This window comes from Notechis scutatus, chromosome 5 (assembly GCF_049901735.1).
Source record: "Notechis scutatus isolate UNSWTSFEM ecotype Mainland chromosome 5, rNotScu1.2, whole genome shotgun sequence".
Taxonomy (NCBI): domain Eukaryota; kingdom Metazoa; phylum Chordata; class Lepidosauria; order Squamata; family Elapidae; genus Notechis; species Notechis scutatus.
In genome coordinates this window covers 84,155,568-84,280,310 of record NC_142013.1, presented here as the reverse complement: position 1 = coordinate 84,280,310, position 124,743 = coordinate 84,155,568, and the positions used below count along the sequence as shown (strand labels likewise).

General features: G+C 38.3%; 5 protein-coding genes and 1 long non-coding RNA gene across 13 annotated transcripts; 2 read left to right on the top strand and 4 right to left on the bottom strand.

Moving 5' to 3' along the window:
- The first annotated feature begins 10,601 nt into the window (after positions 1–10,601).
- On the top strand, positions 10,602–32,419 carry FHL2 (four and a half LIM domains 2). 5 transcript variants are annotated; one of them, XM_087967199.1, is made up of 9 exons: positions 10,733–10,954; positions 11,184–11,261; positions 14,002–14,060; positions 22,117–22,296; positions 23,096–23,287; positions 26,639–26,813; positions 27,788–27,957; positions 29,734–29,920; positions 30,988–32,419. In XM_087967199.1, exons 6-9 carry the CDS (start codon positions 26,807–26,809, stop codon positions 31,137–31,139), a joined length of 516 nt encoding a protein of 171 aa, XP_087823325.1. In that variant the 5' UTR covers positions 10,733–10,954; positions 11,184–11,261; positions 14,002–14,060; positions 22,117–22,296; positions 23,096–23,287; positions 26,639–26,806; the 3' UTR covers positions 31,140–32,419. The 5 variants fall into 5 exon arrangements, with proteins under 5 accessions (XP_026522549.2, XP_087823321.1, XP_087823325.1 ...); XM_026666764.2 differs by lacking the exon at positions 23,096–23,287 and having other exon boundaries at positions 10,602–10,954; XM_087967195.1 differs by lacking the exon at positions 23,096–23,287 and having other exon boundaries at positions 10,729–10,954; positions 11,187–11,261.
- A 2,872-nt stretch (positions 32,420–35,291) lies between these two features.
- On the bottom strand, positions 35,292–40,777 carry TSLIG2 (tRNA splicing ligase complex subunit 2). 2 transcript variants are annotated; one of them, XM_026666766.2, is made up of 4 exons: positions 40,585–40,777; positions 38,937–39,103; positions 37,317–37,680; positions 35,292–36,187 (listed from the first exon to the last, which is right to left on the bottom strand). In XM_026666766.2, the coding sequence occupies exons 1-4, from the start codon at positions 40,738–40,740 to the stop codon at positions 36,140–36,142; spliced, it is 735 nt and encodes a 244-aa protein (XP_026522551.1). In that variant the 5' UTR covers positions 40,741–40,777; the 3' UTR covers positions 35,292–36,139. The 2 variants fall into 2 exon arrangements, with proteins under 2 accessions (XP_026522551.1, XP_087823319.1); XM_087967193.1 differs by having other exon boundaries at positions 38,937–39,100; positions 40,585–40,755.
- Positions 40,778–46,010: 5,233 nt separating this feature from the next.
- On the top strand, positions 46,011–69,712 carry TGFBRAP1 (transforming growth factor beta receptor associated protein 1). Of its 2 annotated transcripts, none has more exons than XM_087967192.1 (12): positions 46,011–46,196; positions 50,451–51,375; positions 52,951–53,145; positions 54,059–54,213; positions 57,314–57,396; positions 60,209–60,550; positions 62,488–62,545; positions 63,746–63,889; positions 64,542–64,688; positions 65,444–65,603; positions 67,652–68,085; positions 68,603–69,712. In XM_087967192.1, the coding sequence occupies exons 2-12, from the start codon at positions 50,691–50,693 to the stop codon at positions 68,789–68,791; spliced, it is 2,592 nt and encodes an 863-aa protein (XP_087823318.1). In that variant the 5' UTR covers positions 46,011–46,196; positions 50,451–50,690; the 3' UTR covers positions 68,792–69,712. The 2 variants fall into 2 exon arrangements, with proteins under 2 accessions (XP_087823318.1, XP_026522552.1); XM_026666767.2 differs by lacking the exon at positions 46,011–46,196 and adding an exon at positions 47,227–48,449.
- Positions 54,956–80,536, bottom strand: LOC148130556 (uncharacterized). The gene is made up of 3 exons (XR_015749884.1): positions 80,417–80,536; positions 79,580–79,633; positions 54,956–55,990 (listed from the first exon to the last, which is right to left on the bottom strand). It is a non-coding gene; the product is annotated as an uncharacterized LOC148130556 (long non-coding RNA).
- On the bottom strand, positions 73,087–74,371 carry GPR45 (G protein-coupled receptor 45). Its single transcript, XM_026666950.2, is given in 3 exon segments — positions 73,087–73,855; positions 73,858–73,963; positions 73,966–74,371. Coding segments are annotated over 3 exon segments (1,092 nt in total). The 5' UTR covers positions 74,305–74,371; the 3' UTR covers positions 73,087–73,208.
- A 4,467-nt stretch (positions 80,537–85,003) lies between the features above and the next one.
- On the bottom strand, positions 85,004–121,654 carry MRPS9 (mitochondrial ribosomal protein S9). Of its 2 annotated transcripts, none has more exons than XM_087967189.1 (11): positions 121,400–121,654; positions 113,577–113,759; positions 102,812–102,874; positions 102,685–102,715; positions 102,225–102,304; positions 95,564–95,649; positions 91,105–91,180; positions 88,736–88,904; positions 87,498–87,606; positions 85,598–85,767; positions 85,004–85,168 (listed from the first exon to the last, which is right to left on the bottom strand). In XM_087967189.1, the coding sequence occupies exons 1-11, from the start codon at positions 121,487–121,489 to the stop codon at positions 85,077–85,079; spliced, it is 1,149 nt and encodes a 382-aa protein (XP_087823315.1). In that variant the 5' UTR covers positions 121,490–121,654; the 3' UTR covers positions 85,004–85,076. The 2 variants fall into 2 exon arrangements, with proteins under 2 accessions (XP_087823315.1, XP_087823316.1); XM_087967190.1 differs by lacking the exon at positions 121,400–121,654 and adding an exon at positions 121,191–121,341.
- Positions 121,655–124,743: the final 3,089 nt, after the last annotated feature.

The following is a 124,743-nucleotide window of genomic DNA, read 5'->3' as shown; positions in this document are numbered from 1 at the left end:
CCTTGGCAACTTTAAGACTTGTGGACTTCAACTCCCAGAACTCTGGGAGTTGAAGTCCACAATCTAAAGTTGCCAAGGTTGGCACCCTGCTCTAGGGCATTAGATGCCTTACCTTGGTAGTTCCTACTACCTCTAAAAATGGTTCTTTTGTAAACTTAGCAAATTTCTTCACAGCAAGTAAAATATACAAAAGGAAAAAGTAATTACTTTTTAATTGTACAAAATGGAACAATATTCTTGGGGAGGAGGAGGGACACTTTGAATTTTCCCTTGGCAACTATTTGTCAAACTGGAAAGCTTTGTCAATATTTCTCAAATTATGAAATAAAAAGGCAACATATCTATATTTAGCACTTTGATATATGTCCCCTGATGGTGTTTCCCAATGCCCAGCGAAGATGATTGGTACTCCAACATTCTTGCACTGGAAAGAAGTCGTGCTGCCAAGAAAGGTTTCCACCGCTGATTTTTGTGAGATTTTTTTTTTAAAGACACTTTGTGCTATCTTTGTGCAAAAACAGCACCCAGAGCTGTCAAACATCCATGATGAAATGCTTTTCATAGCACATTGCCTTTTAAAGTTATCTCAAGAGGCTGCTGTGTTTAGTTTGTCAAAGATGTTTATACTGTATGGGAATTTAGCATGGTTATTTATGAGTATTTTCTGACACTGTAAATGAACATGGCAATTATTTTTCTGTATATTATGTATAGCACTCCTGTAGCTAAAAATGCAGAAAAAGACAAGATCTGACATTTTACGGATTTAACCCCATTATAATAAATGAAAATAGAAACAAACCGATTACTGGATAAAGTTTTTACCACAATGGTTGGTGCTTAAAAATAACACCCTTTTCTGTAAAAACAATCTCTCACAATCTAATTCTATTGTTATTTATGCATATCATCTCTACAGTCAATGTCCTTGTATGATATTATGTCCAGAACATTAAATCGAATTTCAAATCTGTGAGAATTTGAGTTTTCTATCTATCAGAATTTATGGGGAAGAGAGAAGTATTATTTTTTAGAGTTCGCCTTCACATTAACTTAACTGCAGCACGAACATTTTCTGTTAGGATCTTGCCTTCATCTCATCCCAGGCCTACAGCTAAGACAGTGTAAAGTAGTATTCAGTAGTCCCAGCTTTGAGTAATATTTGCTGTGTTCTCTGGATCCAGTTTAGGGTTAGTCAGGAAATGAAATCTGCATAGCTTAAGCTGTTGTGGGCATCCCCTCTTCTAGAGAAGGAAGCTCCTACTTAGATTCTATTTATTGTACTTGGAGCTGCTCAGAGTCATTCTGGAGTTGCACACCACCCAATTGGATACAATAAATAAATAGAGTCATAGTCTTTTGCTCTCTACAGCCATTTAGATATGAGACTCCTTACTTTGGCAGAGCCATTTGCTTGGGCAATGCCTGACTGACACATTCTTATCAAGCCTAACATATTCATAGATATAGGACTTTTTTTTTGAAAGAGTTCTAGACCTATGACTGAAAGACAAGACCAGCCTTCGCCCCCCTCCTTGATTGGTTGATTTCAATGAGGAAAGAGAATGAGGTTCAGCTAGCTGTTACCAAGACATTACAGATTTTTGGCTGCTTCTGCTGACAAGTGGTTTCACTTTTTCCTATTTTTACTACTTAGGGGGACATGGCACCATTTTGCCTATTTCATGAGCAATGTCAAGATGCTTTTAGCCACAGCAAGTCACTGCCAGGACCATCTTCCTGGCCATTGATGGATTTTGCTCTTTATCAATATAGCTTTTTCTCTGGTAATATCACACTACTAACTAGAGCATACAAAACATTTGCTAGACCAAGCTCATCAGTCTGGAACCCACATTACGTATATAATATTAACACAGTTGAGAAAGTTCAGAAATATTTCATAAGAAGAGTTCTCCACTCCTCTACTTGTTGCAGAATACCTTATGCCACCAGACTCAAAATTCTAGACCTAGAAAACCTAGAACTACGCTGCCTTCGGTCCGATCTAAGTATAGCATATAAAATCATACATTGCAATGTTCTACCTGTCAATGAATACTTCAGCTTCAACCATAACAATACAAGAGCAAACAATAGATACAAACTCAAGGTTAATCGCACCAAACTTGATTGCAGGAAATACGACTTCAGCAACAGAGTGGTCAATGTCTGGAATACTCTACCTGACTCTGTGGTTTCTTCCCCAAACCCCAAAAACTTTAACCTTAGACTGTCTACTATTGACCTCACCCCTTTCCTAAGAGGTCTGTATGGAACGTGCATAAGCGCACCAACGTGCCTACCATCCCTGTCCTATTGTTTCTTTTTTTTTTCTTATATGTATCCATGTATTCATAACTATGTTTATACTTATAACTATTATCTTGTAAGCAATTGACAAATCAAATAAATAAAAGTAAACAAATAAATAAATGCTCCCCATGCTTCACCATTTAACTTTCTTCTACATGCACCCTCTTGACCAAGCTATTTTGGGACAAGGGTTTAGGGTTGTTTTGTGTTCAGGAGTAGCCTGACTGACAGTAATAGGTATACAACACCTCTATACCTGCACCCTGTTAAATCTTGGTTAAATATCCATGCTGAAAACCCTTGGCCCTCACATGATTAGGAGAGTGACAGGCAGGTGACACTTACTGCAAAATACAAGTTTAGGGATCCATTAATCTCTTTACTTAACTTGTCCTGCATTAAACCTACAACGAGAAATTTGTAACTGCCTGTGATCAATTAATAAGGCCCACCACAATCGCCCCTGCAGACAGTGTGACATATTGTGGAACAGTGCCCTCCGAGCACATATCAGGGAAACCCCAGAGACTTTCTGTGTGCAACTCATCATGTGTTGACTATAGAAATAGTCTACCTTTGAATTTGTAAATAGTTTCATATTTTCTCACTGAGAATGTAATTGTGACATATTTTTTAACATTTTTGCTATATGCTAAATGCATAAATAACAATTTTGTTGTTGTTAGTTGCGAAGTCGTGTCCAACTGATCGCGACCCATGGACAATGTTCCTCCAGGCCTTCCTGTCCTCTACCATCTTCTGGAGTCCATTTAAGCTCACTGCTTCAGTGATTCCATCCAGCCACCTCATTATCTGTCGTCCCCTTCTTCTTTTGCCCTCCATCGTTCCCAGCATTCGGCTCTTCTCCAGTGAGAAGAGCCTAACTATAAAGAGAAGTTAACTCACTGGCTTAACTATGAAGTAGAACAGAAATCGACAATAAAAGCAGTGTAATTTTTAATGGCACAGAGATTGCAGAAAATCACTTTGATGCAGCTTTCTGACTGTTCCCTAAACATTGTATTTGTTTGCTTTTTGGTGAAACAAATTATTTCTAGACTTAGGTATCTAGACTTGCTCTAGATCAAGTTGTAAATTGATCTATAAATCAATTTGGGCTTCTTTTCAGAAAGAAAGTTAGAGTTCTATTTGATGACACATCTTCTGCTATGATCCACATTTTTCCACTAAAATCCTATTTAGATTATATTCATTCATCTCAAATAAATAACCATATCTATTTGTTATGGAGGAAAATATATATATCTGTAATGTGCTCTTAAAATGTGATTTATTAGGTCAATAAAAATAATTTAAATCCTTTTGTTCACTGGTAGTTATCTTCTGTAGAAAATATAAGAGGTTGTAAATTGTACTGAAATATTGAACAGTTTTGAATTGTTTGAAAATATTATATGGCATAATAACGTATATTCAAAAAACCCTTTACGATGATATATTTTTCATTTTAATGAAATGTAGTTTTCTATCCATATTTTGCAGACATTCCATTAAAGTGTTTCTAAGGCTTGAATTTAAAACCTTAGAATAGGACCACATCATGTTTCATTTTCAGTATTGATTTTGATTATTTATTTATTTTATTTATTTATTTATTTATTTATTTGATTTGTCAATTGTTTACAAGATAATAAGTACAAGTGTATACATAGTTGTGAATATATGAAATGGGTACATATAAGAAAAATAAAAGAATAAGAGAAACAATAGGACAGGGACGGTAGGCACGTTGGTGCGCTTTATGCACGCCCCTACAGACCTCTTAGGAAAGGGGTGAGGTCAATAGTAGACAGTCTAAGGTTAAAGTTTTTGGGGTTTGGGGAAGAGACTACAGAGTCGGGTAGAGTATTCCAGACATTGACCACTCTATTGCTGAAGTCGTATTTCCTGCAATCAAGTTTGGTGCGGTTTACTTTGAGTTTGTATCTATTGTGTGCTCTTGTGTTGTTATGGTTAAAGCTGAAGTATTCATTGACAGGTAGGACATTGCAATGTATGATTTTATATACCATGCTTAAGTCGGACCGAAGACGGCGTAATTCGAGGTTTTCTAGTTTTAGAATTTCGAGTCTGGTGGCATAAGGTATTCTACAACGGGTATTTCTTTGAGTTATTAAGAGAGATGCTGTAGGACAAAAGTACATTACATGGATTTCAAATATTGTTGCTGATACTTTAGGTGTGGTAAAATATTTTTATGTCAACAATAGAAGATATATGCAAAAATGGTTATATAAATGAAATGTTGCACATTAGGAATGAATCAAGAAATAGAGAAAGCAGATCTCACCATTTCAATGTTGATGGTTCTCTACAGGCTGAATGAGATTCATCAAAGATAATAACCAAACAGAGCATTGCCTATCCAAGAGATCAGAGCAGAGCCTTCTGTTTACATGAATGGGGTACAAGAGATACAGGTTTTACAGACATTTTCTTGGTCTGCCAGAGTTCTTCTTCCACTAAGGTTAAAAACTAAGCAGCATTTTCTGCTGTTCTTTTGCCAGTTTCTATCCTGTCTAAGCCTGCTTTCTCTAGACCAGAATTTCTATAGACTGCCTGTCTTGTATATTGAATTCTTCAGTTTGCAAGGCATGTATTAGATCTCAAAATGGCAGATTTGGTGTCACACTGCAACCACTGTTCCTTTTGTACGTCTATGAGACTTCTATGAATGGCCATATTTCTTATTAAGGCTTTATATTTTCTTCATTGCATTGTGTTAGGTGTCATCTAGTGGATTTGATTTCAGAGTAGCATGATGATTGCACCCAGTTGCTGTGATCAGTAAAATTTCTTTATGGTTTGATATTATGAGTGAATCATGAGACTATGGCTTGTTCAACAAATCATGCTTAAAACTATTCATGAGCTTGCTCATTATGTGAATCCAGGACTGGTCTGAAATGATATGTGGATGAAGTATGCAAGCATTCTGGTTAGGTTCTGAATGAAGATTTCTGATTGATCTGGTCCAAATTCCCTGAAATGAAGAAGAAATGGTAATGGCTCACCGAGTTTAAAATATGTAATTTTCAACTACATCCTTGGTTAAAATTCCTAGTAAATAAAAGCAAATAGAAATAAACTGGGCATTTTTCATAGTCAGAAAGTTTAACATAGATTTTTAATAATATATTTGATTTTAAAAATAGAAACTAATAGCTTTTCTTTCTTCTAGAGGAATACAACTTCAGAGATTAAATTTCCAGCTGTTCTTTTTCAGACTAGAGAAAAAAGCATTAAAAGAATTGCAAAACTCCCTAGGGAACCTATGTGTCTTTCTAAGTGGAAGAGAAGGCTCCTATGAAAAACAATTCCTATTTCATCCTCTTTAATTTCTATCAAATACATTTCCAGTTTTAAAAGTTTCAGTTATGCTTCTTTTAGGCCTTTGGCAAGTGGGTTGTGGGAAATTATGGGTACACGCTGACATATGATCCATCATACTTGTTATTCCAAGATTTGTAGGAAACTCACTGCAACCATTGTTTTAAAACAAACAGACGTGTTACAGTCCTAGTGCTACCAACTAGTGCTTGCTCAAGAACGTTAAGGTTTATTATGTTTGTCCTGGAAAGTTTTCAGCAAGATCAACACATTTGTCAAGGATCTTACTTCATAACTGATTCTTTTAAAACTTGAGCTACATCCAGTAATAATCACTTACTGAATGAACTTTGATCTGCCTCCTGACATACTATAAGTTCTGAGCTCCCGCCCAGCCTAGTTGCTACATGATGGAATGTATTTCCGTTGGAGGCTACAGAATCACTGTAGCTGATTCTTAACTAAATTGATCACTGATCCTAAACCAATACTTTACAACACATATCTACTATTAAGACTCTGGTTATTGTGAGAATTGTAGGATGCAACCATTTGAGAAGATATAGCCATTTTTCTGCTGACATTTGTTTTTTTTTTAAAAAAATAAAAATTACATACAAGGGCCTGAAAATTTAAGCAAAAGGGTGAGGGACTCTCAGCAGTTTCATTCCTTGAATGGAAATTAATAAGAGAAGCGGAATCTTTTCCATGGGAGAAACAAAAATAACATTTGTGACAGTGTGGAAAGTTGAACAGAAAAGGAGAGAAAAACTTTTCATCATCTAGTCTCTGCTCCTTCCCTCCTATTGTTGTTTTTACTTTTAAAATGGGGAGGGGGGAATAAGCCCTGTATATAGTAATTACAATGTCACAAATGTGCTGGAATCATGAAAAGGAAGTACAAGCTTTCTTCTTCAAGTTGTAACATATTTAGTAAGAAGAGTCATAAAAGCTGCCGTCCTGGTTGCTTTCTCTCTGTGTTGCCTAGCAACTGGAAGAAATCAGGGGCATCTACAGAGACCCCCAGAAAAGGCATAGCAGCTGCAACCACGTGATGGTATCCCAGCCCATTTTTAAATACATAAAATATATACCTGGGTATACGTTCAGTTCTTAAATCTGTTTGATCTACTATCATACTAGGAAAAGAAGGTGTTTAAAATTGGTTTACATTTGTTCTTAATCGTTGCTTTGTACCAAGCTGTCAAGGTCACAGTTCTAATTACCTTTTTCAGATCTTCTGCCAACAGATGTTGCTTCCCTCCCCTCTCCCCCTTCCTTCCCGAAATACAGTGCTCCTACTAGTGTACAAAGTCCATTGCATTCCATTTTAGTCTTCATTAAAAAAAGCAATGGTTGAGTGCCAGGAAGTGCCTGGAGTTGTCACCACCCTACCAGAATGCTATATGTTCATTTGCCTTACCCATTATCCTGATCAGACCAATTGTCAGCTATGAAATCATAATTCATCACTGCCACATAGCTTAGGAAATGGGAGGGGGTGATATTAATTGAGTAGCTCTTAGTAGACAAAATAAATTATTTTGTTTAATTCAAGGTAGTGCGTGGCGCGGAAAGAATTGGAACTGAAATTGGGATTGGTTCATGTGATGTGATGATGAAAAAAGGGGATGGTTTCTAGGTCGGGATCTTGTGGGAAGTCCAGGGGAAACTTTTAGTTTTGGATTTCCACAGAATGTGCCAGGTTCTGTTCTAATAAAAGTACTTTGAGATTATGGTTGTCTTGGAGTTACTGACAGGAATGGATTTTCCCCGGAACGCTGACACCAATATTGTCCAGAGAACAAGCTAATGCCTCTTGTCCCAGTCCTTCAATGCCCTGGTGCAAAGTCTAAAATTTGTTGCCTAGATATGAAGTGGTTTCTGCATGGCTATTGACCATTAGTGAAAATGTGGATACCAAGGAACACCTGTCCCATCATGAACCTGTCCAGCTGTTAAGATTGGTAAGCAAAGATCTTGTAACAATTCCCAGCTACAGAAGTCCTATTTTTTTTCTTTTGGTACAGGTAGTCCTTGAGTTATGACCACAATTCAGCCCAAAATTTATATTACTAAGTGAAACATTTGTTAAGTGAGTTTATGACTTTTCTTGTCACGATTGTTAAGAGAATCTTTGCATTTGTTAAGTCAGTAACATGGTTGTTGAGTGAATGTGGTTTTTCCCATTGACTTTGCTTGTCAAAAGGTCGCAAAACTGATCACATGACACTGCAACCATCATAAATATGAATCAGTTGCCAAGCATCTGAATTTTGATCATGTGACCATGGGGATGCTGCAATGGTTGTAAGTGTGAAAAACGGTCATAAGTCACTTTTTTCAGTGCCGTTGTAAATTTGAATGGTGACTAAATGAGCTGTTGTAAGTCGAGGACTACCTGTACTAGAGAATCTACTCTTACATTGCCTCAGCCACCTTTTTAAAAGGGCACACTTGTCCCCCCCACTCTCTGTTCAGAAAATCCGTAGAGGCAGAACTTCCCTCACTAGACTTTCAACGGTTAATTGGTTTTAGTGTCAATTTTAGAATAATTTAAATCTTTCCTTTTTTTAAAGAAAAAATATTTTACTTTAAAAAACATAACTGCACTGAGTACTTACCAGAAAATAGGTGGTTAAAACAAACTGAAACAAAGCTTTGACTTTCCTCAGAAAAATTCCTTTCTATGACATCATTCCAGAGGTGGTGTTCAGCAGGTTCTGACCAGTTCTGGAGAACTGGTAGCAGAAATTTTGAGTAGTTCGGAGAATTGGCCAATACCACCTCTGACTGGCCCTGCCCCCATTTATTCTCTTCCTCCCGAGTCCCAGCTGATTGGCTGGGTCTTCTTTTGTTGTCCTGCACAGGAGAACGGAGCTGGAAAGCAGGTTAGTGGGTTGGGGAGAAAATCAGAGGTGGTATTCTACCAGTTCGGCCCAGTTCGGCCAGATCGGTAGCTCCGAGGATCATCTGTGAGCGAACCTGTTCGCTCCGATGATCAGCTGCTGGCCTCTATACTGACCTCTATTTCCTGGTTTTGAAGCTTTATTTCCTGGTTTTGAAGTGCGCAGTGCAGCGGATTTCTGCACATCATCTGTTGAAGACACAGGGAGAATGCAGGATTGCAGGGGAAGGTCAGTAGAAACCCTCTGCGTGCATGCACAAAACATGCCCACCAAGCCACACCCACAGAACCGGTGGTGGAAAAAAAAATTGAAACCCACTACTGGAGGGAATGGGATTTTGCAGTAACCTTCCCCCACAAGTGGGGAGGCAATGGAGATTTTACAGTATCCTTCCCTGTCATGCCCACCAAGCCATGTCCACAGAATTGATAGTAAAAAAAATTGAATCCCACCACTGCATCATTCAAATGTCTGGATATTTCATAATGCTTCACCTATGGAGAACATGCTTTCATCATCCCTTTCCCCTTAGAATCACAGGGCTGGATGTGACCTTGGAGGTCCTAGTGATATAGGAAAATAGCATTATTGTTGTATTCCATTCAGCAGTATATGGAAGGCAAATCTCACTTATTTTCTAGACTATTTCATAGAAATAAATACTGCATGTGCTTAGAAGTGGATGAGAATACTGGGGAGAAAGAACTCCTTAATGTTCCACTAGTTGAAATGAATGGATTTTAATAGTAGCTATCCTTGTTTTCTTCTCAAAGGGTAAAGCATCTGAATGAAACTCTAATGTATAAATTAGAAAAATGCAAATGTGAAAAGCACTGAACTACCACTCTAGATTTAAAAAAGAAAAGAAAAGATGACAGTGAAAGAGATACAGACACTGTAAGCCCTCCATCTAATTGTGATTTGAATTTTTGCAATTCTAATCTCTTAGCCCTAGACAAGAAACTACCTCCCTTATGTTATACTGATTAAATGCACATGAATGATGGGACCAGTGTGGCAAGGATAGAGAAAAGCTGATTTTTCTGATCAGAAAGTGTATTCAGTAGCCTTCCAAAGGCAACTTCAAGCTGAATAGGGTTGTTCTCACATTAACTTGGAGGAAAGTCAGATCATGGGCCATGTTTGGGAAAAGACATAGAAGAGAAAGAAAAGGGATGAAAAATGGGAACAAAAATTTGATGTTGACATATCTGCCAGCTCAGTGATGGCTGGAAAGCAGTCTAACTGTAATCGGAAAATATATATATATAGGTAGTTACTTTTTCAACTTCGAATGGTCACTAAATGAACTATTGTAAGTCAAAGACTACCTGTATTTCCCAGGCTTTTTAACCATACTCTGATCTTTTCATATTTTAATTCATATTGTTTTAGATGTTGACTATTGATATTCATCAACTTACATTTAGTGATATTTTGAAGTTATAACAGCACTGAAAAATGTGACTTATGGGTGACTTTTTTTTTAACACTTACGATAGTTGCAGCTTTCCCGTGATCATGTGATTAAAATTCAGATGCTTGGAAATGGGTTCATATTTATGACAGGTCATATGACGTCCTCTGACAAGCAAAATCAACGGGGAAGCCAGATTCACTTAACAATCCTGTTACTAATTTAACAACCGCAATGATTCACTTAAAAACTGTTACAAGACAGGCTGCAAAATGAGGCAAAACCTCACTTAAAAAAAATATCTCACTTGGCAATCATTAATTTAGAGCTCAGTTGTGGTGTAAGTCAAGAACTGCCCCTTTGCTGCTGCCCAGTTTGATGGTGTCTTATTTGTTTTCCTTTTTGGTGTGTTTATTGTAAACCACCCAGATAAGCTTCACCTATTGTGAGGTTTAAAAATGTTTAGAAAAGAAAGGGAAGGGGAAGGGAGAGGAGGGGAAGGGAGGGAAGATTTAATTCATTGAATTCTGGGACATATGGCCCTTGCCCATCCTTGTTGTCCACCAATTTTCACCAACATCTGGATGAAGGAAGGCTCCTCCAGAGATTGGGTTTCTTTGCAAAGGGCAGTAAAGCACGAGCAATCCAATATCATCATCCTCTTGTTTATGACCTTAAGTAGGTGAAGAGGTGTAAGGTTAATAAAGAAGAGGGCCTGGACACATAAGCAAATATTGAACAACTTGATTTGTGAACTTCTTGCTTTCTTTCTGATGCAAATTGCGGTTGCTTCAGTCAGGGTATTGCTTAGAAAGAAAGATTTCAAATGCTTAGGCCCATCTACCACAAGGAAATAAATGCAGGAGTAGGGAGCCCGATGATGGTGATGACGACGACTACGATGATTGAAAGCACCGTGGAGTGGAACTGATCAAAGGCAGGGTGATGACTCGAGAGAGAGGTAAGTGTGGACAGGCGTGACTCCTTCAGAGAATGCCAGCTGCTTTGAGCACAGAGAGTGAGTGTCTCGGTGCTTTTCTCTCCATATATGGTAAAATGATACACAGGGGTTTTTCACTAGGCTGTGAAGGCAGACGCCTGCTTCCACACCACACAGACAGTGGGAAAGGACTCCAGAGTGCACAGACGCAAGGATTCCCTGGCTAACCGCACGCCCCCTTCTCTTCCAGCAGAATACCTGGTTACCCATTCATACATGGATATGATTCTCCATCCCAGCTCCAGAGGCTGCTACTAATTATCTGCCTGTAAGTACACCTCCCTCCCCCCTTTTTTTGTCCCAAAGAATCTTTGAACCAATCAATGAACCTTGAGAGGTTTTGCTGTAATTAACAAAGCCTGTGCTGTGAGGTTGGACAGGACAGAAAAACCCTAAGTGTATTCAAATAGGGAATGATTGTCCTTTTTTAAAAACTCCAGGCAGGGGGCTGGTGACAGGGCAGGAGTTAATGTGTTTCTTCTTTATCTTCGGAGAAATTGCTCTTTTCTGCTTGTGACAAGTTAACCAAGGGATTTCTTAGCATGTCATTGTGCACTAGGACAATTTTTTTAGGGCAGATGCTATGCTGAATAAGCCCCAGAGAAGATCACAAAACAAGTGACATCTTGGTTTATTTGTCTTCCTGGAAATATATCCTGTTCCCTACAAGAACAAAGACTCCTGTTAGATTTTCCAGTTGCAGAAGCACAGAAAACAAAGGGAGTCTTGCCTGTTTGCTTTCTCACGATCTCTGTATTACACACCAGAAAAATTATAGCATTCCCAATTTCATATGAACACGGAGCAAAGTTTTCCCCCCCATTGACCCTTTGACAGCTGTACTATTTCTTCTGTAGAACATACGAATACATGATATATGTGACAGTCAACACCCATTTCATGTTTTGTGAGTTGTTTACATATTTATTTCATTGTTAAGTAGGCATCCAGAATGTTTTATGTCTCTTTCCACCATAGTAGGTGATTGCCACTGCATTTTCCTTTTTATTCAGAATAACCTTGGATTACTACACATGACATTCAAAATCATCTCTGAAGGCTGTTAAAAGAAATTATTATTTGGCTTATCATTCATTATATTTCTTTAGTATCCCCTTTCTCCCAAAGCAAGATAAATTTTGGGCAGAGCTTGAAGATTTGAAATTCAGGCTATCAAAAGGACTTCATGCTCCAGTTAAATCTGCTTAAAAATGTAATCAGTGCATTTACTCTCATTGATTTCAATTACATATTGTTACAATTTACTTCTGCTAGGTTGTATTATGGCAATAGAAAAAGCTTCTACAGTACTTTCCTCATTTGTTTAGCACACAGGTATCAAACTCAATTATATCATGTGATATATCGTGCTGTATCGTGATATTTTTGCCTTTGCGGAGCTGGGATAGGCGTGGCCTGTGCATGATGCATCTGGCCTGCAGGCCGCCAGTTTGACAGGCCTGGACTCTAGCATTTATAAGGAGATTTATTTGAGTTCAAAATTATAATAATACCAATAGCAATATTTTATAAAGAGTTGTGCTTTCAAAAATGGCCTTAATATAGTTCGACTATGTCTTCTGAACTAAACGAACGTGTAGACACCACTTAGGGATACTTTCAGATAGAAAAACTGGATTCTCTCCTATAGTTTGAAACTCAACACTGAATTTAGAGAAGAAAAATTATAGCAGCTTGTCCTCCGCAGCCTTAGAAAGCATCTGTGCCTCATGCCAAGCTCTTGTTGCTGATTAAAACTAGGACTTTCAATGTATTGCATGAGAAGGAAAAGTGCACATTCTAAACATTCCCCATGTTAAATAACCCAGTATGAGCTGGCCTGCATTCTACCAGATTGAATAAATCACCATAGACTTATAAAACAACCCATGCACTCCAAAGAAAGCAGGGTCAGGACCTCTTAAAATGAGGTCTCTTTTTTCCTGTTGTGTAGAGTTGACAAATCTTTAATATGTTTAGTCTTTCTTTCTTTTTCTTTATGGGAGAAGGAAGCTAATTGTGTAAAGAGGAAGGAAGAAGAACGAATGTGCCTGAGTTCTTTCTAGAAGTCTCTGGCCAATTTGGTGACTGCCAAGATAATAATCCTTTGATATCCTTTGGTGCGTGTTTTTTTCAGTTTGTATTTCTTTTCCAAAAGCTGATAGAGGGATGAGAGAGATACCAAATCTCAGACATTAATAGAGTTTTACTTTAACCAGGCTTATGTCATACTACTGTATTGTTTAAATCGAGCTCATTATTTGACAGAGTTCATAGTTTACATTCTCAGCTAAATCTAAGCAAAATACATTATGGTTTAGCTAAATAATGTATAACTTGAACCTCTGTAGGCATATGATTAAGAAATGGAGAGAAATAGAAATCTCATACTGTAAATGACTGAAAAAAAAGCCTAAAGTGTCTATAAGAATGATCACATGTTGACATCAGTCTATTGCCAACTATAAACATTTACACTTTCCAAGTTAGTCATACCCTCTTAGTATAATATATTTTTCCAATGGATGATGGTAAAATTTTATACCACTATAAGGGTTGGTTGGTGGCCAAATACAGGATCAACAATAATTGAAATAGGCTCTTTTTCTCTGAGCCAGGCACAAAAATAATTTTTTTTCCGAAGCTAACTTGATATTTCCTAACAACAGAATTCTTCAACTGAATCTCACTTATCTATTTAGATTGCAACATTGATAATGTCTCAGTAATTCTTTTATATTGCCCAATTGCCTTCCTTCGTTTCTTGTTTTGAAAATTTGGAGACGGGGACAGGGGGTCAGTACGATGAAAGTGAAATGGGAATTCAATGACACTGGTGGTTGCTGACATAATTTACACTCTCAGGAGATTCAAAGTTCTCGTTTGATACACTTTAAACTGTGAATGTAGCATAACTCGTTTGTCTTCCAATAAAACTGATTTCACTGTAAAAGAAGTTGGTTAATAGGTAGACAGACATGGTAAATCGCTTTTTTCTTCTGATGCAGGTTCAGGGAAAGTGAGATGATCCTTCCAACTGATGGATATTACAACTTGTACATTAAAGGTATGCCTCCTGCACTCTTGGCCTTAGTATATTTGTTGTGTTGGAAGGAATATCCTTCTGGGTTCAGTTCCAAGTGGGGAAGAAAGACACTGGAAACATGGAGGCTGTTTGGAAAGATGGTTTAATGGTGGACAGGACCACTTGGCTTGGAGCTCCAAAGTGAAAAGGACGATCACATGCTTCAAGGTGAAGGAAAAGAGAAGGAAGGGCCAAGATGCTGAGAGACCCTTATATACCCTCTGTTTGGCCCCACCTTAGTGTTTCCTGTTTCTGTGCAAGAAATGTATCCCATTGACTGTCAGACTCCCAGGGGCGGGGGTCTTAGCTAACTTTGTAGGCTTTGTCTGGACCACATGGCTTCACCTGAGTGCTGGCTGATCAATTTTCCCAGGCCAGGTGGTGACATGGGCAGAGGCCTTTGTTATGTAGAATACTCTGGTCTAGGCCTTAATGGCCCACCCATTAACAAAGGTGGGGGTGAGCTTCTGCTTCTGAGTTTCTACTTCTCTTTTTAGGGGAAATATCCTGCCTTTTAAATATTTCCTAGGATATTTCATTTTTCTAGGAGAGAGGTGGGTGCTAACGTCCTACAGTTGAATGACAAAAATTTGTTTGCTAGTAGGAACTTTATAGATATCACTGTGAAGCCAATAATATTTTTTACATCCTTTGAGCTCTTTAACATTTTTTTCTTTTTACCCAAAATGGGAAAGAAGGACACCAGTTGCCAGACTAGAATTATTTATATATTTTGTACATACATACATACACCATATATAGCATCCCATCTTGTAAAATATAACTGTAGGAAGGTCATAGCAATAATAGAACCAAATGGTACAAAACTCACAATTCCCAATCCATGAAAGCATAGAATTCAACCTCACTTTATCTTAATTCTAAACCTTCATGGTTTTTCAGAAGGCTAAAAGGGTTCCATATTCTACAATTCAGGGGCTGCTACAGAGAATGCATACTTCTTAGTCCCCACTAGATGGCAACCTTATTAAGGGAAGGGATCTGGAGTTGCCCAGCCTGACAGAACAGGCAGAGGAGCTGTGGTGGTGCAGTGGTTAGAATTTAGTATTGCAGGCTAATTGAGCTCACTGCCAGGAGTTCGATCCTTACCGGCTCAAGGTTGACTTGGCCTTCCATCCTTCCAAGGTCGGTAAGATGAGGACACAGATTGTTGGGGGCAATATTATCTGTAAACTGCTTAGAGAGGGCTGTAAAGCACTATGAAGCAGTATATAAGTCTAAATGCTATTGTTATTGCTATACCTCCAGGGATAGCCTCATTCCATCTACGCCTTTAAAGGTAATAACCAACATCTTGAATTACATCCAAAAATAAAATGGAAGCCACTGCAGTTCACACAGCAAAAATGTAACATGGGCAAACTGAAGGATGCTTAACACTGTGCCAATGGTAATTTCTGGGTGATCTTCAAGAACAAATTCTAGAACTCTTTGTAAAAGTCCCACTGGGAAGTAACCAGGACCTTTCAGTCCAGGAATGGGTGTTACTGGCATACAAGACAAATCTGTTCAAAGCCTCATCACCACCACTGGCCACAGCTGCAACCTGTCCTCATCAAACAGGAACCTCAAATCAGAAGGGTCCCCAAATTATTCACCAGCTCTGACTATGGAAGTAGTACTCTGTTCAGAGTAAAAGATAATGCACTCCATCCAGAGGAAAGGATGAAGTGTTTGTTTCTCATCCATTGATTTTCTTTTCCCATTACTCCCCCAAAATCATCTGTGTGAGACCTGGAAAAGTGTTTAGTGTAAAGGATTTCTTATTAGCCTAGTACAGGGGTAGGGAAACTTGGGTCTTTTATCACTTATGGACTTCAACTCCAGAATTCCTGAGTGAGCCATAAAAGGTTCCCCATCCCTGGCCTACTGGTTTTTCAGTTGTGGGGGAAATCAATTTTTGACTTGAATGGGATTGTTTAATATACAATTGTAGGACATATGGGGAACCATTTATGGCTCACTCAGGAATTCTGGGAGTTGAAGTCCATAAGTGATAAAAGAGCCAAGTTTCCCTACCCCTGGCCTAGTAGAATATTAATATTTCATTCTTCAATTATTATTTTGTTTCCAGTTGAGCATGACCAAGTTCAACTGAAAACAACTCAATGTTAAAGGAATTTGTTTGGTCCATAAGGTACCCAAGCCAAAAACAAAACAATACCTTGAATATTTCTTTTAAATCTTGTTAGAATCTTGACAGATAGTATTTGATAATATTGAACAAAATTGAAAATTTCTCTATAAAATGTAGAAAGATTACAAAGATAAAACATTGCCTTAAAATAGTGAATATCTAGGAAAAATAATTCATTGCTACAAGGCAGTAGGGGATGCCAACATTAAGTTAAAGTGTTATGAACTATGCTTATGAATTGTTAAGAAAATTTATGACATATAAAAATTAAACTTAAATGTATGCTAAAGAAATTATATTTCAAGTGCATAATCAGTGATCCACAAAATTTGCAGCAGCACAGTTTCCTAAAAGTACATGAACAATCCCTGTCATAAGTAAAATTAATGATCATGTTATTGTTAGGGTTGGGTAATTTTAAATAATGTTATTTTAATCTAAAAAGACTCAGAAGTTTTCAAACTTTACAATCCAGAAACTATCCAAAGTGAACTTCTGCAGGCAAATTAAGAAACTGAGCCCACATGAGTTTTTTCAGCATATCCATACTGCCTGCACAAACTTGATCAGGAAGTATTATTATTATTTGTATTATTAATATTATTATTAGCTTTTGCCTCCTCAATGGGGTTCCCCATCCAAAGTTTGTAAACAAAATCTTGGATTAAGAAATTACTTCATAAACAATATTTTTAATCAAACAATTCTATTTTACCTGTTACTTGTGTTCCTTTCTTCTTTGTGTAGAATTGTGATTATGATTGAAAAATAAATGAGAATTCTTAGAGGAAGAATATTAAATTTTCACAACGTGATGATAGAAATGCTTTTTCCAATTACTAGAAGTGAGATGAAAAATGATCTGTTTCTCTATAGTTTAATAGAGACATTATAAATATCTCCACAATTTTTGAAACTATAACACAAGTGTTTTCCAAATATTTTTGGTTGATTGGAAATCTCCATTTGGAAACTCCAATTCTTTGTGGATTTATGTTTGAAGACTTTTTTTGAGAGAAATACCTAAATTTTACTTCAGGAAAGAAAACAAAATAAAGTATAAAAACATGGGACATGGATAGAAATCTTTTTTTAATATGTATTTGTGGAACAAATGTCTACATGGGAAACATTTTAGATGTAATTATAATTAATTGTGGAGACCTATCATAACCCAAGTAGATAATTTTTAAAATAGTTACAATAATGTATTTCATGTACCTGAATATTGCAGAAAAATAGTGGACTATGACATGTTGTGGACTAGGATATGCTGATTGTGTTTCATTTGAATTTTCCTATTTGAAAAAAAAAATCCCTTCTGGAATCTTTTGTGGTATCATTAGCAAATTCATTTCTGAACATCTTTTATTCCTGCTCTTTACCTCCTGGCATTGTTAAGTGTGATACTTATAGAATACATGATTGAAATATACAAAGGTATGCAAAATATGGATAAAGTGGACAAGGTGAAGCTATTTTCCTCTTCCCAAAATTCTAGGACCAGAGGTCACCTAACAAAATTGAGCCCTGGAATTTTCTGCCATGGTATAGTGTTAACTTCAAAAATTTGTTCTACCATTTCATGGAAATCCTGTAAATTAATTGCTGTTAGTTTTGATGGTAGTCTGACTATCCCAGAGGTCCTTCTACAGACAGACTAGGGGACTTTCCTGTGTAGTTGGTTGGCAGTTGTGAGAACAGATTGCTGGACTAGATGGGCCAGGGGTCTGATCCAGCAGGGCTTTGCTTCAGTCTGAAGAAACTGCACAACATTGAGGAGAAGAACCATGTTCCCCATGTTCATTGGGAAGCTGCTTTACAAAAAGAGCGACCCTGAACAATGGAAAAACAAATATTTTGATACAAGGTAGTAAATCCTAGAGATCTGATCAGTGGTGGGGTTCAAATTTTTTTACTACCGGTTCTGTGGGCATGGCTTGGAGGGTGTGATGTGGCTTGGTGGGAATGGCTTGGTAGGCATGGCAGGGGAAAGATAGTGCAAAATCCCCATTCCCTCCTCACCCCACTAACCAGCTTTCCAGCTCCATTCTCCCATGCAGGGCAACAAAAGATGTAGCCAATCAGCTGGGACTTGGGAGGCAGAGAATAGATGGGGTGGGGCCAATCAGAGGTGGTATTGCCGGTTCTCCAAACTACTCAAAATTTCCGCTACTGGTTCTCCAGAACTGGTCAGAACCTGCTGAATACCACCTCTGGATCTGATTTGCTGGCTGACTGTCAGGTTCAGTGTACCTGTGGATAGTTCTATTGTTAGGTAAATGGATCTTTCAGGAAGACAACAGAACTGCTAAGTCCATTGCAATGGAGATGGAATTTTGAGGTCATCAATTGATATAGGATGGAATGTTGGGGTTTCTCTATGTTGTAATTCCCTTTTAAAGGCTGGTCTTGGAATAGGCTGTGGGCAGGTGAGATGAGGCTAACTATTCTTTGGTCTAGAAAAGCTTGCATTGGTATTTGTCTGGGGATAAGGAGGGTCCATTTCCGTCTGATGGAGATTAGGCAAAGAGATGAACTGAATTTGACTTTAGTTATAGCCAAAAGACAAAAGGGGAAATTGGTGCAGTCTCCATTTTGTTTCTTAGGTTTGTCTCCTACAGACACTGCTGATGTTCTTATGTTCATAAGATGAATGCTTGATTTAAAGAAGGACCTAGATGTGGCAGGCTTTGGGGGAAAAATGATAGACTGCCCATTAACATCTTGGAGCATTTCAATACAACTCTATTCTGATTACTTGAAATAGAAATTGGTGAACTAACCATGTAGTAATAACTATAATCTACTTCATAATACATTAAAATGTGGTCTCACATAAACAAGTTTTTATTACGTCCTGTTACTTCAGAACTAGTTAATAGAATATGTGATAGAGCCAGTGAGATTGCCCAAAATATATCCAAATACAAAGCCAGAATGTTAGAAATGTAAACAAAAAGACGGAACATTTTTCCAAATGTGGTGGCAATGCCCAAAAGCTAAAAAAAAATTGGATGAGGATACAAAGATGGTTACAAGAAATTACTGAACACCAAATAGAATTTAAACCTGAAAGATTTTTATTAGGAATAGTTAAAGGGAAATTTAGCAAACAAATCCAATACATCATTTTACACATAATAACAGTGGCGAGGATAGTGTCTGCACAGGGCTGGAAGACAGAAAAGATACCATCCAGAGAGAACTTGATAAAAAAAAAAAATACTGGACTGTGCTGAGATGGATAAACTTATAGTGGAATTAAAAGGCAAGAATGAATCGAAATATTATGTGATTTGAGATAGATGGTATAAATCTATCTCAAACAGAATAAGAATTAATGTATAGGAATAATGTAAATAAATTACTAATGACAAAATACTGTTAACAATGTAAATAGAGATATGCAAAAAATAAATAAAATATAATATGTGATAGAATGTCTATATTTTTTGTATATATCACTTTAAAAATCCCGTCAGGTGGGTCAGGATGATAGAGAGTGATTGGCCCAAAGTCACCCAGCTGCTTTAATGGCTAAGGAAGATTTGAACTCACAGTCTCCTGCTTTCTAGTCTGGTGCCTTAACTACTAGACTAAACTGACTCTCAGTTAATGTTCATGCACAAGCTTTTCTTCTCTCTCCCCCCCTCCCCTCTCTCTCCCTCCCTCCCTCTCAAAAGAAACCCTGATGTATTCTCATGATTACTTTATGCATGTGAACAAACTTCCTGCGCATCTTGCAAATATTAACCATGATAGAAGATTTTCAACAATGACTAGGAAAGTTGCTCCACTGAAGTGGCTTGCTTTGAACATCATTCTGTATGACAGGCCTAGGAACATTAGAAGCCCTATCAATGTGCTCTGAACCCTTGATTGACAGGAGCAATCCAAGTTGATAGAATGAAAGTGACCATTTCCCATTATCTGCAATTGAACAATGGGATGGAATGATGGATCTTCTGCCTGCAGGTTTTTGAGCCAAGAAAGAACCATTCCAAACATTTTTTCAGGTTGAATACAAAATAGCAAATATACAACATTTTTCCCTTAAAAAAAAAAAAGCCATTCTGTGGTGAAAATCAGCAGGAATCCTGTACAGGCTTCCTTATCCTGCTAGTGACTGTTCAAAGATCCACAGAGAATGCTTGCAAATATGTGTAAACTTCAAAGGTCTGCTTGATTATCAGGCATGATCAAAACAAGTGGTGGATCTACAAACACTGCCCATACTGGGCTATGTTTATACTGGGAGAAGATCTAACAACATTGCTTAATCACCAGGGTTAATTTTACATGACAGATGGAGAGTTTCTAAAGTTAGGAGGCTGGTCATGCAATGATGCCATTTAACCTGATATTTGCTCCTGATATTATTCTCCCCATGAAAACAAAAATATATGGCTTTCCCAGTTCATCTTGTTTCCCCTACAGGAAATAGGAGTCTTGTGCTCATACTCAAAGCAGAGAGGATATTGCGCTATACAGTTTGCCATCTGTATACTGATAGGCTATTATATTTTGGGAAGCTTAAATTATCCTTACTGTATTTATCACACAAAAGGAGCTCTGGTGAAGATACTATCCTGGAGTTAGCAAGCTGTCAATTCACAAGCTCATCTTCTTTTCCTATCAGAACATGATGGTGATGATGATAATTGTAATAATAATAATGAATTTATATGCTGTCCCCTTTCAGTGACTTTGGATAGTTTGTAAATTGTTAAACACATTTAAAAACAAAGAAATAACACAAAAAGACCCCCCAAACCCCCAACCTCACAACACAACAAACCCCCCCCCCCCCCCCCCCCCCCCCCCCCAAGTCCCCCCCCTGCCAACCCCTCACAAAGCCAAAAGCCAAAATGACCCCCCCCCCCCCCCCCCCCCCCCCCCAAGTCTCACTCAAAAACCCCGGGGCCACGGGGGCCCCCCCCCCCCCCCCCGCACCAAAAGAGAAAGCAAAGAAAGAAAAATAAGAAAAGAGGGGTCAATCATCCTCACCAAAGACTTGGTTGAAGAGCCACGTCTTCAGGGCCCTTTGAAATACCAAGAGGGTAGGGACAAGTGGAATCTGGGTGGAAACCTGGTTCCAGAGAGCAGGTACAACCAATGGTGCAATTCAACCGGAGTAACAACCGGTTTGGTGAGCTTGCACTTTGCCTGAACCGGTCTGAACCGGTAGAATCCCACCCCTGGGTACAATTACAGAAGGCACACATCTGAGGTCCTGATAGGTAGCCTTGTTTAATGGAAAGAACCCAGAGCGTGCCAACCAGAGGTGGTATTCAGCAGGTTCTGACCAGTTCTGGAGAACCAGTAGTGGAAATTTGGAGTAGTTCGGAGAACTGGCAAATAGCACCTCTGATTGGAGATTTTACAGTATCCTTCCCCTGCCATGCTCACCAAGCCACGCCCACAGAACTGGTAGTAAAAAAAAATTGAATCCCACCACTGGTGCCAACTCCTTGAACCAGCGAGGCAAATACTTTGGGAGACAGGTGGTGTCTCAGGATAAAAGGCCTTATGCCAAATAGGGCTTTACAGGCAGTGACCAGCACCTGGAATTGCACCTGGAAGCTCATTGGCAACCAGTGCAGCTTGTGAAGCAGAGGGGTTTCATAGGCATTTCCAAGACATGCACATCACTGCCTATTCTGTTGCATTCCGGACTCACAGAAGCTTTTGTGTTACAGTAGTCAAACCATGAGGTGATAAGGGCATGTCTGAAGGCTCCTTTCATATGTCCTCCTGAGGCCCCTAGAAGGAATTGTGGAAAATAAAGTAATCATCTCCGCCTCTTCATCCTCCTCCTCCTCCCTGCTGATGTTCCACCCATTTTGAACTTAACCCTTCTCATCTTTTTGTCGACAGCCTGATCAAATCCCTGACGCCAAAATGACCGAACGTTTTGATTGCCACTATTGTAAGGAGACGCTGTTTGGCAAGAAATACATTCTGAAGGAGGACAGTCCCTACTGCATCAAATGCTATGAGAGCTTGTACTCCAACACCTGTGAGGAGTGTAAGAAGCCAATCGGCTGTGATTGTAAGGTAGGCTGCCCTGGCCTAAACTTCCTTACTTGCCATCAGTAAGTCTCTCCAAAAGGTTGCCCAAAGCAGGGATGGGATTCTACCAGTTCGCACCTATTTGGTAGAACCGGTTGTTAACATTCTAAGCAGTTCAGAGAACTGATTGTTAGAAGAAATTACTGGCCTAATCCTGTAAGGAAGGCAGGAAGGAAACATTCTGGTGTTGCTTACAGAAACTGCCTCTCCGTTAACCCTTATTACATTCTTGGCAGGACTAGACTTCATGTCTCAGGAACTTCTCTGGAGTTTTTTCCCCTCCTTTGCTGGTACTTTGCTTGTGTGGAGTGACCGTTTAAAGTTACAATGGCACTGAAAAAAGTGACCTATGACAATTTTTCACACTTATGACTGTTGCAGCACCCCCACATCATGAAAGGCCAGGCGAGGAGATGCGTGCCTCGATGTGAGTGATATTGAGTTGGCCATGTCCAGGCAATAACATGGGCACCAAGCCACGCCCACCAACTAAGCCACGCCTAAGCCATGCCCATAGAACCGGTTGTTAAAAATTTTGAATCCCACCCCTGGCCCAAGGATTCTACCCATGTCAAGGGGTGCAAGAAAGATTTTCCCTGCCAATGGCTCTGGTTAATTGGGACTTTTCAAAACAGCCAAAGCAGAGCTTCCTTATAACAATTGGCCCATATGTTGTTCTTCTCTTGTCCTGAGATAAGCAATCTTTCTGTTTGACTTTATTTTTCCTTTTGATACGTTCTGCTTTTTTTCTTATCTATATCAAAACAAATACCATGAAAACCAGAAGTGCTGCTGTATTTGAGGGAACCCACTCTCAAGTACTGTACCCATCCTAGCCTGGGCAAAATGCTTGAATGACCCCTCAACTTAAAGGCACAAGGAATCAACTTGATTGTGAGGACAGAGGTGGGATAAAAGGAAAGAATACAACCCTTTAATAAAAGCAACAAAGACTTGTTTGTCCCCATTCATAAAAGTAAGCAAGTAACAAATAGGCCTTTTTTCCTTCCCTTCTTTTTATAAAATGTTAAAAATTGTATAACTAAAAAATCTAAATTGCAAAAATATATTACAGATAGTCCTTGATTTATGACTGTATTTGAGCCAGAATTATGGTTGTTAATTGTTGCAGCCATTCAGTGGGTGAGCAGGCCTGATTTGATCAAATTGTTGGCAGTGGTTGCTAAGCAAATACCATGGCCGTTTAAGCAAATGCCACAGCTGTTAAATGAAGTCATGATTGTACCCAATGGGTGCTTTTTGCTGAAAACTGGAAGTAAATGGCAAAAGCCAACAAAAATTGCAGATGTGACTACCAGATGCTGCAAATGTTGATAAAAGTGAGCTGATCACCAAGTGCCCAAAATAAACTAATATGATTAATTAATTTATTAGTTTAATTTATTTTAGACTTCATGGGGGTAGGGGCAGCCAGCAGAAGCAAAGCCAAAAAGCCAAAAAAAGAAAGGTTAGTATGTGGAAATTCCTAAAGCTGACAAACTGTTTCTTCCCAGAATTCCTTCTAAGTAACCTTGTGTGTATTGACATTCCTGAATCCCTTTGCTTTCAAGCCTTCAAGATATCTAAGAGCAAGGAATTAGTTGGATTTTTCAACTCAGATAGAGGGATTGGGGAAGCTTAGTGCTACCTGATCTCTCCTGCACTACAGGCCCTTCTGCAAGGGCAAATAAGTGAGTCATGAAAGATGCTGGGCCCCTTCCTCTCACCCTTAATTGAGTGAACAATTAAGAAAATATTTGTTAGTAATGGGGGAATATAGGTGAAAAATTGTGTACTCACACATGCTTGTTTATGCATTGACTTGTGCATTGTGTTGATGTCCTAACTACAATGGGAGAGAATGACCAAGCAGAGGTGTGCTATACTGATGGTTATACAGTATTAACTCTCCAGTAACTCCCAGAAATGATATACAATAGATCAGTATTTCTCAAACTTATATCTTGAAGATGTGTGGACTTCAACTCCCAGAATGGCTATCTGGGGAATTCTGGGAGTTGAATTCCACACATTTTAAAGCTGCTAAATTTGAGAAACGTTTCAGTAGACAGTACTCTGTAAAATTACTGAAAAGTAATAAGTATGTGAGTTCTCTTGATGATACATGATTTGAGTGCCTGGTACAACTCTGCTTATGTGCAGCAAACAAGCTTGGCATATAGGTTTCTCATTATATCTTTTTAATAATCCCTTAATTGCAACTTTAAGATCCCATTCTTGCATTAAATGATAAATAATATCAAAGGTTTGATGTTATTTATTTAGATGTAATAGATAGATAGATAGATAGATAGACAGATAGATAAATCCGGAGGAAAACAGATTTATATATGCTTAATTCCCCAAAGGTCAACAGCTGTCGTATTTTATGGTTTGTTTTCCACTCAGTTTAGCAGGAAAAAAAAAAAAAAAAGATGCATACAGGAAGGTATGTGGGGTTGAATCTGAAATAAAATTCCATGAGAAATAAAAAAAGAAAAGTTTTCAGCAGCCCAGTTCTATGTTATGTATTCATTTGATTAGTCTGAATATTAGTAAATTGCAAGCCATCTTGTAGAGTAGGGCTTTTCTAATATGGGAATTGGCTTTATCAGAGATATCAAAGCATATGATAGCATTTTTTCCTAGTCCAGACAACATTTTGGCTTTTAGTCCCAGTACATCCAAATAGTTTTTAACACTTATTGGGTGTTTACAAAGAGGAAAAACAAATGAGAATATGCTGCATGCTCCACTTTTTCAAATGAACTCATAATATACACTGAAATACTTTCTATTATTAGGAATGATGCTGATAAATTTCTGTGAGTAAATTGACCAATTTGTTCAGATTGCTCAGGATTGTATAGAGTATAGTTCTTTGTTTGAAAGTCTTCTCTGTAAATATGTCTTTGATATAGGGGTTTGTTTGTTTATTATCCCACCTTTATATTATTTGTATAAATACCCCAGCGCAGTGAACATAACTATTACTCCTTCCTTTTCCTACTTTCCCCCATAACAACAACAACCCTGTGAAGTGAAGTGAGTTGGGCTGAGAGAGAGAATCTGGCCCAAAGTCACCCAGTCAGTTTTCATTCTAAGGCAGGGGTAGAACTCATAGTCTCCTGGTTTCTACCTTGGTGCTTTAACCACTAGACCAAAAAGCAATCTTGAAATGGATTTTAGGTAAAGAACCCTAAGAAAGAGAGCAAGGAAAATCTTGAAGTTGGCATCAAGAGTGAATAGACCTAGTAGCAAATGCAGGAGTACCCTGGTCCCAGTTTTCTCTGCTCCAGTGAGATGCATAGAATTGCATCCAAAATGTGTTTGTATGTGTGTATAGCCATCTATCTCACAACAGTGACTCTAGACAGCATATAAGGATACAGATCCAGTCTGGGTTGGTCACCAGGACCAGAGGTTTAAACTTCTGAGCTTTAGGATTTGTGCTGGAGCCCATCCTCAGGGAACTTGTCTCTAGCAGAGTGTATGCTTTGGATTACTCTTTGTGTGGTATTTATATGATTCCTGGTTGTGTGTGGCTTTTTAGTTGTTGATCAGGGTGTTGATGGCTGGCTATTAAATCATTAGCTGTTTCCTTGTGTTACCAAGCCTTCAACTCCTAAGTATTTGATAAGCTGGCAATAAATCAGTACTCATGTGATTGACAGGCATCAAATACTTCCCTGGCTATTTTTCTGCACTACTCGTCCAACAATCTTGGTGGCTTCAAAATTGAATGTATCTCTTTGTTAATTGCAATAGAAGTTACCAATGAGTTTCGGTCTCCTCATCTGACTGTTCGCTTGTGCTCTTGCAATCTGGTGGCTAGCTTCCTCCCCATCTGTCCTACATTGTCACAGGGGCAATCCATGCAGGGGATCCAGTAGATTACATTGGAAGTATTGAAGTCCTGGTGACCAATCCAGACTGGATCCTGCGACATTATCCTGGGACACGTATATTCACCTTCATTCATACAAGGATACAACTCTGGACAGACTACAAAGATACTGCATATAGTGCAAGGATTAAACATGGAAAAATGTCAGTGCATATTTTTTTTAATGGAAAAAGGTGGCAAAGGGCCATTCACATAAGCTGTGTTTATTAAAAGGATAGCAACAATGCCTTATTCAAAGAATTTTTAAAAAATCAATTCTAACTGGCAAACTAGAGATTAAATTTAGATGGATTCAAACATCATACCTGGTCACATGTTTTCCATTAGTTGTTAGTCCTCATGTACAATACTGTGGTCAATTTGGCCCAAGGTTATAGAATATTTCTTCACATGGGCTTATGTGGTTTGGGATCACTACAGGACCTGTCCTACAAGGATCGTCATTGGCATGAAACCTGCTTCCATTGCTTCCAGTGCAAGAACTCCTTGGTGGACAAACCTTTTGCTGCAAAGGAAGAGCACCTCCTTTGTACCGAATGTTACTCAAATGAATACTCCTCCAAGTGTAACGAGTGCAAAAAGACCATCATGCCAGGTTAGACCTTGTCCGCTCTGGAGACACAATGGGGCTTTCGTGAAATACTTTCTAAAACCAGAGGAAGGTGCTTTATCAAGACTTTAATCTGCCTTCCAATGATCTGGTAGAAATGTGTTCTTCAGCCAGCATAGAACATTTTTCATTCAGGACAGTCAAGCTAAAATGGGGGTTGGGGGAGAGCTGCACTGGATGTCTTTTGAATGGTCAAGAACCACAGTGGTAGGCTGATGCTGCAGAGAAGGCAGAGTGGCAGCATATATATTGTAGGTACAGTCAGAAGGTTTTTCTGTTTCTTTTTATGGAGTTAGGGCCTCTAACTAGGTTCTACATTATCCTCCTTTCAGTCTTCCTTAATTAACAATATTGCCATATTGCTATTACAACAAAGGATGAATTATGAAACAGTTTTTCATGTTTGTTAATTTTAAAAGGGTAGTTCATAGATCCTTCATCCAACAAAAATCAGTTCCTGTTCCTCAAAAAGAAGTAAAAAACCCCAAGATTTTAACAGCTGTGTTTCAACCAACTATGGTTGACGACCAACCATGATGTCCTAGCTCCATTGTGTGAATTCATTCAATATTTGGAGTCAATTAGAAATACAACTCTACAATGCCCAGGGTTGCCATATGTAGATTGCAATAACACAAACAGCCACTAGGTGGCAGAAAAAAACTCATCTCTTTCCTTGCCATCTAGTGGCCACTTGTGATAGCAATATCTGTTGTGATGTCTGAAGGACACCAAATTAGGGAGGATTATTCTTCAGAGGGCTTATTTTTAGTATTCAGGATCTGAGAAATTAAAGATTATAGGGTGACATTATTCCTGACTAAGTTTTGGTAACCTACCCAGATTCTTCCCTTTTACTAACTGGAAAATGGAATAGGTAGAAATGAAACATATTGGAATCTCTATGTTTTTGTGCTATAACAACTTAAAGGGTAGTCCTGGATTTATTCTTCTCATAGGGACACGGAAGATGGAATATAAGGGAAGCAGCTGGCATGAGACCTGTTTTATCTGCCATCGGTGCCAACAGCCCATCGGAACAAAGAGTTTTATTCCCAAGGACAATCAGAATTTCTGTGTGCCCTGCTATGAGAAGCAATTTGCTATGCAGTGTGTACAATGCAAGAAGGTAAAGTTTATTATGGTATGAAATGTTATGCTCTGAAATATGTATTTTGTCTACCTCTCCTCTTTATCCAAGCCAATTATTCCAAGATATTGTCCTACCATAACTTGCCCTTTCTTTTGTTGAATCTGATACTGAAAGATAAATTGTTCTAAAATAAAACCTTTCTTATCAATGACATAATTGTGGAAGAGGAATCAGACCGGAGGAAGGAACAGGGAGAAAACTCTGCCTTTGCTGTGCTCAGTTATTCATTACAACCACAGTACAGGGCAGTATCTCTCAATCTTGGTAACTTTGGATGAATTTCAACCCAGAATTTCCTAGCCAGGATGTCTGGCTGGAGAATTCTGGGTGTTAAAGTCCACCAGTTTTGGGACTTGAAGTCCACACAGAGACTCATGAACTGTGAGAAAGAAATCTCTCTTGAGGTTTATCTGTACTTTAACATTTATGTTGCAGTTGCCTGAATTCTGTAGTGAGTGTTTGAATCAGATAAGGAGTTTGTTAGTGCATTGTTCACTCAGCTGCTGCAAATTTTCTTCCTGCTTGCATCTAACCATAACACACACGTTCTGGCAATATTAGGTCTCTGTTATGTTGGCTTTATCTTGCATCTAAACCTTAAATTGTCTTGGGCTAGATTATAGTTCAAGTAAGTAGGATTTTCTTATTACTATGCCATCTGAAGTTAGCTTTAGAGTATATAAAACCTGTTGAGTTTTGTGATACCTTGATACAGCGAGAATTCAGATGCTCGGACTGAAAGTCAATGGTGGAACATGGGGATAAATAAGGATGGCAAATTTCTTGCCAGAAGACTTTTTATGACTACCCAGGAATTGGTACAGAATAATATAATTTGATAGAGAAAAGACATCACTTTCTCTGAGTCAATTGATAAAGAGGAAGTCAAATCTGGTACTTGAAAACTGGCCTCAGGATGATTGTTAAAATGGATAGTTATTGGAGCCACTTAGAACTTCAAACCATTCAACAGCCACGAACCTTTCCAACTTACTATCTATGCTACATTTACATTATGATCTTAGTGATCCACAGAAAAAAATTAGCTGAGTTTCAGTGGCAAAATGTTTATAGGACACTTAGACAAAGATCATGTGTCTGTCCAATTCTATAGATCTATTGCTATTCTAGTATAAAGTCTGGAATATTATTTGATTCTCTTGTACATAAGGATACAAAGTCAGTGCTGATCTTTCTCATTCACCACTATTACATTAAATAGAATAATTCAATCCGTCTAAGGCATGAGTCCACAAATTCTCGAGCCCATTGACCTACTCATGAAGTTTCAGATTATTGACATCCCCCCAAACATTTATTATATGAAAATAATTTAAGAAATACTGTTTTAATAGAACCATGAATAACAATGAAGAGCCGCATCAAGCTTTGAGGGTCAATACTGATTCCCTTGGAGAAATCTGTTGGGTTGGGAACTTGGTTTGGGAATAGAAATTACCTTGGGGAGAAAATGGAAAGTGTAACATGTGTATATGTGTATGTTTTGAGGAGAGGGAAGGTGTTGCCTTCTTGTGCTTGTAAACTTGAAAACTTCTCTTGAATAGAAACCTATGGATTAGTTGGACATTGGACAATATCTTAAAATATTAGGAGCTACTGCTCAAGATTACTTTGCTCTTTCTAAAACATTTGCATTTTATTTAAGTTAAAGAACATGAATGACACATAGTAAATAAAAAATGAACTCTTCCCTTTCTTTCCTCCCCTCCGGTTCCTATTTTAAATAAACAGCCAATCACTACTGGAGGAATTACTTACCGAGAGCAGCCATGGCACAAAGAGTGTTTTGTGTGTATTGGATGCAAAAAACAGCTATCTGGACAACGTTTCACTTCCCGAGATGAGTTTGCATATTGTCTAAATTGCTTTTGTAGCCTCTATGCCAAGAAGTGTGCAGGATGCACTAACCCAATTAGTGGTAAGTACTTTGATAAGTGCCTTTATTTTTTAGACACAATCTTTCTGGGTCCATCGTTCAAAAATATCCAACGTTAAAATATTTTGCTTCATTCTAGAATTGCAAATTTAAGTATCTTTTTGCTCGATTGTAAACTTTAATTGCTTTTAGTTACCTCAGGTGTCCATTTTTTTTTAAAAAAAAAGGCATTTTCCCATAAGGATTTTTTTTTTAAAAATAATTAATTCCAAAAGGGATTGAGGGAAATGTACCTGGTTCTGTAAAACATGTTGATCCAAATGTTCCTAATAGCTGGAAAGCAGTTAACAAGCAATTTTCAAAAATGTAATATGGAAGTTTGCAAACTAAAAGCTGCCCACTGCAGTTTGAGCAAGCTGTCTATTCCCTTGTCTCCCAAACTCTGAAACTGGTGGAGGTTGCTGTCATGCATTCTTCTCACAATAAGCAACTGTCTTAGACTCTAGAGCTGATGTGTCAAACTCAATTTCATTGAGGGCCGCATCAGGGCTGTGGTTGACCTCAGGGGGGCTGGGGGGGGTATGTCTAACTGGGTAGGTGTGGCCAACTGGGTGGGCATGGCCAGCTTGATGCCACTCCCCAAACAGCTGGCATGTTTCCTCTTCGCATTGGGTAGACCGGGCTGAAGCCATGCTGGCCTGATGTTTTCTCTTTGCATTGGATAGACTGGACCTGAAGCCATGCAGGCTGGCCCCTTACATTTTCCAGAATGGTCCCACAGGCCGGATCCGATCGCATTGCAGGCCAGATCTGGACCACGGGCCTGGTGCTTGACACCCCTGCTCTGGAGCAACTATGGACAATCTCAAGTCCTCTCTCATCTAGAGAATTATTGAATATCCAGTCTACTTATTGGCTATTCATTCCAATGCAATCATTGGCTCTGCTTTTGGGAGCCATCTTCAGTCTGCTATTTCCTTCTTGGAAGTCATGGTCAAACATATCTGGGAAATATTAGGTCAAAAAAGGTTGTTTCATAACCCTAGATCTAGTTCCAACTACTTCACACTGATGTGCCTCACTTTTTTTCTCATGCCATCTTTTTTCAGGGCTTGGTGGTACCAAGTATATTTCTTTTGAGGAACGGCAATGGCACAACGATTGTTTCAACTGCAAGAAATGTTCCCTATCGTTGGTGGGCCGTGGTTTCCTCACAGAAAGAGACGACATCCTGTGTCCCGAATGTGGGAAAGATATTTAAAAGATGAAAAGCATTTTTGGAAAAAAAATGTATTTACATGTTTTCTAATATACATAATGATGTGCATGATTTTTGATCAAAAGTGCAGAATTTTTTTCTCAGCAATAGTTAACACTAGCTCTTTTTGGGTGCTAGGCCTCAACACAATATAGTAATATATACAAAGGAAACAGAGCCATGATTGCTGGTTACACCTGCAATTTTATTGTACATTAGAGCTCATCCTTCGGACCTCAGCCTCCCTTCATAGAGCGGATTTGAGAGCATCTACTCAAGTTTGATCAATTAGGTGGTAGAATCTAGCCAACATCAGTTGATCTTGAAAAACAAGCAAGTTCAGATTTGTTTAATATTTGGACAGGAAACTACCAGAAATTCCAAGGCTATAGATTTCACTGAGAATTAAAATATTTTTTTAAAGGCAGCGGTAAGCCACTTTGGCATTGAGGAAAAAAGTTCATCTCCATTAAGTCACCAAGGAATTGATCTCATTTGAAATAGACTTTTTTTACTCACATTCACTTGAAAGCAAGTAAAAACATCACTGGAATATATTCCAGATGTTATGGAGCAATTAAAGCAGGGTTTCAAATTGTGCAGAGGTCTTAGAGCTCAACTGAGAGATTGGGAATAAAAAGGTTTGGTCTGGATAATGAAGCCTGGCAAACAGGGAGAACTTGTGTAGGCATTAAATGTGAGCCTTCCTCTCCTTTTAGACTGTAGAAACGTATTGGAGTAGATGTAACAGAGAAAAGGTAAATCTTTTTCTATCAGTTATCAAGCAATACTTATTCCTAAATGCAAAACATTAGATAATATCACTATAATCTTCTCTTTGTCAGATACAATAAGAGAATTTCTGGAGAATTACAACTGCCACTGATTAGTGTTGGTGGAGGAAGAATCAATATTTAAACTTCCCAGTTCACAAATGTATAGATGATAATAATGTAGGTTAATTTAGATACAGATCAGTAATACTATATTTGTGCCATATCTTAAAAAGATTGGTTAAAGAATATGATTTTCTTCATCAGCATTTGGAGCTGTTCCCATTTCCAAACACATGAATTTGTTTCCAAATAAATGCCCAAGTTTGGTGGATGCAAATATACAATACATTATTTCAGGATGTTGCAAGATCGTTGCACAAAATACAGTTTTTACTCCTAACAAATTTTTGAAATTTCATTGCACCTTAGAGATTGCAAAGTAATAAATGTATTTCTAGCAAAGTGTTGTATTTTTGTGAATTTTAATAAATGTTTGTTAGCCATTAAGGTAAAGCTTGAGTAGACTCTTTAAAAATATGAATCTACATAAAAAGAGGAACTGTTGATTTCTAAAAGAAGCCCAATTTTCAGAAACCAATATAAAATCAAAGCATTTTATATTGGTTTCACCATTACGAACTGTCTCATAAAATATGGGACATCGTTAACTACTTCATATGGAGGTAACGAATTGCCCTACCTTCCTGAAATAGAGCATAATGCAAATTTACCTTCCATTCTATTTCTTGTGCTCTTGTAGTTGTGATAATGCATTATCTATTTGCTGCATTTCCTTATTTGTGTAGACCTTGATCACAACAGCCATTTGTCTACAGATGATTCAGTGTGTAAGACAAATCTACTCAAGGTAATGTTTTACAGGCATGATATTCCGCTCTGAAAAAAAAATCGGGGCCGGCCAAGAGACCCCCCGCCACGCGCCCGGGGAGCACCCGCTGCTTTCCCTCGCCAGGGCCGGGCGGTGGCGTGTTGCACGGAGGCTGGTCTGTGGCTGGCCCAGCTCCCTTTTCCTGCCGCTCAGCGGCCTCCGCTCGCACCGCCCGGGCTCCGCTCAGGTATCCGGCTGGGGCTGTCAGGAGTTGCTACCGCCGGCGCAGCTCCACGTGGCTCCAGTCCCGCGTTGCCTCGGGAAGGGAAAGGCAAAACCAGGAGCCGCTGCTGCCGTTGCAAAGCGCCGCCGTGGCTCTTCCTTTTTGCCTTTCCCTTCCTGAGGCAACGCGGGACTGGAGCCGCGCCAGCAACTCCTGACTCGGGGCCTCCGAGGGGAGGGGAAGGAGGAGAAGAAGGGGTGGGGGGAAAGGGGGGGCGATTCCCAAAAAAATCGGAATTCCGATTTTAATCGGAAGAATATCATGCCTGGTTTTACTGAGAAATACTCATCAATAAATAAATGGGATTCTTGGTAAGTGCATTAAAATACAGCTGAAAGAGGGTATTAGGCTTCATCTCACTGGACATCAGGTTATTGAACAGGTTAAATCTTTTTCCCAGCTCAGGAACCAAGAATTTACTTTACCTTGAGAGCTGCATGAAGCCCATGCAATTATGACTGGCAACTGCAGACATGGCAACTTATTCAAGGCAACTGGAGATAGTTGGATTATAGCATATCTCTGAACCACACTGTTCCAAGACTCTGGTCAGCTGACTAAGAACAAAGAGCACAATAAAACCCATACATAAAAACTCCCAAGCATCTTTATAAAAAAACCCACCAGAGTAACATTTTCACTATCACCCTGAAACAGATAAAGCAGATAATGGTTTCTATGCTTTCAATCCTCTGATCTCATGTGAGATGGAAATGCAAAACATCCCATCCCATCCCATAAAGAGAATCTGTTTTTGTTGCCCAAAGTACCATTTTCATATTAGCTACATTGCCTTTTCCTGGCATATACTGATGATCAAGAGTAAATTGTGCATGCTACCTACAACATGAATTTCCATAACAATGGATCAAAAAGAAAACACTACACATGGAGATGCCAAAATACAGAGTGTGGTGGCTACACAAAACTACATTTTTGGGGAAACCTCCCCCCACTATCTGTTGTCTTTGAAATTATTTCTATGTTTAAAAACATGTGAAAATATTAATAATTTTGATACAAATAAAATCTTTTTATCAGCTCTTGCCCTTTCCCAGGATATCTTTAAGGTTGCTTTACCAGATAATTATTCACTAAAAGTGACATGTGAACAAAACCTTTGGAATTTAAAATCTATGTCTATCACCTCCATGACAGGAATACAATTATTGTGTTATTTTATTTTTAATAAGAACATTTGGTGACCATATAGGAAGTTATCTTTTATGATGTTTGAAAGGATCTACAAAAAAAAAAAAAAAAGACTGGGAGCTGCTAATTTGGAATATATACTTCAATTCCTAAAAATGTAGAACACAGCCAGATTTAAAAAAACAAAAAACGAATTACAAACACTTATACATGCACTGACCAAAGATGCATTTCAAAGGATAATAAAATCAAGCTACAATCAAAAATGCTAAATTAAAAAAAATCAATATAGTTATTTACAGCAGAGTACAGCTACTGTATGCCGCTTCTAAAGAATATTTAAATGTTTCCAATGTTGCAATAGTGTAGTTAGGTGTATCTTAATCCACTAACGCTGGCATAGGTGTTTAATTCTATTATACAAAAAACTCAGTTGAACCAGCCTAACAAGGAAGATAAAATTATAGCATAAAGATGATCTATACAAGATATCACACTTAATTTAATTTAGATAAGCTAATAAAATGACAGTTCAAATACAAAAACACAAAATTAAATTGTATACAGTACTCAAGTAGAAAACTTGCACAATTGTTTAAGAAGCGAATTCAACTACACTTCAATACACCATTCTTTATATTCTGAAGTGCTCTATAATGTCTTGGGGAACAATGGAGGCAATGGAAATTATATGTCAATCAATGCAATTATAAGAGTGAATAGTTAAACATAAGTTAAATAAAATTTACTGTGAAGCAGCAGCATACAGGACTGTGGGCTAAATCTTATAAATGTTCAGAAGTGTTATGTATTTTATCTACCTTACTGATATCAACACAACTTAAATGTACTCAGTGTGGTAACGTTTTTTTCTTCCCCAATACGAGCTATTTTTACAACAATAATATCTCACTTTACTTCTGCTTTGTGTTCATTGTGAAGAAGCTGTTAAGATTTACAGGTTTTCAAACTAAATTACCTGTATCACCAAGACACTGCCAGCTTCTTCAGAGTCTTTAACTAATAATGACATAAAACTACATTGTACATACAAATGAGATTCTAATATTTTTAAATCCCGGGATGTTTTTTACCATATAAGAAAAAAAATACAGTAAGTTTCAAAGAATTTATTCACAGACACAAATTTCATCCCTGCAAACTTCCACTGAGTTTATCTCTTTTCTAGCTGCATAAATAAATGGAGCAAGCATTACTTTCCTTCTCAATTTTGTCAGGCATTTTGTAGTTAAATAAGCTTTCCTTAAAAATGCTAGTATAAAACACTGATCACATACTGTATAAAAATGCAGTTCTGCTTCGCAGAGGTTTTTTTTTTCAACACACAATCTTGAGGGTGGGGGCCTTCTATGTATCTCTAAAGACAAGAGAAATCCGTTTAATCTTCCATTTTAGCAAAAACTTCAATTTGAAGCAAAACCAGTGTACTGAATGTCACTTAAAGAAAACTGGAAAGGACCCAAATAGTTTCTCAAAAAATAATATTGGCACCTAAAAATGAGAAATAGTTTTTCTAGGCCTTTCAACAGAACTATTCTGTGCAAATATCTTAGTAAAATCAGCAGAACGGGGAAACAGTCTTCCATACTATTTAAATATATGGTATATGTTTAAAAAAATATACTACTAAAAATGTACAATGAACAGAATAGTTAGAAACTTTCTACATCAAATCATGCAAAGACCTGATGTATAGACTACAATGAAGAATGCAGAAGAAAGGCTGGTAAAACAATTTTGTTCTACCAAAATTAACTTCTAAAATGGGGAGTAAATTCAAAGTGCAAGATAAATACTCTCAGGTTGATGGTGAACATATGGTGCTTTTTTATACTGTGAAGTTCTAAGCAACTATCCACTGCAATCTGCATCTCTGGTTAGTACAATTCTTCTGTACTGAAATGAAGACTAAGCATCATTTGCATTTCTAACTCTTGTAGGTTCATGGCCATGTTACATGCTGGATCTTCTTTTTTGATTCAGGAGGCTTCTGGAGGAAGAAAAGAATTCGATTATTTAAGGAGACAAGTTAAAGCATCCAGAACTTGATTTCTGTTTCCATCTAGTGGTTAAAACAAAGGTGTTTTGAAAACTTTAAAAAGGACTTCAGTTTTCCATAACATATTAGGTTCTGGTATGAACTAAACATTATAAAGGAAATATTAGTATTGAAGGAAATTTATCATTACTTTACTATTTATTGTCTCTTACTTCCAGCACTCATCTGTATTTTCCATAATGTCCAATGATGCAATGAAAAGTGTGGAAGGCGAGTTAGGGGCATAGGCTGCAGTCTCTCTAGAACAACAGAGGTCCCACTTAAGACATGAAACAGGGCCTCTTGGCACACTAATGTCTCCTTTCCTCAGCAGGCTTCACATTCTCCACAAAACCTCCTCCATAAACCTTAGTGCTCCATCCACATAGCTCCCAACTTGAGGCAGCAGCATAGGAGGCAGTCTCTCTGTAAACTGCCTTAAGCCAAAGTGATAGAGCCACCAGGTGAAGGGGAGGGGGCCCTTCTAGTGAGAGTAAAGATACATTCCAGCTTAAAATCTGTTCCAGAGAGTAAACGTATGAGGTCAAACCTTTAGGTTTACATCTGCATAGATGACCAACAATAAAATATCTTGAGCCGATCCATGAGGGGTCTAGTTGCTTCCACCTGACCCATCTAACTTATTTTAAGATCCTGGAGAATGAGCATTTAGAACACGTGGAAGGAGAATATAGATTATGTTTTCAGTATATAATGTCCAAAAGAAAACTTATTTTCTTAGAAAATACATTTTCAGAACACACAGACACATACAAAATCAAATGAAACTTGTGACATTTCTAAATTACCTTTACATCTCACAAAGATTTTTGTAAAGCACTTTTAGGGCAAAGCACTTTGTGCCAACTGAGGGTTATTTTTAACAATAAAACTCTTATCAAGATAACACAGCAACATGGTAATAACCAACAAGAGTCTATTGACTTCTTGAACTAAATTAAGATAGGAAAAGGCTGCTGTAAGTTTAAATTCTGTTGTTAAAAATGGCAGTTGCTAACTAGAGACATTAATTGGGGCTTCATTCAAGAAGGACCTCATAAAATAGTACAGATATACTTACTGATGAATCCAATTCTTCTTTTGGAGCGGCTCTCTTTAATTTCACAACAGCATTTCCTGTAAGAGGCTCTAAGTCTGATGGCTTTTGATCAGGTGACATATTAACTACAATATTGTTCTGTTTACCCTCATTATTCCTAGATTCCCTCTTAACATCCAATGAGAAAGTGGGAGCAGATATGCACAGTGTGGAATTTGAAGGAACAGGCAGTCTTTTACATGTGATATTGGTACTTCCAGATGTTAGAAATTTTAAACCATCAGCAGCTCCATTCTCAGTCTTCCTCACTTTAATACTTGTACTTGTTGAGCTACCATCGAACACAATGAGAGGCCTTTTTCTTAGACTTTCCATTGCCATAATGCTGAACAAAAAAAAGTGACATAAAAATTCATCATAGATACAAAACAAAAATTATTAGATTCTAAATAATATCCTATTTTAATAACTACGTGAAGAGAGTTCAGTCGATTCCAATATAACTTTTCCCCATATGAATACTTAAATCAGGACTGTAGTATTCAAACTGATGAGGAATTAATCTCACACAAATGGCAATGCTTTTGTATTATCAGACATACATTTATTTCACAATTTAGTCTAAGAATAAAGAACACACTTATCATTTCAAAACTTAAGAACTGGACAAACCAAACTGAAATATTCCAAATCTGTACATATGTTCTCCAAAGATTAATTCAAAGATAGACAATAATCTTGGACTAAGATTATTCCAGAGTCTAGTCAAACCCTTTGCCTCAGCATTGACCACTTTTGATGTTTTTGCTCAGAAATTTGTCAAGATTTCAGTTGGTGGTAATTCTTTTTAATTATGATTTGCATAGGTGCCACCAATTTTTGGTAAGATGCTACAATTGGAGCAAGAGGCTGCTTAATAAAGTATAAATATGTGGCATAACTCTTTTTGACTTAATTCCCTGGATGAAGTTAAGCACTTGGGTTATGAATGAAATATATTATACATAAATGAAAGCAGTTCCATGATGTCCCTGTCTTGATTTCAATTTTTATTTATGACTGTTGATGTCCAATTTCTTTTCATAATGACATGTAACATTAAACTGCCAATAGACAACAAAATGGTTGTTTTATTTATCTGAAAAAAGTAGGTCAAGATAATCAAGGTTTCCATTCTTCAATTGGCAGATTTTTTTTCTCAGATAAAGCTGAGAGAGTCTAAAGCAAGGGTCTTCAAACTTGGCAAGTTTAAGACTTGTGGACTTCAAATCCCAGAATTCCTAAGCTAACATGACTAGAGAAGGAATTTTGGGAATTGAAGTCCACAAGTCTTAAAGCTGTCAAGTTTGAAGACCCCTGGTCTAAAGTCACAGAGAGCTACTATCAAGGAGTGTTGCTTAGCTGAGGGCTGTACAGGTCCATTATCACCAACTCTCCTGTGGAAAGTAGGACTCAAGAACCAAGTGTCACTGCCCTGAGCTACATATAAAGAAAGCAGGACAAAAATCTAATACTGGTAATAACAAATTAAGATGCAGGAAATAATATTGGCTAATTCAAGTTAAGTTGGTTTCCTGTTATGTCACAGACTTTTGAAAGATTTTGAAGAGAATCCAAGTACTCTAAACAAAGCAAACTTACCTTTGGGTGCCATGTTTCAACACTTGCTGACCTCTTTGCTTTTCTATTAGTTTTCCCCATCTGGTTTTGGGCAAATCACGCTGAGGCAATGGTATGACATGTTGAATATACAAGTCAGTAAGGCAATCTTTACTGATTTTCACCTCATCTTCTACTGGAATATTCTTCTGATGAAAAACAATAGAAATCATGAAGTTAAGAATATTATGGTTCATAATGTGCTTGAAAGCAATTCTATGTGTAGCAATATATTTTTGTATAATACAACAGATAGAAAATCACCAAAGGTTTGCTGGCATGTTTTTACGGTTCAGGGATTTTCTTGTCACACAGAATGTACATTTTACTCCACACCTACAAAAGCAGAAGGAAGCTATAACACTAGCTGGTTATCTAATATGAAGACTTCCCTAATATAAACATTCTAGTTACTCCACCCGTATATATACTTCTAGGAGAAAAGTGATAAATTTTACTAGATGGAACAGAAACGAAGCAAGAGAAACTACACATTTCCTTATTCTCATCACACCATGTTGCTGCTTAAAGTATAGAGGGGGAAATCCAAACCCCAAAAGATATCTTATTGCTATGATAAATTTGCATGTTATAGATTTGCAAGATTGGGTACCACGTTGGTAACAGAGGAGATACAGATGGCCCTTGCTTAACAGCCCTAATTGGGACCATCATTTCCATTGCTAAACGATGCAGTTTTAGGCAAACATGACATAATCACACCGTTTAACAATGGCAATTTCAGTAGTCCCAGTTTCCCTGCCTCTGCTCTCCTCACCTTTGCTTCCTCTCTCCCAACCTGCCTATCTTCTCCATCCATCATCTCTGCCCTTTCAGGCACACTGCTCTCCACCATCCCTGTGTGGCCTTGTACTCCTCTACTCCTGCCATTCTGCCATTTTTACTGCCCTGCCCATCTGCTGCTCCCAGCTAGTCTTTTCCATCTTCTGCCTCTCACTGCTGACAAGGTGCACTTTGCCTGGCTCGCCTTTTCTCCCACCCTCTTTGCCTGCGTTCTCCTGTCCCCTGTTGTCTTGCACTTTGCCCTGTGCTCCACCACCTCTGGCACCTGGTGAAGGTTCATGCCAGGAACACCTTGCAAGCAGCAGGAGGCAGAAGATGGAGATCAACTGGGAGCAGTGGGAGTGAGCAAGATAAAGATTATAACATTGCTTTAATACAAAGAGAAAGCCAAGGAAAAGAAAAAAAAATTAAGTTATTTAATTCTTATAATAATGGTCTCTGGGTGTTATGTGAATTTCGTTGTATGTGTATACTGTGAATATACAGTGACAATAAAGCACTATTATTAATGATAATAATGATAATAACAACATAATTCTGAAATAACGGACTGCCCTTTCTAAAGGACATGTGGTCACCACACTTAGGGAGCGAACTTCTTCTACTGGGTTGCGTGCCTGCGTTACAACCAACAGCGAGAGAGAAGGCCAGTCTGCAGACTAGGCAGGAACGTCGAGGGAGTGTTAAAGCGGGACCGGAGGCCAAGCCGCCCTTCCCCGGCTGTGGCAAAGCCAAATATGCCCGGCAGAGACCATGGAAGGTGGGTACCGGGAACCCCGAGTCCAGCCGGTGCTTCCTCGCCGACCCCCCTTCCCCTTCTCGCTACCTGCTCCAGCGTTAGTAGTAAGAACTCCTGCGAGAGCAGCTCCGGGTGCAACAGGAGGTCCGAGTCCACGTCGCCGCTCCCATCCTTCGCGGAGAGCTGGCGGTCCCCGAAAGCCGCCATCTTTCCAAGCGCGATCCTGATTGGCCGCCTGAGCATTCTTTCGGGTGATTCCTTCCGGTGACGCGCGTCTCCCGCCGCAGGGCCGCCGAGCGACGTCCGGAGAAAGCGACGTCCGGACATAGGAAAAAATCAAGAGCGAAGGTGTCCCCGTTTCCAATTTGAATGCTTCCGGGCTCCCGTTGTCCAAGAACGAACAAAAAAAAAAAAAAAAGGGGGGGGGCAGCGTGCTTTTTTGATGGCGTTTCAGCGTGGCCGCCGTTGAGGCAAATCCCAGGGAAAATGCAGAATTCTTCACTTTCCTACTTTCTGTGTTTGATCCAATAAACGAAACTTGAACTTCCTATGTGAATAATAGTTTAAGTTTTAAAATAATTCGGGGCTGGAGACTATAAAACATACGATAAATGCTTGCAGGAACTGGGTAGGTCTGTAGTCTAACCCAGGGGTTTCTAACCCTGGCAACTTTAAGCCTGGAGGACTTCAACTCCCAGAATTCCTCAGCCAGCTGTTGAAGTTGAAGTCCACAAGTCTTAAAGTTGGCAAGGTTGGAAAGCCCTGGTAACCAAAAAAAAAAAGGACTAGAGCAGGAGTCCCCAAACTTGGCAACTTTTAAGACTTGCTGACTTCAACTCCCAAAATTCTGGGATTTGAAGTCCACAAGTCTTAAAAAGTTGCCAAGTTTGGAGACCTCTGAATTAGAGGGTGACATAACAGTCTCCCAACATTTGAGGGCTGTCACAGAGAAGGGGAGGTCGCAAAGCACCTGACGGCAGGGCAAGAAATAATGGATGGAAACTTATCCAGAGTCTAACAGAAATATGGAGAAAATTTCCCGATAGTGAGGACTAACCAGTGGAATGGTTTGCCTCCAGAAGTGGGTGCGACGGACAGCATTTGTCTGGAATGGTATAGAATCTCTTGCTTGGACAAGAAGTTGGACTAGAACAGGGGTCTCCAACCTTGGCAACTTTTAAGACTTGTGGACTTTAACTCCCAGAATTCCTCAGCCAGCTGTTGAAGTCCACAAGTCTTAAAGTTGCCAAGGTTGGAGACCCCTGGACTAGAAGACCTCCAAGGATCCTCTCAACTCTTGTTATTCATTAGCAGTGTTTCTCGAACTTGCAACTTTAAGATGCATGGACTTCAACTCCCACAATGCCTCAGCCAAGTATGTGTTGAAGGCCACATCATCTTAAAATTGCAAGTTTGAAAAAACACTGCTTTAGCAACAGTCCTATCTAAAATTGGTTTCAGGGATATCCCATTATCTTTGCATGATGTGTGCATTTCAGGAAGGGGGAGGTGAAATATAGTAGCTGTGTAGCCCAGCAGGGTTTTACTGTTTGAATAACAGGGATCATCAGTCCCCCAGTCAGGCAGGCAGGATTGACCCAGGCAGCTTTATTGGCTGCTTACACTATGGTGCTGGGCTGAAAATGATTTATGATCACCCGGCAGCAGAGATGGTATTCAGCAGGTTCTGACCAGTCCTGGAGAACCAGTAGCAGAAATTTTGAGTAGTTCAGATAACTGGCAAATGCCACCTCTGGCTGGGGATTTTACAGTATCCTTCCCCTGCCACACCCACCAAGCCACGCCCACAGAACCGATGGTAAACAATTTTTGAATCCCACCATTATCCCGCAGGTGGTCCAAACCCGCAAAGTATTAAAAAGTTTTTAAATGAGACTGAAACTGAGATTTCCATCCAAACATGCACCTATAAAGCGGCTTCCCAACTGCAACCGGGATCAGAATAGTTAAAACGTTTCTTTGCCTTTCTTCCCTCGGTCACATTCAGTCGGGGCACCTTTTCTTGACTAGCCCATTAAAAGGCACAAGTTTTCCTGAGCTGCAGCTTTTGCCTTTTAACACAATGGCCTAATCGGCAAAGGCGTTCCCAGGCTGATTCTTTGCCACCACTCTAAAAGAGCTCTCCTCTATCACGCCGATCGCATTTAGTTGCAAAGCTTGTACGCGGGCATGCAAGCACGCTAAATTTGAAACGCCGTTGCAAAAAAGTGAATTTTGACTCCCTGTTAACCGCTTTGAGTGTCTCATTGTAGAGATTCCTTTTTAGGTGAAGAATTGAATTCTTTTTCACCATCGATCACCAGCGGATCGGGAGAAGAGCTCCGTAGCCCTTGGAGAAGGAGGCACTAGGAGATCCCGGGAGCAGGTAATCCAATTTTTCTGGAAAAACCCATCGTCTCTGTTGCCAAATTAGTTGTATGAAGGCGATCAAAAAGCCAAACTAGACTTGATGGAGCCGTCTTTTCACCCTTGCTTGTTACAACACGAAGGGGAAATGTCGTGAGAGGCGTATTTTGTGCCATTCTTCATTTTTCTATATCTGTGACAAGGCAGAGAATCGGAAGAAGCGCATCTAAATGACGAAAGAGAAAATTAGGAAGCACTTTAAAAGAAGCAACTCCGCCCCCCCCCCCCCAAATTCAAAACATCCGGGTTAGAAAGGGCGTGTGTCCAAATGTGGAAAGTTAGGTTGGTTTTGACCCAAATCGTTTTTTAATTAAAAGTTATGAATTATTTTTACTCCCGTATTTTGAAATAAGAATATATTTCAGCTTGAATATGCACGAATGACTATGGAGAACAAGCAGAGTCATCTATGGAGAATTATTAAAAATCTTGTTGGTTAACATGGATTTTACAGGCTATGCTAATATAAAGTTTGTGTATGTGTTCAGCTAGCTAAATATAACAATCATTCTATATTAGAATTGTAACAATCATTCTATATTAGCAATGCAGTTTACAGTTTTAGGTGCAAATTATCAAGAAAACATTTCTAAAACTAATGAACTAGAAGAATTGTATAATGTACCTGTAGACAACTACACCGATAGTGTAAAAGTGACAAAAGTGCACTCTCAAATAATTGTGTATGAATTCTAAAATGAGCTCCATTGCATGTCTTAAATAAATTTTCAGCAACTTGATTCTAAATGTGTTAAACTACAACTTTTGAAATTTTACTGGGCTATGCTAGCTAGAAATTACGGATGTGTAATTATGCTAGCTAGAAATTATGGATGGGTGTTATGTGTACTTGGAAAACATCAATATGAGAAAGTTGATTAAAGGATGGCTGAATGGCATTTCATTATTGCTTGTAAAATATCTGCAAACTGCAATCCCAAAAGTGTTAGAAATATTAATTTACTTTATCTCCTGCCTTTATTATTTTTTATATATAACTCAAGTTGGTGAAGAAACAAAAAAAGGCAAAATATCAGAACCCTCTGTTAACAAACTATTATTGTATTCAACTTGCAGGAAATTTACTACAGCTTATCTCTCCAATCATCCTAGCAGTTAACTCTGATTCATCCTGGATTAAATATCCAGGATTGTTTTTTAATGCCATCTCTTTTCAATTATTGTCCAGTTAAATATATTAGATTCTCCAAAGTTGATCTATATTCCCCAAAATGTCCAGTTGAAGTTGTTTTCAAGTACGATAAATCCATTCTCCAGTCCTCTTCATTTGACCAGTCAGTCAGTTAGTCTTCTGCTGTTGTAAGAAAGTGCAAGGCTGAAGGCATGCATTATGCAGCCATGCATAATCCCCTCAGGTAGTTCTAAATTTATAACATCTGTACCTCTTTTAATCTCCTTCATGGAATCTACACTTTCAAATTCAATTTCTTTTGTGAATCTAATTTAACTCCAATTATTTGCATTTGGATAGGGTTTTTTGCAAGCATTATTTTCTCAAAATGTTTAAAAAAGTTTTTAACTTGGATTTGCATATAACCAAAAGATCCTGTTGCTCTGGTGTAACTTGGCAACAGAGAAATAAATTTCTTCAGAGACAAGGAGGATATTTGTCAAAATAGAGAGGCAAGGAAACTATTTCAATCCATATTAAAAACATTTTTTAAAAAAATAATATTCAAAGTATAGTAAAGGTCCAAAATAAATGTAAATCAAGTCCAAACACTTATTACTTCAAGCCATGTTGTGTTTCTTTTATGACAAAAGATTGTCAAAAAAGATCAAAGGATAAGAACAAGAAAAAGAAAATCCAGCAGGGGTTAAAATAAATCAGCATTCAACTAGCTGGTCAACTTTTAGAGATAAGAAACTAAACAAAATAGAAACTTTAAAAAGTGTAGTTGAAACCCAGGTGTGCTTAACAGAACTGTCTGCCAAAAGGAAAAAGATGGATGACCTGGTTTTCTGCCACTCCCACTAGGAACAGTAATTTGGGGAGGAGCTCACTGATTGATTGATCTTGAAAAGGAAAACAATCTGTTTTGCTTTGTTAACTGTTTGGGAGATCATCAAAAAAGTCTAGGGCTCTGTATGAAAATCAGTATTAAAAAAACATCCTATAAAAGGCAATGGCAAACCATTGGTGCAATTACCAGGAAATCTCCATGGATGTTTCTCTGAAGTCACCAGAAATCCAGCTCAATTTAAAGGTGCTTTGACCTGTATTCTACAAATCACACTTTTAAAATATGGGTTGATGACATTAGAAGCCCTTTTCTCTAAGGAAAGTTTATCTGGACCTGGCTTTCTCCTAGACCACTTTCTAATCCCATTAATCCAATTTGTTATCAATAATTTCATCTCAGTGGCAGACATTTTGCAATACCAATAGGGCATGGGAAGAAATAATAAAACCCATCATTATACACTGTGTCATGATTCTATCTTACTTAAGCCATTTTTTGTGCATTCTGACAAAAATCTGAGCAAAAAAAACCGAGCAAAAAGAAAAATTTGGCTGCATGCCATCAATATTTTGTCTATATTCTACATGGAACAATCCATGAAAAAGGCAGTCTATTCAGTGTGGAATAATCATAGTCATTTCACAATGTTTCTCTTTAAATATAACAAAACTTTTTAAATGGATCATTGAACAGCAGAAAATATGTAAAAAAATAACTTTAAATTTTAGAACATTTCTGATTAACAAATAATTTCTGGACTGCCTTCAAAATATAGAAAATTTTAGAAGTTTTGTTGTTATTGTTGTTGAAAGCTACAAATATTTCAGGTTTTTTCCCCCCTTATCAGGTAAGAGACATGGCACTATGCTTGAAATGATGCAATATTGAAATATGTTGTTTTGATTAATAGTAATTCCCAAATTTAGATCACTGGCTCTAAAATCAGTTGCTTATCAGTCTAATTCATGCTGCCCTTCACAATGTTCATAGTGCAATGTCAGAAACCTGAATATCTGATATGCAATAGATATCATAAAGAAATCATTAACCTACAAACTGGATGCACTGGTTGTTAATATTTGGCTGTGCTTATCTTATCTTATTCAAATGGAATTCCTGGAGTTCATGCAATCTAAACAGTACACAGACTGTTCTAAAGATGTCCCACTGCCACAGCTCAGCTATTAGGGCACATGGGAACTGTATGTGGAAAAAGAAGTCTACTACTACGTGAATCCTAAAATTACAGTCTGGCCCTCAAGGGACCAAATGGCTCCCATCCCTAAGGTAAGTAAGACAGGGAAAATGCATCTTGCCATCATTTTTCGTGAGTGGTTTGCCCCAGAGAATGTGACTTGCCCCTAGTCATACAGCTGACTATGCCTAAAGCAGGACTAGAATGTAGTTTCCCAGTTTCCAGCCTGCTTTCTGGTTTTTATTGGAGTTGGAGCTGTGTATGTACTGTATATCAGTAGAAATATAATCCTAAATTACATACAGTAGTAATTAAATGCTTACTTAATTATTATATGTTAATACAGTCTTTGAGTCTTTGACTACAAATTGCTAAGCTATGCCAGTTTAAGGAAAGTAGAGGAAGAAGGTTGCAGGCAAGATAAATAAACGGGGTCAAAATTACAGAAATGTCTTTGAAAGAGCTAAAATTTACCACTAGAGTCAGATGGCAAACATTTAACTAAAACTTTACCAGATGTGGTATTCTGCTCTACTTTCTTATTCATACTCAATATTGCCATTAAGAACTGCAGGCGCTTAAAATTCACAAACTTAATTTTTTAATTTAAAAATATTAATTTTTATGAAGAGCTTTACACATTGCCATTTTTAATTTAAAAACAAAGATTATTTACAGTTATCAGTATATTTAATTGTTTAGGCATTTGATCTTTAAGATTGTTTTTTCAGTTTTCTTAATTTTTGTCTGGTCAACGGGAAGTAACATTTACCCTTTTTATGTTTCTTCTTATATCACCTTTTATTTTTGGCCTCGATTCAGTAGCCCGGCATATATTCCTTATATTCACATTTTGCTTTCCCATGCTAAATTAGAACAAAGAACATTTGTTTCCTTATAATGGCAATATATGGAAAGCTTTGGACTAGATGGGATTCTATTCCAGCTCATCAAGGATTTTCTTCTGGATACTCTCATGATATGATTGGGACTGTCTTCAGGTGATCTGCGGCTTACGGTTTAAAAAGTCAAGACAGTAGCAAAGTGTTGCACATAAAAATAGGCAAAGCTTCAATTGCATGACACCACTGCTCTTTTCACTTTTTTTTGGTTGCACCCTGTGGACACTATAACTGGCTTCAAGATATTATTTCTTATATTCTGATAACATTTGGGCCAATATACAGTACATGAGGCGAAAGATTAGCAGAGCCATGCCTATGCCAAAGACAGAGCCTGACATAATTTAATTTTAACCCTAACCCTTCCTGCTTATTTTTATATCCCATTTTGCTGCTGCTGCTTACTTAATGGGAATGATGTACCTACAGCAAGCTCTAGATCCGTGTCACAAGGGACATTGTCCTGGACTTTTAAGTGCACGAACCGAGGTGAGGCAAAAACTCTGGGAACAGTCCCCCAGATCTTTTATTGGATTTCCAGGGCACTTCTTTTTTCTTTTCTTTTCTTTTCTTTTCTTTTCTTTTCTTTTCTTTTTTGCATGCGGATCACTTTTGTTAAAACAATTGCACGCGTCGTTTTAGATCCAACATTAGAAAAGCATTATAGGTCAACGTTTACGGCGTGGTCCTCTTTCCAAGTTGCATCCAAGAAACCGAGGATTAGGAACTAGCTTCAGCTCTCGACGCGTTGGAGCCAAAGGCTGCGCTCCCACGGGCAGAAGCCCCGCTTTCCGGTGGAAATCCAACCCCAAACACAGTCTCCCAGAGCCCTCCGGTTGCTGAGCCGAGGATTGCGCTCTGACGAAACTTTGCGCCGGTCAAACCCACCCAGCGGGCCGCCCTGCACCAGTCAGAGGGAAGAATCCGCCTGTCAGCCTGCCTTGTGACCGGAAGGGCCGGGGAGCCGCCCCCGGAGGAAGAGCCAGCTGCTGGAGAGCACGGCGTTGGCAAGGGAGCTGCGGATTTCCCGGGGATCCGGCGGGGAGCGAAGGCGGTGGCGCCGGCTGGCCTGCCCTGAGCGGAGGCCTCGGCGGACGGCTTGGGAGGAGGGGCGGCAGGTTGCATCTCCACTTCCACTCCTGCGCCGGACCTGCTGTTCGCCTTCTCCTCGCTCTCGGCTCCGGCCTCTTCCCATGGCCATCGCCGGTGTAGCAGCCCCCCGCCCGGGCGCTTGACCCAGCCTGGAGGGAGGGGCTGCCTGGGCTCAGAAGCTCGGCCTGGCCAGGGTAGGTGCCTCTGGAAACGACAGGATGCGAAACGCCACGTCCCACCCATCTTCCGTGGGCGAGGAAGCAGGAAAGGACGGGATCCTGCCAAGGCTGGCTTGAGCCTGGAGGAATTAAGGAGGGTGATTTTGGAGAAGAGCTGAGGGCTTCACTTATGGTAAGGATGGAGCACTCAGTGGAGACCCGAGGAGCCGAGATAGGTAGCTCTCCTTCAGGTGTAAGATGAGAGTTGGCAGGTGGTCTCTTCCGCTACATCCCCTCCAATGGATACAATAAAACTGAAGTGGCAGCCGGTGCAAGACTTATTGGTCCGTTTTTTGAGGGAGAAAGAATTGTACCCACCAAAGACTGGCTGTTGCTCTTGAAAATGACAATAATTTGGGATGATTGATTTATTTGTATGTTCATGTATATTCTGACTTTCCTGCAGAAGCTCAAAGGGATATTTGTAGAGGTCCCACCTCCAATCCCCACCCCCAATGATCCTATGAGTTGGGTAGGTCTGGGAGAAGATGTCTGATCTAAAGTCCTCCGTGAGCTTTGGCTTAAGGTGGACTGAATCCCATTTCTAGTCCAGCATCTTAACCCTTGCATTCAAGCTGCTTACAGAAGGATCCAGAATCTTACATCACATCTGATGTTTTCCAGATGTGTTTGATTATAGCAGTGGAAGTTAAGAGCATGCAAGGCCAGCAGACATCAGTTGAGGAAAAAAATGCTTTAAAAACAGGAATTATTGAACATTTATTGAAGCAGTGCCATTTTAAAGGCATGGTGGAATCCTTACGGAAGATACTGTACTTTTATTGCGATTATCAAGATTTCTGAATATATAGCCTTATATTTCCTAATTCAACTACATTAGGATGCTTGCTTTAAAGCTTTAGGGCTCCATATGGTTCCACAGTCACTTCTATTTTGTGCATTACAGCAAATCAGTTACTTATAGACTTATTAATATTTAAGTACATGCAGATTATAAATGCATTTTACATTTTTAGTTATTCTTACAACATAAGAATACTCTTCTTAAAATAGAGTAGTATTCGTCCTATGTACATGAGGCTGAGAATGAAAGAGTTTCGTCTGTAGATATAATGAAATTATGTATTTTTAATCATAGTCTTAATTGTAATTTCTCATACTTTGCTTATTTACATTTGTGTTAGTAAATAAAGATTGAAGAAAAACAATTAAAAAAATAGGTACAATCATTCAAAATCATGTTAATCCTTAATCAAATATGATTTAGAATTTGATGGATTTTTAAAGATCCAAATATAGTACAAACTTACAAATTTTGTTTAAACAATTAGAATGTTGGTTTCATCTAAATACGAAGAAAAGTGGGTCAGAGTGTGTTGCATTCTGCACCTGCAAAATGTAATGGAAATTGGATGATACCATGTTCTGTAAAATCTGTTCTAAAAGCAAAATAGCTAAACCTACAAGCTGTTAAGACTGTTCAGCCAGTGGTCTTTTTGTTGCAGTGTCTACAACTGCAGACACCAATGTGAAGAGGGACTAGCCTGTCCAATATGATGAGGATTACTTTTAAATAAGCATACTTAGATTGCACTGTTTATAAATAATACAATATTACCAAGAATATATTCTATCTGAAAACTGGCAACTTAAATTCTGCAGAATTTATCAACCATGAAAAGAGCATATCTGAAGAGGACTGAGTTGGGGAAGGATAACCTGTCTGGCACAGTGGCCTATAGCATGATTCCAAAAATTAAATAGCAGCATTTTTTTTAGGTCAAGGGTCTTCAAACTTGGCAAGCTTAAGACTTGTGGACTTCAACTCCCAGAATTCCTGAGCTAACATGACTGGAGGAGGAATTCTGGGAGTCGAAGTCCACAAGTCTTAAACTTGCCAAGTTTGAAGAACCCTGTTTTAGGTAACTGTGAGGCACAGATGTGTTGAGACTAGTGCTAGATGATATTGGCATACCGTGCTGAGCTACTTGTTGCGATTAGATATGAGTTCCGGCAATTCTCATGATAATTTCTTGAGGATTTTAGAAGATGGAAGTATGCTCCAAAGTCTTGGGTGCTAAGCAGTCATGAAACTAACATCTGTCTTATTCTTTTGAGGGATCTCTGTTCTAGAGCAGTGTTTATTTATGTACGTATTTATTTACATTTACAGGTTCAATTTCTATGGCTGTCCAAGCTGCAGATGCAAGAGTTCAATTATATTAAAATAGCTATCTTCAGACATTTACTCCTCAGCTGTGAAAATTGTCAATTTCATACCATTAAAGTTTTAAATAAAGGGGAAGCCTGGCATTTTGAATGATGAAAAGACAATGTAGCTTTCAATCCAGAAGTCCAGAAATCCAGTTTCTTTTTATTTATTAGTTTAGTAGGCCATCTTCTGGAAAGCACAATGAGTGTCAAGGCCTTCAAGCTTGTTCCCACAGTTGAGTGGGAGATGCTGATAGATGACAGATCTCGTATCCATATTGAATGTGTGGAGTGCTGTGGACGAAATCTTTACATTGGAACAAATGAGGGTTCTATTTGCCATTTTCTCTTGGAGGAGAAAAATTCCCCTTCTGAAAAAACACCTTTTTCTATTTCCAAGCAGCTGCATAAGTACCTCAGTTGCCGGAAGGCTGTGGGAGAGCTGAAAGCAGCTTCTGCGCTTAACAGGCTTCTGGTGCTCTGTGACAATACCATCACTTTAATGAACATGATCAACTTGGAACCCATCTCCACTGGGGCCAGAATCAAAGGAGCCCTGATGTTCACATTGAATGAGAACCCTGTCAATGGGGATCCATTCTGTGTGGAAGTGTGTATTGTTTCAGTGAAACGGAGGACCATCCAAATATATTTGGTCTATGAGGACAAAGTACAGATTTTGAAAGAATGTTGCACGCGAGAGCAACCTTGTGCTGTAGCGGTGGATGGCTATTACTTATGCCTTGCTCTCGCTAACCAATATATTATACTGAACTACAATACCGGAGCTTCCCAGGAGCTCTTTCCTTACACTGGTGAACAGAAGCGGCCAATTGTGAAAAGGATAGGCAGGGAAGAGTTCCTGTTGGCTGCACCTGGGGGATTAGGTAAGCTTCAACTCATAATTGGGGAACTTTTGCTCTACCTTTTCTTAACCCTTCTTCCTCCTGCATAATAATTTCACAAGATTTCTGCAGAAATAATATTGCAAAATCAAAATTCATGAAATGTTGATGAATGCTAAACTGGATTGTTGCCTTCTCATTAAAGATATCCAGAGAGTTAGTTGTGAATGTCTGTTCATTTAGAAAAATACCTCCTCTCCTTATGGAATTAGTAACCTGTGGAGGATTTTATTAGTGTCCATTCCACATTTCTGTGACAATTACACCTCTCTGACTTCTAACAATAGGAGCAATCCAAAAAAGAAATGGATTAAAGTATTAAATAAAGTAGTTAGTTCTAAACTGTAATTGATTATATTCTGAATCTAAAATCCTTAACATTCTGCAAAAGAATCAAGCTAGCAATAGTAAAATGAAATAAAAATTTTAAAAAGCAAATATGAGCTTTGTTAAATATAATTTAAAAACTGTCACTAAATGTTTTTAATTTTCTTTTCATAGAACAGTAGCATTTCTACTATGGGTATTAATTTAAAAATAGAATTTTGGCTTCAAAAGTCTTTTCTTGATTTGATTGAATTTTCCGAAGGGTAATCAGTTCCATTTTTATGAAACTGCTTCATAAATGGAATAAGAATTCTTGGGATGAATTTCTTATTTAAGTATTCAAACACTTGTGTATTATGAAAACATGAAATATGTGATCTAACATATTTATTAACCAGATGAATAGCTTATATGTTATAAAGAGGAAAATATGCAACTGTCCTCTTCTTTGATAAATGGGACTGTCTGGATTTTATCAATAGCGATTGCCTGTTTTTTATATGATGGAAGAAGTCCTGTGTTAACTGTGATTGCTAAATAGTTCCTCTGAAAAGTAAGTACTAAGTGAACTCCATGGCACTTATTTCTGAACAAAAACAGCCATTTAAGTGACAAAATAATGCTGACAGTAAGAACTGTGATTAAAAAATCTTTTTGGCAGTGAAATGAACTGCTTCAAGAGGATGTAAGCAGATCTTCATTGCTAGTAGCTGAGTTGGGTGGCCATTTGCCAGGGATAATATAATTATTTCATTGAGCAGGGATGAGCAAGTAATAACTAAGATCCTTCCAACTCTGCGTTTCAAAGTGAAATTTAATTCTAGCAATAAGAGTTAAGGACAACCAAAGCATGGAGAAATTGATTGAACTGTGGCAAAAAAGTCTCTGTATTGTGATCTTGCATTAAATGTAGAAATGTATAGAGGCAGCCATACTTTAAGGAAAACCAATAGCCCTGCTATCAAGGAAAGAAGGTAATTTTGAAGATTGCGTCAGGGTGCAAATAGTTAGTATGCCACAATTCTGTAGCCTAAAATTATAGAACAGAATAGGAACATCTGATGCACTTTTTCAGATGGCAGAATATATTTGAGACATGCTTGGAAATTATCACGGCGCTCCATGCCTTTTTTGCAGCAGGTATACCTTTATACAAACAGCAGCTTGGAATTCAGGGTGATTGTCAGTTGCCTGAGAAAGTTCTAATTTCTTCTCTTTATACATTGGCAGGTATGTTTGCAACTGTGGATGGAATTTCCCAGCGGGCTCCTGTTCGCTGGTCAGAAAAGGTGATTGGGGCTGCCCTCTATTTCCCGTACGTAATTGCTCTAGATGAAGAATTCATTACTGTGCATAGTATGCTGGACCAGCAGCAGAAGCAAACCTTGCCCTTTAAGGATGGGCATATCCTACAAGATTTTGAAGGTACGTAAGAGGGAGAGAGAGTCACTCTGGTCTAGTGATTGAAGTGTTGGTTTAAACCAGGGGTGTCCAACCTTGATAACATTAAGCCTGGAGGACTTCAACAAAGCTGGCTGGGGAATTCTGGGAGTTGAAGTCCTCCAGGCTTAACGTTACCAAGGTTGGACACCCCTGGTTTAAAAGGTGGGAGACTGTGGAGTTTTATCCTGCCTTGGGCACAATAACTGCTCAGAGTTGCTTGATAGTGAAATGGGTGGCACATAAATTTAATAAACAACCAACCAATCAGCTGGTTGACTGGCCCAGTTCTTTCTCTCAGGCCTAGGAATGTAGTAAATCATGGCAAGTCACTTCCAAAAATGTTGCAGAAAACTGCAGGGACTTGTCTCTAGAAGTCAAAACTGTTTGATTGAGAGAACCCATAATCTGCTTTTTATTTCTTTTGTATTGATCGGTTTGTTGTGTAAGACACTAAACAGTCTCACAAGTCCTTTTTGCTAGCTGCTGCATGAAGCTTCTGTTCATGTTGGCAATCATATATAAATAACAGGAAAACCTCAGCAAATCTGGACTGTTGTAAACTGGGGTTTCATTTCCTCATCCAAATGGATGAAAGGAAAATCAATTGTGAAAGATCAGCAAACATCCATGACCCACAAAGACCTTTTGAATAACTTATATCACTTGTATCTTGGATCACTATTTCTCCCTTGAAATAGTGAAAGAGGGTTATTCAGCCCTAGTAGAAATTATAATTTTACAATTTGCATTACTATTTGAGAAAAATGGCTATGCTTGTATATGTTCCTACTGTATAGCATTGGAAATATTTATTTTCCCTTTATAAGAGTATACGTATTCTCTCTCTCATGCTTTGCTTTGTAAATTGGACATTTTGTTTTGTTTTTAAAATTAGGGAAAGTAATTGTAGCTACTACCAAAGGAGTATACTTCTTGGTCCCGCTGCCTCTGGAAAAACAAATTCAAGACCTTTTGGGTAGCCGAAGAGTTGAAGAAGCATTGGTGTTAGCAAAGGGAGCCGAAAGGAATATTCCAAAGGAGAAATTTCAGGTTTGCCTCTGATTTTAAAACGTCTCTGACTGTCCTCAGACGATTATGAAGTTAAAAATGTACTTCTGTGTATTTGTTAATGTATTATGTCTTCAAGAGATAGATCTAGGTAAGGACGTACAAAATGTTTTGAATTTGAATCTTTTGTTTCAAGCAAGAATATTACTTTGCTTTGAATATGAAATGGGATACTTCCAGTATGTACTTCCAAGCATGCTTTTTTGAGTTCAGAAAGTTCTGTTACAAGTTCAAAAGGTTTTTTTTAAATATTATAAAAATGTTTTATGCGTGAAGTAGTCTCTTTGCTCCTTGAAGTAAACTATTTTATGCTTGTGTGCTAAATGTTATGAACATTTAAATCAGGGGTGTCCAACCTTGGCAACTTTAAGACTTGTGGACTTCAACTCCCAGAATTCCTCAGCCAGTTGCTGGCTGAGGAATTCTGGGAGTTGAAGTCCACAAGTCTTAAAGTTGCCAAGGTTGGACACCCCTGATTTAAATGGTTCAAATTTGAAATATTTTGCACAGTGGTAATCTTGGGAGTGCACTTGTGTGAATTCCACAGCTCTGTGGTTAAATTAGCTGTGTCAGGAGTGATGAACTACCCTTACGTATTGTAATTGTAATGAACGTTTTAACAAATGTTAAAAAAAAAAAATCTTGAAACATCTTTTGGCTTCCCTTACCCTTATCTAAATGTTTTTACCTGAAGACAACTTACTGACTTCATCAAGTCTTGTTTACCAATGCAATGTATTCATTTAACAAACTTACAAAAATTCAGGTATTTATCAAAGATAGTTCACATATTTGAAGCATGGTACACGCTGTTTTTGATATCCAACTGGTTTTCCTGTATTGGTAAAGGCCTCCAATTGCTTTGCCTTCCAGTATGTGATTTTTATCATGCTCCTTTGTCTTGAGCACAATCAAGGAATGGGATCTCTGCTTAAAAGCTCGCACACTCAAAGATGCAAAAAGAGAAATGGCTGGAAATTGGAGGCAAGCAAACTTGGAGAACCAGTTATTCCTGAAATTCTTCTGATAACCAGCCTGAATTAAAGGAATTGAAGTGCCCAATGGAGTTAATAGCTCAGTAGAACTAATAAAATCATCCTGTGGGTCTGCAGTACTAAATATAATGTAGTTGCTACTGTAGTTAATGTAGTTGCTACTATGATTACTAAGAAATTGCTTTTTAATTAGCATTCAATTTGATAGTGCATGTGGTTAGACAATTATAGCAATTATAGTAATAAAAAAGGCAAAATATACATTAGAATCTATTCAACAGAGAAATGAAGGTAGTCCTCGATTTACTATCACAATGGAGCCCAAAAGTTCTGTTGTTAAGTGAGACATTTGTTTAGTGAGTTTTGCCCCATTTTGCGACCTTTCTTGCCACAGTTCTTAAGTGAATCACTGCAGTTGATAAGTTAATAATCCGGTTGTTAAGTGACTGGTTTCCTCATTGACTTGGCTTGTCTGAAGGTCACAAAAAATGATTACATGACCCCAAGACACTGCAACCATCATAAATGTGAGCCAGTTGCCAAGCATCTGAATTTTGATCACATGATCATGGAGATGCTGCAAAGTTCATAACTGTGAAAAATGGACATAAGCAGAGGTGGTATTCATCCGGTTCTGACCACTTCTGGAGAACTGGTAGCGGAAATTTTTAGTAGTTTGGAGAACCAGTACTGGAAATTTTGAGTAGTTCGGAATACCACTTCTATTCTCTGCCTCCTGATCAGCTGGGTCTTCTTTTGTTGCCCTGCACAGGAGAATGGAGATGGAAAGCAGGTTAGTGGGGTGGGAAGACAATGGGGATTTTATAGTATCCTTCCCCTGGAGTGGGGTGGGAATGGAGATTTTGTAGTGTCCTTTCCCTGCCACGCCCACCAAGTCACGCCCATAGAACAGGTAGTAAAAAAATATGAATCCCACCACTGGACATAAGTCAGTTTTTTCAGTGCCATTGTAACTTTGAACAATCACTAAATGAAATGTTGTAAGTTGAGGACTACCTCTAATGATATTAGTCATTTTAATTTAAGTCTTGATACACCCATTCCAGTTTTGTGGCTGTAATCTTGGCGTGTCTCAGTAAACACACATATCTTCTTCCAGAAACGGGCAGCCTGGGTTTTGAATGTGTAACAGTGTTCAGTTACAATAGTTTGATTGCCTTTATATTTGGTAGAGGGTATCTGGGCTATGAATTGATTGGTTTGTAGGATTAATCAAGTTTGTGCTTGCACCAGTGAAAGGACTAAATAATTGAAAATGGTTCATTATTGTATGGCTGTAAATATATAATTAGAACACTTTAAAATATTGGGTCTTAATTCAGATGTTTTGTTTCTATTCCCATTAATAAAGATGGCTGGTGATGTAAATTGATTAAATTAATAACGTGTGCTTCCGAGTGCCTAAAACTTTTGGCAAGCATTTCATGGAAGGAAGAGTATACATCCCAGATCTTAAAATTGCAAACGGACATTTTTTGCAGCATGTACATATGAAACTATATGAATTTTTCCAAGATGTGTTCATTCTCCAAGACAGTGTTTCTCAACCAAGGCATCTTTAAGAAGTGTGGATTTTTACTCCCAGAATTCTTCAGCTAGCAAGTTGGCTGGGGAATTCTGGGATCTGAAATCCATGCATCTTAAGGTTGACAAGGTTGAGAAAGGGTGCTCTGAGATATGTAAGTGCACTTAATACTTTAGTGCTTATTTCCACTGTGAGTGATTCTTCAGAAGAATCTTCATTTAAAGCATACTTTTGATTATAGTACAGAAGTCATTTGAATGCCCTGTAGAATTTTCTACTGCAACTATATTTTTTTTGGAGTATACTCAGGATTCTTTTGAACTAGCTGGTGCCCGACTGTTGTGTTGTGCAGTCCCAAGGTGAAAGGGCAATTCATTTCCAGCTCTCTCAAGCTATATCTCAGGCTTACAATGTGGAAATGACTTCTGAATCGGGCCAGTTTTTTTCTTCTTCCTTATTATAATGAAAACAGGTGGTTCATTGGTCACTTTCTAGCAGTTGCGTTTTTGACTTAAATTACTTTTCTTTGATTCCTTGGCAGACAATGTACAAACGAATTTTGCAGCAAGCGGGGTTTATCCAGTTTGCCCAGCTCCAGTTCCTTGAAGCAAAAGAGCTCTTCAGGTAATGCTGCTATGGGGTAAGAAACATTCTTGCAGTCTAGTTCAGTGTTTCTCCACCTTGGTGACTTGAAGATGAGTGGATGCTGCCTGGGGAATCATAGAAACTGCAATCCACCCATCTCCAAGTCACCAAAGATTGAGAAATATTGGTCTAGCTCATTGTCATGCCCCTGTTGGAATCTGATTCCGAGGGAGAGATAGAACAGCTGACAGGGAGTGGGAGTGTGGCTCCAGTGGCTATGGAGGAAACTGGGGAAGGGCACAGTCCGGCTGGGCATTGAGAGGAAGACCCAGGCCTATCCTCTCTTCATCCTAGGGCACGCAGGGAGGAACGGATAAGGGAGCAACGTGGGTTACGGGGGAGAAAAAGGCCCTGATTCCCTTCATTAGCTGCAGCTGGGAAGACGGGATTTAAAAAGGATGTTTGCGTACAGCTCCTTGCTGGAAGCAAAGCATGAATTGTTTTGGTTTGCCAAGTCTTATCTGGGTTCTGGTGTCCTCCCAACTGTTTGTGTTTCGTTATCTTTTGAAGTCTTCAATTCCTTATCCTGCCTTGTCTCGTTAATTGCTGCAGCGTGGTTTGTGTTGGTTTTTATTTATAATTTATATGTATGTTGGGTTCGGACTGAATTTCTTCCCTTTAAAACCTATTCTTGGGAGAGTTTTTTCTTCAGCCGATGATAATTGAACATTGGGGGCCAAGTTGGAGGTATTAAAGGGACGTTATCTACTTTTGTGACTTTGTTGTTTTTGTGCCATACCTCAGGTCATCACACTCACCATTGCTTGATTAGTTGGCTTTAAAAACTTTAGGACATTGGCCCGAAATACATAAAAAGCACGAGATTTAGTCAATGGACCAAATGAAATTGACGCTGGTCTTTAAGTGATGTTCAAGGAAACGGACTAGTCTTGATTCCTGTACATTGGGCTTGTGACAGGACTGTAAGGTTCTGCCTTTCTCATCTGCCAGTGGATTCGTTTTCTTGTTGGATACACCAGATAGAGAGTTAATACTGAAATAAGATTGCGTATTTGCTGCTCAAGCAGCTGAGCATGAGTTACTTGATAATTATATGTGAGTCTTAAACTTCTCAATCCAAGAAAAATTTGAGAGCTGGATTTCTAATGCAGGGTATTTAGGCTGAGCAAATTCTGATCGTGAACTAGATTACATCCTGTACCGCTCAGTGTTATGCCGCTGATAACAATTTTGGCCAGTTTACATTCTCTGCAGTCCAAGTTTCTCACATACTGTATGAGATATATAGTAAAAGCAAGTCAGGATCAAAACAGGTAGAAATTATTTTGTAGGCTGTTCTCAAAGAAAAAAACAGTTACATTAATATATTATTCAAACGACTGATCTGATATCTAAAATGTGCACAGTCCAGGTTTTCCAATATGTATTTATATGATGTATTTTAAAGCCATTGTCATATTTAAAAAACTGCTTTGGCTAAAAAAAAAGGGGAAATTATTGCCTGGTTTTGGTGAAAGAACTTTTAATTTTTAAATAGATATTTTAATATTCTGTAGGAGAAAACAAACAAATTTCCATTTTGTTAAAAATGGCGGGGGCACACAATTTGAAACCAGTTTGTTTTGTGCTGAATGTTTTTTTTTAAGTATTGGTTTACAGTGGGATTAGGAAAGATAACTTTTATAAAACCACCCTGGGCTTTCCTTGCTGAATCTGCCTCTTAAGTTTTCAAGTGCACACACTGGATAGACATTAACACAGAATCCATTTACTATTTCCTTGAGCTCAGATGAAGTATTCTTGTTGTTGAACCTAGTTCCTAGTAACTTAGGGAATACAGCTATGTAACCTTTTAGGAGTAATGCTGGAGTGATTTATGGTTGTTTTCTTCTGGAAATTTTTCTGAATTCCCAGTCTACCCATACTTTCATACTGGCTTTCCATCCGAATACTAACTGGATATAAATGTTAACTTGTTGAGAGGAGCCAAATGTGGCTAGCGGTGGCCCCATAAAGTGTTGCATTCAAACACCTCCCCAAAAAGTATACGAATTTTGAATTAGAAAACATTGTCATTTTTGTTGTTTTCATTTATTTATTTCGCTTGCACAATCTCGACGGCTTGCAATATAATAAGTAAAAAAAGTTGTACAAAGCAATTAAAATTAGGAGAGTTAAATAGAAAAGCTAAAAACCAAGACAATGGGTGGCATGGGGGTAGGAATCCTCATCAGCCACCCCAATGTAGCAGGCCGCCTGGGGCCCCAGGCCAGGTGGCAAAGATTAGTTTTCAGGCTCTCCCAGAAGGCCAGGAGCTACAAGAGTTACAGGAGTTATGTGGTGGCATACCTCACCTCAAACAGAAGCATATTCCAGAGGGCAGGGGCCACAGCAGAAAAGGTTTTTCTCCTGGACTATGCCGGTCAAAATTCTTTGGAAGATGGGATCCAAAGTAGGCCTTTCCCCCTATAATGAGTGGGTGGGCAGGCTAGTCCTATCGGGATGAGATGTTTTTCAGATACCTTGCTATAAAGGCTTTAAAGATAATGCCCAACACATTCAATTGGACTCAGAGGCAAATTGAAACCTGTGTAGCTCATGCAACGGTAGTGTCACATGTTCCATCTGGCTTCCAGAACTATCTGTGTTACTGCATTCTGTACCAGTTGTAGCTTCCAAATGCTATTGAAGAGTAGCCCCATGTAGAATATCTTGCAGTAATCCAACCAAGAGATGACCAAGAAGGAGCATTGTTGTTATTGAGTGTGTGTGTGAGAGTGCACAATTGTCTTCCTTTCTATTATATCTTCTTTGACATTATGATTAACAGAAGCAGCCAGCTGGATGTCCGCGAGCTGATTTCTCTCTACCCTTTGCTGTTGCCTACTTCCTCTTCATTCATGCGGTCACACCCTCCTCTGCACGAATATGCTGACCTAAACCAACTTACACAAGGGGACCAGGAGAAGATGATCAAGTGCAAGCAATTCCTCATGACCTATCTGAGTGAGGTCCGCAGCACTGATGTCACAAATGGCTACAAGGAGGATATTGACACAGCCCTGTTGAAACTCTACGCAGAGTCCAATCATGAAAGCCTTCTGGATCTTCTGGTCTCTGAGAATTTTTGCCTTCTGTCAGACAGTGCTGCGTGGTTGGAGAAGCACAAAAAGTAAGCACAGAAATCCCCAGATAATCCCAGGCTCTGTACAGCTTGAATCCTAATTGCCCTGTGTCAACTTGGCTGCTCACCTTTTGGAATATTGAACCAGAAGCCTGTGTCTCTTTGGCATAAGGCAGTCATAGTGGCAGTCTTCTTTATTTTCATTGGATCAATTTATTTTTTATTTGATAATAAAAATAATAAATCCTTTTACAAATGGATACTGTAATACTACCTTTATGCAGCTGCTACCACTCCTACTCCTACTCCCAAAGGTGTTTTTTTAAAAGGCAACAGGACTTTGTTTTTCCTTGGAGACAATTTGCTTCTCATCCAAGAAGCTTTTTCAGTTCTTCAGACTCTCCTCCACCATTCAGTCACAACTGAAGAAACTTCTTGGATGAGAAGCGAAACGTCTTCAAGGAAAAACAAAAGTCCAGTTGCCTTTTGAAAAAGCACCTTTGGGATAACCATGACCTGGATGACTGAGAAACTCCAAAGACATACTACTATTATTGTTCTTCGCCTCCTCCTCCTTCAAAATTATACGGTTCACAATTTCCAAAGAGTTTGAGTCATATGTTAGATCATCTTAGTTTTCCAAAGTAGATCCTTTGGATTCAAAAATCTATGTAAACTATTTTGCTACTAGAATTGTCAGCTGTTTATCTTTTGAGAGCCGAATACAACGAAATTTCATTTAATGTATGCTGATTAGTGTACATTTAAAGTAACAATAAAGTTCTATTCTAGACCTATTCTACTGTACTCTACTTACTCTGCTCTGCTCTACTCTGCTCTGCTCTGCTCTCCTCTTTAATTAGAAAAATTATATGGCTGCCCAACTGATGGTGATTCTGGGCAGCTTACATAAAGAAATGTCATAAGAGCCACTTTAGTCTAGTGCAGTGATGGCTAACCTTTTCCTTGTCGCATGCCAAAAGTGCACACATGCATGTGCACGCAATGCGTGCATGATCCCTCCTGCGCATGCACGTGCAACCCCCTGCGCATGCGCTGCAGCATCCGCGGCAGATACCCGACAGCTAGCTGGCAGCGCATGCGTGCTCATGCACAGTGGGGCTTTTCTGGGTGACCTCTTGCGTGCCAGCAGAAATGGCTCTGCGTACCACTTCCGGCCCGCATGCGATAGGTTCACCATCACGGATTTAGTGATTAAGGCACCAAGCTAGAAGCCAGGAGCCTGTGAGTTCTTAGGCATGAAAGCCTGCTGGGTGATTTTGGGCCAGTCACTCTTTCTCAGCCCAACTTGCCTCACATGGTTGTTACGGTGAGAGCAGGAGGAAAAAAACCTAATATGTATGTTTGCTATCTTGAATTTTTTATAAAAATCGATTAAGATGGGATAAAATAAATAAGAAAGAACTTGATTTTCAAGTTATATCCAAGTTACTTTTTCAAAGGACTGTAAACCATTGCATGAGTGATGGCCCAGGACTGACTCCCGTGTTCTGGGTTGAGGGCAATTTTGCTGAGCTAGCAAAATTATTCCTTCCTAGTAAATCTCTCTTATCTAAATGAAATCCAGGTAGCATAGCAGGCCATCTGGTGGATAGAGTTTGTTTCCTTGCAAACTTTCATCACTTGAGACTTTCAAGAAGAGATTGGACTGCCATTTGTCAGAAATGGTGTAGGGTCTCCCGCTTGGGTGGGGGGTTGGACTAGATGACCTACAAGGTCCCTTCCAACTCTGATTATCTGTTATCTGTTACCTGCTTAAAGCCTTCATTTGCCTTCTATCCTTTAGTGAAAGTAAAGGCAAGTTTCGGAATAAAGTTATGCTAACCTGAGACTGGAAGAATCAGGGTGTATTGAAAATCTAAACCAAGGGCTCTCAAACTTTTCTCTAAATCCCTAAAATAATACATACTTATTCCTGCTGTATGGCCTAAGTCACTTGCTATTTCATATTCCTTGTTGTACAGGTTTTTTGCACTTGGGCTCCTGTATCACTCAAATGGTCAAGATGCTGCAGCACTACAGGTTAGTGTGCAGAGTGGCATACCTCTTTCTTTTTCCACTTTAAGACTGTTCAAAACTTGTGGTGTAGTGATGAAGGTCCTGAACCTGCAGAGGGGAGATCAAGGTCCTACCCCTACCTTTAGCATGGAAGCCTGCTGGATGACTTTAAGCCAGGAATTCCCTGATCAGCATCAGTTTCTGCTACAAACCAGTTGATAAACAAAGCCTGTTCTTATATCTTGCATTGATAGCTTTGCTATAAGAATTGGGTAAGTGCGGTGCACAAAAGAAGTGTACTCAGCAACCTTGTAGGACAACTTTAAGAACTCAACAACAAAACAGTCACAAGTAGACATTTTTAAAGCCAGTACCGATAAATTCATTGTTAGCAAACACTTTAACAATACCAAGAGAATGAAATCCTTGATTTGTTTCAATGCTCCCTTTCTATTTATTCACTTTTTAAAATGTTTAGTTTTTTTATATCTCCACAGCACCAGTATCAGTTAAGGTTAAGGTTAAGTTTCCTACTAAGCTAAGCTGCCATCTCAACCTGGATACATTCTGCCAATTAAACTATTGTAATGGTTAACCTTGGTTTCGATGTCTAACCAAACTGTGTATTTCTTGGTGCATCCTGTAAATTGCAAAGCAGAGTCCCCCAACCTTTCCAGGTTGGTGTCGCAGAGCGGGGAGGTGTTTTTGTGAGAGAGGCAATCAGAAGTGTGCATGCAAGCACCCACAGCGTTCGTGGCAATATTTTAGATAGATGGTAAAATATTGGGAATGGAGGATGTTTAGTAAGACCTACACAAAATAAAGATTTATACGTTGAAAGATCTGTGTGGTTGGAATGTGTGGGCTTCCCCCCCAATAGATAAAAGGGAATTTGTGTTTCTGTGTGAGAGTGTGTGTACATAAATACAAAAAGAGAATATAAGCTTGCTCTGTGGACTAAGAAGAAGATATTGTAATCTGGAGTAAGGAGTTAAACCTGTCTGCAACTTGTGAAAGCAACTAGGTAGTTTGCTGATGACTCCCATCTCTAAAGCAACTTTTTGCTTTTAAATGTGAAACATTGCATAGCTCTAAGTGTTATGTATGGCTCTCCTCTATTCCTCATGGTCTGTTCTTTCAAGAGGGTGGCCTAGGGCTGAACTTAAAAAAAATAGCATTTGTCCTTTTAAAGATTGAAATGAAACTTCTGTTTCTTTACTTTAGTTATGGATCCAGATAGTCAACGGGGAGATTCAGGACTCTACACGCACAGATCTTTATGACTATATCGTAGACTTCCTAACTTCCTGTTCTGACCATGAATTGGTGTGGAAGTACGCAGAATGGATCTTGGAGCATAACGAGGAGGTATGTGGCTAAATCCTTTTGGGAAAAGTTTTTGCTTGGATACTTTGTCTAGAAATAATTAGATCTGTACATTGAGTTGCATTCTTGAAATCTTTAATTCTGCCCCCTTGGTATTCCAGTGTCATAATCCCCAAGCAAAAGTCAGTGATTATGAAGCAGGTATCAAATTATCATTCAGATGCAATTATAGTTGTAGGTACTGATGTGTAGCCCTAAAAGGAACCTTCATTTTTTTTTTTTGTTCTTGTTTTTCAGGCAGTATTTCTCAGGGTTTATTTTCCTTGATTTTGCAGCATAGAATTCAATACCTGGGAAATGCAATATTTTTGCTAGAGTTTTCATGAAGTCTAAATTGTATTCCTCACTTTAAAGAGGGAAGTACAAATATGTTTGGATTTGTTTTGATTTTTTTCAAAAACATTACATTCAGTTGTAATACAGTGTATTATAAAATGTGACCAAAAAACGTATCTAGCAAACGTTGTACAAGTTTATTCTGGGCTTTTTGTCATCATTACACCATGAGGTTTTTTAAAAAATTTCTATATGAATAAAGCGGGAAAAGAGTCAAGTGTTTGAGAAACTGGTCTGTGAATTGTCTGTCCGGTGTACTTATTCAGTTCTGGAATCTCTAAATGTTATATTGTTTTAGGTTGGTGTATACATTTTCACTAAAAGGCCCCTAGAAGATCAAGAGAAAAACAGCTTTAACCCAGATGATGTCATCAAATGCCTTAAAAAATATCCGGTATCACTAGTAAAATACTTGGAATACTTAGTTCTAGAGAAAAGAATAAAAGTAAGTTTGGGTGAGGACTTCTGTAGAATATTATTGCTTTGAAAGGGGTAAGTATGTTTGTTTGCTTGTGTGTTCCAAACTATACTGGTGCCTTTCAATTTTGTGTTTTTAGTATTCAGAATGTTTGTTTAATTCTGTTATTCTGTAGGGTAACTTGGAAGTTGAACCCTCTTTCATCCCCCCTTGTTTATTCAAATTCTAAGTAGAATTGCCAATGACATTGGATGTTATAAAAATGAATGGTGGGTCTGGTATAAAGTTCACATATTTTTATACACATTCAAGTTTTTGTACTTATGGTACATGTGATAAATTAAAAACAAAGAATTACTTTTTACATTATTTCCTCTTTTAGTTTCTGCGTGTCAAAAGAACTAGCTAAAATGCTGTAAAAAGTGACAACCTTCTCTGCTGTGTTTAATGCTATACTCGTGTCCTGCAATGCAGTACAGATATGAAATAAATAAATACTTTGACTTAATTTTCTTTAATTTCCCTTTAATCCCAGAAGCATATATTTGGACAATTTTATAGATTAAAATGTTGCTCTCCCAGAATTACTTTGACCGTGACTTTGTTGTTTATGTATTATAGTTTTTAACATGCCTGAGTAATAGAACCTGTTGACATTATGTCTTGATACTTTTGTTTTTATTTTGAGTTTTATTATTTATAATGAGTTTTATTGAAGCAATTGATAAAAATGGTGTATGAAAACTGTTTTGAGGTTTCCTTGGTTACTTTTATTTTCACAGAAAGAAAAGTACCACACCTATCTAACAGTGCTTTACCTCAATGAAGTGCTCCGTCTGAAGTCGCTGGGGGCTGAGAGGCAAGGGAAGCTGACAAAAATGCAGGCAAAATTACGCAGTCTTCTGCAGAGATCTGATCTTTACAGAGTTCATTTCATTTTAGGTAAGACACTTCAAATTACATTTATCAGAAGTACTTTCTGTCAAGAAATGTATTCTTTTTAGGGTTTAATCTATTCCGTTTGAGCTCAATGTTGGGCAGAGCTGATGTGTACTACCAGACTTTAGAATGTTTAATCTACTTCTCCATGATCTCTCTTTCTCCCTCCCTCCCTCACACAAACACACACACACACACTTCTATCTCCTTTTGGGCCTTTTGTCTGGTGGGCTGCCAAGATACAGTTTGCTTTTGCCACAGATAAGAACTGATTGCTTTGAAGAAGACTTTTGAACCTACAGTCCGAAATTTATTATAGAGACTCAAAGGAATGAGTCCAAGAAAGGCACACCATGATGTGAAGTTATGTTATTGAGGGGTCACGTTTAAGATCTTGTATTGAGATCAATTTTTGTTGCTTTATGGTCAGCTTAAGCTTCAGGATAACTCAGAATTGATCCAATGAACTGAAATCTAAAGTCTGCTAAAATGCGATATGAAGCAGTTCAAGCAATTATTAGAAAACATACAGTATATTGCCACAATATTTGTTACTGAGAAATTTAAATCTAGCAAACAGCCAATACTGGTGGTTTAGGGGAAAAGGAGGAGTATATTAATCTGTTCCATTAAACATGGTTCCATTAATTAGAGCTAGAATATTTGAATACTGCTCCAGGATGACTGTTAATGGGTTGTTATTAAACCTTAATTGAAATGGAACCAAGATTCTGTGTTGCCATTTTTAACTAATCTTAATGGGGATGCCATTTGAACTATTACATGTTTTAAGGCTCTGGGAGTATACTTTAATCTAGGTTTTAAGATTCAGGAAGTGTTATACAGTATTCTGCTAAACCCTTTTTCATGAAGTTTATAACATTTGGGAATTGGGCAGCTTTATTCTCCCATGTAGAAAAAGCTTTGAAATCAAAGTCATCAGTCATTGCCTTTGAGTGCTATTTTAGGAGATAATCATGGAAAAGAAGCATTAATATGGTTGGCAAATTCATTTCTAAAATGTAGTTGGTTTCTAAAGAGGTGACCCAGCTGTGTCATTAGAAGAGAAACAGATAGTTCTCCATTTGCCTGTTATATCAACTAAAAATATTTAATAGTTGAACCAAATTAAATAGAGTAGATAGTTCTTCAGCATTGGGCCTTATGTGTAAGAAATCATAGATTTCTCCAACATGATTTGTCATGTTGGCAAAAATGCCTGGAAGAATTATCCTCACCCTAAGAATTTTTATTTATAAGTGGCAGAGGTTTGGGTAAAGTTTGTTAGGTAGATTGTGATGATAAATGTGTTGTTTACTTCCATGTCACCTAGATTGTAAGAGAGCCACTGTTCATGTTGATTAATTTAAATTGCTGTTACAATATTTAAGGGTGTTACATATTAATAATATTTTGAGCTCATCTAAGAATCATCCCAGAAGAGCAGTCACTGTCTTGTGAATATGACTGCTGTCAGGATGCATTATCTCTTAGATTATCAACTTGGATTCAGTTTAAAGAAATCATCTTTATAATGCAAGTAATTATAATTTTGTATGTGTACTTGGTGTTTGTTTTGATCAAGCAGTCAAACTTGCCTTTCTACTGAAAAGGGTGATAAAAATTGTTTTAATTAGTGTTAAAACTAGTTTGCGATGACTAATCATGGTGCCCTACAATTATATGTATACTGCACGTGTAATGTTTTGCACATATCTTCAGAGCAAAACTATGTGAATTCATCTCCAGTTTTGCTTTATGAGAGGTCATGATGGATCAGAAGTCTAGTAGTCACCTTGCTCTGAATGTATTTTTCAGTTGATTTTTTTATTGAGTAAAATAAGAGTCTTGTATACCCTTAAAACTTCACAGATTGATGGCAGATTTCATGAACTGTGATTAATTTCACTAGATGTAAAAGTGTCTTGAGAAAGGTATGATCTATGGAAGGAGATAAAATATCTGGATCTGAAATGTATTGCAGGCCAGCCGAAGAAAAAATAAGCAGCCCTTCTGTCCACAAAGCTTATATTTAAATTTATATTTGGCAGATAAAATTGCTGGCACAGATCTTCATGCTGAGTGTGCAATACTGTATGGAAAGCTAGAAGAACATGAAAAAGCTCTACACATCCTGGTCCACGAACTGAAGGACTTCCCAGCCGCCGAGGACTACTGCCTATGGAATTCCGAGAGCAAAGGCCTTCCCTACAGACAGAAGCTTTTTCATATGCTGCTCTCAACATATCTCAATTCCAGCACACCCAACCACGAACTGAATATGGCAGCCGTTGACCTTCTGAACAATCATGCAGCTGAATTTGATGCTGCATGGGTTTTGCAGCTAATTCCTGCCAGCTGGTCCATTCAGCTTCTCTCCTCTTTTCTGATGGGTGCGATGAGGGAAAGTATCCATTCACAAAGAATGGCTGAGATTGCACTGAGCTTAGCGAAAGCCGAGAACCTTATTTACAAGCATGAAAAGGTAGGTTTATAGGGTCTAATTAACAAGGGGTTTTGCTTGCAAATTTCTCCTTTTTAATTCATCGGAGAACAACAACACTCCAATTTTTGTGGTTCATATGTACGTGATGACTTATGTTTCCTACTTCTCCTTCCTGTGCTATATCTGTATTAAAAAGTGTGAGCAGGAGTGGGTGAGTGGGTCTACCTTTCTTGAATTTTTCTGCTTTTCCCTTTCCAGTGTAATTAGATTCCCAAGCTTTCCAAGGATCTAGTTAATTCTCAAAGAAGCCTTTTCAGAGTCTCATATCACTGCCAGGGTACTGCAAAAGATCTAGTTGTGATCATTTCCATTAAGTATTATTACTTAAATTTCCCTAAAGGAGCATTAGTGTTGTATCTTGATGAATGCTGAAAGCCAGTGTAAGACAATGGTCATTCAAACCCCCTCTGGTCAACTTCCTGCTTCACAAATAGTGGCTTTGCAAAAACAAAACTGGAAGAACCTTACAGATGTTTTCTCTTCTTGCTGCTTTTAGGTGAAACTAAGAGAAAGCCCAATCTTTCTCTCTGACAAAAAACTCTGCCAGGTGTGCCAGAAACCTTTCTGTGAACCTGCCTTTGTCCGTTATCCCAATGACACTGTGGTCCACACGCACTGTGCTGCAAAGAGACTTGTGAATTCCAACACAAACCATCACTTATCCAGCTCCAGTGGACGGACATGAAATGAGTTGAGTCAGTGGCTGTGCTAGGGTTGGGTTCCTGGGAGTCACAAAGGAGGATCTGCTGGAAAAAGAACAAGGCAAGAAGAAGAGGCTGGCTTGGAATAGGTGGGAAGGCACAAGCTCAATGTGAAACGGAGCCACTGAACTTTTTAAAAAGTGACAGCACAAGAAATTACAGGGGTTTACGTAGAATGGATCCTTTCCTCACAGAAAGGGTGAGTGGTTCGGCATGAAAGAACTTTTTTTTTAAATTAAAATTTGCACTGAACTTGGTTATCAACTGGTCTTGAAATGAGAGGTGACAGCATCACGTTCTGTGCTCTCGATACAGTTAATATTTGAAGCACTTTTGAGCCTTTGTTCTCCTTTCTCTGCCTTGTATGTTCACCTATTACAAACTGATGGAAGCACTGAGCTCTTAGTAATTCCTGCTTTAGTTATAAGCGAGGCAGGACAATGCAAAGACCACTGACTCGCTATTTCCAACTGTAGGAATAAGTCAAAATGTGGGCGTCTCTCACGTGGGAAGCATATAACATTTGGGATTGGGGAGGGAGGTCTGGTGGAACAGGCTGTAGTAATTGTAATGACTTATTTATTACCATGCAAATGTTCTGTAAATACAGTTGAATGAAAAGTTTTTTATATCTCGACCTTCTCTAGAACCAACATAACTAATCAGTGATTCCCGGGTAGTGTTCTTCGTTTTGTTTAAGAGGCTGTACCCATCATTACAAAGAGCCATCGATAAGCTTTCCTGCAGCAAAGAAACCAGTGCCTCTCCTTTGCAGGAATGACATGAAAACTTTTATTCTAAGGGATAGCAAAATGAAAAATAAAATAAAATAAATCAACAGGTGACTTCTCAAGGTGCTGAGTATGCTTGGTAAAAGTTAATAAAATACTTCATGAATTCTGAAACAGTGTGCCAAACTCTTTGAAACTTGTCAGGTATCTGTAATGCCTGCTACATTTTTAATTTGCAGAGATTATATGTCCATCCAGTCAGAACCAATTCTGAACACATATGCAAATAAGTTTGAAAGTACAAAATCAAAAATACGATGATGTGAAGTTGCTTTTTCATTTATACTCCCCCTTCTCTTTCTCCCTTACCTTTCCCTCCCTGCATGCCCTAGGATGGACAGGGGAAGGGCAGGGATGGGATTCATTTTTTTTAACAACCGGTTCTGTGGTTGTGGCTTAGGTGGTGGGCGTGGCTTGGTGGTCATGTGACTGGGTGGACATGGCTTGGTGGTCGTGTTATTGGCTGGATGTGGCCAACTCAACATCACTCACATCGAGGCACGCATCCCCTCGCCTGGCCTCTCATGACTATGGGGATGCTGCAACAATCGTAAGTGTGAAAAATGGTCCTAACTCACTTTTTTCAGTGCCACTGTAACTTTGAATGGTCACTCCACACAAGCAAAGTACCAGCAAAGGAGGAAAAAAAACTTCAGAGAAGTTCCTGAGAGAGTTCCTAGTCCTGCCAAGAATGTAATAAGAGTTATTGGAGAGGCAGTTTCTCTAAGCAACACCAGAATGTTTCCTTCCTGCCTTCCTTACAGGATTAGGCCAGTAATTTCTTCTAACAACTGGTTCTCTGAACTTAGAATGTTAACCGGTTCTAGCAAATAGGTGCAAACTGGTAGAATCCCACCTCTGGGGAAGGGCCTGTGTCCTCCTGACTGCGGAGCCGGCCTCTGCCCTTCCCTAGCCTCCTCCACAACCTCCGGAGCCACACCTCCACTCCCTGTCGGCTGTTCCTCCTCTCCCTCAGACCAGTTTCAAAATTGGAGACCCTTGATATGAGGTTTTGTCTTACTTTGGAATCTGATTCAGATTGGACACCATTGTCAATTGTTGAGAGTTTATACCATACCAGCTTGGCTGCAGCTGAGCCTCCAGCCTCCAGTACCTGGCCTTGCACTCTTGCAAGTCTTCCCTCTGTTTGGAAAGCCTATGCTCGTAGTCCTCAGTGAGGTGCTTCTGCTGATCCTCCTTCTTAGCCAGCTCCAATTTGAACTGAGCCAGCTGTTTTCCCAACTCTTTCTCTTGGTGGCTGCTTTAGCTCAAACAACTCCTTCCTGTCGGGGCCCTAAGGAGCCTGGGCAGGTGAGGAGTGGCTGGGAGGGGAAGGGCGAGTAGAGGCCGGTGAGGCGCCTCTCGATGTGAGTGACATCGAGTTGGCCATGCCTACCCAGTCACATGGCCATCTAGCCACGCCCACCCAGCTGGTCATTGGGCAGATTATATTAGTGGTCTGCAGGATTTAAAATGTATGAATTTAGTAGTCCCTGAGGTCCGAAAGGTTGGTGACCCCTGGTTCAGAGGATACCTGTATTAAATGCTGTAATGCATTTAATTTGCTTGTTCCATATTTTCCTTTGAAATCACAACAACGAAAATTACAACCAGAACTGTTTGCATATTATAGGTAAGGAATTGATTTGTTTTCTTTCTGTTGCTATCTGGATGACCACAATCCTTATTTGAGGGAATTTTTCAATGGCTTTGTGTGCAAGAAGCAGTTTTGGTAAGGATTCTGTAGCAGGGAAGGTGAAATCATCCATGTTTTGTAATTTGAACCCTGATTATCTCCCATTATTTAAAAGATAGACCAAGAGATTTAAGCCAACCCCAATTGTACAATGTCAGAATGGACTTGTGCAAAAATGGCTCTCCCTGTACGATATTCAGGTTGCAATTTGATACTTATTTTTGTAAGACAACCAATTTGACTGAAGGGATAGACACTGAAATAAAACAGCAGGCATGTTGATGTTTATTCTTAGGAATAAAATAAAATTACAAAGGCAGTGTTATTATTGGCAGTAGATTTGATAAAACCACACTTTGGATATGTAGTGTAATTCAACTTGAAACATGGACAAACCTTAAATATGCTTAGCTAATTCATAAAACAGTACTACAGTCAGTATTAACAGTATTAAAGGCAGTGTTAAAAAAAATATTTCTAATTTCAGAACTGATAGCCACTGTCCCAGGATTTATTTTACCAGGATGAACTACCTAGAGCAGGGGTCTGCAACCTTAAACACTCAAAAGAGCCATTTGGACCTGTTTCCCACAGAAAACAAAGGGAGCCACAAAACCTGGCTGGACATAGCCAACATCACTCCCTCCCACCCAGTCACATGACCCTGACCCCCAGCCATGCTTACTCAGGTTTTGTGGCTCCCGGTATTTTCTTTTAAACAGCGCGCTCTCTCTCTCTCTCCCTCTCCTTCCCTCCCTCCCTTCCTCTCCTCTCATCTTTCTCCCTCTCGTCTTTCTCCCCCTTTCTCTCTCCTCTTTCTCTCTCAACTCCTGTCTCCTTTTTCTTTCTTCTCTTTCTCATCTGTCTCTCCTCTTTCTCCCTTTCCCTCTCCCTCTCTCATATCTTTCTCCCTCTCTCATCTCTCTCTCATCTTTCTTTTTCATCTTTTTCATCTCTCTCTCTCTTTTGTGTGTGTGTGTGTGTTCCCTCTTGAACCATTTTCAAAAACAGGCGAGGGTTGGGGTTTTGTTTTGTTTTTTTGCTGATGTTGGTCTTTCTTCTTCTTTGAGTGCTTTTTACCATATGATTTAAATGAAGGGTCATTTCAGGTTCCCAAATAAATGAAGCTCTTTCATCCCCTGCTGTAGCTCCCTGTCGGATGATCCCACCACTGGCTGCTTCTTCTTCCTGCCCTTTCTTGGTGCTGCACACACCAGGGAGATGTGGCACTTTCTCTCTGCCCCAAGACACCGTCTGGGCTGGCTGCAGCCAATGCTCCGCATCGTGATGGGCTCCAGGAGGAGGAGGAGGGGATGCCGGCTACCCCAGTGTGAAGTGTGTTAAATTTAAGTGTGCTGCGCAAGGTGCTGCAAAAGCAGTAAACAGCCATGGAGGCGCTGGGAGGAATATGGGGAGATGCACGTCTTTCTCTCCACCCCGAGACTACTGGCTGGGCCAGCTGTGGGCTAATGCTGCTCTTGCTGCCGCCTCCTCTTCCTGGAGACCATTACGACGCAGAGCATCAACTGCAGCCGGCCCAGCCAGTGTCTCGGGGTGGAGGAAAGTCGTGCGTCTCCCAGTGGCTGAGGTGCACATAGCAACAACAAGGGCCGGAAAAAGAGGCCAGTAGAGGAGCTCTCTGGAATACGGAGCAAGTCGCCGTCATCCTTCTCTTCCCAGGGCAGGCGAGGAGTGAGTGGAAAGGGAGGGCGATGGGCGGGGCCAGCCAGTGGTGGGATCATCCGACAGGGAGCTGCAAGAGAGGGCCCAAAGGAGTCGCACGTTGCCGATCCCCAACCTAGAGTTCATTAAACTTGAATTCATTCATTTCACATGTTGGATGCAACAAATCCTGTCTTGCTATCGGCTGTTGTATCTTCTTTCTAATACATTAATAATGATCATGGTTTATTTCTAAACTCCAGATGGGGAATTACTGCAAATATATATTGTGCTTGGCCTTATTTTCCGTTTTGTCTGTCCAGGCACTTGGGGAAAGATTTTAAATGTTTTTGGCATGAACTCTACACAGGCCTCACGGAATTTCTTGATCCTCCAACAGTAGATGATGGGGTTGAAAACGGACTTGAGGTAACTCAGCCACAGTACGTAAGTGCTAATGACATAGAAAGAGGGGCTGTAATAAAACGGTCGGCTGAAGACAGACAGCAGGCTAAAGACTGCGTACGGAAGCCAGCATAGGGAAAAGCCAACAAACAGAATAAAGATGGTAGTGAATGCCCTAGTTTTGAAGCTCATGTCTACATCAATGTGGTGAGGCTTTTGCAGTCCTACTAGACTTAGCCTGCTCACCTGGATGAGGCAGATGTTCTCAGTGTGGTTGTGGATCCGGACTGTGTTCTGACGGACACTGTTCAGGATGCAAAAGTAAGAATACAACATAATGCCAAAAGGGACAAAGAAAGTGGCCATAAGCAGCATCACTGCATAAGCTCGGTCTGAAGGGAACTCAGTGTATCCAAGGACACATTGTGGAGCCCTGCTTGGCACTTCCACAAATGTCCACCCAACAACGGAAGGGAAGGAGATACAGAATGACACGAAACAGCTATCACAACTTTGGCACGATGGGGATTCAGCTTGTCTTGGTGCTGGACAATGATGAGGAATCGATCCACACTAATGATTTAAGAGTATTGAGAGCCTTTCCAAGATAAAAAAACCAGTAAAGCATGGCAGATATGCGACAGAAATGAGCTCCAAAATTCCAGTTTACTGTAATAACGTTGACAGCAGTAAATGGCATGCAGACTAAAGACAGCATAATGTCAGAGAAAGCCAGTGTAGCTAAAAGTAGATTTATGGCTGAACGCATGGCTGGCTTCTGGTAAACAATCAAGCAGACAATGGTGTTGCCTAAGAATCCAATGGCAATCATGAGGATCATTACTATAGCCATTAACATCCTGAGTGAAACTGGCAAGGATGTACCATTTCTCCAACAATACGGCCTCCCCCAATAGGAAGTCCCAGCATGTTTTATAGGCATGAAATGAAATTAAGCCCCTCCCCCCAAATTAAGGCCTATATTAAAACATGCGAAATGGGGGGGAATGGTGGGGGGGGGCTTGCCGTTAGGAAGTACTCTTGTTGCACACCCGGATATGGTGCTGCCTACGTTGACAAAGTGCCCCACCAACGCCGAGGTCAACATCCAAGCCGTCGCTGCCCACCCGCCCGAAGATGCAAGGGGGGGGGCGGAAATTAAGTCACCCCCAAAAAGACAACCTAGCCATTTTTTCTGGGCTCAAAAAAAAAACCAAGACCCAGCCTTATTATATGAGAAACACGGTATGAGCAGACGTGGTGAATTGGATACTCTCATTAAAGGGAAAGAACACGTCTGAAGGTGTTTTGTTCCATGCCATTCTAAGACAAAATACTGGTATCAGAAAAGCAAGACCACCATAGTCTTCCTGCTAGCTCAAAAATGAGTCCATTTTGGCAAGTCCGTCTGTAGAACAGATTTTCAGCAATCGTTGACAGATCATGGCATAACGTACAAGTTGTTGCATTTCTGAACAGAGACAATAAGGAAGACACTACCAAGAACTTTTCTTCAGGGACTTTCAGATCTAGAAAATTGGATAAAATATTCAAAAAAATATTTGAAATTCAAGAAAATGTGACAAACTGTTGGGAGTCAATATTTATCTTTAAAATACTTCCCCTTCCCCAGTAAGAAAGTAAAGTGTAAGCATCAATATTCCACTTCATAAATGCAAAAAGACCATGCACACAGCATTGGAAAACACCCCATAGGCGCTATATAACCTTCCTTACACTTAGTGTACACATTGAATTTGTATCACATTTGTTGAAAGCTGTTTTAATTTCTGAAATAGGATCCCGAGCTCACACAAAAGTTCCACCAACCCTCCCCTATCTGTATGGTCAAATGAGAGCATAATAAAAAGTTTCACTGCTGCTAGTAAAGTCCCAAAGTGAATTGCTTGCTTGAATCTATTGCCATTTTCTTGTACTCTTCTTATCCACCCAACAACCAATGTGCTCTGGTTGCCCCTTCTGATGTCATGCAGCATGAAACTACAAGCTCAGAGGGACCACTGTATTCAAATCCCGATCTCTTCACACAGAACAAGATTTTGAGGGCATTCATTATTTCAGAAGATCTGTGAAGAGAGGCTCTTTAAAATGATCTTAGTTAATATGCCTCAATAGAAAACTGCATCTGAAAATCAGGGAGAGAGAGGGAAGCCTCACACCACATGCTTCACACCACCAGCATCAGGGCTCTGCAGGCTAGATGATGAACAGACCAGGCGTGGGGTGGGGTGGCACCATGCCATGGCCCTTGAGTACTCTGCCCTGCCATCCTACGGTACATCATCCTCCAGCTCCACCCCAGCCCTATGCCATGCCTGGTCCATTTGGTGGCAGTGCTGCACAACTTCATCAGTAGCCGGGTGAGATGGAAAAGGGGCTGCTTCATCCATCTCAAGCCGCCGTCCCACACTGCCAGTATCAAGGCTCTACTGGCCCTGCAGCCCCAATAGTATCCTTGGCCATCCAGCCTGCAGACCCCTGATGCTGGTGGCATGAGGAGGTGGCAGCCCCTTCCCTGTCTCACCCAGTGGGGGCAGCCAGTGGGACGCTTCCTGCTGCCACTACTGTTCCACCATCGGTAGCTGTGGCTGGGACTCATGCCACTGCCGCCTCACCCTCTTCGCTGTTTCGGAGCTAGAGGAGAGTGACGACGAAAGATCTCTGCTGCTGCTGCACATCAGCCCTCTCTGCCCTTGGAGGGGCTTTCTTCTGTCTCCCCACCCTGCCTCGTAAATCACCTGCCTGGTGGCACCACCTTCTCCTCCACCACTACCTGCTGCTTCGGTCCTGCGGCACCACCTCACACTGCCTGGTCCCCATTTGGTATTTTAAAGGTGGCAGCTCTGGAGACCTGCAGCTCTGCCACTGTGTTTCAGCCTTGCCTCAAGATAGGCCCGTTTCACCACCTGAACCCCTTGGGGGAGTTGTCTAGCCACCTGCTTTTCAGCTCCATTGTGTTTCCCCGCCATGGTGTTCACGGCAACAAAAGTTTGTGGGACTAAAAAAAAACCTTGAGATCTTTTTGTGAGAAGTTGGAAGGTCTGATTGAACTTTTTTTTTAGTCCCAGAAATTTTTGTTGCCTTGCATGCTGCGGTGGAGAAACACAACGGAGCTGGAAAGCAGGTAAGTGAAGGAATGCTTTGGTGGGGGTGTTCCAAGTTCTCCAGCTCTTCAGCGGTAGAGAAATGTAACAGAACTGGAAAGTAGGTGACAGACCTTCAGGCACTGAAATGGGCCCATCTCAAGGCAAGGCCGGCATCTACTGAAACGTGGTGGCAGAGCTGTAGTCCTCCAGAGCTGCAAACCTCCAGAGCTGCCGCCTTTAAAACGGGGACAAGACAGCACGAGGCGGTGCTGCAGGACCGAAGCAGCAGGTGGAGGAGTCAACAGCTACTGCCAGGCAGGTGATCTGCAGGGCAGGTTGGGGGGGATTGAAGAAAGCCCCTCCAGCAGCGAACATGCTGATGTGCAGTGGCAGCAAAGATCTTTTGCCTTCACTCCCCCCTGGCTCCAAAAAAGCAGAGGGGGAATGGGTAAGAGGACTGAGCCACACCAGCTCATCCTCCGTAGCATGGCAGTTCAGCTCAGGAGGTGAATAAAAGGGAAGGGGTGGGTGGGAGGAGGTCACTGAGCAGGGAGTGGCCTGGCAGCTCTTCCCACCACCTGCCTTACCTCATGCAGTGGTGCTGCGAGCCTCCTGCCCCATTACAGCCTCGAGCAATCAGGCAGTGGGGGCAATGTGGGTGGGGCTTAATTAGGGCTTATTTTGGGGGTAGGGCTTATATTAGGCACAGATGTGAAAATTGGGCTAGGGCTTGTTTTTAGGATAGGTCATATTTTCAGGAAACACGGTATTTATCCTAAATTAGATGCTAGTTCACCTGAGACATACATCCACATTTAATTTCTCTGTCTTGAACTGAAAAGGAATGTTCTAATCAATTCATTGCAAAACCATATTATCTCAATATATGGTAGTATGAATGTTCTCTCTGTGGTATCTCTGTGATGATTTGTTAGATGTGGGTGAGCAGTGAAGTAATTAGCATGTATATGCAAACCTGGCTTGGAGTGTTTTCTTTTGCTTTTTAAAACCCAGATAGGTCTTTAGTAGAGCTGACAAATTGCTTTTGCATTCAAATGTCAAAGCAATTTGTGAATGTTAGGGCAGATGCTCCATGGTTACCTTGCATAAAATTGAACTGTAAATACTTGATTTGAGTGTTTTCTCCAAGCATCACCTAATGTTCACCATTCGAAAGAAGAGTTTTTTTGGAAAATGGGGCAAAATCTATCAAACACTCCTACCCTCATTTTAAAGCAATTTTGCATAGTTCACACACATAGAGGCAACTGAAAAGGCAGCTGTTGATATATTTGTTAATTATTCTTAACATAATTCTTAATTATTATGCTATTTTAATTTAGCAAATCATTCCAAAGCTAAAGTGACTTCAGCTATCAAATGCATATACTTCAGCTGATTTTTCAAACAGTGGTGAAAGCTGCAACAGAAGTGAGGCACAGGTTATTTTGTGTATTGAAGGACTATCGGTTTCCTTTAGAAAGTCAGATTTTCTTAAAATATGATTTTTAATATAGTTGATACATCTGTGGGGGCAGATTCTATATGGATCCATTTGGCCAAACTTTAGAGTCTTTTGTATACATTACAGCTCATAGTTCTCAGCAAAACTACAGGTCCCAGGATTCCGTAATCAGTAATCAGATGAGCTGTAATGTATACAATTATGTATACAAATTATGTAATGTATACAAATCTTGAGTCCAGTTTATAATTCCTAAGCTAATATAGGAAGATGATAGAGATGCAACAGGAGTCTCCGCAGGGAAAGAAAGACTGAGATGCAGGATGACTAACATGACTACACAATCAAAGTAATGTCCTTTTTGAGTATGCATTGACATACACATACCAAGGCTTCATTGTGACCAACTATTTTGACCTTCGTTGCAGATGCTGCTGTAAAGAGGAAAGGGAATAGAGAAAGCAGAAAGCAAAAAGAAAAACCAGCTTATTAAACCCAGGAGGGTGACTATGTCAGTGCCAAGGAATTGGGAGGTCTGTTTAAGAAGGGAAGAGGAACCATAATATTCAAGAAAAGTAATTTGTAGGATCATGTAATACCAGTGGTGGGAGCTGTTCATATGACATGAAGCCAAACATATTTATTTCAAGCATGTTACTGAACCCAAATGAATCCCATGAGATTTTTTTCCAGGATTAAACTAGGAAAATAACACTTTTTCAAATAATGCTCTTCTACTCAGTCATACAGAAAAAGCTAAAGATCCTTAGAATATTAGCCATCATATAGGGTGTTCAGTACAGTTTATAGGGCATGAGACCCCCTTACTCTTGAGTCTATGGCTATACTTTTCCTGAAAGTATTTTTTTCCTTCTGGAATGGATTTTAGATTTTTGTTGTTCTAATCTTTTCAGTATATGATGGAAACAGCTTAGAAGCCTGAGTCATTAAAGCAGTAAATAGATCTCCACAAGAAACATGTATGAATTGGCATGAGAAGATCAGATAACAAATTTCTTGCATGAAGGAAACTGAACTTTCTCCACAGCAACCCAACTTTTACAGAGATTTGAACGAAGAAGCACTGAAACAAGGGCCTACTTATGGTATTATACTGGCTTTGTGACAGCTGTTCCTGATAGTGGCACATCATGCATAAGAATCACCCCCACCTGTAAATTTCTTCAGCCTAAAAACAAGTTTTGTTGTTCCTACTATATTCTCTGAACATACATAAACATACATAGAACAACTGAATTACTATCCTTTGCAATCTGAGAGAAAATGAATTAAATCATTGTAAGAAATAGCTGTCCGAGTCTCCAGCGACTGAGAACCCATAACTTCCCTAAGTAAACTGCTCCACTCCCTGATCCTTTCCTCAGTAATTGCTGAGGAGGAATGTTCTAGATCTACACTCTGGAAATCTATCAAAAGAGATCAGTGATATTATTAATCCGACAGTAGGTTACTGAAAGAACAAGGCCTTGGGCATTGTGGTTGGGGTGGATTTATCCCTCTTGACTGCCTTTTGAAACCAAGTAAAGTTATAATGCTCACAATGCACAGTGTGGTTTCCACAGACCACCATTCATCTTTCAATGGAGGGTCTTTGTTCTTTTTTTTGCACACAAAAATTCTTTTACCTGCCAAGGAGTTTTGATTGTATTCTCTCCTACTTCCCGGCTCCAAAAAGAGACCTGTAAATTAGGGTTAGGGTTATTGATCAATGGTGAGTTAGATACAAAACGTCATACTCACAGCAAGGCTTACACGTAGGGTGTGTGTGAAAACATTTGGACCTGAGGGGAGGTGTGTGTGTGTGTGTGTGTGTGTGTGTGTAAAAACAAGAGCTCAAGGGAAATTGATAAATTGATAAATTGAAAGTACCTTCTTTATCAAGGTAAGTATCAGACATCTCACCCTTGATAAGAAAGCAAAAACAAGTAACACCCCCAACATTATCTTTGGTTTGAATATCTACATCGCACCAAGTTGCTAGAATGGAATCTGCAGTTCATGAAGAAACGGCAAAAGGAAATAAACGACCACGGAACAATGATTACGTAATACAGAGCCGGCTTCCTCTCCGGTTGCTCCGTTTACCGCGTTAATTTGGCCCGCAGCTTTAACAGAATTCGGTGCAATATCAAGGATATTCGCACCCATCGACTTAGCCCAGCCCTGGCGCACCCCCCGAGCGTGCCACTCACCGGAGGCGGCTCACTGAAGTTCCCCACAGAGCGAAATGAAGGCTCCCCACTCAGAGAGCCAAGCGCGCCCACGCCTCACCCCGGGCACGCCAAGCCAACTCAGGGCTTGCATTTTTGTGCAACGCCGAGATTTTGGAGGCAGGGCGGGAGGAATGATGGATGGATTCGCAGCTCCGGGACAGGCTTTGACACTAGCGGGGCACATGCCCCGTTCTCCCCCCCGCCCCCCGCCCGCAAACTCAACTAAAATCTGGGGCCCTCCCCACTTACCAGCTTCGGCGGAGAGCTAGGCACCGCTCTGCTACGTGCAGGAGGCCGAGCCTCTGAGCTCCCATTCCAGGAGGACCCCAGCAGTAAAGCGCACCATCTTTGGAGTCGTGGAAGCGCGCCCCCTGCAGGCCTCGGTGGGAAGAGAACAAAGACGGTGAGGTAGATGTCTATGGATGTTCTCAGTCATTCAGGTCACGGTTGTCCTAAAGGTGCTTTTTTTCCAGGAGGCAACTAGACTTTCTGGTTTTTCTTTGAAGACATTTCGCTTCTCATCCAAGAAGCTTCTTCAGCTCTTGTGATTGTGTTAGTTGTGCCTTCTTTATAAATTCTGTGACCTGTTCCAATACTTCAGTTGGTACAAGTGATTTCAGCTCTTGAGAGTTTGTGTTCCACTCTCTTTTTCAAAACCTCAATTGTAAAATCAGCCTGTCTTATTCTTTCATTGAGAAGTTGGATCTGTGTTTTCTTCCCTGTGTCCCTTCACTGTTGAACACAGGCTGCATCTCAAACTGAAGTGCAAATGGTTCCTCTAGTCTGCAATTTTTCTGGAAATTAGTTCACGCTCCCGCACCATTCGAAAGTTGTTCATTGCAAAGTGCATCGCTAAATATCTGTGGAGATTCTCAGTCATCCAGGTCATGGTTGTCCCAAAGTTGCTTTTTTTCAACAGGCAACTGGACTTTCTGGTTTTTCTATGAAGACGCTTCTTGGATGAGAAGAGAAACATCTTCAAAGAAAAATCAGAAAGTCCAGTTGCCTCTTGAAAAAAAATCATCTTTGGGACAGGTGAGGAGGTAGTATTCCAGATGTAAACCTGGATTTTATTATCTGAAAATCATATGGCGATAAATGTGGCGACCCGGTTAATGTATTGGTAATCCTCAACTTACAAACACAATTGGGATTGGAACTTCTGTTTCTAAGTAAGATGGTTGTTAAATGAGTCATTCCCAATTTTAGAACCTTTTTTGCCACAATCGTTTAGCAAATTCAGCTTTCCCCAGACTTTTCTCATAAGAAGCCCTCTGGGAAGATTGCAAATTGTGACTACATTATCCTGTGGCATTGTAAATATAAAAATATACTGGTGGCCACACACCAAATTTTGATCATAGGGAATATGATACTTTACTGTAATACTTATGAATATCAGTCATGTTTTTTCCAGTGCTGTCACAATCCTGATCACTAAACAGTCAAGGATTATAACTTAACCACTCCTATTATTCTTGTTACTGTTTCTAGTATTCTTTAAGTTAGTATTATTTCAACCATTGATTTCACTCTGACACTACCTTCCATCCAACTCCCCTCCTCACATATTATGAGTTGAATGGAAGTAGAATTGAGAAAGTTTTAGTCATACTCCACTTTTATGAAATTAGGGGAATGGAGGGCAGAGGGCACTGTTGCTCAGCTGCTGCTGCTTTGGGTTTGTGGAGGACCCGCTCCTTAAAATTAAGACTTGCTCTATCTCAGTAGCTTCAGGAAGACAGAACATTTTAGAGCATTCCAAGATTTTTTTTTTAGCAAATTTAGATACTCATTGATCATTGATTTGTTTTACCTAAAGCTATGTCTAGTGATATATTTCTTGGTACTTTCAGTTTATCCTAGCATTGCTAGAATTTTGATCAATTACTAGTAATTGCTTTATATTAACACACATAACTTTTTAAATCCATGATAAACTTCTGTGAAACTGTAGTGACTTGGAAACATACAAATTAAATAAAGTCTGGATTGGCTGTGCTTTCCTTTTGATAACCAGTGATTGCTTCAATCTTGGCAAGAATTTCGCATTAATGTACATTCATCTTTTGTATTCATGCAATGTTTGTCAAAATTGTAAATCTTTCAGCTTGAGTTTGATCATGACTTCATGAATGTATTCATGTATTTTTTTTGCAACAACATGGAAATGATTTGCTACGGCTACCTTCCCAGATTGTTTTGACTTTCCAATTTCTGACATAGCCTTGGCCTACTTAGACAAGCCAAGATCTACAGTAGATAGCATCAATAATTCTTAGTAATTAATCATAATAGATGTGTGCTTATTTAATAGTGTATTAGTAAATTATTCAGAGCATCAAGGCACAGGAAGCATGCAAAACACGGCTGCTGAAAATTAATTCTGATCTTCACCAGAATGACCACTGGATACATCTTTATTTTCTTCTGTTTAATGAAGCATGTTCATTCTCTTTCCTTGAGACTAATTGGGGCAGGCACGTGTGTTGTGCTTATCTTTCTGCTCTTCTATCATGTTGTGTGTGCATTGGTTGGGCCACATATGATTTGGTCTATGTAACATGAATAGGAGGGAAATGTGGTGAGAGATTTAAAATGGATCAGTGCAAAAATCTGTGTCCCTCATAGAAAGCTTAGAACATTATTATTTTTCCTGGAATGTTTTGTTTTCCAAGCCCAGCCCATTTCCAAAGTCAAGCTTTTGTTTGCAAATATTTCCTATCACACCAACTTTGGTCCCATTATGTCCTAGACACTTATTTTGCAAGCAGAAATTCCAAGGCCTTACATTATTGATAGGATTGGAAAAAATAAAAATCACTCTTTGGTTTCAGATCATTCTTGCCTCAACTGTGCATTATCTTAGATGGTGCCTGTTGCTTTTGTAACTAGTTGTAGTAAATCTGCTGCCCAATAAATAGAGGCACCTTTGTAGTTATCAAAATGGCCACAAAGGGGGTATTTCTAATGAATTATATCAATAACTCAAAAAAGCTTTAAAAATCCATGGAATTCAATGCCAATTGAAGGTATAAGTAAATAAATCTGGATACCTGATTGGGATTTAATAACAACCAAGCCTAACATTTAAACAGGCATTATTAAAGACATAAACTTTACACATTTCCCCCACTTTGTTTCATTTTGGAAAGCTAATATTATTGGTTATTGTAAACAGCACCATCTTGTGGCAAAATATATACTAGTAATAAGATACTTCATAATTATATGACTTTTAAGTTTTTAGAGTAAGATTAGGAAAATATACCATTATATTTCACATATGACAATATTGCTATGATGTTCATGTATATTTAAGACTCTTTATAGTAATGATGACTTATCATTCTGACTTGGAAAAAACATTTTATAGAAATCTAGAACTTTCATGTAACTTATTATTTTTGTTGCTGAGAAATATTTTGTAGTTTTTAATCTAACAATGGGTTATATTTCAACGAATGCTTGTCCTCTTCCACATTAAATATTACTAATATAGATCTTTCATAAACTGAAAAATATATTGAGTAGCTTTTTTGGAAATGTTTTAAATAGGAGGAAGAAACATCAATAATGTACTTTTTGATGATACAACTCTTAATTGAAAATGCAACAATCTGAAACCCCGAAAGTTAAGCACTTTGAAAAAATGGAATTAGAAAAAAAATGAAATACTTTCATTTCCCAAACTATGGACAGCCCTTACTCTATTTTTTTTTTAAAAAAAGACCTGGCTTTTATCCAATAATTGAAGTCAGGATGCTGCTGATGATAAGAATTAATTTTATGCCGCCCAACTTTTGTTGGCATAATAATTATGAAATAATGTATCTATCAATTTCATATTTTTCAGAGCAAGTTTTAACCACTTTTTTGTTATTTTTGTTTTAATGAGATTCTCTACTTTCATTTTTTTCATGGCCCAGAGTTTCATAGATGGTTGGCCATATAAATTGGATAAAAATATCAAGAGCAAACTAATTACAATACTATACCAAGCAGTCTTATGCTGACAAAGTAGATAACTTATGCCTTTTAAGATCGGTTATCAACAGCAAAGATAAGAAATACACTGCAGACTAATACTAGAATAGCAATGAAGACCTTGGAAAAAATATTCAGGTGCTGCATGTATCTGTACCTACTAAGATTAGAATTGTGAAGGCAATGATTTTCCCTGTGATACTCTATGAAAGTGAAACAAGTCAGACAAATATTGACACTTTTGAACTTTCATGCTGGAGAAGATTCCTAGAAATGCCATGGATGGACAAGAAAACAAAAGGTTTATTGAACAAATCAACATAGAATTTTCAAATGAGGCACAACAGGCTCAAATTAACTTTTTTTTGGACACATTGTAAAGAAAACCTAGTCTTCTAGAGAAATCAAATAATGCTGGGAAAGGTTAAAGAAAGAGGACAATCAACAACAAGGTAGATGGACTCAATTATAGCTGAAACACTTTGAAGGGCAGGATGGGGACAGGTCATTCTGGAAAAAAATCAACTATTTGTTGCTAAGAATTGATACTGATCTGATGGCACATAGAATTTCAGCAGCAGCAGCAGCTTCTTCTAGTTCTTCAAAAGCAACAGACAGCACCTTTCATTTGCACTTTTGTAACTCTGGAGGGTCCTCCTGAACAAACAGACTCACCATTTCACTTCCAAGTTTATGGTGTAAATTCTCATTGGGTGATTTGTTAAAATGGCAACTTGCTACTAAGATAGTCTTTTTATTTCCAACTGATTAGTGAACATTTCTGATATCTACTGGCTGCACGTGTTAGGGTTTAATGCTCCTTATATAGTAAATACGAAAAAACATGGATGGAAGGGAAGGTAAAATACAGTTTAATTACAAAGATTGATTCCTATAAAATATAACATTTTCAGTTTCAGTTTTAGCGCTTCTTCCAGGTGAACTTTCTGCGGGCTCCCTCCTGGCCAGGCTTTTTTCGTTCTCTCACACGTGGATCAGAAGTGAGGAGACCAGCTGCAGGGAGATCAGGAAGAAATTTATACAATTTAATGAAATTAGGCACAGAGAAGGGTGGAGGGACTTAGTCATAAGAATTGAGGAAAGTCAAAGGGAGATCAGCATTTATCTTACATTTTAACCTAGATTTATAATATTTAGAGCAGGGGTGTCCAACCTTGGCAACTTTAAGACTTGTGGACTTCAACTCCCAGAATTCCTCAGCCAGCTTTGCTGGCTGAGGAATTCTGGGAGTTGAAGTCCACAAGTCTTAAAGTTGCCAAGGTTGGACACCCTGATTTAGAGTCTTGGGCATTTTTGCCTCATTTTAAACAATTCATTAGAATGCTAAATAGCAGTTTTTAGAGATAAGTAATCGGGAACAGGATACTGAATTTTATTATTTAGGACAAATTGATACATTTTTCTCTATACACTTCTTATTACCTTGCCTCATGAATTCTACTTCATCTTCAGTAATAAAACTACATAAAGCTCTTGCTATGGCTAAGCGAATTGCTCCTGCTTGTCCGCTTCTTCCTCCTCCAGATACGGAACAGACCACGTCATACTTCTCTAAGTGATCAAGAAATTGGAATGGAAACATCAGCTGTTCTCTGAAAAGTATTATATATGAATAACAATATGAAAGAGTTAAAATCAGTTAAGCGTAATCTAATAAATCATTAATTTTTTTTCTAGTGATCTGTCTATGGAAATATTTCATTAAGCTAAATCACATACAGGTAGTCACTGACTTATGACCACAATTGATCGCAAAATTTATATTGTTAAGTGAGACATTTGTTAAGTGAATTTTGGCCCATTTTATGACCGCTTGCCGCAGTTGTTAAGCGAATCACTGCAGTTCACGGGTGTCAAACTCGCGACATAATGTTGCCATTACGTGACGTATCATTATGTTTTTTCACTTCGCGGAGCTAGGGTGGACTTGGCCTGCACATGATGCATCCGGGCTGTGGGCTGCCAGTTTGACATATCTGCTACAGTTGATAAGTAGGTAACAAGGCTGTTAAGTGAATCTGATTTTCCTATTGATTTTGCTCGTCAAAAGGTGGCCTTGGGAAACAGCAATAGCCGTAAGTATGAGTCAGTTTCCAAGCACCTGAATTTTGATCACATGATAATGGGGCTGTTACGAAGGTTGTAAGTGTGAAAAACAGTCATAAGTCACTTTTTTCAGTGCCATTGTAACTTTGAACAGTCACTAAATGAATTGTTGTAAGTCAAAGACTACTGTACTCGGGGGTGGTGTGCATGTCTCAACTTAGAAATGCTCTGAATTTGAGCTTGCAAAACTTCTAGAATGAACAAAACAGCCACTCTGAACATAAACCAGCTGTTTCAATTATAAGAATCTAAATTCAAAATGTCTCCCACAGCCCTACTGCTTATTTACTATAAATAATTTATTTATTTAAATGTATCCACATAAAATGCCTACAGTTATCAGAGTATAGTAATAGAACAACAGCATGGGAGATTATATTGTTAACATTTAAGGTCAAATAAAGCTTCTAAAGTAATACTTAAGCAAACTCATTTGCAAGAGAAACTATGAGAAATAAAGATAAACAAAACAAAAAAATGGACAGACTCCCTAAGCCAGACTTACTCTTTTCCTTAGCCAAATAGGTTTTACTAATATCAAATCATGGTTTACAGGCTGTACAAATATCTTTTTTCTCTTTGTTTACAATTTCATAGGCATTTAATAAGGCTGACATGGCTTAGAATGATGCAAGGTGTCAACACTTGCAAAGGAAAATGCACTTGTGCTCAGAAGAGGCTAAACTAACATACAATAAAACTGTCATCTTTTCAGAGTAATCTGCAAATGGATATCTTTGGCTCAATTTGGTAGTTTTTTATATAAACACACACTTTTGAGAAGTCTATTCTTACTGTAAACCTGTAGTTAAATTTAATTAGATTAGGATCTATTAGTTCATATACCCAGAAATTTTAGGATCCTACTGCCCCCAATAAAGTTCACATTTCTAAAGATCTATTATTTTTCAATAGGAATTTCCCAAATGTGTAGATTACAATCTTGTGATCTTCAGATTGTACCGATATACTGACTAAAGACAATGAGCATTACAGTCCAAGATATATTGAGGTACCAATATTCCGAAGTATTTGAAATCATTGTTTTAGTAACATTTTCACATATATTTAAGTTTTCAAATTTGATTATACAGCAGGAAAATATGATACTCTGAAGATTTTTTTAAAACTAAAAAAATACATGAAAACATTTTTTAGAAAAATACCATTAAAAATGGTTTTAGCAAAAAAAAGTTCTCTCTTTTTTAACACTCACCTGTCCTGCAACACTGGAAAATAAAGTAAATAATTATCTCCGTTTATAGTGAATTTTCCATTTCCATTTGCATGAAGTGTAGCAGTTGCTGTTGCAGACTTTCTCTTACCTTAAAAAGAAAAAAAATCTCTGTACATGTATTTCATGTTCAGCATTTCAAAATGTTTAGCATCTTTTGCATCTACACATATGGCATTTCAAAATGCTAAACAAAAATGAAACTATCTTTTGAAAGGGAAATTCTAGCAAAAATTCCAAAGATGTTATGCAGAATCTTTCCTAACCAAATGCAACACAAGGAGATCTAAGCCTAAAATTGTGTTTTGGGAGTGGAAAAGTTGCCTAAAATACCCAAAATTAATCTAGATTCCAAATTTATGAAGGGCTGGAGAGCACTCCAGTGGTACCATTAAATAGCATACAGGATATATTAACATCTTTCCACAATGTATGCATATCTCTGCAAACAGTAAGTGGCAATATTCTTTATCATAAAGGGCCCTGTAAAAGAAAAGGGAATGAATACAATGGACATAGTTTTACAAAACTGCCACTGTTAAATTTCCCTTTTTCTCCCAGCAGAGGGAGGCATACCCTGATAATTCAAAATGGCAACTGGCATCTAAAAGAAATAATTATTTTGATATATAGTTTTTGTTTGATTTAGAGTATACAGTATTTGAACAGAAATGCAGAGAAAACTATTTTTGATATACACTACAAATTCGGTGTGTGAGTCAGTACACAAACATACTGTATACTTTCGAGTCAGTTTTTGACTTTTGGCTACTGCTTGGACTAAACTTGGAAGGATTTTAGGAAAAATTTTCAGAAATGGTTTGCCATTGCCTGCTTCCTAGGGTTGAGATTGTAAAACACATATTGTCAAAGAAGTTTGATAAAGTAAGCCAGTGAAGTAATTTAAGTTGCCTGTTACCAGACTGAAAAATCTGTATGAAAAGCAATTTATAGTAGACCACCTCATGATGTAAGGTGGATGCAATATTATATACCATCTTAAATACATATGCCAAATAAGTTAGATGCACAGAATACATTTTAACTATTTTGTTTTTAATTTAATGAAACAAGTATAACCACATAGAACACAGTGCAATATCACTGGAGGACTTGGACAGCATTTTTTTTTTCTTTATAGACATGTAGCTTAATGTTGAGAAGTATTTGGATTTTCAGGTTGCCAAGGATTTAATTTTGAAATGTAACAAAAAGTATACCTTCTGCAGTGCTAAAGGCCACTCCTCGCTCATCATATTTTAGGGGTTCAAATGATTGTTTTTTGGATTGTATAGGTAATTCCTTGCGAAATTTAAGCAGGTAATCTTGTTCCATATCACAGTATGGCAGCGTTACTAATCTTTCCAGCAGCTGAATACATCTTAAATACTGTAGACAATAAAAATTCATTAAGGATGGTGGTGCAAGTGTAATTGCATTTGTCAACAACTTCTATTTTTACCTGCTTGATCATTTTAGTTCTGTTCTTACTGATAACTTTTGACAAGATGACACTTCTGTATTTGCATGCTGCTTTCAAAACAACATGCAGATGTATCATTTCCTATGTGAATAAAGATACCTAATTCTGTCCCTGCCCCCTACTAATGAATCCATTGCTCAAAACTTTAAGCAAACTCTTTGTCAGACTAACTTCATTAACATCAATCGTGATTTTCAAGAAGAGATTTAGTGGGCCTCAAAATAGTATTTTTGATGGATAAGTGGTAAGAGACAAACGTCCTAATTCATTTAAGGAAATTGTTTTCTAAATTCTACTTGTTGGATTATTTTTATGCCAAGTCTGTGGCCGTAATAAAGATTTGATTTGAGATGATTTTATTTCCTAATAGGTACAGGAAGTGTGCATTTATGCTACTGGTTGTTCAAAAAGGATTAGACTTGATTTTAAAAACAAACAATCAAGGTATTTCCAAATTCAAGAGATACTTGACTCAAAGGGCAACCTCTTAAAATAATTATCCTTTGCTACTATAAATTTTACTGCTTTCATTTGAGCATGTGATTAAAGTGTCTCACAAGTAATACAGGGCCTCCCAATCACAAGAAATAAAGAAGCAGATTCAGGTTTAATGTCATTTTATACAGCCTGGGCTGGGAAAAGGAAAGAAATAAAGGAACATTTCCTGAAGGTCTCAAAAAGTATAACTTTCTGTATGCTTATTTTTTGTTTGCAGAGAAGCAAAGGTAGAAGTTTAAAAAAGAAAGAAATCCTAAATGGATACAATAGAGATAAAATGACATTGTTTTTTCAGTACAAGTAACCCAGTGGCAAACTATCAAGATCTATTCAACATAATCGCTTGCCTTGGGTCAGGGGTTGGGAAACTTGGCTCTTTTATCACTTACGGACTTCAACTCCCAGAATTCTTGAGTGAGCCATAAAAGGTTCCCCATCCCTGGCCTACTGGTTTTTCAGTTGTGGGGGAAATCAATTTTTGACTTGAATGGGACCGTTTAATATACAAATGTAGAACATATCTATATATAATATACATACATTTGTATATTAAACAGTCCCATTCAAGTCAAAAATTGATTTCCCCCACAACTGAAAAACCAGTAGGCCAGGGATGGGGAACCTTTTATGGCTCACTCAGGAATTCTGGGAGTTGAAGTCCGTAAGTGATAAAAGAGCCAAGTTTCCCTACCCCTGCCTTGGGTGAACTGATCATGTGACTAGCCAACCCTGTTAGTTCTGATATCTCATTATCCACCTGCTCCTTTATATGGGGTAACATCCAACGCATGGGCTTTCCTTACAGTTTTGATAAGAATGTGAGACAGTTTCCAAACATGGTTTTCACTGGTCACAATAAAGGGATCAGAAGTATCCAGAGGGAAGTCAAGATGGTGGCCACAAAGTCAAATTCAAAGGGCCTCCCCTATTAATCTGCATTGCATCATATGTGAAAAGAGGCTTTGATCATGCTATACTGCTCACTACTTTGACTGTCCAAGCCCGCATCAGATGCTGCTGAAAGGAAGCTTGAATAGAAACGGACATAGTCTTAAATTGATTTGCTGATGTAAACTAGTCATTTAACAGATTGTATATGGCAGTGACAAAATACATAATAATAATTACATCTGGTTGTTGGGGACATGTTTAAACCGAGTAACAAATTACATATTTGAATGTTCTCCCTTGAGATAAATCCCTCATTGGACACAAGAGAAAGGTCACAGACAAGGCTTTAGTTATCTTGTCCCCTAAGATACTGTGAGCATTTGGTGGTTTTTTTTCAGGGTGTGTGTGTGTGTGTTTACAAAGCCATGTTAATATCCATCCAAGGAGAACCACCATCCTGCACAGTATGAAGTGGAACCATTCTGACGAAGATATGTTAAGTTACCTCATAATTTGGGGAAACATACCTATTCTTGAAATAACATACATAAAACTATTTCATCTCATAACCATTTAGGGATGTGTTCTTATGAGACTCAAACAAAAAAATATGCATAATTCCCATGTCCCAGGGAATTTTTTCCTCAGAATCCTTACAACGACTAACTGTTCCGTTAGGATACAGGGTTCATTAAATAAAGGAGATTAATTACTCACATCTTGATCTGACAGTTTTTCCGCTAACATTTCTTCCAATTCCTCTTTAATCAGCCATCTGCTGCCAATCAGGTTCCTGTTTGAAATATTACATATATTCTCTTTTAACTAATCATGCAATTAAGGATAAGATTGCAGCTAGACCGTACAGGAGGAAATGCAAGCTAGAGTTGTAAACTTAGCAAGCAGGTTAATTTGTTAAAAAGTTAATAATTAAAAATCTAGCCATCATTTTTTACAGGATTTTAATATATACATTAATAACACTCATATTACAATTCCCACACCCAAAAGGAAAGATGTGAAATTTTAATAAAGTTTTCACTACCATTTCTAAATCCAATCTGACCCGAGGCAGACGAGCCTCTTAGTTTAACAAATATAGAAAAGACTATACACTGCTCAAAAAAATAAAGGGAACACAAAAATAAGACATCCTAGATCTGAATGAATGAAATATTCTTATTAAATACTTTGTTCATTACATAATTGAATGTGTTGACAACAAAATCACACAAAAATTATCAATGGAAATCAAATTTAGCAACCCATGGAGGTCTGGATTTGGAGTTACACTCAAAATTAAACTGGAAAAAAACACTACAGGCTGATCCAACTTTGATGTAATGTCCTTAAAACAAGTCAAAATGAGGCTCAGTAGTGTGTGTGGCCTCCATGTGCCTGTATGACCTCCCTACAATGCCTGGGCATGCTCCTGATGAGGTGGCGGATGGTCTCCTGAGGGATCTCCTCCCACACCTGGACTAAAGCTTCCCCCAACTCCTGGACAGTCTGTGGTACAATGTGGCGTCTGTGGATGGAGCGAGACATGATGTCCCAGATGTGCTCAATTGGATTCAGGTCTGGGGAACGGGTGGGCCAGTCCATAGCATCAACGCCTTTGTCTTGCAGGAACAGCTGTCACACTCCAGCCACATGAGGTCTAGCACTGTCTTGCATTAGGAGGAACCCAGGGTCAACCGCACCAGCCTATGGTCTCACAAGGGGTCTGAGGATCTCATCTCGGTACCTAATGGCAGTCAGGCTACCTCTGGCGAGCACATGGAGGGCTGTGCGGCCCCCCCAAAGAAATGCCACCCCACACCATTACTGACCCACTGCCAAACCAGACATGCTGGAGGATGTTGCAGGCAGGCAGAACATTCTTCACGGCGTTTCCAGACCCTGTCACGTCTGTCACATGTGCTCAGTGTGAACCTGCTTTCATCTGGGAAGAGCACAGGGCGCCAGTGGCGAATTTGCCAATCTTGGTGTTCTCTGGCAAATGCCTAACGTCCTGCACAGTGTTGGGCTGTAAGCACAACCCCCACCCGTGGACGTCGAGCCCTCATACCACCCTCATGGAGTCTGTTTCTGACAGTTTGAGCAGCCACATGCACATTTGTGGCCCGCTGGAGGTCATTTTGCAGGGCTCTGGCAGTGCTCCTCCTGTCCCTCCTTGCACAAAGGCGGAGGTAGCGGTCCTGATGCTGGGTTGTTGCCCTCCTACAGCCTCCTCCACGTCTCCTGATGTACTGGCCTGTCTCCTGGTAGCGCCTCCATGCTCTGGACACTATGCTGACAGACACAGCAAACCTTCTTGCAACAGCTTGCATTGATGTGCCATCCTGGATGAGCTGCACTACCTGAGCCACTTGTGTGGGTTGTAGACTCCGTCTCATGCTACCATTAGAGTGAAAGTACCGCCAGCATTCAAAGGTGAGCAAACCATCAGCCAGAAAGCATAGGAACTGAGAAGTGGTCTGTGGTCACCACTTGCAGAACCACTCCTTTATTGGGGATGTTTTGCTAACTGCCTCTGCTTTCTACCTGTTGTCTATTCCATTTGCACAACAGCATGTGAAATTGATTGTCAATCAGAGTTGCTACCTAAGTGGACAGTTTGATTTCACAGAAGTGTGACTGACTTGGAGTTACATTGTGTTGTTTAAGTGTTCCCTTTATTTTTTTGAGCAGTGTATTTTTTTCTTCATTTGTAATCCATTGTCAATCATTCATCTAGCTTATCATTTAATAGTAACTTCTCTCCTCAACCAATATTTCTTACATTTCTCTTTCAACAACAGGCCCAATACTGAAACCAGAGATTATTAATCCTTCTGAAAATGCCCAATTCTAATTCCACATGCCAGGAATTTATCTGCTCTAAAACTCTTATATCTTTGCAAACATGGCAAAGATAATATCACAGCTATCCTTTTGAGATAAACATTTTTGTTTAAATTAAGGATATCCCATGAAGACATACTGTATATACTCGAGTATAAGCCTAGTTTTTCAGCCCAATTTTTGTGCTGAAAAAATCCCCCTCGGCTTATACTCGAGTGAGATTCCCCTCTGGAAAAAAAAATGGTGTGGAGTCGCGGCCTCCGGCGGCAGCGACTCCCAACAGTAGCCGGGAAGGGAAAGGCAAAAAGCGCTTTGCCTTTCCCTTCCCGAGGCGGCGGGACTGGGGCCGCGCCGGCGGTAGTGACTCCTGACTCAGGGGGCCTCCGAGGGAGGGGAAGAAAGTGACTCCTGCCTCCTGCTGTCATCATCATCTTCTTCTTTTGGGTTAGTGAATCAATTAAACCTTTCATGATAGTGAGATCGTTTCCCAAATTAATTATTTTTATTTTTGAAATTTACCAGTAGCTGCTGCATTTCCCACCCTCGGCTTATACTCGAGTCAATAAGTTTTCCCAGTTTTTTTGTGTAAAATTAGGTGCCTCGGCTTATATTCGGGTCGACTTATACTCGAGTATATATGGTAACTTTCCCTAGTTATTTCTGCGATGAGTACAATATGCATTTAAAAGTTGACAAGTTATGCCAGTTCAGTGTTTGATCCATTAGGTGATCTCCTTTCCAAGAAATCATACACTTTACCACTAATATATTGCTCATATCTATGCTTTTACATTTGAATCTCTCCTAAAATTGATTCTTTTTTCTTATATCACTTCCCATAACTTTATGTAAGCTGCCCAAAGTCTTATAAATAGGATGGCGTATAAATGTTAATAAATCAATAAATGCCTAATGATATAAAAAAGCATTATAGAAATGCACATGTATCAAAACTAATTTGATCTTCCTCAATTACAGCTGTTATAGGAGCCCTGTTAAAAGATGTAACTAAAGTACTATATTTATTTAATTTACTTAACTAATTAAATTTAGGCACTACTCAGATCTAAAATGTATCTGGGTGGCTCATAACATTAAACAAATAAAACAGTAACAGCATCTTACCATTCAATATACAATATGTTCAAAGATTCCTCCAACAAAGGGGTCCAACAACCTGAATCTACCTAACGGATAGTCAAACTGACAGCTCGGAGAATCTTTTCCACTTCCTTCAAGAATCCCCAATTCACATTCAACCCAGATCATACAGTAAGAGTAAACCTCAGGCTTTTCAACCTAATCTGCCTAATTCAGCTCCAAGCTGATTTGAGGGACTGCTTGCCAAATTGTTATACTGTGTTTTTCACAGCAGCCCCACAAATGATCCTCCTTCTCCAGCAGAAACTAGGTCACCCTAAACAAGGCCAACAGATAACCCTCAGTAGATGCAGTAAGGGTGAATACTTTCATTTTGCCATCCTTATTTATTTATTTATTTATTATTTTATTTATTTATATTGACGCTTATTCGCCCATGGCAACTCGAGGTGGCTTACACAATGTAAAACCGTATTTAAAACAAAAAATAAAAACAATAAAAACTTCAAAAAAGAATTAAATTAGTAAATTACTAATTTATAAATTAGTCTAATCTATACTATTAGTCTATACTATACTACTAGTCTAATCTATCTCTACTAATCTATAAATTAGTAAAGTACAATAGAACAAAATTTGGGAAAACAAAAAACAAAACAAAAAATAAAAAAACCAACTCCCACCCCCTGCCCCGATGACAGCAGAGCACACTAGCCATTTGATGGGCTCCATCGCTCTCTGGGTTCCCCAGGCCCGCTGGCAAAACCTATTAACCCTTTTACTAGAATGTAACCAAACATGAGTTCCTACGCATAAAATCAGGCTTTCTCCAAGACTCCCTCCAATGTTGTTTTAGGTCTCTCTTCTTAACTTCATCTCCCAAAGATCCAGATATGTGAAAAGGGATATGCCACATAAGGATGTTATGGTCCAAGACTTTGGCCAAATCACATATCACCTTTTGGATCCATCAGAGGGATAATCAAATATGCTTTTTCATTACAAAATGATGGAAATTTAAATAGAAATGAATATATAGAAATGCATCTATACCAGGGGTGTCAAACTCGGGTCATCACGGCGGCGTCATGTGACGTATTGTGACTTTTTCCCCCTTCGCTAAACTGGGAATGGCCTTGGCCAGCATGTGAAACATCCAGGCCGCGAGTTTGACAGCCCTGATCTATACCTATCTTCTATGTTAATTATAATCTCAAAGACAACTTACATAGGTGCTTTATCTTCAGAAAGCAATCCTTGAGCATACAGTTGATCTTGATAATTTTGAATGTGCAGTAGCTTACTGTATATCTCCTAGAATACAGAAAATATACTGTATATAAATGAGTTCCAGTTGTGAAATTTCCACAGAAAGATTAATTTGTTAAGTTATAAGATAGAAGCTCAACTTCTGGAAAATATATTTTCCCACTTGCACACATGGAATCAGGCAGTGACTTTTCTATATTTCCATATAGCGTAAGTGTACTAATCAGGATTACATGATTATTAACTAATGAACAACACAAACAGATAAATACTACTGTACTCATGACTCAATAGTGAATTTAAATAGTTGAATAATTTGCAAATGGAATGCTGAAGTAAAATTTTGTTCTAATCCAGAATATTTGTTATTTAAATCAAATTGTTTTTATAAGTTCTAAATATATTTTGGTATCCTTGCTAAATTGTCCCTTAATTTTCATATTCATTTACTGCATTCATATCTAATCTTTCCATCAAGAACTACGGAGGGGTGTATATCAGGATTCCTTTCATTTCATTTCCACACAATTCTTTGAGAAAGTATGAGGGCCCCAATTGCTTAATGAGCTCTTTGGCTGAATGAAGAATCAAATATATACCCACCTCTTCCAAATTTCTCACTGACATGAGCTGTAAACATCTTGATAAAAAATAAATAAACCAAGCTACTCAAACATGTAATTCCAAACATCCATGGTAACTGATTTCCCAGGCTGTGTTATAATATTATGTGCATTTGGCTACGAAATAAAAGTATTCAAACTGTAGGTTAAAAAGTCTTGGTATCTTGGATAGAGTTCATCACCTTCATGATATATACAGTACCTTATTGTTAAATAAACAATGAACACAAACTATAGATAATTTGAAGAGTTTTTACATCTTATTGAAGTATATTTCAATACAGAAAATGTTACTTGTGTTGTCATTTCATATCTAATTTCCAAATTTTCTAAAAGAATGTTCATAATATATTAAAAACACTATAAAGAAGGCAGGTAAATACTATTCAGAAGCAAACAGAACAGACAACATACAATAATGATACATGTTATCTGAAAAAGTTTAACAAAATATACAGCGGTTAACTTGTAGGAAGCATTCACATCTGAAACAGTTGAAGAATGTATGTTAACTTCTTCAAAATAGATAAGCAAAGATATTAACAGATATTTCTGTCTCTTAAAAATATGTTGTAGACTAGCAGTTTATAGAGTAGACTTGGAAAATATATTCAAATGCGGTGTCTCCATACCTACTAAGGTGAGAATTGTGCATGCCATGCTATTCCTTTTGACATTTTATGGAAACAAAAGCTGGATTTCGAAGAAACAAGACATGAAGATTATTGACAGTTGTGACCTTTGGTGTTGGGCAAAACTTCTGAGAATACAATGCACAGCCCAAAAACAAACAAACAAATAGATCTTCAAACAAATCAACCCATAGTTCTCACTACAGGCATAAATGGCCAGACTCAAATTATCCTATTTTCCACACATTGTGCAAAGACCTAATTCACTGGAAAAGGCTCCAATACTCGAAAAGGTGGAAGGAGAAGAAGACAACCAGAAGAAAAATGGATGAATTCAGTTAAAGAGGTGATGAGTGCACCACTGGAATACCTGAAAGACTACGTTAGGGATAGATTATCATGAAAAAAATAAATGTCACCAGGAGCCAAAAATGACTTGATGGTAATCAATCAATCAATCCCTCTATGACATACACATAATAGCCATATATGTATCTTTTCATGGTACAGGAGAATAGCATCTCTAAACTTGTTACTTAATAAGATGGCTAGTACAAATAATATTGTTCTGCCTAAATAAATGAGTATTTGTGGCTTGTACTAACCAATGTTCAGCAGAAGCTTGTTGAAAGTATGCAGGCATTATGAGCTCAAACATATAAGTTACATAAGAAACAGAACAAGGATAGTGGCTGGTGTAGGCTAACTTCTCCAACCTAACGCATCCCAGACCTATACAGATTATACTCCAAATGCTGGGTCAAAATTCTCCAGATTGTATTTCATAACAATTTAAATGATAGGGATTAAGTTGTTAAAGGTTAATACTGATTTTCCAAAGAAGTCTAGTATTATTATCTTACAATTTTTTTCTGTATAAATAGCTAAAGCATTCAGTTAGAGGTATCATTATGCTCATATATTTAGGAAAAATAGCATACAGTATGTCAGAAATGATAAACAATGTCAAAGGTTTGTCTAATCAATGCACAGCAAATTAAAATTATCTTTTATTTGAAGGTTTTGAACTTAAATATGCTTCTGGTATCTCTTAGCTTGAGGGTAATATGCAATTCGTACTTTGTGCATAGTTGCATGACAAATCATGCTTGATAAAAGTATGTATCCGTTTCTTAACAGAAATATTTCTAAATGCACTGATACTATTTAAGCAACGACATAAATATCCTACCATAATTACCCTTTGTTTGTTGAAAAAATTTCAAATGAAGAAACATTTAATCAAATGGGGAGCCCGGTCACTTGAAAAGACTGCATCTGGAAAATCACCAACACTGGTTTTTTTTCATAGGCAAGAGCTACGAATGTTAAGAAGTTGTACTCCCTGTAATTTTTCTATAATTTCTTCATTATGATGGAATGCAACAAAACATCTTGCCCTTGGCTTGCTCTGTTTCAGCCAAAACAAATGCAAATGGCCTGTCAGATGACAGCTGCTTGATAAGGCCCCTCTACAAGACCTGCATGCTTTACTTTTTTCCGTGAAACTTGGGATGAAAGGCAGAAGGCAGGAAGAGAATTAATGTAGCATACAGTCTAAAGGCAATGCTACAACCGTGATTAAGTAGAAAAGCTAAAAGGCACAGATTTTCCACAGCCTCTCTGCGTGCAACCCATCCGTGTAACAAGTTGACAGGCATAGTGCGTCAGCTCCATCATCCTCTCCGACAGCTAAAACGCAGCGCTGCATCCCTTTTCAGAGAAAATTTGCGTCTGCACCATGAAGCGTTGTACATTATTTCTTAGCACTGCAGGGGGGCTCAAGTCCATATGGAACCTTCACAAATATTACCACAGATCAAACCAGCAGCGTTTCAAGGCAGATTTGACATACCTATTTAAATGAACAGTAGGGGTCCTCAAGCTGCCTCAGGCTGTGCAGGAGAAAACTCTCTGGAAAGCCTAGGCTGCAGCTCCATTACTCAGCAAAGACACCCTCTACATTTATCATTCATTTCATTTCTGCCAGGGCAAGAAGCTCATTTGCCCAAGGTCAACCAAAAGAGAAAAAAAATTCCTCTCTTCTCCTTCTAAAAAAATAAATGTACCTGACAAGTGGGGATTTTGTCCTTTGGGTGCAGAGAGTACAAATGAAGATAATTCCAAAAAACACAGGAAAATAATCCTCTTCACAGAGAAAGTCCTCTAAATGCTATTGCACCTTTACCCTTACAGCACCTAGTATCAAGAGAAGCAGTCTTTGACAGCAGCACTATGCTGAAAAGAATTACTTTATTTTTCAGTAAAATGGGCATTTCATTTTTCGTAACTATCAATACTGATTCAGTTTTCCCAAAGTCAGTGGACTAAGGTTTACAAATGCATATATTGTGCAAATGCAATAAATGTTGCACCTTGAGATAAGTAAGTTCAGGGAGAGTACAGTGGAAACCCACTTAGGAATTGTTCAGTAGTGAGAACAGTGGGAGGAAAAACAGTATAACCCTGATTTATTTAGATTTAAAAGGAAATTGCAACTGAATACAATCAAATGAAATATTGGACTTAAAAAAGCAGATTTTAATAAAGTGAAAGCAATGTTAAAATATGGATGCCAAGGATTCTTTTTAAAGATATAATGAAATCAGAACCCAGTAATATCAATGAAGACTAAACATAAAACAGCAGAAGGAGCTTGTGTTTCTCTATTCTTCGATACTTCTATTATTAATTGGATCAAGTAATGGAGGGAATGCTCATCACATTTCCAAAGAACAGTTGAAGTAACTGGGCTTGTTTAGCCTTTAGGAAAGATGATTGAGTATGAGTACAATATCATTCTCCAAGCATTTGAAAAGTTGTCACAAAGAAGAAAATAAAGACTGGTTTTCTGTCATTCCAAAGCTAGATAAATTCATTTAATTTACAAGAAAACAAATTATAATTAAACATTTGCTTGTTTCTTTAAAAAGAGATAGTTCTTTCATTCTTTCATTTCTTTTAGGAAAAGCTGCAGAAATAATTTCAGATTCTCTCTATACTGAAGGAGCATATTCAGATTTCTTTATAATCTTCCAAGTTAATAAAAAAAACCCTCAAATGAAAAATAAGGCCATATGCTAGTTAATAACTTATTAAATGAAAACACCTGAAGAAAGCAACTGAAATGCAAAATAGAATAAATAGGGATTAATGAACAATCATGGGATTAGAAGATTTCTATCAGTATTTTTGATGGCAGAGCCATTAATATATTATCTCTTCAACCAAAGAGCCATAAGGGCAGTGCCAGAGTGGTGAACTGAAAGTTGCTGCAGGGTGATGTTTATAGCCCCAGATCAAGGCTTTAAAGAGAATTCTCCTGCAACTGAAATTTAAGATGGAATTTTTTTGTTTATTTACTTGCAAGTGCTATATAGTAAGCTTTTAAAGCAAATCCTGTCCATTAAGGCTTTGCTTTGGAATGCTCTAATAAAAGTTAAGAACACCATAATACATGTTCTTCACTTTCTTTAGAGCTCTCTCTCATATAAGACTGTCTATCGGTAGCTCTTAACTTACAACAACAACTGGGACCAAAATTTCCATTGCTATCCAAAGCAGTTGTAAAGCATGAATAGTACATGCTTAAAGCATGATTAGCTTGGTGATGGCAAAGTCTGTAGTCCCATTAGCCATTGTTAACTGAATACCAAAGTCATTTGGTGAAGCAACTTACTGCTGGCTTCTCACAATCAGAGGCAGTGGGGAAAACTGGCAGGTAGTTGCAAGTTCCAGGCCTGCAGGCAGATAAATGATTATTGCAAGATGGGTGGAGAGAGAGAGTGGGAGAGGGAGAATGAGTGAGAGGCTCAGCATAGATATATGAAAGTTTCGGGAAGGAGCAAAGGGGTATGCTTTAAACACCTTGTAGGTTGGGGAGGTATGAGAAGCACAGCGCAGGTCAGAGGACACGCATAGTGTGTGTGAGAGGTGCAGGTTGGAAAAGGGTGAGGAGAATGAGTGGGCAGCCAGGAAAGGGATGGTGAGGATGCAAGGGGGTGTATGAGAGGTGCTGTGTGGGTTGAAAAGGGTGCAAGGGGATGCAAGAAGGCATCACACGGATCATGGAGGGTGCACAATTGTAGTAGCTACTGAGATCCTATGGATGGCGCTAGATGCTAGCAGCAAACTGCAGTGTCTAAAAACCTATCTAGAGCCTCTTGGCTACTTGCATGATCTCATTTCCTATCTTGGTGAAGGTGGAAAGTCCCGGACTTTCCAGATATATAGGTGATCTCATTTACTAACATCACCACTAGTCTTAAGGATAAGTTGAGAGGTTGTACCAATGTGGTTGAGAGGTTTCACCCATGTGGGATCTATTCTCCAATCCAAATATTGTATCTATGCTACTCTTTGCTTGTAAAAATAGTATAAAATAATAAATACCACATAGGTGGTCAGACATCTTGGCACCCTGCACAATGACTGATCATTGAAATCCATCACACAATGGCTGACATGGTACAAGTACAGAGTGGCTGAGAAAGATGCACAGATGGGGGGAAACTTACCCCAGGAACTTGTGATTTTCTCTGCTAGCTTCTCCACTGACTTTCTGAGAAAGCCAACACGAAAGGTTGCAAATGGAAATCATGTATTGCAGGGTACTTAGTAATTGGACATAAAAGAAATCTGTGTGCCGGTTGCATGGCACAGATTGTGATCACATGATAGGTGGGATGGCCTGAATTAAAAGGATTGGTTGTAACCACCATTTGTTCAGCACTGTTGTAATTTGGAACAATCACTAACTGAAAGGTTGTAGGTCAAGAACTATGAGTAGCACTTTTGGTGTCTTCCTTCTTGTTCCCTGGTTACTCCTTCAACTTTTTTTCAACCCACTTCTCATATTTTTAGTTTTCACCTTGTCATTCTCTGCTAGACATCTTATTTTAAAAAGAGCAGCCTCAACTATGGTGAAATCCACCACTTTTCATTTATATAGCAGATTGACTGCAAACCACCACAGAAGTAATAAGCAGGTCTGTTGTGTGCTTAAATCTCAAGCTACTATCTGAATTTATGTTTAAATATTCAAGTATTATAAGAATTTCATAAATATATATTTATAATGCTTTCAATTGAAAAATACTATATATTTTAAATAGAATTATAATGGCTGAAAATGTGTGGTATATTGATGAACAAAATAAAAAAAATTATAAAAGGTGTAAGTTTCATTTATCGTATCCTTACATTTTTAATAGCTAGATCTATTTGATACTGATGGAACCAAACCAAAGCTTAATTGGAGAATAAGCCATCAATTCCTTATTTGGTAATTAGTTTTCCTCAAAAGAATATTGCAATTTAAATAAGTACATTGTATTTTCAGGAGAAAAAAAATTAAACCACTTACATGCATTAAAGAATAGTATGATTGCTTGCCAGTATAAAAGAGAAAATTAAATGGACGACCATCTTCATCCCATTGAATAACTGAAGAAATATAAACATAAACAGCAGTAACTATACAACTCTAAGCGAATATACAATCCCCCCACCTCAAAGAGAATTACACCTAAAACAGGACATCCTTTGTATCTGAAAGAGATAACATTTACTATTTGCATAATTGTCTCAATTTATTTTTTAAAATCTAAACAATCATACAACATATGTGAATGATCTTAGGAGTGTTTTCCTTATACAATACTCTTATCCCAAATAAAACATAACTAGAGACTTTCCAAAGCATCTGAATAAACAAGAACAAGAAAAATCAAGAATTTAAGTTGACAGACCAGACATTGTATGGGACATGTATTAGTGCTTTGGAACCCACCTCATGTACAAAGCATGTGCAAATCTCCACTTACCACTTGTTTTTGGAAACACTTCATCAGGGTGCTGTTTAAAGTAGAGAAAAAATAGTTTATTAATATAATTATTACTGTACTGAGATAGTTATATTCTGATTTTGATAGCACTGCATAATGTTCTTACCTTCATCAAAGGCCTGGCCCTTTTTTCAAATAGACCAGAAGGAAATAAATAGGCAATTGCTTTCTGTAAACAAAAGTAAAATCAGATTTTTAAAAACATAATGATAATCATAGCTTCCTATTAGAATATTAGCTTTTGGTATCATATAATTATTATTTCAATTAATAGATAATGGAACTTAAATTGTAGGTCCACTAAGTGACAGTAGGTATAAAAAGAAATAACAGGTGTGGGATACTGACACAAGTTCAGAATAAAGGAATGAGACATTTAAAGCAGATATTCAAATGCATATTCACTTCATTAACATTCCAAAATCAAAAGTTAATTTAAGAGTGAAAAAAATCATTGTTCAGAAATAAGAAATCTAATCAATGTAATATTAACCGCAAAATTATCTACCATTGGATCATAACTTCAGAATTCTATTTTCAAGTTCTTACATAATTTGCTTGTTAGTTCTATCTAGTAACATTAAATATCAGAATTAATTCATGTACTGTCCTTCTAATAAAGGAACATATATAGTTGAATTCCCCAAGATATTCTTTAATGAAGAGAAGGAAATAAATTCCTTTTTGAAAACCCATAAGAAATTTTCTGGCTAGCTTATTTTGTTTCGGGTGTGCTTTCAGTGAAAATAAACATGGTCATTATCACTGATAAAGACTTCTGTGAAATTTTAGGAGTTTTACACAATTTCCATGCAACTAAAATAACAGGGATTATATATAAACTTTGCTGATCATTGCTGTCATCATTCTCTAGACAGGCATAAATTTTAGCTCCACTTTTTCCCTACTAAAATAGTGGGATTATTGAGAAAGCTTGATTTATAAAACTGAGGTAATGTTAATGCAAGAAAAGCAGGAAAGCTCAATCCATTCAAGATAATTTAAGGCTCTTTTGACTGGTAGCCTCCATTTGTCTATAAAACAGAATCCTTTGGATTCTGGTGATTTTCACTGTTACAACTAATTCTGTGTGAAAATTCGAGCAATGTACTGTCAATCAACAGACTAGAAATGTAGATTCTCTGAACCACAGAAGTACTTGAAGAATCTGAATAATGGGTAGAGAATTGGATTGCTACAAGCTTGTAACTACTAGAATGCAAAATTTTGAAATTCAAACAACCATGAATTTGAATTATTTCAAATTTTAAGCTTTTATTGCACTCCTATATGAAGCTTGTTTGTTCCACTATAGAGGCAAAAAAAAATTAACCCTTCTAACAATTATCTGAAGGGATTCTAAAGAAGTCACTTGACAAAATGGAGAATTGCTTTACTTAGGGAGAAAAAAATAAATAAAACCAGAATATATAAGCTGCTCTGTCTCAATAGGCAACTGAATTCTGACTTAAAAGAAGCTGAAAAGTCTTAGTTTTTCCTAAGATAAAAGAAAATAATTCATTCACTTGGAGTTATAAGAAGGCTGATTTAATTTTATTTCAATGTTGTACAGTTAATAAAATCTGTTACTTTGCAAATTAGAGGATTCTGATGAGCAAGCTTGTTACTCAAAGTTATTATGTCAACAGAGATAGGTAATAGGAATGGAACCAAATAAGTAATGGAACCAAATAAGGAAACAATTCTGAGGCAGTTTTATTTGAGGTGGGGTGGGGACACTAAATTTACTAACCAGTTTATCCCACAAATGTTTGCAACAACAGACAAATGTTTAGTTGTTTTGAAGGATAAAATAAATAAAGACCTAGGGTGACTACATGCTCCTTGTGAGCATAGTACATGAAAAACTGTGAGGAAAGCTGTGTATTTTTAGGATTTTGTATTGAGGCAACTAGCATGATGTGCTTGAATGATCATTTGTTACACCTGTTAATTATTTTGAAATGTTTTTATTGTAATGCCATGATATCCACATAGCGCAGTCATATACAATCATGTATAATTCATTATGAAAATGAATGTTAAACTATTGTGTCAAGAAATAGTAATACAAAAAAATTATCTACAGTGATAAGAAATAGACTCAAGCAAGCAGTTAATATTTTCTTTTCTGAAGAAATGTGTTGCATTATAATTATATTAACTCAAGGATATTTCTTATCAATAGTATTTTCTGTGGACACAGACTAGTTTGTCAGCACTGTCAGCCTACTTAATATGTGTGGAGTGTATAAAGATCTCACCTATTACTTTATTAATATCTTATTGGCATTCCAAACAGGGATTCTGAGAACTCAGCAGCAAACAAAAAGGATTAGCTTGATTTTATAGAAGGGTATTTTGATTCTCTTAGTGGCTTGATGAATTCCCATTTGTTAGTCAATGGGGATATTGTACATACACAAAATAGGTGAACATCCATTTGTGAACAAATGGGGATTAATTATAATGACAATAGAAAAACCCATAGCGAGCCAACGGATATTAAACACCACATAAAGCAACATGTCAAAAGAATATATTATGGAATATTGGGACCAACTGTGTATACCTAAGTAGTCTACTCTATAAGTAGTCTTCTCTATATTTGCTTCTGTTTGATGATTCAAATAATCTCAGCTATGAATGCAAAAACTCCTGACGGCAACATTGCTATATTTAAAGCAGAATAGCCCAATATCTGCATATATGCTAAAGACATAGAAAACAAGCCTAAGGCAATGACCAATACATCATTAATTAAGATTTTTTGCAGGTCATGTCACTTTTTACTACAATTTCCCTATCAGGGAATGATCACCTTGCTCATTTCCTGAAAATTAAAGTCCAGTGATTAAAATGGATATCTACTAAGCAAATATCACTTGGCTGAGAGCTTCCAAAAATCTCCTGTTAGACTCACAATAGGGAAGTTGGTTGGCAAGCTCTGACTTTAAATAATACTTTTGAGATATTGCATAATAAATGCAAAAGGCTCTTTTTTATCTAATCTAACAGCACTTGAGATAGCTGCATAGAAAATTTACCTGCAGAAAAATGTCTGATTCTGCCACAGTCAATTGACCATAAGTGAAGTAATAGTACAATGGCAGTTTAAGAACTCTTATTACAGCCCAGCCAACTTTATAATTGTGCTACTATTATGATAAGGGCAGTACATTTTGTAATGAAAATTTCTGCAACTTCTTGTGCACATATTTATTTAAAATCTTTATTTTTTCTTTACTTGCCATGGAGCTCAAACCATAATTTCATAAGTAATTCCGGCTTTGTCCATTCTCACAGTACCTCATCAACTTCAAACCAGTATTCTTTTTTTTTTTAAATACCATACTATCTTAGTCCAAATAAAGTGACTCCTTCATCTCAAGTTCAAAATAAAAGCTAGCAATGGATGTATAGTTGGATTAAACTACTGAGAGAAAAGGAAACGATTAAGTAAGAGTTCATATATTTAAAACCAATACTGTATTATATATATCAGTAATGAAATATTCATTCTGGCCCATCTATTAAGAGAAATATACACTGAGACCATAACTGTTTTTAAAGTAAATTCTGTTGTAATTTGACAGTTCAAAGGGATTTCACAGGAAATTAGCATAAGCAGGAATTGTAAGTAATAGGAGGAAAAAACAGATATTGTTTCAAAATGATTATATACAATTCCTATTCAAACACAAACTATTCTGTATCAGACAATATAGTTTAGATGAGCTTTATAACTTTTATTTTATCAAGCATGGTATTTTTATGCCAAAAATTACCAAATTACCTTCCTGATTATACTAGAACATTTATGCATTTGAAATATTATGTTTGTGTTGCACTAGGAATTATTAAATGCATTATTTTACTATCATACACAATCTTGTGAAGATAACATTAATATTTTCAAAAGATAACATTAAAAGTGTTTTTTAAAACATACCAGCATTTTATAGTATTCTGAAATCTAGGTATTAAAATTAGGCCACAGTTTTTCCAATGCTCTCAAAGTTAACTATAGCAATGAAAAATACTGCTTTATCACTAGTAATACAATACAAAGACACTTTCAACATAAATAACAATTCCTGAGTTGTATTCCTTTTGGAAAAAAGTTATCTTGCCATTAAAAAAAGAGAAAAAAACATACTTTCTTTACTATTTGAAGCAAGCATTTGTGAATGAAGTAGTTTCTTAAAACTTTTTTTACACTGGAAATGGCCTATCTTTCTCTAATAATCAAGAAGTTTGATCTTCCCCTAACCCACTAAGGTCTTTCACAATCTCACAGTAATTCAGTATCCAAGTGATGGCAGCACATAGCCAAGCTTGGCTGGTTTTGAAAAGCTACATAAAGTTAGACCTAGTTAATATTTTGATGGGAGACCACCCTCAAGAAATCCCAGGACTACAGATTAGATTACCAAGATGAAAAAAACATCCTGAAATAAGACCACAAACCATTTTTATATTGTTGCCAAGAAAGCTATATGGGCACACTTATAATATCATCCAAAGCAATGCTCAATGCTTATGAAATATTGTGAAAAATGGTAGATCAAATGGAATGAGCAAAACAAATAAAAAAGTTGTATCAAATTGTATATAATTCTGCAATATTTAATCAAGCATTATTTCCCTTAAAACTTAAGTTTCAGCTTTCTTTTTATTTGCTTAATGTTAAAGGATTTGACTGTTCAAAAATAATTCTTTATTTCTTATGTTAAAAGTTAAATCACAAAATAAAAAAGATTATGTTCTCAAGTCAGGGAAAAGCACTAGGTCAGGACTGCAATCTCTATTAATTAGGTATCCCAGCTGGGCAGCGGGTATGCAGCTGTTAACTTGATCAATGACTTACCTAAATGTCATCTCTACTGATTCGCTTATAAATTACTAGCAAGTGAGACTAATGTACAGGTGCTAATTTATTTAAACTGTTCTCTAGATTTCTACATAGCTTTATAAACTGCATCTGGCACCTAATGTTAGCTGTCAGTTGTACTTAGACATGCCTGTCCTAACGACTCTGTTCATTAGAAATGAGCACAAATTTATGAAATATTGTGAAAAATGATACATCAAATGGAATGGGCAAAGCGAATCAATTAGAGAAACTTCATACTGCATATTCACACATAGGAGAATAAAACATCCTGATTTCAGAGCACGGTCTATAATACCAATTAAAAAGCAATTGGTAAGCTTCTGTACAGTTATATATCAATTTACTGGGCTTTTCCCCCCTAAGACTCATGGTGTAATTTATAGCTTAGCTTTTTTATTTCTAAAAAAATTAAGCCTCTAGTAAAGTACTGTTCTGAGCAAAAACAACCTGTGAAAGCAATGACAATGCTGTCAACATATTTCTTTGTAGGACTTGCTTCAAAACATGTATCCAAAATGCCAGAAAGAAAAGAACCATAGGATGTCTACTTTGGAAATGCACTGCATGCACTGATTAACAGTAGACAACAGGAGATGCCTAAGCACTAATCAGAAGGAATTATTGCCATTCCAAGTGTAAACCCCGATAATTCTGCCCATAGTATTAAGAGGCTTTTATATTTTGTAACAGAAATTTAATTATGTATAGCAGGCACTGTTACACAATCTAAGTATTTACAACACCTGATATTATAAGAGCAAATTGAACATTCATTATATACACTATGCTAAGTAACAGCACTGTGCAACCCCCCCACCCCCCAAAAAAAAAACAGAAACTGTGCCTTGTTGCAAAGCTGAAACATACTCTTTCGAAGTTTTTGCAAATAACTCTTAGAAGGGTATGATTTGGCAGAACCTAACTAGGAAATTTTAGTTCTTTCAGGTTTTGACACAAAATATAATCCAGGGAGGTCACAGACTGAGAGAAAGCCCAGTACAACTCTTCCATGTATCAATTTGACCATTAATGTTCCCAGAGTCTTCATTTCCCAATGCCACTACTGGTGTGCTTAGTTTTTGCCCACTGTCCTCGTGAAAGACTTCTACCTGGAACATGCATGCTTTGGTCTGTCTCCATACAAAACATACATGTTTCAATCTGTATATGGACTAGAAGCAGTTATAAATAAGTACAAACTTATTCAATAATATATTACTCTTTCTTGACATCTTTTTAAAAGAAAAAAATGAGTTCATTTAAAATTAGACAAGTAAGATTTTCAAAATATGCACCCCTTTTCTTGAGGAAACAATGATATCCTAGAAGAGTTGTGGTAAATTCTGCTATGACTTAATTACTGGATTTTACTCCTGTTTCCCCACTTCTGGGAGCCATTTGCTTTTGTCTAGATTTGAAATGATTTTCCTGCTCAAAGATGCTGCTTTCTTGTCTATTAAAATGGTCATATTTTCCTTCATTTCTTATTTGGGAGCAAACAGTGCTGTCATATGAATACTGGTAAGCCAATATATAAAAAAGCAGTTGGATGGGAAGGCAGTACTTGCAACCAATGTGGGCAACCACACATATTCCATTTTTCCATACTTCACCTTCCTTTAGATGCTTCTTCATTGATCACATTGAAGACTTCAGTTAATCAATGATGGAGAAAACAGCTGGGAGGTGGATATTTATTGTCATTATACTGCATAAACCAGGGATCCCCAAACTTGGCAACTTTAAGACTTGTGGACTTCAACTCCCAGAATTCCTCAGCCAGCTATGCTTAAAGTTGCCAAGTTTGGAGACCTCTGGCATAAACAAACATTAACTGGTTGTTTTGTTTTTAAAATCTCCTTTTCCTTGCTAGGTCCCTAATTTCTAGGCTAAATCAGTATTCATTAACACAATCGGTTAAGAAACTGGTCAAGGTGCCAATAATTTCCTTTCAGCATTTCTACTCAAATGCTATATAAAAAGCAAAGAAGGACTTGGGTGACTTAGAAGCAGAAAAGTTTCTGCAAGAGAAACACAAGAATTGGAGTATGGATGCTTAAATTGAAAAATGAGCCAGAAAAACATGTTTTAAATTTTATTTTCTAAATATTTTTATTTTATGTTTGATAAAATAACATTTCAGTCCTGTTTTGATTTTGCTAATTCCACCAGTCAATTCATTATTTGTAATCACTAAATTATGCTAACAAAACTCCTAGGAATTTTCTTCACATGAAAGCTTGATTTTGACTTCCCCCTCCTCTTCTCACAAGCCTTGAAATAAATCTGAATAACTGTTCATGCCTACTGAATGTCCAGGCTTGCTTTATCCTTCTTCTGATGATCACAACTTCCATCTTATTATTCCTTTCTTCTCTGGAAGTACTGTGAAGTTGAAAGCATAAACTTTGGAACTGTATTTTAACTATGAAAAACTGAGCTTTGTGAAAAATAAATAAAAATCAGGAATATATTATGTATTTCTGACTGCTGTGGTACATGTTGCTTTTGATTCAAGAGAAAATTAGAGCTCCTGAAACATTCCAAACATGCCCAACAAAATGATTTTTACCCTTGGTAAATTAAACAACATGTATATATTCAAGCCTAAATAATTGGCTACTCATTATAAGAGTTTAAATGGTACATGGCCCTGTAAGCATATGCTTAGTACAGTCACTCAGAGAACAATGGAATCCTATATAAATATGGCTTCATGCTGGTGTACTTAGCAGAAAGGTCAAAATTTGAGCCACACTGCTAACAAACTGTAAAATGATCTGAGTAGAAAACCTCTCCTTTTGTTCAAATCCCATAAGAGAATTCAGTTTCAGATATTAGAATTGTACACCTTCTACCAAACAACATGCATGAATTTTTCATCCGTCCTTTAAAAATACACCAACAGGAGAATTAAAAGACATAATTTAAAAAACAGAAGTAAAATATAAGAATTGCCTTGCTAAAAAAAAAAAAAAAAGAATACCATCATAGTATTCAATTTTTCAATAGTAATCAGATCAGTTAGATCAGTGCTAAGAGACAGGGTACAATGATAATATTTCTTCCCTTATTTGTCCCACCATTACTTCTTTAGAAGTATGTGGAAGTTTAATTGTCATTAAACCAATCGACTTCTGCCATAGTCTGATGCTCAACTACAAAAATCATTAAAAAAGGAATGAGGGGTTTGCCAGGCTTCGGCGGCGGCGGGGATTCACGATCCTGCGCGATCCCTGTTGCGCTAGCCGTCTTGGTGCCTCCGATCCTGACGGATCTGGAGGATAAGGCTGCCCCGTAGAGGCAGCCGAAGATAGGGAGGATCCGGAGAGGGGTTTGGGGGTATTGCAGACCCCCTCCCCACCCGGCATAACCTCCTTTTCTCAAGACGGTGGAGCAGCGGTCAGCAATGGCCGCCACAAAGAAGCCGGCAGCTGGATAAGATTGTGCTGGAGGAAGAAGGAGAAAGAAGAAACAGGAGAAGTGAAAGTGCTGGCTGAGCCGGGAGAATAACAACTTTTAAATACCCTGGAAACTGAATTGCTTGAATTGCCTGAAAGATACACTGTATCCCTAAGAAGATTGGAAAGCGGCGGAGAAAGCTGTCAAGGGAAAGTTTTTTTTTCTTCTTCACTCTCCCATCCCATATAAAGCCAAGGGATAAAGGATTCCTGGACATTGGATTTAACAACTTAAGAAATCGGAAAACCTGAATTGGAGGTATGGATTTCTGAACAATTAAAGGAAAATTATTGTTGTAAGTGGGTAGGGAGAGGGAAAAAAAATAAATTGGAGCAGAATTTGAAAAAGGAGGAGATTGCCTAGAACTTTAAAGAAAGATATATCTTAATTGGAACTTTTTGATTAAACAGTAACCCCAGAAAGAGAAATACAAGAAAGAAAGAAAAAAGTATTAAAAGAAATAGTTTATTTGGATTCTTTGGTGACTTTGGAACTTTTTGGAATTATTCTTGATTAAAAATACTTGGGTGGTTGTTTTGGAAAAAGTTTTTCTCTTCACGATGGCATTGCTTGTGGATGAACTAAAAATTGAATATCAAAAATATAAAAAAGAAGAACAAGATGGAAAAGATACTTTGGGCACTCTTTTTCAATTTCTAGAAATGGCGGTATGCACTTATGAAAAATTGACTACGCAGCAGGATGACTGGGACAAAGAAGAAGAAGAAGCCATTTTTGATGAACAATGGGTTCCTTTTGGGGAGGAGGAGAAAGAGGAAAAGAAAAAGGGGATTTTAAGGTTTGAAAAAACAATCAAAAAAGAGAAAAATGAGATGAAAGGTGGATACAAGGTTAGAAAACAACAGAAAGAGGGTAAGCAGAAGAAGAAAAGGGAGGAAGAGAGACAAAGGGCAAGGAGAAAATAAGCAAGAGAGAAAGGAGGGGATGAGAAGCCTTAATGGTGGGAAGCAAGATTTTAAAAAACAAAACTTATTTAGAGACAATGGGTAAATCTAATTGGAAGGATTCTGGAAGGTACATAAGATTGTGTTTTTATATGTGTATTTAGAGTAAAATGTTTAAGATATAAATGAGTATCAATATATATGATTAGATTTTTAATGGTATTGATAGTGGTTTTATATGCTTTTATTTTGTTTTTTGTTTTTCTCATAAAATTTATTCTATAATTTTAGAATGTACTAAACAGAATCCCAATATAAACTAAGTGTTATATTAAGTATTATAAAGTTAGGGGAAAGAGTCAAAGGCGTCACTCCAATCAGTGTACAGGAGAAGTATATTTAAAGAGAAAAGATGAATGGATAGCTGGAAATAGAACAGACAAAGAATGATAAGTATTATGAATTGAATTGAGATAAGATAAAATAAAAATAAGAAAGATAAAAGAGGGAAGAAGCTATATAGAAAATTGAAAATGGTAATAAGATATGGAATGATATATAAAGTAAATATGATTTTTGAATTTGTGTCTGTGCGAAGAGTTTTAACCCGGGATCAAGCAGCTTTCAGAAAAGATGTTTTATGTTTTGTATGTTTTATGTTTTGTATGTTTGTGTATTGTTTTTGAAAGGCAATAAAATTCTAATTAGCAAGAAATATAATTTGGATAATAGAATGAAAAGGAGAAGTTGGGATAAGATACGAAGTTGAACAGATAATGTAAATATATATTACAATTTGGAACTATTTTGTATGTTCTATTGGTTTTTTTTAGAAAAGATCTTTTATGTTATTATGCCTTGATTGTTTGTGTATTGTTTCGTAAAACTAATAAAATTTGTTTAAAAAAAAAAGGGGAATGAGGAAGAATTAGGTTAGAAGAAAAGTACTGTTAGATTTGGTAGTTTTATTTAAAATTTCCACGAAATGTTATAAAACAGATAATCTAGTACAAGTAATAAAATAAATAAATTTACAAGCTTTTGGCTCACTACCCAATACTTAATGAAACAAGAAATTAAAGAGAAACTGAAGTCTAATTTTAGGCGTATTTGCTCAGAAATAAATTCCCATGGATCAACCTCTAAAGCAGGGTGTAATAGCTGCTGCCCAAATCATTGGTCTTAGGAAAAGGTCACTTGAGTTGCTGTTATAGTATCATACGTGAAATCCACCGCCCAGCATAAATATACCTACCAGGTCAAATTATAGATAAATGCTTCAAAATGCTATATAAAGCCCAACAGTGGTTCTTAACGAACTCAGATCAAGGGGATTATCCATTAGTAGTTTTAAAAAGAACCTGCTGTGCTTTAGCAAGATGGAGTATAGAGTTCTACCCTGTGAAGCCTGACCTTGCACAGTAGTAGGGGTAGAATCTCTATTCAAAGCCATCACTGTAATGTTTTCTATGTACAGTAGTATTCTCTGGTATGCTGACAATTCGATTAAAATTCACAGAGAGCTGAGGGACTCATGCTGAAGCAAAGAGCTTTCAATTCTGAAGCTCTGCAGTAAATTACTTCTCCAACTGCGCAACCATACTTACATCAATATCCTCTTGGGCAAAACTTTCTGGATCTTCTCCCATCATGTTAGCTAAATGTCTCTTTCCTATGTTGAACTCTTCAATCTGTTTTTTAATAAAAGATTCTGTATATTGTTTAGGTCTTGGAGGAGCACTACTTTTCTTCTGCGACACTGAAGTGGTAATGCAGATTAACCTTGCCATCTAAGAAGGAAAAGCACAAGGAAGCTTTTAAAAACAGAAGCATTCATTAATGTCTGAAGATACATGGTACCACAATTGTGCTGAAGTTAAACAAGCCTTGGCTTCGTTAGTACCTGGATGAGACTGTCTGAGTCTTTATGTATCACTCTGATTTGATGATGAAACAAAGAGTATAATAAATACATTGTACACACACACACACATGCACCTCACCTACATATAAGGAAAATGTGTTACAGTTCAACCACAAGCAGCCATTGTGGAGACAAAGGATCACAAGTAATATTTTGGATGGTTGAGGGAGATAAAAGTTTTGAAGAGATTTTTTTTTAAGCTTCTTGTCTCTTTTAAGCTGCATGTTTTGTATATTATCTTTTATCTGAAAATCAGATAACTTCATGTTACCATATTTAGATTGCAAAAATCTAGTCGTTACATGGCCTAAAAGAGATGAAGAAAACCTTTGCTTATTATTGCCATTTAATAGTTATCCAGATTTTTGCAACCCAAACAAATTTACATTTTTTATCCTGTCATTGTGGACATAGGAACGTTCAAAAACCACAAAACAGGTTTTAGAAGCCTTACATTGTCCACCCGAGGTCTAGACCAAAGAAATTTTACTTTAATTGACTTGGGAAGCTTGTAAATCAAATAAATATCCAATCCATATGTGAACAATGCTTTTACTGTGTTAATAATAAACAAAATATCACAAAGTATATGTGGGGCAAAATTCATCTTACAAAGATTTTCTGTTAATAAGTATCAATTACACGGAGTGTTGCAAAATCAGCATGCAAATTTAAAAAACACTCCAGTAACTGGCTTATATGGACTTGCCCAAGACAAAAATGAATAAAGTTTTTTCTCCATGCTTGTTTCCTTGTTATTCCACATAATAAAGATTAAAACAATAGCATTTTGAAAATTTAACATCATTAACCAGGCCAGACTCCATTGGAATCGCATAGCCAATAAATTTAAACAAACAAGCAAATGGGCAAATATATCTGGAAGGCCAGCATGAAGAGTTACTTTTTTAAAAAAGTGCTGCATAACACGTAAATAAAAATTAGCTTTGTTGAAAAAAAAAAAACTTGTAATCTAGCAACACTTCCTTTGTTTGTTATCAGCTTTAAACACTTACACATAGTATGTGTCCTGTAGCAAATCCTCATTAAGAAATTCATCTGAAAAGTTTTTCTAAAGTTAAACTGCACAAATCTGTGTATGATTCAGCAAATCTTCATATAAAATAATCCAATTCATATTATTCATACGAAAATATGTATATTAAATATTAAGTATTCATGGACTTGAAATTGTAGGAGTACTAGTACTACTAGTAGTAAATTTTACTACTTTTAATAGCAACCTTCTAACCCGAGCATACTACAAGTAAGTATGGTAGCAAGATTAATGATTGATTGAAAAATATCTGGCATCTGCCCTGTAAATGAATTCTCATTAAGGGCTATTCTTTCCTAATAAACTTTGTGTTTGGAACAGATGTCACAGTGAAGCAAGTTACCATTTATGTTTGCAAACTGCCTGCCTCAAACACTAAGGCACAACTCATTTATGTGGTCCTACTGAAAATAACTAATAATCAGGCAAAGTGTACCTGTGAAAGTTTCATACAGTATGTACAGAGAAAGGAAGACTGTTGTGTGCACTGCTTCTAGTACAAAGAAGCCTATGGGAAGGGCAATAAGGGCTTTACTTAAGATTTTATTGCTGCTAAAAATCAAGATACTCAGGATGCCAAATGTCACCTCAACAGCTCAATCTAGATAGCAATGAAAAGCAGTTCTTGCACTGAATCTGCATTTCTTCTGAATTCTGGTATTTCTTTTGAAAGAAGTTTAAAGGCAAACAATTTGTAAAATACAATCTTAGTAATAAATACTTGATGCAAGAATGGTTTCAATCACTTTTTTAAAAAATTGTTGTTCTCCAGACATTTGGGAATCCAACATTTTTAGTGTTGGGCATCAGTTACTTTAGCTATACTAAAGCACCTAGACATAGGGTCTAAGTCAAGGAAACAGTAGAACTGGTGTCAGAAGTCGCTAATTATTCTTTACAACTTCAGATGAGGACTTTTGAGCATCTTTTTCTACTACTTACCATCTAGACCTAGACAGGCCATTTAAAAATCCTGATTCAGAAGCTGAACAATTTATTCCGTCCCTCTTAAAACCCTAGTGCATCATAGCAAGTACACTTCCTGCTCAAAACAATGATTCTCAAAGGCAGTTATCTTCCAGCTTTTGTGGAAGATGGCAAGATATGGCTAGACAGATTTGTTTTTCTTTTACCAAGATAATCAGTGGGTAAGACAACTGTAATTTCAATCAAGCACTCTGCCAAAAGAACAGAAGAAGCACTGGCAAAGCAGTAATGGCTCAAGCTTGGCAAAGAGCCAACTTCATGTACTTCTTTATTTGTCCTGTGTTCATATTAACAAAGCTTCTCAGCAGTCTAATTATTCTATAAACAGATTATTGAAGTTGTCTCCATGGAAAGAAATAAGTGAAGAAAACCCCCAGAAATTGGAGAATGCAGTTTGGCTGCTATATCCAATAGACCAAGCTAAATAATTTAGAAAATATGCCCATTCAGCTCATACTTTCTGAAGAGTACTGGACACATATCCATTTTATTTCTCTGCTCTGCAGAATTTTAAATATATCTTTTCCAATATATCATTTTAGGGAAACAGATGAGAGAAATTGATTTTAGATCCAGAAGAATTGGGATTATGCTTCATCCTAAAATTACGTTAGGGACACTTTACAACTTGCATTGCTTAGTGGTGGAAATTTTGATCCCACTTAGCATTATTGACAATTATTTGTACTACATGACATTCCTTGTTAGTCAATATAGAGGCCATGTACATATAAAAGAAAGGTAAAAATAAAGGTTTCCCTTGTCCAGTCGTATCTGACTCTAATACACACTGCTCCTCTCTGTTTCCTAACAGAGGGAGCCAGTGTTGTCCAAAGACACTTCCACAATCTGTTGCCGGCATGACTATATACCGAAGTACATGGAATGCTGCTACCTTCCCACTGAAGTGGTACCTATTTATCTACTTGCATTAGTGTGCTTTAAACTGCTAGGTTGGTGGGAGCTGGGGCCAGAAATCCTGTCACGCAGTACTCCAATCTCAAACTGCCAATCTCTCTCAATAAACACAGAGTCTTAACCGTGGCTACATCACTTTCCAAAGATACAATATGTCCTCAAAATTTCACCTCTTTTTTTTATCATAAGCCCATAGCTAAGGCACTGCTTTAAATGTTCCATCATGAGTTATTTCTCATGTTATGTCAGCATAAGACTTCCCATGTTGTTAAGCTAGTGCACATGGAGGAGGTGGACATGGTTGGGGAAAGCAATCTGTTCAGATCCTATTGGTTCTGCAGGTCTGCTGTGAGATGATCCCCTTCTATAGGGTTGATGGTTTGCAGTGCTGTTTTACTTGTGAAGGAGACCAGATTCCCAGTTGCTGCAGATACTTTCTTTGTATGTTATGTGCATTTTCCATAAAGATAACTTAACTGATTGATACAAAAGGGCTTGCTGTTTCTGAATGGTGCAACTTAAAACAATTGAAACAGATATTGCACTTCATGACTTTTGCTCTAGAACATGGGTGTCCAAGTTGCATCATGTTGCCATCATGTGATGTTTCTCGATGTACTTCCCCTTTGCAGAGCTGGGGTGGGCATGGCCTATGCGTGACGCATCTGGCCCACGGGCTGTCAGCAGGCTGTCCCCTGCTCTAGAATAAGATTTCCATTAGGCCCCTGATATATAAGGTGGTAGTACAGGGAACCTTCTGTATGTGTTGGGGATACGGCAGGGGTCCCCCATCCCTGATCCGCGCAAATAAGCAAAGCCCCATCTGCAGGATGCAGGCAGCCCACGAATCATGACTGCGCTGGTCCACGTAAAATCCTCTATTCACGGAACTGGTCCCTGGTGCTCAAAAGGTTGGGGCCGCTGGGAAAGTGCAGGGAGCCCCTTTGCTCTGGCAGCAAAGGAGACCAGAACCATGGCATGCACAGCTACTTTATTCACTGTATTTTGAAAAGAAGGATGAACTATCCATCTACAATTTACAACAATATCATCTTCTCAATTTCCAGCATTTCAACACTACTTATCTAGTGCCTTCACTCAAGTGCACAAATCCAAATGACTGCAAAGCAAAACATAAAAGCATTCTAAGTCTTTGCTGTTGAAATGACGACTTCTGTATAGACCAATAAGCATTTTGCAAAAAGTGTGTGGATGCATCTGATAGCAGCCCACAGCTCAACCCTATTTCCCAAATGTCTGAAGACTCCAAATACACCTAAGTAGCAGCTAAAGCAGCCATATCTGAAATCAGAGTGACCATAAGATTGCCATCATGAGGAACAAACCTTTGCTACCATCTAATGGTCAGAGAGCTAAGGGCAACAGGCCCTTGGGAAAAGAAGACAGAACAGAATGCTAAGGACTGCCTTGATCACATATTCAGGGACAGCAACTGGTGGCTGTTTTTCCCATGTTTGGCATTTCTGACTTGGGCTTTCTGTGGGTTCACAGAATTTAACAGAAAACCTGGTGCAAAATTTCACTTCAGACTTTTATTTAAACAACAGCATCTAGTATTATTGCTTTGCAAGATTATATCTGTATTAGGTGCCTGCCATGACATAATATGGACATAATATGGACTGCAAAGCAATAAACAGAGGTTCAATAATAGACCCTTGGTTGCGCAGTGATTAGACTGAGTACTGCAGGCTACTTCTGCTGCAGCCAGCTGCCTGCAATTTGGCAGACTGAATCTCACCAGGTTCAAGGTTGACTCAGCCTTCCAAATCCTTCCGAGGTCGGTAAAATAAGGACCCAAATTGTTGGGGGCAATAGGGCTGACTCTATAAAACGCTTAGAGGGCTGTAAAGCACTATAAAGTGATATATAAGTCTAAGTGCTATTGCTATTGCTATTCAAGGATAAAAGCTTCATATAGATCTACTATAGATAAGCTGTTATGAAAAAAATCCTGGACTATGAATCAAATGCAAAACTATATTTACAATAAGCTCAAGATTCCAATTCTTCTTTCTTCTATTCACAAGGTGTTAATGGACTAGAAATTATCCTCTTTTAAGTGAGAGTTGTTCTAATTGTCTGACAACAGACAACTCTGATTTCAGATTTTTTTATGAAAACTGTCTCTTACATTAGTTTGTGCAAGTTTTCCTCTTTTTGAAAATAATTATATTAAATATATTTATAAATATAAATATATTGAAATTTAAATTAAACCATCTCGTCTTGTTCTTCAGAATATCCTGATGGTATACTTTCTGTCTGCTAAGTATGTCTGGACCGTGTTCTTGTCCTTTTTTCTTTTATACTTGTATATCAGTAACATCTTTTTTATAAACTCTCACCCTGACACCCTATATTTTCCTACCATTGGTTCCTACTTGTTATAATTCTGAATGTACTGTATTATCTATTTTTTTAAATTCAATACAAATTTGATTATATTCAACATTTCCTTAGCATCAAGACCTGTAGCACTGCAAGGTCACTTTTCTCCAATATTCCTGCTACTTCCACTTTCTCAACTTAATCTTCTGTACTGATTACTATTGCAAAGAATAGCCGAACCTGTTTGTGCCTTCCTCCATTCCTTAAATCAGGAATACGTCTTAGAAGGACATACTTGGTACGATTTTTCTCCCTATAATTTTCATCACTACATTTTCATGCATCCTTGAAAGATCTAAAATTTGTTTTTGGTAGTTTCTCACTCATCTTCTCTTTAATTGAGCAGGCAATGGTAGACACTACAGTAACATTGCTTTTATTTGCTCCTTCACTTATTTAAATCTAATAGTCCCCACAACATTGCCAAATTCATGTATTTGGATTTCTGAGCAGGAATTAAATACTTTTAACTTATTGCAAAAATTCCCCCTTTCTACTGCTACTGTTCCTTTTGAACAAAAGCACGTGCTGGCTGAAGAATTCTGGCAGTTGAAGTCCACAAGTCGTAAAGTTGCCAAGGTTGGAGACCCCTGGACTAAACTATTATTCGCATAACCAGGAGACAGGCTGTAACTCATGCTTAGGATCGCAGGTTCAGACATAAAGTCAAGTTTTCAAGGCCATACAAAAGGCCAGCAGGGATGGGATAGTCTAATCTCACATGAGAACGATGTTCCAAAGGTTTTCGAAAAGGCTCTCCTTCTGGGCCCACCAGCCAACAAATACCTGGAGCATGCCTTTCCGCCAGATCAGGTTGGATGCGTAGAGATGGTCCTGTAAATAAACTGGTCCTGTGTATGTCATGATGGACTTTATAGGTAACAACCAGCATTTTGAATTGCACAATAGAAGCCAATGCAGCTTGTGCAGCAGTGATGCCACATGTGCCAAGAAACTAACCGCTTAGGCCTTTTGAGCCGCTTAGGCCTTTTGAGCCACCTGTTTCGGTCACCTGCTTTTCTGCCCCTAAGCAAAAGTCTTCAGGTTTTTCTTAATCTATAATAATAATATAATAATCTATATATATAAAAGTGAAAAAACCACTCACGTATCATCACAAAATCTCCACAATCGTAAAGCCTGCAAACTTGAAATTTGGCACGTATGTCCTTCTTGGCTTCTAGGTGCTCACTAAGAAAGGATTTTTTGAAATGACCATCAGATCATTAGTATTTCGTATATTATTATTAATATGATCTGATGCTAATGAATTCTACTCCCCCTCCCCACCTGAAATCTGTTCCAAATGCAAAACACAAGCAGAGGAGAGGAGTTTCTATTTCAGTTTTAGTTTCACAGCACCAAGCAGCTTTAGTACAGAACAGTTGAGCTAAGCCACGCCCAGGCTCCTTGCTGTCTTCTTCTCACATAGCAAATATTGTTTCCGTTTCCAAACAGCCCTCACCTCTCTCACACACTGACAGGATGCTAGCCAGATGGATACCAATGGATGCTGGTAGGCAGAGGCAGAATTTCCCCTCCTTATTTTTCTCCCCAAAAAGCGAAGCTCAACAGTGAAGCACGGGTATTGAGCTGGTGCCTTATATTTTCAACTCTACCGGTTTTTTGTTTTTTGTTTAGAAAAAACATACACATAGACATAGCACAGAAATCTTGCAAGGATGCATCAGTCGCGTTCATCTTCTGCAAAGTACGTCGTAACTTTCTTATCACCCCTTTGCAAGCTTATCTGTTTTGAACTCTGACATTGCAGGTAATACACCCGGGATCCCCAGATGCGACATTTCTGCCTACAAATGATGGTCCTAAAACCAACAGACACACACACACACACACCAGACGTTAAATGATTCCGATACTTCAGAAGGGCTGCCTTCTGCGCATGCGGACAACCATATTCACCGCGATTTGCCCCAGGAAAGCGGAGGCTCGGAGTTAAGTCCCGGCTTCGCCTTGCCGCCCCGAGGTCAGACATTTGGGGTCGGGGTGGGGACTGAAGTCAAAGCAGCCCCAGAGCTCAGGCATTGTTGCGGCTACGTGGGACAAGCGGCGCTTTACGCCGCCTTCGCTTCTATTGCACGCGACGGCTTAGCCCCGCCCCCGGACCTTACCTTCGGCCCCACCGGCAGCTTTCTCGTTTTGACCGCCGTGCTCCAGCTGCGGCCCCCCGCCAACACGCGCCCAACCGCCGCGGTTGCCATGCAAACGAAGGAGGGGGGGGGGAGAAAGAAAGAGGGAGAAGAAAGCGCCTCCCCGCTTCCCTTTGCTGCGTGTAGCCTTCAAAGCGCACGCGCAGTGCCAAAGACGCTTGATTCGCGGGCGGGGGGCGAGGAAGTGCGGAAGGACGGAGAGGACAAGCCAATCACGTGACGCGCCTGTTACGTCACGCCTTGGCTTGGGTCTTCGCGCGCTCTTTAAAACGAAAGAATTCTTGTTCTAGCTTTGTGCGTGCAACCTTTGTGTCATGGTGGGCTCAATTCAAGAGGCTGCGCTGCGCAAGGAAAAAAAAACATCTATGAACATAATGCTCCCTTCTTTCCTTTTAGGGTCTTTTCCTTGGTGTTTCGCTGTTATTATTATTTTTAAAAAAATTGATTAGGAGTTGTATTTCAATGAAGATCCATTTCATCCTGGGAAACCTCTTTTTGAACTATTACCATCTGGCAGACAGTACAGAATAATAAAAACAAGGACAAATAGGCTGAAAAACAGCTTCTATCCCAGGGCAGTAGCTCTTTTCAATTCTGCTGTATAGTGCAGTATTGGTGTGGTGTTTCCAGTTCAGTGTGTGAAGGATGTGTGTTTGTGTTTATTTTCATGGTCATGGTCAAGAGTTCGTTGGAGGTGCAATGACAATAAAGTAAAGTCAAGTTGCAGGGTTTCTTTGCCAGAACCTCTGACCTTAGCTGATGTATCTCTCCTGTATGGAGGTTCATGGAGGATGTTGGAAGAAATGTTCATCTGGGTTCAGTTCTAAGTGGGGAAAAAGACACTGGAAACATGGAGGCTGTTTGGAAGGTGGTTTAATGGTGGACAGCAGGACCTTGAAGCTCCAAAGAAGGATGATCACATTGGTTGTCAGACTCCCATGGGGGCCATGCAGGGGCAACTCTGTAGGCTGTCCTGAGTTCTAGGCTTGGTTGAGCCTTACTGGATGATGATGCACTGAAAAGGGCTTTTGGCAATTGCTATAGCTTTACCTGGAGATCTTTGTTATGTAAAGTATTCTGGACCAGGCCTTAATGGCCCACCCATTAACAAAGGTGGGGGTGAGCTTCTGCTCCTGAGTTTCTACTCTTTTTAGGGGAAATATTCTGCCTTTTAAATATTTCCTAGGATATTTCAATTTTCTAGGAGAGGGGTGGGTGTTAACTTTCTACAAGGATTAGAATAATTTTGCAACATCTATTTTTTTTAAACTCGGGCTTTTGTTTATTTTGTTGTTTTATTAAACTCACATCCCGGACATAAACTGTTTCAACTCCTTCCCTCAAAATGACGCTATAGAAGAACACCAGAAGAACTAGACACAAGAAAAGTTTTTTCCCCCGAAAGCCATCACTCTGCTAAACAATTCCCTCAACCCTGTCCAACTATTACAAAGTCTGCACTACTATTACTATTAATCTTCTCATCACTCCTTATCACCCATCCCCTTCCAGTTGTGATTGTAGGACTGTAACTTTGTCACTTGTACACTTACGATTTATATTGACTGTTTCCTAGTATGATTTGATTGCTTATTGTACCCTATGACTATTATTAAGTGCTGTACCTTATGATTCTTGACTCTTGGTGAATGTATCTTCTTTTATGTCTACTGAGAGTATTTGCACCAATACAAATTCCTTGTGTGTCCAACCACACTTGGCCAATGAAGAATTCTATTCTATTCTAAAACTTTGAAAACATAAGACATATCTAAATGATCTTCCTTGAATTTTCCCAGGGGTTTGCTTTTCAGATTAACAAATGCTATTCCCCATGATTGATTGCAGCATCTGGTCCTAATGGATGATCTTCATATCTGCATCAATTGTGTCCTGCCACCCTTGCTTTAGTTTTCCATGCAGGTGTTTTCCATTAGTGTTAAAATGGAAGGCAATGCAGCTCATAAGATCTGGCCATACCACTATAGGTGCTTTTCCTGCATTTCCTCTGTTATTGGTCCAACACTCATCTGCTAATGGACTGTGTTGTTGGATGGTCAAAAAAACGTAATGACAGCACAGCATTCATGTAATATAGAGGCATTCACTACTTTGGTGGTTGGCCAGCACTAAGCACTGTACAGTGCTACTGAGCAAACCATCGTTCTGTATATTTCCACTTTTAAATGATTTGGCATTCATCTATTACAGAGTATTCCTGTAATCTTTCATCACAGTCATGTTTTATTCACTCCTGCACACATTCCATCATTGCCATGATCACTTTGCAGATGGGCCCTATGTAATGGAAGTCTTCATTAGATCTTCACTGCTGATGTAAATGGTGAAGATGTTTGGGCCGGTCTCCAGATACTTGGTGGTCTTGATGTTGTGGTGCAAACTGAAGTGGCTAAGAAGATTGATTGTTTGATGTCTGGACACAGTGTTACAGTGATGGCTGCAAGCAAGACATTTTTGGTGTAAACCCAGGGGACACTATGATGCAGATCTCGTGATGGGATCTGTGGTGAGGATGAACAACAACAGCATTAGTCCCAAGACTTCATGGGAAAGTTTTTGGAAAGACCAGTACATCTCACTCAGCTGCAGATATTAACTAGAACATCTGGACCCATTTTATGAATAGCTTGTGCACATCATGATCATGTAATATGTACCATCAGCTGATATGGAACACATTCAAAATCTTTTTCTAGGTCAAGGAATCCAGGTGTAATTGCTTTTTCTTTTCTCGATGCTTTTCCATGAGCATGTAGGTCATAAAAACGGCAGTGATAGTCAAGCTTTTGACAAAGCTACATTGTTTTATGTTGATTTCAGTAATGTCACAGGAGCTGATTAAGCACGCACTCAAAAATTTTCATTGTGTGAGACAACAGGGATTAGTTAGTAATTGTAGCAATCACCTGTACTTTTGAAGAGGGAAACTTGTGGTCCAGCCCAGCAGGCACGTGGGCACAAACCATAAAATAGCAGCTACCTGAAGAAGCTACTGTAGTCAGCCACTCAATTACTCTGTGATGAAATTCTTTCAACTTCCGGACATCTACTGGTACCTTGCCTAGGCCAGGTACTTTCAAGTTCTTCATAGCTTTAGTAACCTGTTCAAATGTAATGTACAGGGCTGGGCCAGCCTTAGCTAAGCCATCAGGCATTGGGTGTGGAAATTTGATTTTGTCACAGTATTGCTGCTAGCATTTTGGAATTTTAAGCTTATCCTGCAGTTGCTGTCCATTTTATCCATGTAGTGTTCACGTGTATTTAATATTTTTATTGGCTTGATC

Bases quoted from the DNA above. Each gene is read 5' to 3' on its own strand.
- FHL2 (XM_026666764.2), top strand. From the start codon at position 14,034: ATGGATATTACAACTTGTACATTAAAG. The intron at 22,297-26,638 runs GTAGGCTGCCCT...GGATCACTACAG, and splicing joins CAATCGGCTGTGATTGTAAG to GACCTGTCCTACAAGGATCG. The intron at 26,814-27,787 runs GTTAGACCTTGT...TTCTTCTCATAG, and splicing joins CAAAAAGACCATCATGCCAG to GGACACGGAAGATGGAATAT.
- TSLIG2 (XM_026666766.2), bottom strand. From the start codon at position 40,740: ATGCTCAGGCGGCCAATCAGGATCGCGCTTGGAAAGATGGCGGCTTTC. The intron at 39,104-40,584 runs GTAGCGAGAAGG...GTTTTTCATCAG, and splicing joins TACTACTAACGCTGGAGCAG to AAGAATATTCCAGTAGAAGA. The intron at 37,681-38,936 runs GTAAGTTTGCTT...TTTTTTGTTCAG, and splicing joins TTGAAACATGGCACCCAAAG to CATTATGGCAATGGAAAGTC.
- TGFBRAP1 (XM_087967192.1), top strand. From the start codon at position 50,691: ATGAGTGTCAAGGCCTTCAAGCTTGTTCCCACAGTTGAGTGGGAGATG. The intron at 54,214-57,313 runs GTTTGCCTCTGA...ATTCCTTGGCAG, and splicing joins TTCCAAAGGAGAAATTTCAG to ACAATGTACAAACGAATTTT. The intron at 60,551-62,487 runs GTAAGCACAGAA...CTTGTTGTACAG, and splicing joins TGGTTGGAGAAGCACAAAAA to GTTTTTTGCACTTGGGCTCC.
- MRPS9 (XM_087967189.1), bottom strand. From the start codon at position 121,489: ATGGCAACCGCGGCGGTTGGGCGCGTGTTGGCGGGGGGCCGCAGCTGG. The intron at 113,760-121,399 runs GTAAGGTCCGGG...TTTCCTTCTTAG, and splicing joins AGCTGCCGGTGGGGCCGAAG to ATGGCAAGGTTAATCTGCAT. The intron at 102,305-102,684 runs GTAAGTGGAGAT...ATATTTCTTCAG, and splicing joins AGTGTTTCCAAAAACAAGTG to TTATTCAATGGGATGAAGAT.